The 141,765-nt window shown below is 44.7% G+C and overlaps 2 protein-coding genes, 3 long non-coding RNA genes, 1 other non-coding gene and 1 pseudogene across 12 annotated transcripts; 2 read left to right on the top strand and 5 right to left on the bottom strand.

Moving 5' to 3' along the window:
* Positions 1 to 12,377: 12,377 nt before the first annotated feature.
* Positions 12,378 to 18,312, bottom strand: LOC120609034 (uncharacterized). The gene is made up of 2 exons (XR_005654627.1): positions 18,170 to 18,312; positions 12,378 to 12,807 (listed from the first exon to the last, which is right to left on the bottom strand). It is a non-coding gene; the product is annotated as an uncharacterized LOC120609034 (long non-coding RNA).
* Positions 18,313 to 29,821: 11,509 nt separating this feature from the next.
* Positions 29,822 to 67,352, bottom strand: PROSER2 (proline and serine rich 2). 7 transcript variants are annotated; one of them, XM_039871064.1, is made up of 6 exons: positions 67,203 to 67,346; positions 62,766 to 62,807; positions 62,271 to 62,411; positions 50,587 to 50,806; positions 34,447 to 34,699; positions 29,822 to 32,747 (listed from the first exon to the last, which is right to left on the bottom strand). In XM_039871064.1, exons 3-6 carry the CDS (start codon positions 62,303 to 62,305, stop codon positions 31,726 to 31,728), a joined length of 1,530 nt encoding a protein of 509 aa, XP_039726998.1. In that variant the 5' UTR covers positions 62,306 to 62,411; positions 62,766 to 62,807; positions 67,203 to 67,346; the 3' UTR covers positions 29,822 to 31,725. The 7 variants fall into 7 exon arrangements, with proteins under 7 accessions (XP_039726998.1, XP_039727002.1, XP_039726999.1 ...); XM_039871068.1 differs by lacking the exons at positions 62,271 to 62,411; positions 62,766 to 62,807 and adding an exon at positions 58,714 to 58,845 and having other exon boundaries at positions 67,203 to 67,352; XM_039871065.1 differs by lacking the exon at positions 62,766 to 62,807.
* A 611-nt stretch (positions 67,353 to 67,963) lies between these two features.
* Positions 67,964 to 97,369, bottom strand: LOC120609033 (uncharacterized). The gene is made up of 2 exons (XR_005654626.1): positions 96,980 to 97,369; positions 67,964 to 68,241 (listed from the first exon to the last, which is right to left on the bottom strand). It is a non-coding gene; the product is annotated as an uncharacterized LOC120609033 (long non-coding RNA).
* LOC120609032 (uncharacterized) lies at positions 68,046 to 118,739 on the top strand. The gene is made up of 8 exons (XR_005654625.1): positions 68,046 to 68,159; positions 71,693 to 71,744; positions 72,373 to 72,479; positions 73,041 to 73,123; positions 79,456 to 79,563; positions 116,079 to 116,495; positions 118,007 to 118,186; positions 118,313 to 118,739. It is a non-coding gene; the product is annotated as an uncharacterized LOC120609032 (long non-coding RNA).
* LOC120610004 (uncharacterized) lies at positions 85,194 to 85,309 on the bottom strand (annotated as a pseudogene).
* On the bottom strand, positions 103,741 to 121,377 carry ECHDC3 (enoyl-CoA hydratase domain containing 3). The gene is made up of 5 exons (XM_039871072.1): positions 121,029 to 121,377; positions 117,642 to 117,763; positions 116,110 to 116,207; positions 111,757 to 111,957; positions 103,741 to 107,154 (listed from the first exon to the last, which is right to left on the bottom strand). The coding sequence occupies exons 1-5, from the start codon at positions 121,190 to 121,192 to the stop codon at positions 106,843 to 106,845; spliced, it is 897 nt and encodes a 298-aa protein (XP_039727006.1). The 5' UTR covers positions 121,193 to 121,377; the 3' UTR covers positions 103,741 to 106,842.
* On the top strand, positions 113,596 to 113,714 carry LOC120610182 (5S ribosomal RNA). The gene has a single exon (XR_005654881.1). It is a non-coding gene; the product is annotated as a 5S ribosomal RNA (ribosomal RNA).
* Positions 121,378 to 141,765: the final 20,388 nt, after the last annotated feature.

Here is a 141,765-nt window from a genome sequence, read left to right as displayed (position 1 = left end):
GAATGGAAAGCGTTCATTCAACACCTGTGTGCTAGGCTGAAGACACAGTGATACACAAGGCAAAATCCTGCTGCTATGGAGCTTATGTGCTAGGCGAGAAAGAAACACATAATAAAGAGAAATGAAGAAAAATATCAAATATAGATAAGCTGTGATGGACACGGTGATGTACTGCCCAGACTGCCTCCGCCGAAGGCCTTGTTCTGGAGGTGCACTATTGGCAGGTAGCCTGCAGCTGTCAGCTCCTTCTGGGGTGGGCTTAGCTGCAGATGTTGCTGGAGCTGGCCCAGGGAGGCCCACATGCAAAGACTGATCCGTGTGGGCCTAGGAAGGCTTGGCCATCCTTGACCCAAGTTGGCAATTCAAGAGCCATTCCAGCCGCACAGCCCCGCATGCGAGCTGTCGCTGAGCCTGCACCGCGGCTGACTTGCCCCTCCGCAGTGGTTGAAACAGCGCTCCCTCATAAATGTCCTGTGCTCCAAACTCCTTGGGGTCTGCTTCCCTGAGACCTAGACTGCAGCCCCAGTGCTCTGCCTGCTGACATGCTGTGACTGACGGGCCTCTTGAGATTGGGCCTGTGCGGGAGGCCTCCCTGTGAGACAGGAGGCTCAGCCAAGACCTGAGGACAGGGTCAGCTCCTGGAAGGCGGGGGAGGCGCATCTCAGATGAGGAGATGAGAGAGAAAGGGATGAGCATGGCCTGTTTGAGGAACGGAAGGAAAACCAGGAGGACGGGGAGGGAGGAAGCAGAGGAGTTTGGAGAGGCAGGGCCGCACCTGATAGGACTTTGTAAGCCAGAACGAAAGTCGGATTTCCTCCCAGGGTCATATGATTGATCTGATCTTATTTTAAGGGATCACTGACTCCTGAGTGGAGGGCAAGATTGAAAGAGCTAAAATAGAATGGGGGGTCCTGTGAGGAGCGTGTGGCAGGAGCCTGCCTGGGCAAGGGACCGTGCGGGTGACAGTGGAGAGAAGGAGACAGATTCAGGACACATTTCCCAGGTATTGCTGAGAAGACTTGGGGATGGAGTCGATGTGGGAGCAGGTGGGATGAGGAGCCTCCTGGCCTGAGCAGTTGGGTGGGGGAGTACCGAGAGGGAGCACAGGCAGACAGTCCCCAGGTAGTGTCATTCATTGAGAGGGACAGCTGCCAGGAGGTTCCTACTTCCTTCAAGTAGTTTGCATAGCCTGGCTCCACACCTAATGTTTTCACAAGCTGCCAGTAAAAATGGCCACTGCCAAATGGACCTGGTTCCTGGAGACTTCCTAGTCTGCAGGTAGGCAGGCAAAGATGTTGGCCAGAGGGCTGTGGAGGTGACCTTAAGGGGCTGACTGCGAACTGATCTCTGCCTCTGTTCTGCCTGACCTGGATTTTCCTTTCCTTTCACCTTGAGTACTGTTTGTGTGCTTTGCACTGTTTATGAGAGACTGGGGAGGCATAACAGAGGCAGGCCAGCTGCAGGTGTCTGCGGTTGTTGCTTACCTGGATCAGGCTGGAGGTGCTCTTGTCCCTCCCAGGGGCTCTAGGCCCCCCGCCCCACTTCCTAAAGACTCAGCACCCTGAAAACCTCCCCCACCCCAGGACTTTGTCCAGTCTTTCCCCATGCACTTCACTGCCCACTGCAGTGGGAACCAGGGGAAGGTGCCATTGGCCGACACAGCCCCCTCAGAGCCTATAGGAAGAGAAGCAGAAGGCGGGAGAGATCTGTGGCTGGCAGAAGAGCGTTGAGCTCCCTAATGCCAGCTCTACGTGACTTTGGTGTCCTTGTCCCCTCCGTTGCCATCCGGTGTTTCCACCTGGGCTCCTAGTGTTCTCAGGTCCTATAGCCTCTGACATGAAAACAAATATGGAGGTCAGATGCGTGGAAGTTGGGCAACACCCTTGTATTCCTGGGGAGGAGGTCTAAAAGAAGTACAAAAGCCCAGGTTCCATTTTACTTTTTAAGAACTTTTTATCTGGAAATAATTACAGACTCACCAGAAGTTGTAAAAATAGTCAGGCAAACCCTTCATCCTTTTTCCAGCAGTAGTGACATTATATGACTATAGCACAATATCAAAACCAGGAAATTGACATTGATTCAGTACTGATAACTAGATTACAGACTTTATTCAGTTTCCACTAGTTTTTACATATGCGTTCGTGTGTGTGTGAGCGTGGTTCTACACAATGTTATGTATAGATTTGTGTAACCCCACCACCATCAAGATGCAGAACTGTACCAATGCCAGAGGAGCTCTCTGTATCCACGTATGATTTAGTACAGGAATTGTTTCATGCAATTCTGAAGGCCTTCTGCACACTGGAGATGCAGGAAAGCAAGTGGTGTAATTCAGTCCGAGTCCTATAGCTCAAGAACCAGAAGTGCTGATGTCTGAGGGCAGGAGAGGACGATGACAGGTCAAGCAAAGAGAACGAATTTGCCTTCCTCCTATTTTTGTTCTGTTCAGGCTCTCAGTGGATTGGACAAGGCCCACACTGGTGAGGGTGAGTCTTCTTTACTCAGGCTACTGATTCAGGTGCTAATCTCTCTTTCAGAAACACCCTCACAGACAGACCCAGAAATAATGTGTGTGGTGATCTGGGCATCCTTGAGTCTGGTACAGTTTTACACATAATGTTAACCGTCATACCTGGAAACTGCTAAACTGGGTTCATCTTTATAGTTTTGTCATTTTGAGAATATTATATAAATGGAATCATACAGAATGGATCTGTGATGCCCTTGAAATCCATCCAAGTTGGTGCATGTGTCAATAGCTTTTTCTTTTTTATTGCTGAGAAGTATCCCACTGTATGGATGTATCAGTTTGTTTAACTATTCACCCACTGAAGACATTTAGGTTATTCCCAGTTTGGGGTTATTCTAAATAAGACTGCTATGAATACTTGTGTACTAGGTTTTATTTAATAATTGTGGTAAAATACACATAAAATTTACCATTTTAACCATTTTTAAATGTACAATTTAGTGTATGTGTTTAGTTTTTGTGTGGATGTAAGTTTTCATTTCTCTAAGGCAAACGGGTACAACTGCTAGATCGTATGGTTAGCGCATGTTTAGTTTCAGAAGAAACAACTGTGCCATTTTACATTCCCACCAGCAATATATGAGAGATCTCATTTTTCCACATCCTTGTCAGCATTAGATCTTATCACTGTTTTATATTTTAGCTACTATAATAGGTGTCTAATGGTGTCTCCTTGTAGTTTCAATTTGCATTTCCGTAATGGCTAATGACGTTAGACATCTTTTCATGTGTTTATTTGCCATCATTTCTCCTCTTTGGTGAAACGTTTGTTCATGTCTTTTGCTCTTCTAATTTGATTATACGCAGGCTTGCATTTGTGTTTTTATTGCATTCGTGTTTTTGAGTTTTGAGAGTTCTTTTTATACGTTCTAGATACAAGTCAGATAGGTGATTTTCAAATGTATTTTCTCTGATCTGTAGCTTGTCTTTCATCCTCTCGACAGGGTCTTTTGTTCAGCAGAAGTTTTTAATTTTGATGAAGTTCAACATATCTTTTTCCCCCATAAGTTATCCTTTTGGTATCATGTCCAAGAACTCCACTCTCTTCCCTAGCCCTAGATCTCAAAATTTTTCTTCCATCTTTCTTTCCTGAAAGTTTTATAGTTTTATGTGTTACATGAAAGTCTGTGATCCATTTTGAGTTAATTTTTGGTGTAAGGTATATGATTTAGGTTGAGGATTTTTTTGTTGTTTATGTTAAATTGCTCCAGTGCCATTTGTTGAAGAGTCATTTCTCCTTTGGATTGCTTTTGCACCTTTGTCAAAACACACATGTGTGCATGCACACACACACACACACGCACACAGAACATACTGTGTGGGTCTATTTCTGGATTCTCTGTTCTGTTCCATGGATCTTTGTGTCCGTCCCCCAGTACCACACTGTCCTGATCACTGGGCCTCTGTAGTAAGTCTTGCTATTGGGTAGAGTGATTCCTCCCACTTTATACTTCTTTGTCAAGATTGTTTTAGCAGTCTAGTTCCTTTGCAATTTCATATAAATTTTAGAGTTAGCTCATCTGTTTCTATAAAATATCTTGCTGGGATTTTGATAGGAAATGTGTTATTATTTTCGAGCTATTATGAATGGAATTATTCTTTAAATTTTATTTTCAGAGTGTTCATTGCTAATATCTAGAAATATAGTTAACTTTTTTTTTACATTGACATTACTCAACCCTTTAATTTGTTCTAGTAGTTATTTTGTGAACCCCTTAGGATTTTCATCATATAGCATAATGCCATCTGCAAATACAGTTTCACTTCTTGCTTTCTAATCTAGATGTCTTGTATTTCCTTTTCTTACCTGATTTCACTGGCTTGAATCTCCAGGATAATAATCAGTAGAAGTGGTGGGAGTGGACTTCCTTGCCTTGCTCGTGATCTTAGAAGAAAGCATTCTGTTTTTCACCATGCAGTATAATACAGAGAAAACGGTATACCGACCAAGTAGCAGTGTCCCCAAAAGAGGTGGATGGGTGAGGGCATCCAGAAAGGCTTTTGAAGGAGGATGAGCTAGTTCAGTGAGGTCAGGAAATTTGTGTTTGTCCTGACATTCCAGTGCTGGAACTGACAGCTGAAGAGGTTGGACTCAGGACTGCCGATATATCACAGGATTTGCTGTGCTTCCCCAACAAGGTAGATCTCCTCTTCTTCCCCGTCATATCCACGAGACAGCCAAGCAGCCTCCAAAGGGTCCTGTGCCACCACTTCATCTCATTACCCATAACACCAGGATGCGGAGAGGGTTGGGGTGGGGAACAGAAAAACTCCCCACTGTTCCAGGGAAGAAAGCCATGAGCAAGCACATGAAACGTCCTGAAGTGACTGGGGCCGCTGCACCAGTGGAGATCCTGGGGACCTTCTCCCTGTATCAAGAATCTGACCTTCATTTGTTTCTTACCCCAATAATTCATTCACTCATTTAGTGCATTTGTCCAGCATCAGCTTAGTACAAAGCATCTTTTGAGACAGGGCATGGGATGAAATAGACTGAAGTTCTTATTCACCAGACAGTTGTAATTGATGACGGAGGGATGAGCCTCAAATACTTAAATCTCAGAAATAATGTGAGCTCTGGCATAAACCAAGGGCAGTGGTCAGTCTGAGAAAGGAAACAGCTCGTTTCAGTGTGTGGAGGGCGGGTGGGTGGATTACATGTAGGGTGGCACAGGCAAGCTGAGCCTTAAAAGGTGTATAGGATTTTTAAAGACGACTCACGGGAGCTTTGGGGACATCTTAGAGCCGTAATTCTGAAACTTTTGTTGGACGTGACTCTCCTGAGATCTTGTTAAAATGTGGATTCTGATTCAGTGGGTCTGGGGTAGGGCTTGAGAGTTCTGACAAACTCCAAGGTGACGCCGATGCTGCAGATAGGAGGGTCACTCTGCAGGGCGTAGGGAACATCTGATATCTTTGGGCTGGAGAATAGTGAGAGAGAGGGAGAGAGGAACTGAGAAAGTAGATAAGGGCCAGATTCTAGGCTGAGGAGTGCAAACTGTATTTGGCAGGCAGCATACAACCTCTGAAGGTATTTGGGTCATAAGTGAGCCACCCTGGACTTTAGGAAGATTAGCCTTGAAATCACTCAAAGGAGAAATGAAGCTGAGGCAACTAGTTACAGTGATCTGTTATTCATCTGTCCATCCGTCCATCTATCCATTCGCTCACCATCCACCCACCCATTCTCCCATCCACCATTTAACTGCCCAGCTATCCATTCACCTACCCACCCAACCTTCCATCATCTGTCTACCATCCACTAACATTTGTTAGGTACATATTGTGCCCCAGACCCTGGGGAAGGATGAAGGAAACCCAATTTCCATCCCAGAGAATTCAGAGCTGAGTGGTATTGATAAACCCATATTATGTGTGCAGGTTCTACAGGAGCACAGAAGAGGGTGGACAAGAGGCTTCTTGAAGGGAGGGACCGTTGAGAGCTTTCAAAGAACAGTGGGAGTTATTTGGATAAGAGTCCAGTTAGAGGGAGCCGCCTGAGCCAAGGCGGATGGTGACAGCAGTGCCATGCACGTGGGTAGCTGCTGGGAGTTTGGGGCTGACGGAGTGTGTCATTGAGGCTGGTGGGGGCTCCAGAGGTGTAATCAGGTCACAAACAGCAGGGACTAACTGTGGTTCTATCAGTGTACTGGTGGCTCACAGAACTGACTGGAATGTTGGAGAACCATCGTAGGTGGGTACCCAAGGTCAGGCCCCGTCCCCACATCTCTGAGGATTGTCTCTGAGTGAGTAGGGTGTAGTCAGCCAAAACCACAATACCCACTCTTGGAGGCCATAACGGTCACTGGAATCTGTGGAATATTGTGTGCCCAGGCATTGTGCTAAGCGCTTCCCACAGGTCATCGCAGGGGACCCTCCTCTTAACACTAGAAGGGGCCCCTACTTTAAGAATGAGGAAACAAGACTTCTGGAGGGTCAGCAGCTTGCCCGAGATCCCAGCTTCCAGGTCCTGGGGCCTCGATGGAAGCTAAGTCGGCTGTGCTCCAAAGCCCAGATTCATGAACCACTGAGCGGGAGGGTGGAACGGAAGGGGCCGGGCTAGCTGAGGGGAGTGGTGCTCAGGTCATGACTGAGGGGCGGGCACCTGTGAGCCAAACCAAAAGATGCAATCAGAAAGTCACCAGACTGACATGGCCAAAGTGCTCAGCATAGAGATGACCTGGAGGTGGTGAGGGGGCAGACAGGAGAGGTCCCCAGGAGAGGGACACTGCTGAAGAGTACTACACAGTGAACCAGCCCTGGACCTTGTGCCTCATACACACACACACACACACATTCTCTTCCTCTCTCTCTCCTCCCTCCTCCCCTCCCCCTCCCCTCCTCCCCCTCCTCTCCTCTTCTCTTCCTCTCTCTGGTACCCCATCCCTTCAGTTTCTCACAGGCTCTGGGTCGGTGGAGAGACTGGGGTGATGTAGGGTGGGGGCTGCTGAAGGACAGCAATTGATCTGAAGCTGAAAGCATTCCACAGAAGCAGAAACTCTCTGCCAGAGACGATATCAGACACGGAGCCCCTGCTCAGAATCTCTGGAGGGACTGGGTGTTGCTCATTTTCCCACCAGAGTTCAAGCCATCTTGACAACATCAGGATGGCAAAGGGCTGAGGGCCTGTCCTCCTGGGCTGCCACAACCAAGTCTCACATGTAGTTCTCACAGCTCTGGAGGCTGGAAGTCCAGGAGCAAGGTGTCAGTGGGGCTAGGCCCCGGTGAGGCCTCTCTCCTTGGTTTGAAGACAGCTGCCTGTCCCTGTGTCCCCACATGGCCTCCCCTCTGTGTGTTTGTGGGGAAGGAGAGAGAGCTGGTGTTTCTTCCTCTTCTTATAAAGACCCTAGACACGGGATTAGGGCCCTACCCTAACAACCTTATTACCTGTTTAGAGGCCCTATCTCCAAATACAGTCACACTGGGGGGTCATTTAGGGCTTCCACATATGAATTTGGAGGGGACACAATTCAGTTCATAGCACTGCCTAAGGTACACTTTAGCCCCCTCATTTTACCAGTGAGGAAACAGGCTCAGAGAGGTTAAGCGTTTATTCAAGGTCACACAGCTGGCTAGCAGCACCTCCAGAACTGGGAGTCTGGCCTGGCATCTCCCGGACATGTGGAGGAAAGGACAATGTCTTCTAGCTCCTGTGGCCATGTGGGTGAGGCCTGCCGTGGGCGTGCCCTTCAGTAGCTCTTTATGTGAGAGACAAGTGGAGGGGAACAGGCCCACCCCGAAACCTGAAGGATTTAGCTTAGACCTCTTGTTTAAAAAGACTTTCTGTTTAAAAAAGTTGTGAACCACTGCCAGGTATGGCCACTGGCAATTAGAGGGTTTCTTCCTCTGAAAATGGCAGAAGGTTTGGCAAAGGGGCAGGGAACAGACTTCGTAAGTGCTTAAAGATCCTTTAAGACTCAGGTTTCTATAATGACATTAGGAAACTACTCAATCGAAACTGTCTGAATCCAGAAGTCTTGCCAGAAGGAAATAGTCACTGAGAAAATATCTCCATGCATAGGTTTGGCCCACCCCCCTGACCTTGGGGGCGAAGGCAGGGACCGGACATGTGCAGGGCTGTTTGCCTTGGTTAGGCAATGCAGATAAGTCGTCCTGTTTGTATTTGCAGATGGGGGCCGACATTTGTTTGGGCAAGGTCAGGCCAGAGCAGGCAGGAGGAGCCGTGGGGAGCTGGCAGCACGGTCAGGTCAGGGTCTGCCTTTGGGGCCAGGAGGGAGGAGCAGCCATAGCCCAGCTCAGAGGGGCCCATTCTCTGTCTGCTGTGTTCTCCTGGGCTTCTGTCTGTGTGTCAGCCCTTAACTCTCTGTCTACAGTTTCCTCTGTCCCTCCTTCCCACCCTCCCTTCTCTTTCTCTCCCTGTTTCCCCATAACACACCCCTTGCCAGCAAAGTTCTGCACTGACCCAGGCCCAAAAGATTTTTTGAGAAAATGATATTTTCATTGAAAAATGAATGTGGGAAACCCCTTTCAGACCCAACAGATGCCATTTTTAGGAAAATAGGAAATTCTGAGACCTGCCTCGATGGGCAATAGAGTGATTGCCATTCTGAGCACTGTCTCTCCCGATTTGCCAGACGAGCACATGGGCTGGGGGGCCACATCAAGATGTAAGAATCAGTCTGATTATAGTACAGCCTCATTATGACTCGTGCTCAGTATTTGCTGCCTCTGTGTAACTAAGCCCTTGCCCGCCTTCAGGAAGGAGAGGAAGTCAGGAAGGGCATCTCTGAGCGGCTGTGAGGGCACAGCTAACACAGATTGCATCCTCTCTTTGTAAAGAGATTCCAAAAGACTTTTGTAGAACATGAATTAGTTCTCTTGGAACCTGCTTATCGGGTTGGGAAAAAGCCACGTTCTGCAGACCTCACACTCAATCCCACATCACATCCAAGAGGGTACGTGGCCTTTCACCCTGAAGAACTGCCTGCGGGGGGAAGGAGATGTGATGTCCAGTGACCCCAGGACCCGGGTTTTAGATTCTAAGTGCTCAGCCCCACTGTCCCTGGAGGCAGCTCCCGTGGAGGCTGCTGATTTGGCGATAGTGTCATTCTGCAGCGTTTGGTTTAATAAAGGAGTGTGTGCCCTGGGCACCGAAGGATCTCGGCAGACCAAGGCCGGCTTCCAGCCTAAGTGGCAGAACCTGGTCCCATTACTAGGGCTGCCCTGTGAGCTGGGGTCTCTGTGTCCTGTGAGCACGGCTGTGACTTTGCCTCACCCCCAGGTCCTGTCCTGTGTGTGACTGTCCTGTGTGGGGCTGCAAGGGTATAGAACATAACCTCTTTGAATGAGCCCTGACTAACATCTGCCCAGTGGGGACAGGGTATCTGGACGGTGCCCCTGATGCAGCCCTTTGACCGCAGACTGAGGATGCAGCCTCGCCCGCCTGTTGTGTGCCCTTGGGGCATCCCGATCCCACCCACAGGGCGCTCGGTGGAGTCGGGGCAGCTGGAGTCAGACAGCCAGTTCTGGGCCCCGTCCTTGGCCACTCGCTGGCTCTGCACACGTAGACTTTGGCGTCTCTCACCTTGAGCTTCCTCATCCTTCAGTGGAGAGAATAGTGGAAACTGTGTCACACGTTTGTCATGAGAAGTAGTTAAGGGGGTCCATGTAAAGGCTTAGTGCGACGCCTGGCCCAGAAATGCTCAGTGCCCGTGTGCTCCTGCCAATCTCGGTCGTGAGCAGTGCCCGCTGAGGCGGACCCAGAACTGGGCTCGACGTGTCTGCTGCATCACTGGGCACTGAGAACAGTGAGTCTGCATCTGGACGTGGGGGGTCCAGAGGGCCTTGTCAGATGAGTCTCAAGGACTTGGCTTTGGCACAGTCTTACCTCAGAAAGGGCTTTGAACTCGGCTTGAGTGAGTGGACTCCTTGCCTACCCCCTTTGCAGACTGAGGCCCAGGGGTATTAATAAGACCCTGTCACTTCCCAGCAGGCCCAAAGTGTCCTGAGCAGACAGGGTTCCTGGGGTCCTGGAGACACACTGGACAGGCTGCTCTAATCTCAAAAGAGCCATCTTGATCCTCTCCCAGACCCCCGAGAAATAGATGTGCAGCCAGTAGCTAGTGTGTCAGCAGGAAGTGAAGACAGCGCAGGGGGCACGAGAGGGACATTCTGGCAGCTGTGCTTTGGATCCTGGGACTAAATTCACAAGGCCAGGAGCCATGACGTCATTTCTGGCCTGGCCTGTAAGTCACCTCTTGGGTGGGCCTGGCCACCCCACACCAGGCCGCCTTTTCCCCAGGAGTGGGGCCCAGGCAGCCCAAGAGCTGACACTTAACGAGGGGCAAGAGGTGCCCAGAGGTGGAAGGATCCCTGGGGGCAGTCGCCCCGGCTGATAATTACTGTGGCCCAAATTCCCTGTCACGTTCCAGCTAGGTCTTGGTCTCCCTGGCAGGGGGCCTCAGAATGGAATGTTCTGGGACCAGCAGGTATGTTACAAATGCTGCAAATGCCTATTCAGTGATGTCAGAGGTTCAGGGCCGGCCCTGGGCCAGATGCAGAGGTAAAGGCTGACTTTGCTAATCCCAACTTCCCTTCCTCCTCTTTGTCCCTTCTGCTGCCCTTAACCATCCTGATCCTCTCCTTCTCCTCTCTCCTGACGTTAAAACCTTTCCTCGGGAAACTGGAGTGCATTTAGACTATAGTGCAAATGACTGACAGCACTTCAATGTTCTGCTGTCCCCTTTTCTGTCTATCTTTTTACAAACTTGCCATGGCCTTAGTCTTGGGCTTCTGAAACTGAGATCACGAATCCCTGAGGATACCTGGCAATATGTCAGGGTGTAAACAGAGCCAAAGGGTAACCCGGTACACCTTCCTGAACATCAGTTTTATTAGATAATGAGAAAACAATTATCTATTGAAATAAACGTAAATATGTTATAGACCAGAAAAAAGTTGTCTGAATTTTAAAGACAAAACAAAAAGTCTTCTCTCCATATACAACAGTTAAATTTATATCCTTTAGCCTCAAAGGGGCATTGTTCTCACATGATTACTCCAGCCATTTACTGTAGAAACATCCCATAATGACAAGACAACCCCCTCAGGTCATTTAAAATCTTGTTGACAGAGGATAGGTTGATAGTGGCTTCTGGTATACAAGACTTATATGCTTTTCTGGACACTTGTATAGTATTTTTGAAATTAAGGTTAGACTTTCTGTAAGTGTAAAGCCATTATCACCCATTCTGAACCTAACACAGAGTTTCAAGGGCACTCACAAGAATATTGTGCGTTTCTGAACATGTATTTACGTAAAGGCTTAAAAGTTTTAAGAAGTGCAAACAGGACGGAACCAGGCGTAAAACTCTGAGAAATCAGAGGGGAAAAATTGTTAATGAAACCAGAGTGGAGGGGACAGGCTCTGGGGAAAAAACAAGACTGCCAGGAGCACAAAGATGGACTGAGAATATTAAAGAGACTTAAGATTACTTGGAAACCAGGTGGAAGGGCCACCACCAGGCAGTCAAATGGAAGACCTGGACGTGAAGAATCCGGAAGCCATAAACAAGGCCGCCAGGAGCCAGGCTGTGGCAGGGAGCGTCACAGCAACCCAGGACCCTGTCCTTCCACATCTGCATCTGCTACAAACATACCTTGCACCTTTGAAAGGAGAAAGTTCCCCGGTATCTAGCTATCTCAGAGTCAAAGCCACAGCTACTGACCTTGACAGAATCTGCTTCTGTTTTCCAACACTTCCAGCACTTCTCTTTGCTCTCAGATGACTATGCATTGCTCTCAGGATTTCCGGTATTATAATTACTAAATAGATGCTGGAAGAATGAAAACGTTGCTTTTAGGGTGAGATACGTGAATGAGTAAATAAAATGCATTAACATTTTGTTGAGGACGTCCTCATTTCCCATTGCTCCTGGGACCCCCATTCCTGGAACTGGGACAAGGACAGAATCAGCCCCTGTGGGGTGACTGGCATCATCCTTTGGAAGACCTCCTCTTTCCTCTTGAAACCCCCAGGTGTCTGGTGTGCCTCTGTCCAGCGCTCCAGGTGTGATGGTGACCATGTTCCTCATGACACCTAAAGGGGCTTCCTGGGCCACTGGCCACCAGAAGCCTCTGATTCTAGCACGCGCAGTGGCGCCCTGCCTGCCTTCCTCTGTCCTCTGGTGCTGCTGCACTCTGTCAGTCACATGGTCACAAGTTGTCCAGAACAGACGGTGGGAAGAAAAGCGAACAGACGAGCCAGGTACTCTCAGGACCCCTTCACCGAGTGCTGGTGTGAACTCTCTGAGGGACACAGAGAGAAAACCATTTGCACACACGAAGAACCTTCTCTAGATGCAAGACACGCTCACTCTTAACGTCCTGTGCTGAGCGCCGAAATAGTTTCTTTATTTCAGGAGGAAACTGACGCTTGGAGCGATTAAGGAACGGAAGTGGCTAATGTCCATCAAGGGCTTATTGCGGGCCAGACACTGACATATGTCAGCCTGTTTATCACTCCCCAGCCCCATCACGGAGACACAGTGATCTGTTTTACAGACGGGAAACCAAGACTGGAAACACCGGGAAACTCAGTGTAGTCCCAGGCTGATCCGCGCTGGAGCCAGGACCAGAGTCTAGAAGTTCTGGCTCTGAAGCCCATGCCATTTCCCCACTGCACTGTAATTGCTCTCCGGGTCTCCACAGGACTCCGAGTTCCCGTGTCTCTGTCCTCTGCCGATGCGGTTCCAAATGCCCAGCCCTGAGGCCAGACGGTGCCTCCCTCCTTCCAGAAGGATGCTCCAAACTGGCTGCATGAAAAAAGAAGCAGGGATACAGTTGCCAGCCACGTGGGCAGCTGGCCCTGCAGCCTGGCCTCTGAGGACAGACAGGTGTCCCTGCTGTTTTGGGGCACTTGCCACTGCCGCTGGATCTACACATGGGCAAGGGCAATTTTAAACTTTCCCTCCCTGCCAGTAGGCCGGCTCAGGCTCACACACAGCCCGGTCTGCCCTGAGGGTTGGTCAGTGAGCTTGAAATCACCCTTGGCCAAGGGAGGCTTGGTTCCCCAGAGGGGCCGGCCATCCCTCTGTCGTCGCCCCTCCCTGGCCAGAGGGAGGCAGTCAGGGTCTCAGTGTGCAGAAGGAGGTGCCCTGGCAGCTTTTCTCCAGGATGGCAGCACAGGAGGCCCTGGGGGGCCACGCCTGAAGCAGAAAAGATAAACATCAGACAACAGAGAGAGCGTGGAATGTTAGGACAGATTCCTGGGAGAGGCCGGGGACGGACGCTGGTCCAGTCTGGCCCAGATCCAATGTGCACTTATAAGCGAAGAAAATTGGGTCCAATTGAGAACTAAAAGTGTAGGGCTGGAGAGAAGGACTCTGCTGTTAATTTGGAGCAGCTGAAATGCACCACTGGTATGGCAGGCAGAATGGCTAGTCGACACACGATATGCGTTCTATTTTCTTTACATGGTTCTAGAGTCGTTAGGTTCTTAACCTTGTTTTTACCTGGCTGTGACCATGTGACAAAGTTCTGGCTAATAAAATGTGCATGAAAGTGAGGTGTGTACAAATTCTGGGTCATGTCCTTAAAAGGAAGTGGTGTGCCCATTTTGCCTTCCTTGTGGCTGGAATGCAAACATGATGGCAGGAACTAGAGCAGCCATTCTGGACCATGGGGTGGAAGCACATATATGGCAAAGCAAATAGACAAAGGGTCTGGGACTCCCAATGGTTGTGGAGCTGCCATACTGGCTCTGCCAACCCTTTTGAACTTTTATGTGACAGAGGTAAAGGTTTCTCTTCTTTAAGCAAATATTATTTGGGTCTCTTCATTACAGCAGGCAAGTTGATATCCTACTAATGCAGGTCAAAGCTCAGACAGACTCCCCACGTACCCAGTGGGTATGATGCTTGTGATTCCTCACGCATTTGAAACACCATGCCGTAAGGATGCAGCATCTGCCAGATCTCTTCTGCCCAGATCACAGGGAGGAGTGAATTTTGGAGTGAGTTTATAAGAAAACGGAAGAGAAGACCAGGCAGCCTCCTCCTCTGCTGGCTGGCTGACTGGTCAGTGCTTCTAGGAAAACGAGGCCAGCCCTGATTCTGTTCTATTCTAACTGATGTTCTCTTGGTCCTGAAAGCTGGCGGGGGGAGGAAAAGCCCCGAGGGCAGGGGAGGGAGTGTGTCCTGGTCCTACACTGTGGTCGCCAGGTCCTGGAGTGGCCCTGGGCCACTTTCTCCCTATGTAAAACCAGAAATGACAACGGCTGCTCTCCCCAGGACCTAGTAGGTCATGACCTGTCCTCAGGAGCCAAGGAAGACGGGTTTTATTCATGTCTATGGCAGAGTTTATTTTCCCAAGGAGACTGCCATGTTCAATTTGATGTTTCAAGTAGTTTGACTTAAAAGGAAAAAACAGCCCTGCTGGTGATGGCCTAAGAATTTCAAGCCTCATGTCACTTCTCTGTCCCTGGAGCCAGCATGTCTGTGTTCAGTCTGGTGTTGTCACGTACCAGCCATGGGACCTCAGCAGCTTTGATTATTTCTCATTTTAAGTGATGAGCATGGCAGTCTGGTGTCTAGCTCTGTCTGGGCCATGCTGTGTAAGGGGAAGTGGGTCTCGTGAGGCTTGACCTCTCCAGGCACAGACAAGACAACTTCTCATGGTCCAGGGCCAGAGCAGTGCTGGCGACCTTGACCATGAGAAGAGAGTGTCTCCCCCTGCTTTCCACAGAATGGATGGACCTGCCTGCTCTCTCTTCACGTTAGTTTCTCTGAGAGACCCCTCCCCTAAAATACATGTCTCTGTCCCATCGTCCTTTCGTAAGTAGTGTCTACCTTCCTCCAGGAGGTGTTTCCTGACAAGTTCCCCTCCCCCCACACACTCTTCCCGGGCTGCACAGGGGGCTTTCCTTGCCAAGAGGACCTGAAAAACAGGTGGAAGGGGCCCAGCCATCTGTGTTTAGCCCTGACCATCAAGTCCACGCCTAAATCCTATTACTTTTTCTTTTCTGCTTTCGCTGTGGAATTTCCTGGTCGAGAAAGGACAGCAGGAGGGCTGAGGACGGTCCCCGTGGAGGGAGCTCCCTGCCATCTCCTTGTGTCTCATTCATGCAGTGAGTGCCCATTGCACCACCTGCTCTGTCTCAAGTCTCTCTTCTGTGCGATGGGGACAATGAAACCCTCCAGGGCCGTTTGATCCCCCGAGTTCCCTGCCATCTGAGGATTGCAGTTCTGTGGAAGATCGGCTGATTCACTTAGAAACAGCCTCACACTTCTACAGAAAAGTTGCAGTAGGGTATAAGTATTTTTCAGAGCCACTCGGGAATGAATGATTGACATGACACTCCATGACCCCTGGGTATTTTGGCGTGTACTGTCCTACTCACAAGGGCATTTTCCTCTGTGACCACAACACAGCCGTCAAATCGAAAGGTTAACACCACTGCATCCCTATCATGCAGTCATTGTCTGCCCCTCGTTTCCTGACTTCTCAATAATGTCGGTTTTAGTTAAAGGATACAGTACAGAATCATGTGTCACATTCGGTTGTCACATCTCTTTAGTCCCCTTCAATCTGGGATATGTTCCTCGGTCTTTTATTGACTTTCATGGTCTTAACACTTTGAGCACCACAGACTCAGCTGTTCAGAGCCCTTGAGTTTTCTAACGTGGTGCTGAGATTCAGGCTGTGACTCTTGGCTGTGCTGTCACGGGGTCCCATCTGGTGGCAGGTGGTTTCCACTGGTTCCATCACTGATGTAACTGATCTCCTGATTAAGGTCTCTCCACTGGGTTCTCACATGAAGCAGATTTTCATTTGTAATTAAGTATTTTGTGGGGAGGTACTTTGAAAGTCTGTGAATTACTAGTTACTCATCAAATAATTGCAGTTAATAATTCTAAATATAATTTTCAATATAACTAATATAATTAATCAATTAACATGTATGTGGACTTGTGGTTTTCTGTTTCATCCCTTGGGTTATGACTCATGATTATCATTATTTATCTTAATGCTTAAACTGTCCCAGTTTGGGTGGATAAGAGCCCATTCAGGCTGGCTTCTTTGTCTTTCTGACACAGCCTAGCTCATCTGTGACCCTGTCTGTACCTCTTAAAAAGAAGAGCCGAGTGCAGCACAGAGGAGGGGAACAGGGCCTTTGCTCCTTCTGTGCTTCCACGTTGCCTCAGGCCACGTGCGTACCCCCAGATGGGTCACCGCTTAATGATCCTGCCAGCTTCAGGGATGGGCAGAAAATTTTCCACATCTTCCCCTGGGTATTCACGCTTTCTGAAAGCAGGCCCAGTGCCAGCAGCTTTCGGTCTGAATCATCCGAGCTTCACTTAGCAGCCCCCAGGCCCCCTCTCCCCTCCACAGGAATCCCGACTCCTCCACAGTGGCCCGAGAGGGGCCGGGGTCTTTCGGGATTTCTCTCAGACTCCTCTGCAGTTTCCTCTTGTGGGATATCACTTCTCATTCCCAGAGGAGAGCGATGAACCAGGTGCCAGCAGACAGAAAAGACTCCAGAAGCCCTCGCGGCTATAGTCAGAGACTGACAGCCTTGGAGGTTGGCAGGACAGGGGCCCATTTACCACCAGGCCCACGAGGCTTAAAATCCAGGGCCCCTCACTGCCAAAGCCTGCGTGAGTAGTAATCACAGTTTTGTAGTCTTTATCTTAAAGCAGGGTCCCCTAAATGTCTAAGCTGCGGGCCCCACAGCTGGGCCTGCCCTGGATCAGATGCCATGTGCCACACGACTCCCGCTCTGGCGAGTCTCCGAGGGAAAGGACCAATGACAAGGACCCCATGTGCTGGAAAACAGCTCAGTGTCACAGTTAAGGGCAAGACTGCCGGGTTCAAATCTCAACTCTGACATTTACCAGCTGTGGGATTAGTTGCCTACCCTCTCTCCCTGTGCCTCAGTTTCTTCTGGGATAGTGCCCATCTCTCTACCCGCCTATCTATCTGTCTGTCTGTCTGTCTGTCTATCTATCTATCTATCTATCTATCTATCTATCTATCTATCATATGAAACACAGAGGTACAGAGGGAGACACAGAAGGCATCCCCAGAACAGCACTTACATGTATTATCTACCCACTTAGCTCTTTATAAAACGCTGCCATGAAAGTCGCATGTCCTGCAGCCTGCAGAGCCCTTGATCTTCCCCTCATTCCTCAAGGCCAAAGATTGTTCCCTGAATCCTTTGCGTTATTTAGGGAAAGTCTGAAAGACTGGTAAGGTTTCAGAACATTAAGATTTGGGGCCCATCCATCCTGGGCTGCTTTGCCAGGGAGCAGTTTGGTCTCCCAGCCACACACAGTCCTGCGCGCACGTCAACATCTGGAACCTCTTGGCTCCCGCATCTCGGGAAGGGCCAGCTGTCCCGTCTCCACGGGGAGAAAAATGAGAGAGTGGGAGGACTTGGAAGGGATCAGGGTTTTGAGCGTTCAGGAGCATTGCTGGCTGGGAAAGTGAGATGGATGTGAGCCAGCTTGTGGAAAAAACCACAAATACCAGCCTCAGAGGAGACTCACCTGGGAGGTGGCCTGGCTCTGGCCTGGTAATTCCACGCTGCATACAGATCAACCATGTGAGGAATTTTGACCCCTCTTGCCGCCCATCCTGCCCACCTCTTCCCTGTTGTCAGAGAGCTGGGTGCTAAACCTCTTGAATTGCATATGCATTTCTGTCTTCTTTCCTAGCCAGCTTTGTGACACCAGCAATGAATAACAGACACTGCTGGCATTTGTGGTCCTGAAGGGGGCTGGCCTGCCCAGGACCTGGCAGGACCTACAAGCCCAGCTCCTCCTGTAAAGAAACCTTCTCTAGGAGCCAGCCTCTGTCCTCAGAGCCTCCCCGTTTTATTCCACCTTCCCCAAATGTGCCCTCCAGGCTCACCACCACCGTCCTCCACACCCCCCAAGCTGGCTCCTCTGCCCACCAACCAGCCTCTCCTCTCCTATTCCCGCTTCAAAACGAGGATCTGGGGACCCAGAAGGGTTGCAGCTCTTCAACTAGTAGGCGGAAGCCCTCTGATTTTCATCCCCAGTGGGGTACTTTTTAAAATAAAAGGGACTGTGGGACAACCAGCACAGAGCGGGGCTGTCTAGTCAAGCTAAACTCTTTGGTCACCCTGTTCCAGCCCTGGTCTTTCTCTACCTCCCCAGCTCGTCCATGCTCTCGCCGGCCTGCAGGTCTCTCTTCCTTTTCCTCCTGCGATAACTGCATGCTTGCTTCCACGTGGCTTAGGCAGAGCTCCTGTCTTCTTGGACCCGCCCTAGTCGCTTGAGCTGGCTTGTCTTGGCTGGCCAGACTGATCGTTAAATTTTCAGGAATTTTACAGGCCAGCCGTTAAACACAGTCATCATCCTAAAATGAAATGAGATGAATTTACAATCAAATGAGGTGATAAACACTCTAAATCCATCATTTCCTAATCACGTTGCTACTTTCTATGTTCTTGGTGTGATTTACGTCCCCTGCATCTGTTCCGTGGAACTACCGGACTGACCACCACACTTCCCTTCCCCGCTCTGCGCTCAGTGATGTCAGGTCGGTAGCTGGAAACTGGCCTCGTGAGAGTAGTTTCACTTGTGAAATTGGCAAGTGCTTTAGACCAGGGCTGGGAAATGTGCCTTCCGTTTTCCGTGTTATTCACAGCCTTTGAAACCGTTATCTGATTTGACAAAGAAGTTGCCCATGTCATTGACAAGTGAGTGACGTTCCGAAATACTGACCACTGAAGCCAAAAGAGGCTCCAGTTTAATAAACATAAGTAGTATAGAAGTGAGAAATAGTTTACCAGCAGATCGCACATCCGATTTAAGGATGATAAATTTATTGGGGAAAGAGCTGATTATGATGCAAGTCCATTTGTCAAACTGTTGTTTGTTGTAGGTTTGGCAAAAGTCATTGAATGCATTCCGTGAGAATCAGTGGAATTTACAGTGTATTGTATATTTTAGCATTATTTGTAAATCGTATGCTACACACGCTTTACATCAGTAAAACCTGCAGTAAACTCCTGTATGTATATGACTCCTGTACACAGACATGGTTTTCAGAGGCAGTTGCTAAACACTGACCCGCCCACTGCCGGCCTTCCCCTTGCCCAGGCTGGGTCAGGCGCCTCCTTCGCTGCTGCCACAGTAACCTGTGCAGGACTGTAGCCCTACATCCTTCCGTCTGTGCCCCCGACCGAGCTTCTTGAGGACAGGGCACTCTCCATAGCAACACACTTAACACGATGCCAGGTACGGATTAGGAGCCCCTCCCAAAATGTGATTAATTAATTCATGGATTTGACAGCTGAACGGGTGAAGGGCAGCTATACATTTTCCCCACGTTTCCTCTCCCTGGGTGGGGATGCATTCCCGGCCTTCTCGTGGCGGGATGTGGCGTGTGATGAGTTCAGTCAGGTGATGAATGCGCTAGGAGTGATGCCAGCCATTTCGGACGAGACCCTCCAGATACCGCTGCCTGCCCTGTTGTAGGCCCCTGGAGACCACAGGATGGACGAGGGGTGCCTGACCCACGAAGTGCCTTTGAGTAAATGGGCTTTTGTTTTGTTAGGCCACTAAGATCATGGGGTTTGCTTGTTACCACAGCATAGCCTCCCCTACCCTAAGTCAAAGAGGAAGCTTAGGGAGGCGACTCAAGACCGGCTGCGGAGCTCTCCAGAGCCAGAGCCAGGCCGAGAGCCCGTCTTCCTGTTCCCGTACCCGCCGCTTCCGCCCGCGCATTCTTCCCTCCCAAACACTGTCCAGGGAGTGTGAACCTGAGGGGGGTTTTGTTCAGAACCCCATTTCAGAGGATAACTGGTTGGGGCCTACTCATGGGGAGGCTTCCAGAGCCACCAGCTTGGCAGACACACCCACCAAACAGCCTCTTACAATAGAAGGTCAGCAGGAATGGCTGGTGTCGGGGATTCAATCTCCCATTAACTGCCATTAGCCTGGCTGTGGTTTCACCCACAAGCGCCCCTCCCTGGCCCTGCCATTTACCACTGAACTCAGCTGCGCAGATCTGGTTCTTGGACAGAGAGGGACCCAGAGCATAGCACCCAGGGCCTCTATTAGGGAAACCCTCGGTCCTTTCCTTCCCCGTCTCCCCCTCACACACCACTCCCACACTCACACTTCTGACACAAGACGTGTGGGTGTTTCCCCAGCCAAGCGATTCTGTGACACCAGCTGAGTGTCCTACAATTTAACTCAATTCTGATACCATCTGTCTGGAGATAGCGTCAGATCCCACAGGTTGAGGGCTCAGTTTCATGAGACTGTCCCCTCCCCACTTCAAATGCCATCGCAAGTAGTATGTCCCCAGGTTATTCACAACTTCTGTCTGACTTGGCTACAGATTGGAAGTTCCCACGACCTCCTCCTTGATTAATTTGCTAGAGCAGCTCACAGAACTCAGGGAGACACTTATGTTTACTAGATTATTAAAGGACATGGTAAAGGATGCAGATGAACAGCCATAGGGCGAGGTCTGGGAGGGTCCTGTGTGCAGAAGCTTCTGTCTCGGTGGAGTCTGAGGTGCATCACCCTCGCAGCATGTGTGTTCACCAGGCTGGAAGCTATCCAAACCCCATGTGGGGATTTCTATGGAGGCTTCCTCACATAGGCATCATGGATTATTAACTCTCCCATCTCTGGAGAATGGGGGTGGGGGGCTGAAATTCCAAGCTTCTATGCAGGAGCCACGCAGGAGCCCACCCAGAGTTGCCTCATTAGAACAAAAGATGCTCCTAGCGCTCTTATCAGTTAAGAATTTATTAGGGTTTAGGAATGCTGCGTCAGGGACAGGGTCAAGAGCATATTTTAGAATAAGCGACACTCCTAGTGCTCTTTTTTGAGCACTCTGTGCCAGGGACCTGGGCAGAGACCAATACATAAATATTTTCTCTTATCTCACAGGCCCTGAAAGCCAGGTAAAAGAGAGGAGCCCCCTTTCTCAGCTCAGTTCCACAAACATTTATTAAGTATAGCTTACTTGCCAGGCATAGGCTGTTTAGTATAGTATAGTATGTATAGTATAAAATGTATAGCATAGTAGAGTATTAGTATAGTATGTATAGTATCATATGTATAACATAGCATAGTACATGTAGTATAATATGCAGCATAGTATATTAGTATAGTGTGTACAGCATATGTGTAGCATAGTACAGTATTAGTATAGTATATACAGTATAGTATGTAGAGCATAGTACAGTACTATACTGTAATTAGTATAGTATGTACAGTATAATATCTAGAGCACGATACTGTAGTATAGTATAGTGTGTACAATATACTATATAGAGCATAGTACAGTATTGGTATAGTATAGTATATACAGTAGAGTGTGTAGAGCATAGTACAGTATTGGTATAGTATAGTATATACAGTAGAGTGTGTAGAGCATAGTACAGTATTAGTGTGATATGGTAAGTACAGAGTAATGTGTAGCATAGCACAGTATTAGTATAGTATAGTATGTACAGTATAATATGGAGAGTATAGTATAGTATTAGCATAGCATAGCGTAGCACTCCTTTTGTCTTGTTCCTTCCTCCCCTGAAAGCTTCGTGATTTCTTCTTTCTTTGATTGCAAACTGGGATGCTAGAACCGTCTGGCTGAAATCACAGAGCTCGGAGTGGTGGGGTGCTGGGAGGGGGAGGGTTGAGCTGGCACGTTCCTGACTTCTGCCTGCCAGGCGATGGCACTGCCTCGGCCTTCCTTGGCCCACCCATTCTTCTTTGTCAGGCATTCAGTCCATGCCCCTCTCCCAAGCACCCTTCTCGGCTTTGCCGTTTGTTTCCGTCTTCTCCACTGGGATGTAGGCTCCTCAGCAGTAGGCCTATTTCATGCTTCGTGTCTGTTCCGCTGTATCCCAGTGTCTGGAAAGGTGCCCGAGTGTTTGCTGAGTGACAGCTGGGCTGCAGGCTGTGTGGGCCAGGGCTGCACCCCTCGCTCGTGGCCCCGCCTGGCACGAGGTTTATACCAGTGCCTGCCCTCACAGGCGCAGCCCACCCTGACTGCTTTCGTCCCCACTTGCCTGTGGGTCTTTGCACTGGCCGTGCCCTCTGCCTGGGAACTCCTCGCCTTCCAGTCCCATCAATTCCTGCGGGCCCTTCAAATCAGCTTGGCCACCTTTTCTCACAGGAAGCCTTCCCTGCCCCTGCCCCAGTCCTCTCTCCCCCGTATTTTCCACTCATAGTACTGCCCTGCCTTCTTGCAATCATCTTGTTTATTTGTCTTGTCCCTGGACTGCCAGCTGCGGGGAGGGGGGGGCGGGACCTGTGTGCCCTGCTCACCACTATATCCTCAGCCCCTGGGACATGCGTAAAAGGTGCTCAAATACTCGTGGGATGAATCCATGGATGGCACTGCATCCAACATGTGACCTCTTGACCCTCTCAGGGAGACCCGGGGATTCAGGGGGGCAGGGTGCAGGCCCCCTGTCTGGTTGAGTTCCCACTGATCATCTCCCGAATAGCCATCATGGGCGGTATCTAGAAAGTGGCTCAAGTCTGTTTTTCTCTCTCTCCCCACCCCCTTCCTCAAATGGGATTATCTGCTTTCTAAATTGTAAATGTAACATATACTCATTGTATGACTCCTGAGCTACTCTTGTCTGTTAGTGTCCACACACCTATTCAATGGAAGAGCTATTAATTGAACACCTACTATGTGCCAGATGCCATCCTGGGCACTAGGAATGCAAAGCTCAGCAGGACATGGTCTCCACCCTCCAGGGTATTACAGTCCAACACCTATTCTGCGTCTTAGGTTACTCGGCCCAGCCATGCACATCGGAAGGAGACCCACGCATCAAAATCACGTGGAGGGTTGTTAAAACCAGATTCCTGAGGTCTTGCCTCCAGAGGTTTTCATTCATCGGATCTGGGGGGAGTCTGCTAATCTGCATCTCTAACAAACTTCCTGACGATGTTTATTCTGCCAGTCAGGGGCCCAGGCTTTGAGAACTACTGCCCTAGACCCAGCTGCTCTTTCAAGTCTCCAGAAGTTGTGCATGTCCGTTGTTTCATTTAGTCTTTCCAAATCTCTCACCCGAGCACCCTAAACGCACATAACTGGTGAGAACTAAGGTGGAGTTTTAAGCCTGGGGCTTCCCATGGAATGCTGCATTCTCTCAGTAGTACCAAGTGGCCCCTGAACAGTCCCCCTGCCATGGAGGTGCTGGGACAGCCGGGATGGGTCCAGTTGGAGGATGTGGGGGTCATGTTGCAGAGGAAGGCTCCAGGGGGCCATTTCTGGGAGGGAGGAAGAGAGGGAGGCAGAGTATGCCACTCCATTCTGGAAGGCCAGCTGGCTCTGGGCAGTGTGGGGTGGGAACCGGCCCTCCTACCTGGAATGTGGAGGATAGGAAGGTGGAGGCCATGCTGCAGAGGAAGGGGGGCCTTCTGGGAGAACTCCTGATACAAGGCAGGTCTAATCGGGGTCTGGATCATGCCACCTGCTTCTCAGAGCCTGCTGTGGGAGCTCTGGCTGACGGGGACCCCCTCCACCCCGAGGTTCTGCCCCAGCACCTCCCTCCCAAGGACTGGCTGGCGCTGCCCTGTGTGGGACGGAAAGTCTGAGGGCCGCAGCTAGGCCAGCCCAGCAACTCAAAATAAGCACTTCCTCCTCAGCAGCCCCAAGGCGGCCAAGGGGCTCTGGCCAGACAATCCCCCAGTGTTCCCTGGAGCCTTTGGGGCGCTGGGCTGGGCTGGGCACTTCCTCCTCTGGGAGGAGGCCTTGGGAGGGAGGGCCCAGCTCTGAGAGGAGAGAGGAAAGGAGACATGGAAAAGTGAACTTGGACGGGGAGCCTTCCGATGTTGTGTATCTAAGCAGGAAGCCAGACCTGCCCGGCCTTGGGGAAGGAAAATAAGCTCTGGAGACCTATTTTTAGAAAGTAGCAAAACCCAGCTTCTCAGTAGGCAGTGGAATTTAAGTCTAAAGCTTACTTCTTTGCTGAAGTAACTGGAGTAACCACTGTACTGCATGTGGGGATGGGGCCATCGTGATTGGTGTCTGAACAAGGCTGTTAGGCTGGAGCCTGCTCAGCCTCCACGCTGCTGGGCTCAGGGCCATTCCTGGAGGCTCTGTAAGAATTATGGTGTGGACTTCCTGGTGGCAGTGATGATGGGGACGATGATGGCGATAATGATGGTGATGAAGGTGATGGTGATGATGGTGAGGGGGAGAGTGATGATGAAGATGGTGATGATGATGATGACATAATGATGAGGGCAATGATGGTGGTGATGATGATAGTGATGGTGAAGATGGCGAAGATGATGATAATGATGATGACGATGGTGCTGTTGAGATGATGACAATGAAAGCGTGTGCCAGGTGTGTGGTCTCATTCTGTCTTTACAACAACACTATGAGGCGAGTATGGTTTGCCCACGTTTTTTTCAGATGAAGAAAGTGAGGCTCAGAGATGTTAAGTCACACAGCAAACAATCATAGATTCAAACTCAGGTCATGATAATGACAAAGCCTGCTTTATATGAACCCATGGCAAAATCTCAGAATTGGAAGGGGTGACAATGAGTACGACGCTGTCTCTTTCCTCTCCCGGAGCATGCGCCAGTCTCTGCTTGTACCTCTGTGGGAGGAGGTGGGGCTCACGTTCTGGTGAGAGACTCTTCGATATTCAACCAGCTCTAAACGCTATGGTTTCCCATATTGAGTTGAAACCTCTCCATGTAATCTCGGTGGCCACACAGAGTTACCTATTATGACAGCCATTTAAGTCTCTGGAGGTGGCTCTCGTAGCCTCTCGAGGCTTTTTATTTGCTGGTTTGACAAGCTCAGTCCTTTGGGCTGTCTCCACTCCTTATAAAGCGTTACAGGTTTCAGTAGAGTCTGAGATCGAGCAGAGTAGTACACGTAGAGCAAAATATGCCTTTGAAAGTGTTTTGGGTTTCAGAAATAGCAAATGATCATCTGGATTCAAGACTGTCTGAGGTGGATGATTGAGCTGAGAAAAAGCTTGGTTTTAAAGATAAAATTGAGCAATTTAAAAATCTTGCCCAAACCGGCACTGAAAGTAGCTATTCCTTGAAGAAATTCTCAGAACAGTAATTTAAACAATAGCAGCATTACTAGATGAAGAGTAGAGCCCCCCAAGGCAAGGAGAGACTCAGTTCTCTGGATGCAGGCATATCCCAGTAAAATGCAGACAAAAATTTCAACAGTGCTCCTTACAAATATTAGCAGAATTGTAATAATTTATGACATGATCGAAGATGGACCACCAGTTTATGTTGCAACTATATAATGACTGAAATATGGCTCAAGATTTAAAATGGTGAAATCGAGTCTAGTGCTAGCACCCTCCTGAGGTGATCCACTCCGGAGCTGGCTGCCTCTGCTGGAGGGAAGTCTGGGGCCTGGTGTCAGCAGTGGCCACTCTGCCTTGCCCTGCTCGGAGCACTCCCGCTCAGTGCAGCCACATCCTGGACTCCCCGTGGAAACCTGGTTGCCTCTGCAGTGACATCCATGGCTTCGAAGAACGGCCAAGGAGCAGATTGGGCCGTTTCCCCCTTGAACTCATTCAGCCATGTCGTGCATCTGAGTCTCTCGCACAGGGGTGTGTTGGCAACCACAACTGGCAATTCCGGATTCCAGAACCAAGTCCTGAGGGAGGGAGAGGGATGGAGCCAAAGGAACTGCTTTGAACTAGATTCCCCCGAGGCAGAGGTCATATGCAGCAGATTCAAGGAAATCCAACCCCCCACCTGGCAGAACCCTTCTCAGGTCCCGGAGGGCAGCCTGCTCCCTTTCCTGCTCTCTTTCGAGTTCTGTGCCACTCGTTGGAATGCTCTTCCCTCTGAGCCTGACTCTGCAATGACACCATCATCACCCGCCTTTTCTTCTTATCGCTAAAGACAAGTCCCTGGACCCTATCAGTGGAAATGTAACTACAAATCAGGGATGAGCCATAGCGAGTGGGGGCAGGGCATGAGGACAATATGGGAGGTGACTCCACGGGAGACAAGAAGAGCTCTATAGAAGAGAAACAAGATGTCAGTCTGGATGACACCAAGAAGGGTTAGCCCCACACACACTCAGAAGGAGGGACAGTTGGAAGGCATCAGCCTGACACAGTGTCACAGAGGGTGCAGGAAGCAGGGAGTTTGCAGTGTGTGCAACTAGGGTGTGGACTCAGTAGCCCCCAAGAGGTCCTGGTGAGGAGGAGAGAAGCCTGCATTTCCTCATCTGTAAATGAGCATTACAGCCCCACCGGTAGGGGTTCCTGAGGAATAAGTGATAATATCCGGCTCCACTCACAGTGTCTGGCGAATGAATGAGCAAATGTTAGATTCAGTTCCACTTGGTTCACCTCCTAAGTTTCACAAATGAAGACAAGTTTCAAACACCTGTTTTACATTATGCACATTTTAATTCAGTTCATTTGGCCTTTAAGATTGGACTGAAAAATAGAGAGCTTTACCAAGTTTTACAAACGCGTGGACTGTGAGTTCGGAAGAGCATGGCCCAGCGCCCTCCGATCTCGGAATTTGGAAAGCAAGCCCCAGGAAGACGAGGCACCTCGGCCGTCTGTGGCAGCATGTGTTGCTGGGAAGGGTCCCTCCTGAACCTGTCTACTCTTTGAAACGGTCTACACATGACAGCGAATAGATTAGAAAGTAGAATTCATAATGCTTAGACACCAACCAAAAGGTCAAGTAAAAGGATATAGTCAATCCTATTGCATGGAAACTGCTGGACAATAGGAGATCTGGTCAGAAGTCTAAGCGAACCTTGTGGCATTGCCAGCCCAATAACTTGTCAAGGGTACGGGTTCAACGAATTACATAATTCTATCAAGGCCACAGAGACCTGACAAGGACAAGTCTCCTACTGCAGGTCCCAACATCAGAGGGATATACTGCATGAGAAGAATCGGGAGTGCCAGGGGTGGAAACCCATCACCTGAGCAGCCGGTGCGCAGGCACGAGCAGGTGCGCACGCATGCGCACAGAGCTCCATGTGCGCCTGCCCTTTGTGCCTAACACTTGGATTCCCTGTTCGTGCAGCCCCACCCCTTAGAAGTATTTCCAGAACTTAGGTTACTCCCCGTAGCAGCTCTGCTTCACACACGAATACTCGAAGTTTATTAAGCATGACCTATTTATCAATGACTGAGTTCCATTAACCTCTGCTGCTGCTCGGGTCGGACTGTTCCGGCCGCCCCGCTACTGTGAGCAGAGGGGTGGTCACCGAATCTGACCCTACGACACCGAGCTAGGCGCTCCAGCACCAAGAAAGGAGACCCCGAGGCCCCCCTCAAAACCGGGGTGGGTTTCCCGTCTTGAATGCTCCCTGAACCTCAGAAGCGACGTCCAGCAGGGGAAACAGCTGGCCTCAAGGATCTTGAAAAGGCAGCGGGAATCAGGAAAACCTACGCTGAACTCGACCCCGGAGGCTGCGAAGGTTCCTCCACGCCCGCCTTTGCTCTAGACCCTAGTGCGTGCGTGAGGCGCAGAGGGCCTGGGTGGAGCCGTGGTGCACGAATTCAGGGGACTGCCAAGGAGCCAGGAGGCGACCAGCATCTGGGGGTACGTCCCAGGATAGCTCAGTTCTCTCGGAGTGTGTGTGTGGGGGGGGGCTGCTCCCACCTCCTGCTCCTTAGAACGATTTCTGGTCCTCCAATTCCAGGTCAGAAAACGCCACCTTTGTCGTTTCGGCTTGCCAAGTCCTTTCTGGAAAACGCCACGTTCCCCCCTTTCACTCAGTGTTGAATATCAGGTTCCTACAGTTTAGAGAATAAGGGAGCCTGAAGTAAATCTTCGGGTGGACAGGGTTGAAGTGAGGATACCATGTGGGGCAGGCTCTGCCTGGCTCCTGGGGTCCTTGGTGGGCCCCCCAGAAGGGCCATAATCAGGACAGCGACGATTGGCATTTCTCGTCTTATGAATCGGCGATGTGTAGGAATGGAGAGACATTTTGGAAGAACCACAACCGTAGTCGCACATAAAGGCTGACCGTTTCAATGCTAAAAAGCGTGGGACGGGGAGTACACTTAGGTCATCATCCTGCTGCCTGGCCTTGTCAGACAAGTGGGTACTCCCACCCGCCTCCTCAGCGCTTTCACTCTGAGGGAAGAGGGTGATTCTGGCGGGAGGAGATGAGGTCAGCGGTGCCCCCTCAGGCGGTCCTGTTTCATTCAGTCAGAGTCCCAGGTTCCCAGGACATAGCAACCTGGAGCTCTGCCTTCTCTTTTCTCAGATACCTGACAGTAAGACTTGTCCAGTGAGTAGATTAGAAAGGGATATGGAACTTGTTCCCCATACTTTAAAGCAAGGAAAAAGCCTTGTTGTGATGAGAAGAAACAAAACCTGTTTGGTGACTTGTCATTTCAATGAAAACACGAAGCTTTCACAGGTGAGCGTCCCCCGCCCCCCGCCCCCACTCCCCTTCCTCCTGCCACCCAGGAGCGTGGGATCGCAGGCCACAGGCAGGGCAGGAAGAAAAACAGAAAAACAAGCCGTGCTCCTTCACAGAACACAGGAGTTGGTGCAAACATTTAAGAACCCAAGGGAGCAGCTTAGGAGGAAAAAGTTTAGTAAACTTGTTTTGCAAGGGTGATAAAATGCTCAGAAACAGTGCTTCATTCTGCCGCCTCCCTTAGGAAAACAGTGTGGCAGCTATCAGTTTCTTGATCCAAGTAAATTGTTTTCATATTTGTCTTAGTTCTCTCTCTCCATTCCTCTTCAATAAACATAAAGAGTGATTTCTTAGATTCCCTGTACAAAAACACCACCTCCAAATCCTCTGAAAGGTCAAATTCCACATAGCCAGACCTGTGGGGATTTAATGAAGAGAGTATGTTTCTGATTCAAGTCTAAGTGTTCTGTAAGGCCTTGCTTATCAGCTCCACAAAGCTCTTCATGAGAGCTTGTTTCAAGTGTGTGGGGGGGGGGACTACATCTGGAGCTCCCCATCAGGAATTCTGGGAAAAGAATCATATTTTGTCAGTCAGGACAAGGAACCAGCACACAGCTTTGGCTGGCCCCACACGGCCTGGGACATCCATCTGAGGGACTGCCCTACCTGTGCCTTTCTCCTCAACAAGCCTCACAAGAGGAGAATGTGAGAGAAAAGCCAAGATCAACATTTCCGCCAGTTTTGTGAAGATAAGTGCATAGATGGGAACCAAGTGTGGGGAAGGGAAGAGAGACTGCACAGAGTTACCCTGGTGACTGTAGAGTCTGCAGATGAGACTCTAGTTGTGGCATTTGTACATTACCTTCCTAAAAGCAAAGGACGTCCCCACCCCTGAATTTTTAAGTATTACGATAAAGAGTTTCATAAAAATGAAGACTGATTTACAAGTATCACTTGAACAGGAAAAAAACAAAACAAAACTGGGCACTTAAGATTTGTCTTTACTTTTTATTACAATTTTGTTTTGAAATATGGTCCTTAAAATTCCCTTGTAGGTGACCATTTAAGAATGTCCTGTCATGTAGTTATGGCAAGGAAACTAATGGCCCCTCAGCAAACTAGATGTTTTTGTTGACATGGTATGTACACAGATTAGTTCACTAGCAGCTGTAATTTGAAACTTGTACAAATCGAATGACTTTAATTACTAGGGTAATTAAATGACTAGAGTAATAGTCAATATAATTATAGATAAATATAATTATGGTAAAAGAAATTATAAACCAATAGGAGGAAAAAATATAACCATTTAAAAGAAAATAATTGAGAATAAGTATAAAATGTGAAAACAAAGTTATACTTAAGATAAGTTTGTTTATTTTTCAAAAATGTCATTATGAGAACAAATATACTATATATAGTCAAGTTCACTTTAATCACGATCAAGACATAGAATAAGATAAAAAGAAATAATCCTTGTATATAAGGATATTCTCATCTATATATAAAGGGTATTTACAATGTCAGCCATATCAAGACCCTCTGTTTTTAAACACTGTATATGGCAGCGCATTTTGTAAAAAGGTATACGGCCCTCAATCCTTTAACCAAATCCAATATAAACAAGAGTAAAATAAAAACTTTTTAAAACCTGTAAAATCAAAGCACCTATTTAAATTAAAACCATCAAGAATCAATGAGATTATTTCAAGAGGATAAGGGCTGGATGAGACACTAAGGAAAACATTACAATCATTTTATGTAACTTACAAGGCAAATAAAATACTATAAAATACTATAAAAAACATCCTTCACAGCACATTTAAAAGTTTAAATAATACTCAACAGGAAAAAAGCAGATTGTGACAGTTGTTGAGACATAGTAACAAAAGGGCGTTAACAGCTAAGTGTGGCCCCTTCCCAGTCCTATTTTTAGAGGTTTAAGATGCCAGCCTTAAATAGTTTTGATGATAATGCTTGTGGCTACAACTCAGCGTGTAAGACATAGTCTCAGAAAAAAAGTTCTTTTCATGCTGTGTCACCTAGTTCGGTGTTTTTTCCCTTTTAAATTAAACCTGAGGGCTTGCTCAAGGAACATGACAGCGGGGCGGGGGGCGAGGGGGAGAGGGTGGATCTGAAGAAACTTTTGCTTCCCACTGTTTACAAGCTATCTATCTTGGAACGTGTAAAACTAAAATTAGGCGATAAATTAAAATTAGGTTAAAATTAGGTGATAACTTTAATCTCTAAAAATGTTCTTCACTAACAAAGGAACTATCTTGCTTATCTGGAAGCTAACTTGGAATATTTAATTGGGAACAAAACACACATTGCAAAGGAAGAAGTACTTGGGTTCACAGAAATATTGTGGAGCTGTGTCCTTAAAAGACTTCCATTGTAGGAAGTAACAATTTCTGTGTCATCTGTCTCAATGCTGAGAGGTTGTGTCTATCAAGAGTAGAGGGTTTTAAGAAGTTTATATATGTAATAACTAACGTGTATGTGCACACACACCTTTATATGTATGTTAACATGTTTCGATAAACATCATGTACATGTATATACACAATACACGCTCATACACAGATCCGCCAGTAACAGACCCTGTAGTCTGACGAGACGTGCTGTCTTCAAATTACCACCTTTCCAAACTCAACCTTTCAATTCCACTCCCATAACTCAAAATTACAGTAAATCATACACTAAAGGTTTCCTTTCAATTTTAATAAAAAGAAGTGGGCAAACCAAATTACATCAAGAAACAAAGGCATATCTAGGGCTGACATACCACCCCCTTCAAAAACAAACCAAAAAACAAAAAAGAATTTTAAGATACTATGCAAATTTAACATATTTTTTATTTTCTTAGAAAAGGAAGAGAAAGCGCTTTTTTAGAGAATTGAGCATAAGAGGCCTAAACTGGCTCTCATATCATGTGCACGGGATGAAAGCCTAGTTTAGAGACTCAAGAAAAACAAATCAGACCCAATCCCCTCCTCCTAAATCCCTCCCGAAATGGAGGGCAGTTACACATCATAGGAACTTACAGGTCTTCAAGGTTATTCTCTGAGTTCTTGGAAAAAGGAAGACACATGGGCCTGGACCCTCGGTTACAGGGCTTCGCAGCTCAGCGGCGGTGGGTGTGGGGTGCCCTCACGTTCACAGGTCCTCGGCCCGGACTAATGAGTCCCAGCACGGTCATCCTAGTCCTCACCGGGGCGCAGCCATTGGGACTGTCGCCATTGCTCTTGACATCCGCGCAGCCATTGTAGGCCAAATGGCCTGGCCAGCCCCCTCCTCCCGCGGCCCCTTGCTGTCCATCACAAGGTCTCCTTCAGCAGGCCGAGCTTCCGCAGGGCCTCCCGGCGGGCCTCCTCCGTGGAGCCTCGGCCGGCGAACTGGACGGTGATGCCCTGGGGTCTGAACCCCACGGCCCTGGGCAGCGAGCCTGACCGCGTCCGGGCATCCTGGCCGCAGTCTGGCTGCTGGCGCTCGTAGAGGCTCTTGCTGGCGTTCTGGCGAGCGAGTTTACTGGTGAGGGCCGGGTCCGGCCGGAAGGTGACAGTTTTCCCGATGGAGGCGAAGGCGCTGGGCTCACTCCTGAGGACCTCGTGGATGCTCTGGAAGCCGTTGGCCAGGGCCGGGCACCGCTCCGTCTGCACGCCTCGCGACTGCTGAGCGCCCGCCCGCCCTGCGGCCCGCGCGGACTCGGCTTCCCGGACGGGGCCCGGCTGGCCCCGGTCACGCGTCCCCTGCTCCGGGGAGCTGCTCCTCTGCTCGGGGAGCTCCCACTTTGGGGCCCGAGCCTCCGCGTCTCCCACGGAGAGGAAGGAGGCGCCGCTCATGTTGGCCAGGACGCGGGCTTTGCGCTCCTGCACGCTCACGGCCGCCTTGGAGATGGTCTTGTTGTACTCGCGGCCCGCGCTGTTGGTCACGCTGATGTTGCTCGGGAAGCGCTGGGCCCTGGGTGCGGGCGGGGCCGTGTGTCGGGGCGCCGCGCGGTCGCCATTTCGAGGGGCTCCGGCAGTCAGGGTCCTCCATTCGCCCGGCCTGCCCTCCTTCGAGGGGGATGTGGGCGAAAGCGCTTCATTTCCTGCCAACTTCTCAGAAATCTTCTGGGCGATAACAAGCGGCGTAGGAACGGAGCGGGGCAGCTTCGGGTGCTCCGCTGGGGAAGGGCAGAGCCGCTCCTTCCGCGGCTGGGCTGGCGGGGCCACAGGTGGGGACGGCGGCCGGAGGGCCTCCGGGGCTGCCCCGTCCGCAACAGACGGGGCAGGCGCCGCTGCATCCTGTGCGCTGCATTCAAGATTAGCAGGGTCTTCCTTTCCAACAGGTCCCGCCCCTGAGAGATAGAGAGAATCCTCATAAGCTACCACCTTATGCAAAAATAAACCCATGACATTTCCTTTCACTGAACCGAAAAGGGTCTCAAAGGGACATAATGCCAACTTCAACAGTCCCTCCTGCACGCTCGACTCCCTCTATCCCTGCCCCCTGGCCTAGTGACAGAGAAGGTGGGGCAGGAGCCTCATGACCACGGGATGAGGAGGGATGAGCTTCAGGGTGAAAGGCTGGCAAGTCAGAAGTGGCCAGCGCTTGGGGAAGCATGAGAAGCAAGCTCCTAAGGACCCATGGTCCGCAGGCACCTAATAGGAGGAAACAGGAACTGACCTAATTAGGGGAATTTACAAAGGGGGAACGGAGGCCGGAAGGCTGTGTGGCACACACCAACCACCCATCAGGCCTTTCTGGATGAAGGATCGTTGGATGTGTCACCTTCCCTTAGAAAAGAAAATGTTTTAGAAAACAAAATTCCCCGAGTGGAATTTAATACGCCAGCCTCGGAGCCTTTACTCTATCCTGAACATACACCCATCGCAGATCACTTAACACTTTTCTGCACTTATGTTTCTCCACCTGTCTCCTGCGGCAAAACTGGAGGCCATGTCTTATTTACCTTTATCTGTGCAGAATTTCACAGGACACTCCCACAGCGCAGGCACTTAAAATTGGCATGAAAATGTCATGTTAGAGAATTGATGGGCAAGGTGGCTTACTTTCAAAATGTGTTTTCCTTGGCACAATTCTATGATCTGACATTTTTAAAGGATCAGTTGGTTCAAATTAATTTTAGGAACTATATTTTTCAAAGAAGTGCGATAAAAACAAGAAATTCATATTAAGGCTCTTCTTTGATGAGATGGCTGCAAACTGAGCTCCATCTTCGGAATCTATAACCATAGTATGTGAAATTCTGTGTAACACACAGCCTTGTTTACAAATAAGGGGGGAAAAATTTCTAGAGGCTCGTGACAAATGGCAGTATTTTGTAGTGAGCAGGGCAAAAATACTTTCTCTTCTATTTTTTTTTTTCTCTCCCTTTCCAGTCCTTATCTCTTGACCACATTCATTTCCAATCTTTTCCAATTAGGAAAAAAACTGGAAGAAAATTTTCTCCTTGTCTATCTCCTCTGGTTCTATCACAGAACTCTTGACAAAGAACATACCTCTCCTCTGATGCCGCCCTGAGTCAAGGTACAAAGCAGATGCTGACCTGAATTTTTGTTCTGACCTTTTTCTGTTTTCCTGAACCAGCTGATTCTTCATTTGAAAAGTCATGCTACAGAAATAAGGGTATAATCTTGTTCAAAAATTGAGATTAAACTTCAAGGGCTAAAACACAAGTACCATGTATGTTTTCTTTATAGAATGAATTATTATCTGGAAGCCATTTCCAATTTTCTTCCATATATATATATATAAAAATATAAATAACCTATTTGTATGCTTGATTAGTCTCATTCTTAATTCCAGCCCTTTTGGAATCTTCCTTCATGTGTCATCGCCTTAATATACCAAGAAAGCGTCTTCTTGGTTGGACAAACTACCAATGGGATACGCCTACCCTGTGAAACTCTGATAAGCTCCAGTAGCCTCCAGACTGGCGAACCTGGGGGAGCCCAACAGGAAGTAGCCCTCTGTGTCTTGTAACACACTAACAGACCAAGCTGGAGGCCTGGGGACCTGCGCCGCCTCCTTACCTGCTGCTTCAGGCACATCCGGCAGGCACTCAGGTTCTCCAGCTGCAGGACCTGGCTGCACTAGGTCGATGACATCTTCTGGCTCCGAGTGACTGGAAGTGCTCCCTTCCAGAGACCGTGGGGAGTGGCAGTGAACCCCACTGTCACATAGGACTTGCTCCTCAAAGTCGTCCTCCAGGGAATCAATAGTCTCTTCAAAAAACAGAATGACATCCTTTTCCTCATGTGTGAGGTACTTCAGGCTCTCATCGTCCTATACAGTAGGTTTAGGGATTGGGAATGGAAGAGATAAAACAACATGGAAGAGAAAAATACACGACTAAGTCGGGATCTACACAGAGCTCAGGGTAGGGTTCACGGCACTCTGAGATTTCCCACCGGGAATGTGCCGTTCAGCTTGCCTCAATGACACACCTGTATGTCCCCCACCCTTTTACCTGCTGTCAAAAAGGCTGTCAAAAAGGTATAGAAATAGAGGATCTTAGACTCTATTATCAGCCCTCGTCTCGTGGCTCCTCATGAGCGAGTGACAGGAAACAGCTCTCCCTCAGCGCCTCCCTGGACGCGGCGCACATCTTACTGTCCTCAGACACACTTGCTTCTCCCAAAGTAGCAACGTGAGAGATCTCTGGGTAAAGATGCTTAACCGGAGACCACGTGTTTATCTCTTCTTCCAGAAACATCACTAAAACAATAATGGGATTTATTTTGTTTAAAGGCACAAATCACAAAGACAAAAATAATAGGAAAAGAGATGACAGCAACAACATTTGGGAAGTTAGATGCAGGACAGGTTTAACTGATTCAGAAGCCCCAAGAAAGGTGAGTTTTAATCAGCAGTGGGGAAAGCTCGTAATCAACCTGCTGAGCACTGGTGGGCCCTCTAGGGACTAGAGTCCCCCTCCGAGTACAAGAGGGCCCCCCAAGTGCTGGAGGGCTCCCCTGAAACCCAGGCACTGGGGGTGCTGAGCAGTTCTGAAGTGTGGCAAAGATGGGATTGAAAAGAGAACAGCTTGAAAGGCTCTTTCAGAAGCAATTGGGTCGCCCCAGCAGAAAACTGGAAGTTTTTTCTTAAAGAAGGTAAAAGAGACATTTGAAGTGGGGGACATCAAGCAGAGTTGACGGTAAAAGACCTTACTGAAAACAGAAGTAAATGAAGCCAAATTGATACTCTCTGCACAAAGTAAATGAAGCCAAATTGATACTCTCTGCACAAAAGATTAGAAGAGTCTCTGGGGATTTGAATAGTCCAAGGACCAAGAGAGGCTGACACCATGGTTCCCCAATGAAACTGCTCCGCAAAGTCGCTCTACAGTGCAGATCGGTCAGCAAACCCCAGAAGAGAATTTTTAATCAGATTCTTAACATCCTAGTCTTAAATGTGTACATATAGCTAATGATCATCAAGCAGATGAGAAAAACATTTCACATGAAAAACATGTCAAAAAAAAAAAGAGAGAAAAAGAAAGCAGCTTATAAGAAACAAACTGCAGACTGATGAAATTTCAAAAGATGATCATTAATATCCTCAGAAAGATAAAAGGAGATACTGAATCCATAAACAAGAATATGATGCTATTTAAAAAAAAACTAAAAGACAAAAAAGAGCTCTTAGAAATTAAAACTAGGACAGCAGAAATGAAAAACTAAATAAAATCCTAGGAGATAAAGCAGAGACACTGGAAAAGTATAAAAAAAAAAAAAAAAAAAAAAATAGGAAAGAGAAGAAAACTAGAGGAAAAGTATGGAAGGGCCAACATCTGAATAATCAAACTTCCAGAAAAAGAAATAAAAAAGAAGGGAAGACATTATCAATATTAACACGTAAAATTATGAAAGAAAATGCCCCTAAACAGAAGGATCAAAAGGGGCCATCAGAGTAACCTAATGAACAAGAACAACATGGACTTATGGCAAGGCATATACATCATCGTGATGTTTCAGTACACCAAAGACCAAGAAAGGATCCTGGAAGCTTCTCAGAGTGAAGCGGCCACACCACAAAAGATCAGAATCCAGAACAGCAACAGACTTCTCAGCAGCAATATTGGAAGCCGAAGAAAACGTTGTGATCCCTTCAGAATTCAGAACTAGAATTCTATACTTAAACAAATTTCGGTTAGGCTAGAATAAAGATGTTTTTAAGACATGCCAGGTCTAAACAGCAGATCGCCCTTGTCTGCCTTTCCCTGGAAGCTACCACAGGGAGCGGGGTTGTTCTCCTAGACAAGGGAGGAAACCAAGAAAAGACACAGGAGCCAGGAAACGGGAGACTGAGAGGGAATCGCAGGGTAATGGTGGCGTCCCCAGCAATGACCACTCTAGTTGAGAGCAGGCCCGTGGGCAATCCAGAACATGAAGCAAGCAAATAAAACCCAAATAACTACGAAGCACAGAAAAAACTGAAGCTGTGTGAGAAAGCACATATCTATGAGTCAATTTACCTATGACAATCACACACACACAAATATGTTAATTAGATGAGTATTTATAGTAGTAAGAAAACAAGCAAAACAAGAAACAACCTAAAATGTCCAATAATAAGAGCATTAACATTAAATCATGGCACCATTCGCAAATGGAATATTATTTAGCCATTTTAAATGGTGTTTTAAAAAGAATATGATAGTTTTCCCCCCAAAAAGTGTTCATGTTTCACTGTTCCCTTCAAGTCCTTGTCCACATGCATACATATTTTGCATAAATAATATGTAGAAGTTATATATTTTGCTTTTTACCTATAGTTATTATAATTGCTTTTATGTGTAGTCTCAATAACTACTGACTGTGTGATAGTTATATTTATTAACTGGCTATTACAAATTCAAGGAATACAATGTTAACTGAAAAAAATGCAGATAGAAAAATAGAGTTGTCTTGATTTGGTTTAGATATATGCATACTTAATATGTACACAGATACGAAAATACTGAAAGAATATATAGTCAATCGTCAAAATAGTGAGGGGAAATGAAGGTTAAGTAACAAAGAAACAGTATGAATTAAAAGTCATTGAATTTGGTGAGTAGAAAATGGGAGAGGGACACAGGTAAGGCAAATGCTTTTCATGAACCTTATAAAACTATTTGACTCTATACTGTGCTCATGAACTTGGACAAAACAATAAAAAATACGGTGGAAGCAAAGGTGACTAAGAGCTGCTCCACCTGGTGTGGAGTCATGCTTTTCACACTGTGACTGAGAGGTACTCAAATGCCTCTCCAACGCACCTAACACTCAGGCCCATCACGGGGCCTGTAGTTTCCACAGTTTGAGGGACTTTTCTTTCACGTAAGGCACAGTATACATTTGTTTTGGGAATGATTAGCCCAAGAATACATGCAAATTTTTCACACTAGCCTGGCCAGATTAGCTGAAAAGTCAATGACTCAGAAGACTCTAGAGCGTGGGTTAGGTCAGAAGATGTAATAGAATACTGCTGTAAGAGAATACTGCTAGAGAGATATCTACAGCGTGGGTTAGGTCAGCCCATAGAACAGAAGACTGCTGGGGAGGATAAGCAATACATAGCCACTGGATATAAACCTATATATAAAATTGCTGGGTCATAAGATAACGTGTCGTCTTTGGTAGCTACAGCCAGTTTTCTGAATTGCTGTACTAAGTTACACTCCCACCAGCAGGCCAATTGCTCTGCAGCCCTGTGTGACAGGTATGTGCCAGTGTCCCATTCTGATTTCCAGTCCATTCCCAATCAGATTAGCATTTTCCCCCATATTTAATTGGCCATTTGGAGATCCCATTATGAAGTGCCTGTTCAAGTCTTTTGCTTATTTTTCTACCAAGGTGTCTTTAAAAACATAATTTATAGAATTATATATACTAGATACAAATCTTTTGTTGGATATATTTATTGCAAATATCTTCTACTCACTGGCTTGCCCTTTCTCTTTTACTGGGGTCTTTTGATGACTTTTCCTTAATTTTAATGTGCTATAGTGTAGTGATCTTTTTTCATGGTTAGAGCTTTCTGTGTCCTGTTTAAGGAACCACTATTTACTGCATGGTCATGAACATAATTCACCAATGTTTTATTCTAGAAGCATTATTGTATTTAACCTTCATATTTAGTGCCATAATCTATCTGGAATGAACTTTTGTGTATGGCGTGAGGTCAAGATCCACTGTTTTCTAAATGGATACCCAGCTGTCCCAACGCCACTTTTTGAAAGACCATCCTTTCTCCACTGCAGGTCTCTTTGGTTGTAAATCAGGTGACAGTACATGTGTCGGTCTGTTTCTGGGTCTTTGTTCTGTTCATCTGTCTACTTGTTTGTGTACTCATAAAACACTGCTTTAATTATTATAACTTTATAGTAAGTCTCAGTATCTGGTAGTTTAAGGCCCTCCAGTTTTGCTGTTCATTAGGTGTGTGCTAGCATTTCTTGGCCCTCTTTAGTTCCATATAAATTTTAGTATCAGCTTGTCAGTTTCCATACACATATAAATATACACACCACCCCTCCCTGCTTGGACGTGGATTGGGACAGCACGGAAGTTCCTTGGATTGAGGAGAACTGATGTTTTACAATAGTTTTTGAATCCACAAATAAGGTATATGCCTTCACTTATTGAGGTTCGTGACTCCCAAAGTGTGGTCCCTCGACCAGCAGCAGCAGCAGCAGCAGCAGCACCTGCGAACGTATTAGAAATGCAAATTCGTGGGCTGCATCTTAGACTACTGAGTTAGAAGCTCTACCAGGTGGGCCTTCCATCCGTGTCTGGGTGATACTGATGCACTCAAGTCTGATGTGCACTGATTTGGTTCTTTAATTTCTCGCGATAATATTTTTGTAGTTTCTAGTATGAGATTTTACACAGCGTTTGTTATTTGTCTTCTTAGGTATTTGATGATTCTTGATGCTATTACAAATTGTATCACTTTTTAAATTTTCTAATTTTTGCTAGTATACAGAAATAAAGCATATTGACTTTGTAATAAGTAAATTTAACAAATTTGCTGTGTAATTATTATAGTTTCTCTGTAGATTCTCTTTAATCTTCTGTACAATGGTCTATTAATGACAGGATTTTAATTTCTCCTTTCTATTCCTTATGCCATTTATTCATTTTTCATTCTATCTTATTGTATTGGCCGGGCTCCCCAGTCGCTGAATAGAAGTGGCATCTTTGTCTTGTTCCCAATATCGGGGAGAAAGCTTTTAATAGTTCATCATTAAGTATAATGTTTGCTGTATATTTTTAAAAAATGATCTTGATCAGATTAAGAAAGTTTGCTTCTATTCCTAGTTTGTAAGTCTATTTGTTTTTTAAATAATGAATGGGTTTTGAATTTTGTCAAATGCTTTTTCTTCATTTATTATACTGGTTCTCAGTTGTTTCTCAGGTGATTTTACCTTCCATGTGGCATTTGGCAATGTCTGGAGACATTTTTGGTTGTCACAAGTAGGTGGGTGTTACTGGTATCTTATGGACAGAGACCAGGAATGGTGCTATACATCATACAATGCACAGGTCAATTCTCCACGTAAAGAATAATCTGGCCCAAAATATAGCTCCTCACCTGAGGTGAGATGATCGTATATTTTTTTCTCCTTTATTCTGTTAATGAACTGACTTATAAATCAATTCCTAAAAATTAAACCAACCTTGCATTCTGGAATAAATCCAGCTTGGTTGTCACGATATTATCCTTGCTATGCATCACTGATTTTGATTTGCTAATATTTTGTTCAGAATTTCTGCATCTATATTTACAAGACAGATTGGCCTGTAATTTTCCTTTTGAGTTCTGTATACCTCTTCTTTTTAAAATTCCAACTTTTGAAACATTATGCCCTAAGATTTTGGTTCATAGCACATCTTCCTGTTCCACGTTTTCTGAGATTTGGTGGGAGGAAGGGAAGAAACAGGCCGATTTTAAGAATACTTTTTTTTCCAGATGAAATTAGAACAGTTTCATATTTGACAGCTACACAGTCCCTGTGAACTTCAATATTCCTTCTAATAACATGGTCAGTATGAGAGGCATTAGAAGAGTGGCAAGATACTACAAGTGAAAATGGGCACAAAGTATTCCTTATCCAGTACTTTTTATTGAGCACTGGACCAGAAAAGACACACACACACACACACACACACACACACACACATGCATGCATGCAAAAAATCGTATTGTAATCTTAGTAGTCTCTATGTCTGCAAAACATATGATTAAGGAAATTATTCTTTATTCTGGGATTTCCAGGATCTGACCCTACCTACCTTTCGAACTTCACCTCCTGCTACTCTCTCCTTTATGCTCTACTGCAGCGGTGGTAAACTTTTTCTGTAAAGGGCTGGATAGAAAATATTTGGGCTTTGCAGGCTTTATAATAGCAATGATTTAACTCTTCAGTGCCAAGTGAAAGTTATAGATATTATGTTAGTGAATGAGCCTAGCTTTGTTGCAATAAAACTTTATTTACAAAAACAGGTGGGGGGCCAGATTTGGTCCACAGGCTGTAGTTTGCCAATTCTTGCTCTATAATCAAATTAAATCAAATCACTTGCTATTTCCTATACCTGTTTCTGAGTCAGCAGTGCCCATCTCCGCATAGCTACATCCTACCTATCCTTCACGGTCTAATTTAAATGTCACCACACCTCTAGCCTCCTCCCATAGCATCTACTGAATCATACATTCAAATATTTGAGCATCTACTAAGCATCGTGTAATATAAATACAACAGTGTGAACAATGTTCTCACTGTCTAGTTGACCATCAAATGAGGGCTTCAGACAAGAAGATGCAATTACTTTAGAATGTGGACTGACTATGACGAGGTGACTGACTCCGGGTGTTATGGACACATACAGCATGAGTATCAATTCACACCTTTAGGGAACGGGGTCTAATATGGAAAAACTCTGGAGAAGAAATGATATATGTCAATAATCTGAAAGAAGTGGGTGAATTAAACAAAAACGGACATAGTCGGAAACGTATTTTGGAGAGATGATGTTGGCTACAGGGTGGAGAATATTGAATATGGGAAATATTTAGACAAGAGCTAAAAGTCGCCTAAACTAGAGTAGTGGTAAAGGGAATAGAGATAATGAGATGGGTTTGAGAGATATTTAAAAAGTAGAACCAACTATTTATATAAAATTTTATTTTCTACTATTGTTCATCACCCATGCTTTTCACCTCTGCTGGACTTAACACTTAAAGGAACACTCATGTCTGATATATCTGTGAACTATCCACAGAGACTGGGGGTTGCCTTATATCCAGCAGGCAGTCATGGTAACCAGAATGCCAGCTGCCTCCTCGCCATGTCTGTCTGTTTCGGCCTCTGGCAGCCAGAACGTGAAATTTTCAGAAGGAATCCAATGGCACTGTTCATTCTGTGATTTTTCTAGACTTTCTTGCAGGTTGGTGGGGTTATCTGGAGGGTCACACTGTATGGTGTAGAGCCTTCCTGCCTCATCTTTTCTCCACACACCTTATTCTTGCTTGATTATCCTGCCCCCCATCACTCAGCCCACCCTGCTCCTAACTCTGCTGCTCTCCCAGATTCACCTCGACATTTCACATTTTCTTCTATCCATACAGAGTAGTCAGTGATTCAACAACAACAAAAATCGTTACGAGTCTAAAATCATTAGGGCTCACAGCAGAACACAGATCCCTCCAGTTAGTAATTACAAGCATGAGGACTGTTGTTAGGATGACGTGATAATGGTGACAACCATAACTCCCCCCTCCAAAGGAACCACAGCTATTTGTCTAATAAGAAGTCTAGGGAAATAAATTAATGCTCTCCACCCTTCTCTCCTACTTTGACCTTTCCAATTCAATGTTTCAACAAGGTTACTCACAAGTCTTTTCAGATAATCTACTTTGGTGAGGTATAATGATTTCCCTTCAGTTGTACAGACACTAGAATTAAATGGGGAACTGGTCTGTAATGGACCTGCAGCTTACGACCCATGCCAATTTCCCACATTGTGGGAGGGACAAGAATAAGATTGGAGTATATGAACCCCACATGCCTAATTCACCCTCACAGTAAGGTGTCCCAACATAAGATTTCCTGTAGAAAATAAGCTTAGAAAGGGAGGCTCCTGCACATCCGTTTTATATTCTGTGACAAAGCATAGGCCTCATCGGCTGAGAGACGCAAAATGCAAATTAATACAGCTCCCTCATTTGAAGTTGTGAAAACTGGGTTCAGAGGCAATGAAATGACTATGTACAACTGTTTAGTCGAGAGGCCAAGACTAGAACTAGTTCTTTGCTTGCTTTTTGTTTTGTTCTGCTTATTTCCCTTTCCAGACACATATTAATCCAAGACCGGTGCTTGGACACCTGCTCCAGTCTCGTACATCTTATCCCGGAGTCCCTCAAGCTTGTGGTTTTGCCTCCATGTTCTCCTGCAATGTGAGACACAAATCAAGTTTAACCAGGCTGGTCAGTGATCAGAGTCCTAGGTCCTGGAAGGCAGACTCTTGCATCCTCAAGCTATCTGAGGTCTCCCTCTCTAGGTTTAGAGGCTGAAAAAGCCCTGCGGGACTGGAATATATCCCCAAGTGCCTTCTTTGTGATCAGCTTGGCCTTGAGCCCTGGCCTAAGGGGCGGAGCCAAAAATGCTGCAGGCTCAGTCTGCTGCCTAATTCCCCAAACATGATGCTGCCCTCCAAATGAACTTGGACTCTGCTTGCACCTGGGAGAAGGTAGAAACAGAAACCCCAGTACCATGGACAAGTGAGCAGGGTAATCAAGGGCAGAAAAGGGGCTCATGGCTCTGTCCAAGAGGGTTCCTGTCTACTCCCATTCCAGAGAGACGCTGACGCTGCCTCTCAGACAAGGATGTTCAAGAGGATGACACGGGCCTTGGGGAAGAGGTAGAGCATGACAAGAAAGGCCATGAGGATGGGCACATGCACAGAGCCTGGGAGTTGGAGGGAAATGGGGCGTGACTGCTAATGGGCACGGGGCTTCTTCTGGGGCAATGGAAAGGTTCTAAATGTGATTGTGATGATGATTACGAACTCTGGATTACTAAAAACCACTGAATGGCACACTTTAAATGTGTGAACTGTAGGGTATGTGAATTCTCTCTCAATGAAGCTGTTATATATTGAAAGAGGAAGGAAGGGAGGAAGGGAGGGAGGGAGGGCAGCGTCCTAGCGGCCCCCGTGTGGAGGAGGGAAGAGAGCTGGAGCCCCCCCACCCCACTCCCCGCCGTGGTCCCTGCCTGACGCGGAGGTGCTTCGTGGTGGGATTTCCCAGGTTCCCAAAGAGCTAAGTAGATAGGAAATGAGGATAAACAAAAACAGCAGCTTCCTTGGGAAGGGGTGGGTTGAAGGAAACCTAAGTTTGTCCCTATTATTTGGAAGGTACAAAGCCGACAGCAGAAATTATTTTAAAAATTCCCTTTCTATAAATGGTGCTTTTAATGGACCACTTTCGGCTATGGAGTAAAAGGAGGCTCTTTAGGGCTTCAAATCTCCATAGGCTAAAAGAACTACCTGGAAAACCACATTTCACCCATCCTGCCCATCCTGCTGACTTCAGGTCATGGCTACAAGTCTCTAAGGGAAAGAGCACATACACTTCTACCCTAATAGCTTTGATTGTTCAAACCAGAAATTTCAAAACGCTAAACTCCCGAAGGAATTGTAACGCATGCGTACAAATCTCGACGCGGAGCGCACAGTCCTGGTCTTGCCGGTGTCTGTTAACCCTGCGCAAAGACAACATAAAAGTGTCTGTCCCGCCCCACTGGGCTCAGAGAGGCACATCCAGATCAGGTAGGCCACACGCTGTCACAGCGAATGTTACCAATAGCTATAAAAGTCAACACTCCTGGAAATACCTGTGCGAGTACGGATTTGGGACAGAAGTTTTCATTTTGGGGGAAATGGTAGGGAGAAAAAAACCTTTGTTTGGTTGAAGAAAACAGTTGAGAAGGCTTAAACTACTCATACTAAACTGACCCCTACCTAAAAAACTACTAAATCATGTTCTTAGGCTTCTTTCTTTAGATTCGTTTTTCTTCAAAACAAAGACATTTGGTTTAACTGCAGACTAATACAACTGTGGCAGCTCCCTCCTCCTGAGGGAGGAAAAAAGAACCAGCAGAACTCAGCACTATTCTAAACAAACAAACAAACAAAAAATCGTAAAAAAGATTATGACGGCTAAAAATATTTCTTGCGAGATCTCTTAACCTGCCATCTCCTAGGTTGGCAGAGTGTGATTTGGTGTTCACCTCTCCTTTGACAGATGCCAAAATGACCTCTCTGGCACTTGAGCAAGGCTTCATTGATTGAATAATCTAAGTGGATGAGAGAACCCCCTGCAGCTGAAACAGAATGGGGGCAGAGGGAAGAAAACAAAAGTCAGCCTCTTTGTAGTTCCTCGCATTGCTTTAAATGCTATGCTTACTTTGGCAATCTCATAAAAAGACCATAAGTGCATGTGGTGTTTCCCACAGTTTCAGTATAGGGCTTAATTATGGTTATTTCTACCTAGTCACTGTTGTAATTTTTCACTGTGGGTAACTTAAACCTGTACTTCTGGCCGGAAAGAGACACAAACTAGTGAGGGATGAGATATGTGTACAGTTTTGATTACAGATTCAAGAATAATGGCTTCGAAGAATTACAGTTGGGCTCCATGGCTGCCTTGAACTTTAAACCGGCAATAATATACAGAGATCTTGATTGAGATGGAACTGCCATAAATGCGTGGCATCACACGTACACCCAGAGCTCGGGTCACACTGTCCTAGAGCCTCACGTGGCTATCTCGCTACTGAATTATAAGTTCCCAAAGAGATTAGAACCAGGTTTTATTCTATCATTGATTAGTTCTTGTATTAGGCATTTACTAAATGTTTATTGAACTTTTATAAAAGCTATTTAAGCTTTGTCTTAAAATAGCTGTTTTGACCAGCAAGTTTTGGGTTCAATCTGGGTAAGGAGCCAGAACCGAGAGGAAGATGGGGTTATTGCTGACCAGCCCGCTTCTCCTTTCCACGCCTCTGTTCTCTCTCCCCTCCTTGAGGTCATCTAACAACTAGTGTGTCCTGCTTAGACTCCAGTCCAACCTGGCCACGAAGACGGCATTCACCACTGCTTGCTTTACCTTCTTATTCCATGACTAACGGCTGAGGCCAAGAGACATCAAAGGCTCTGGAGAAGGAGGCTGTAATCAGGAGCTGGCAACTGCTGCCTGACCATAGACTCGTTATTTGACTTTCGGGCCATAACATTTGCCAGCTGAGGGAGCATAAGGGTTTCAAGACAGTTCATTGAATATTAAATCTCCAAAAACTCAATAGTAAATTTGGATCATTGTTTTTACCCAAGTCGGAGATAAAAATGAACAGGAAACACGCTGGGGATTTGGGATGTTTCTAATCCACTCTTAAAGAAACACGTATATTACCAAATTCCTAAAGAATTATGGGTAGTAAGAGCTTCCCACTTTTCGACTAGCCAAATCAGTCTTTTCTAGAGGAAGCTCCAGGACACCTGCAGGGCAGAACAGACTAGAGGACCACATTCAGAATGGAGCCCAGGAACACTGGCAGGAGGCGGCTTCCGGTCCCTGGCAGTGGCGCCCAGGGTGTTTTATGAGATGTGCGTGTGTTTGAGATACTCGCCATAAGAGGTTAAGAACACAGGTAACCTAACACCCAAACCTTCCTTTGTCGCCTTCAAGAGCTATCATTTATGAAGGTCTCTAAATCCTCCTTCAGCCTTTTATTTTGAATCAGCATGGCCTCCAGAGGTCATAGGTTCCGGAACCACTCTACCGACTGGGTACAGACATGCTGCCTTCTACTGCATGAAAGCTTCTTAAATTTCAAAGGGAAAAACACATACAAAAGATACCCTCTTAGTCAAGTATTTCAGGATTTGACTGATTTGTTCTCATTCTAGTTATACCTTCCATCAGAAAATGTGCGGAGGAAGAATTCTTTACAAGAAAAACAAAATATGTATAAAAACACAACTGGCTTCTTGAGTGATAAAGACTTCACACACTGCCCTATATGGATAGACATGGCAATCCGTATTTAAGCAGCTATTTTAATTTTTAACTTGCACTGGCTCAGAAGGAAAGTTCCTAAAGAAAAAGGTCTGTTAAATCCCAGGCGACACTTCAACCAGTGTTTAAAAACTTTATGATACTCTCATGTAATAGTAAGCATCAGTCTTTTATCTTCTTTTTAAAATAACCACTGCTGAAAAGAAATACTGCTATAAATCAGGATTAGGTTATCTTTTACTTAAAGAGCCCTCCAAGAGGCGCATTTAATGCCATACAATTTGGAAGCCTAAAAACACTGTTACTGACTAATCTTTTACGAGGTCAAAGATTAAAGGATGGCAAGTGGAGAAACTACTGTGGTGAATTCTCATTCTAAAGAAATACGTCATAAAAAGGCCCGATTTAGAATTAAAACATACAGCTCCTCTCCAAATTTAGACTCCCAAAAAGAAGAGTATGAGGGTAAACGAATTTTTTAAAGTTTACAAATTTTGTACCAGTATAGATAGTTCACTGGTTCAAGGGGACCTGGCTGCTAAAATAGAGCTGTGTAAAAGTCAAGTGTTCCAAGACTGTTTGGAAAACTTTAGTTGTTTAAAATTAAATGTCAAATTTTCTCAGTGTGCCAGTTCTACATAAGGGCAGTACACAACTGTGAAATAATAACAGATGACAACTAAAGTTGGCTCAATGATTTTCCATAACGGAAAATGCTTGAAAACAGTCAACGGGTCTAAGTAGAAGGTACTGGAACAGGATTGGAATGTGTCCACCATCAGACAGTGAAATCTAGGTAGTCAAGTGGAGTATGAAGCAGAATTATGCAAACATATATCATAAGAATATAGTCTAATTATGTGCTTCATAAAAGTAAAATCTGTAATGCTGTCCCTACTTTTGTCCTATACGATGAATACACGGATGAATCAAACACATCGTAGTATTACTTTAATACTGTACCAGATAAAAAAGAACTTCAGAGGATAGGCATTCTTTAATTTAAATTCAAAGTGATGCCCATAGCAAGAATGGCAGACTTAAGTAATTTGTGAGTTGTTAGGGGGAATGGTGTTTTCCCTTTCCCATCTCACAGGAAAAAATTCAGAAGAGTACTGATAAGAGACAGAGATATAACAAAAGGACAGATCCAAACAAGACGATGGTAGCAGGATGCTCAGCCTGAAGCTACAGGGCACTCGAAAAAGAGAAGCTGGTATTTATTATAAGCACAGATAAGATGCTAGACATTTAATCTTTACAATGTGTGTATAACCTTTGAGAAAGAATTATTATCCCACGCACCACTTTTTTAACTAATGAAGAAAATAATTAATGAAGAGAATAACTTCCCAGGTTACAAAGAGAAGGAAATTTGAATTTGAACTCAGGCATGTGTCCAATATCCTTGTGTTTATTACTATTCTGAGCTGATTTTCAGGATACTGATTGGTAAAGAAGAACTCAACTTAAAAATTACCTAAGGATATTTTTTTGGATTAAAAAAAATAAATATCTTTATTAGAAGAGGAATGTCTTTCTAACCTCTAATCAACTTCACTGTAAAACCAATGCAGGCCAACACTGCATTGGTTCAAAAACTCCTTCTACCACAGGCAGCTAAGAAGCATAAGGCTGTTCTCACTTCACCCACCTTGACCTCTTGATATTTATAAGTATGAAAGATTTATAGTCTGTCTCTTCTATGAACCTAATGATATCTCTAATATTTTATATTACAAAAAATACACCCAGGATGAAAAGTTTTCTAATAAACCATTTCTCTTTGCGACTTTGGAGCTGAAACAGACCTCCGTTTGAACAAGAGCTTCTATCCCTGAAGATGTATCCCTGTGTATGACATCTCGACAGAGTCAACATGAAGCATATTCTCCAAATTTGCCAGATGACAGACCTTAGGATCCTATCTGCCTGCACATCAATTCAGTGAAGAGTTGTGTTTTATATGGCGATATCGTGTAAGCTCCCTGAGTTGACTTTCCAGACTTGCTTCTTCTCGTTAAGATATCTTGCAGGCACTCTGGTGGCTTCGATCCCCCTAGCACACCTCTTTTCATTTTCTCCTAAGCCTTCATGGTAGTCAGCGTGATGTGCCCCCCAGATTGCCTGTTGGGAATGAAGGAACTGTTCTCCCTTTTGATGGGAATGCTGCTGGAGGGTGGCCCTAGGCTGTCAGTCCTCTTTGGGGACTGTCTTGAGCTGTAAGAAACTGTCTTGTCACGGTCATGCCTTCTTCCAGGGGAGTCTTGCATCCAGTGGCTGATCACTGAGTGGGTATAAAGGTTCCACTCTCGACCCAATGGGGCCAACTGAGGGGCCATCCCAGCCCCAGAGTCTCCTGAGCAATAGCTAAGGCCTTCGTTGGGTCTGCCTCACAGCTCAACCCCTCTCTCCGCCCAGTCCTGCTTCCTCTTCCAGATGCTGACCCCAGGAACTGTCCTCATCAACCGTCCACCTCCCAGCCTCCATCTCAGAACCTGTCCTGTCCTGATAGACTGCTGCACCAGAATGCTGGCTCCATGGCTGTGTCCTCAACTCCCAGAACAGAGCTTCAACATTTGAACAGATGTATAAATCACACACACCAGGCACAGAAGGTCGCATTCGACAGTCAATTAATGCCACTACTCAAAGGACACTTTTGTAGAGATCAGTCAAGTCCTATTTGGAGCATGTGAGTTTGAGCTACCACACAAGATTTGGCAAAAGTAGGCATTAATCAGTTAATAAGAAGGATGGACCCTATATGACTAGAATGGAGATTAAAAAAAGTAGCAACTTCTCCTCCCCAAATTCAAAGCGCTGGACATACTGGGGATCACGTTCTCTCTCCCAGGAGGAGATGAAGAACCGGTATTATTTCAGTTCTTTGTTGAAAGCGGCCAGGGTACAAAGAATGTTAAGAGATTTGTCTCAAGTTCAACATGAAAAAGAATGTGAAAAGTAAGATGATAATTCAAATACCCTGACTCCTAATGCATTATACCCATTTTCTTAGACACTGATGACCATTCTCAATTTTATTCCGTCACCACATGTACGACAATGTAGTCTTTTAGCCATCAAGTTTAGAAACACCTTTCTACATCAGAGCAGGACTGCTTCTTCACTATGCTCAGGCGAACACACTCCACTGGTTACTACGGTATTAATCTGTATGTCTTTCCTACATATCTTTTTAATACATTCTTTAATATATTCTTTATATATTTTTTAAATTAAAAAATTCTCCATTCTTAAGAATCTGTAGGTTCTCAGATTTTCAAAGAGTAATAGATAATATTTTTTTGGTGAATCGATCGAATAATATTTATTACATACTACCATAGTTTAAAAAATATGCAAGTAGGAGTCTATAAAAGTCTATTGTTGTTATTAACTGCCCCGTATACCATATATATCTTTCTTATATTCAGCATAATTGGGGTTAATTTTAGGGCTCAGCCTGAAGGAAAATCATGTTCCCACTAGAAGATGCACTGAGATGAACAATAGACCAGTATCAATAAGGTCCGAGGTCAATTCTTTCTGTCTTTCTCTCTACGAATAATAAGGTTTCAGTCCTGAAAGATGAATATCCTGGCGGTGGGGGGTATGAAGAGTCATCTCTTAACTTTAAAACTAAAGACTCTTTTTGTGAATGTTCCCAAAACTTGTTGATGTTATGTAAGGGTCTGGATTCTGAGAGAAAGGGATATAAAAGCATTTATATTTGTAAAGGAGTTAAAAATCTGTTTTAAAGTAATTTGTTTTTCCCCTATGAGGTATTCGTCTTCCTTCAGTTGTCTGAAATGAAAGGCAGCAGGCACTGCCTGGGTTTGTCGCTGCTTTCGGCTTGGGGCCTCCCTGGGTCTGAGCAGCCACGTTATCAGCTACAGTGAGACCCCCCTCACTGCTATGGGGAACACTGTGTATTTGTGCAAAATGTAAGGTGATTAAAAATTAAACGCCACATCATAGAGCAAGTATTCTAAACCATCAATCTAGTTAACCCAAAAGAATTTGATAAGGTCTTCCTTATCAAAGGGGAGGAGTCGGGCCAGGCCAGCCAGCCCAAGCACATGGAAGCATCAAAGCAAACCATCACTCACCAAAGTGAGACTTCTGGAGCGAGAACTGCTGCTTCGGCTCTCCAAACTGCCCCCTCGGCTCAGGTCATCGAGCCTGCAGCTGAGTGGCAAGTCAGAGTCCATCTCCAAAGAGTCCGACTTCTGGTGGTTTATAGGCATCCCCACAGAAATGTTGGCCAGTGGCTTAATCACAGGAAGTTGGGGAGGGGCCAGTGTCCCATTCTGAACTCGTGGATTACCTCTGGAGAAACCAAGCACAAGTGACAAGGGTTAGTGAGCCTGGAGAATAAATGCCGTGTCCCCCAAATGAAAGGCTTAGCATGAGTTAGAGTCATCTGGTCTGGACCAGCAAGACAAAGAGAATTAGGGACCCCTAAGTCAGCTTGTTCTGCGATACTCATTTCCATTTCTCCTTTATATCTCGCTTCATTATCAAGATGCTAAAATTATTTTTAAAGAAAGATGGATTTACTAAAAATTACTTTGGTGCAGGCGATTTGGTAGAATAATGTTCTGGAACCTTCCTTTGCACTGAAGGTCTGTTCTTTCATGCTCTTCCACACTCATTCGGGTCTTTTGTGCATCAGACACCACAAAATTATGGTTCCTTTTCCAGCTTCATGACAGTTCAGAGTTGAGATGAAGTGCTAATCAATTACTACTGCAGAAAGGCTGACATCTCCAAGATTCTAGACATTTTGGATGCCATGATGCTATTGCAATTTCTACATAAAATACTAATTAATACTATCTGGAAGTTCATGCTTTTACTTTCAGGAACAAAAACATCAAAACTGTCTCCCATAAGCCCCTCAGTTTCATATAGTCCTCTGACTCTTTTAGCAGGAAATTCAGCATACCCCCTCAACAATAAACAATTGAGTTCAACAAAATCTTCTAGAAGACCAAAGAAGGCTAATAGGGAATAAGGGAATAGGCTTCTGGTTGATTATATATGACCTGACATTATGGCAAGTGAAACAATAGATGCTCACATCCTTCCTGAACTGAAAATACTGCCTTACCAGCCCCTTTAAGAATGCTGAGGGGCATGTGAGCTAAAAAAATACCACAGGGACAAATTGGTGTGTGCGTGTGTGCACACTCATTTGTGTATTAATTTGTAACAGAAATGTGACCATTTGTCAAGAAAGCCCAATAGGTATTGAACACCTTTAGGAGGACCTTGTCGTTTAGGACTTCAGAAGTCACTGTGAAGCCTCAGAGAAAACCTGAAGACATTAGAACATTAAAAAGAAACTGTTCACTCTCTAGTCCATTTCTCGTCACCTTCAGGTGTATCAGCACAAGGCGTATGGCAATTTAAGAGCAAGGCGAGGGAACTGAGGCTTCTGAGCATGTACACTTTCTGTAACCTGCCATTATTCCAATGGTAAAAAAAGACAAGAAAATGTTAAGAGTTAAAAGTTTGTTTAATAATAAGAAAGCCTATAAGCAATACACAGCCTTTATATAAACTGTACATAGCCAACAATATGCAACTCAGTTCAGATGTCCATGGTGAAATTCTCCACAGTATTCAGTCTAGTAAGTTAAATGTGAAATATGAGTCTAATACACACACACACACACACACACACACAATGGACATATAAGTGTGCTGATGACAGTGGCCGGTAACAACGCAAAACAAAGGCAGATGTGGGCGTCACAGCTACACCCCTGAGACGTGTGAGCAGCTGGGCCTGGGAAAGGTGGGACAGGAAATGCAGAGAGGATGGGCTGATGCTGGGATTCCTTCTGGTCTGCAGATTCCTGCCCGCTGACTCAGCTCTAATTCATTCATGAGCTAAGTAAATCGCTGCTGCAGGAAAGGAAGGGGACATGGGACAGTAAGTCTCCCCCCACACAACAGGGGGATGAGAGACGGGGAGTGAATACTGATTCACCTCACCGTGAAGGAATGCAGGGACCACTGGTGGATGGGAAGGATTTGGGGTTCGGCCCCAGGTCTGCGCAGTCAGTGCCACAGGCTGGCTGAGCCCTGGCTGGCCGTGTGGGCAGGCAGTGCTGGTCCCCACACCGTCTGACAGTCCACCTTTTGCTTGTGTTACCATAATTTTAAAAGCTATTCTGATACTGTAAAACTATAATACTTAGACGGCTATAAAACATTCTCTTGAAAGAATATGAGGAAACTAACCAGAATTTTCCAGAAGGCAGAGGTTATGGGGGAGACAGTGAAAACTTTGGTTCATTATCCCACACAGGCTCGAGACGGCAATCTTCTTTTATCTCTTAAGGAACTGAGAACTAGGGGCTCCCGAGTATCAGCTCCCAGGAACGAAAAACATAGCATTCCGTGGGAGGTCCACGGTGGGGAGGGCCGTTTTCTGAAGAGGAAGGGCAAGGACGCAGCCTTCTTCTCTGGGCAGCCCTGGAAAGGAACACGGTGAGATAAGGAAGCATGGGACAAGGAGCAGACAGGTCCGCCAGCTGTGCGTCTATGAAGGTCACTTACTACCTCAAATATTTAGTCTCCTTGTCTAATCAAGGGATCACTTTTTGGGTCTGCAAACAGTGCACTTCATAAAGAGTGAGACCAGGGTCAGACTAAGATAGCCCCGTAAAGAAGAAACTGACTTCCACCAGGAGAGCAGAACATGCATCACTGAGAAGGCTCAACAGGCCTAACACTGCAGGAGGAGGATGGGCCACATGCGCTCATTTTCTGTTTATTCGCTGTGTTTATTTCTCATTGTTTATTATTAAGATCCTTTTTTTTTTTTTTTGGCAATGTCTGGTTTATTCGTTGAACAAAGAGAACAAGGAGAAGGTGACAGTGATTTGCAATCTTAATAAATCTACATCTGCCGAGCATGGCTGGTCAGGAGACAGCAGCTACTGGACGGAGCCAAAGGTGCCGGGGGGTCTGGTGGGCTGTGGTCAGTTAGGCAGGTGAACCCCCTAAGTGAGTGCGCTGGAGCCAAGAGAGGAAGGCAGCTCCTCTTCCTCATCTTCCCCTGCACATTCCAGAAGGCCCTCAGATGACCCGGGTGGCATGCGTAAAGCCCTCCTTCCCCCAGCGCCCAACTCCAAAAGCCACAGTCAGGTTGACAGAGCAGCCCAAGTAACTCGATCTTTCCATCATTCACCTCAAAACTCTGCTTTCGCCAAACCCCTAGGCTGAATTACGCCAGCTGAAGACCTGTCCACAGGCAGGGTGGCTGTCAGCTTTGTCACACACTCTTCCCTTTTCCCGCCACTGACAACTAGCCAGCTGCCGAGCCTTGTTGATTCTTCCTTTCTAGTCCCACTAGTTCCCGAGCATTTCACCATATGCCTCCATCACTGCGAGAGCCATCTAGCTGTTCTTGCTTTCCCACTCTTCTCTGAACTCTTCCTGTATTCTTCCGCTGGATTAATCTTGAAACACCACTTTGATGTCACCACTCTCCTAAAAGCAATCCACTTTAACCGGCTCCCCGTAGCCTTCAGAATCAAAGTTTCATCCTATCATTCAGTACTTGTTTCAGTTTGAGCCCTAGCTTCCTTTACAGACTCATACGGACTCGGGAGCACAGAGGAAGGTGTGCCCACACTTCCTGGGAGGGTTCAGAGACTCCACAGAAAGGTGACAACTAGGCCAAGCCCTACCAGATGTTTCAGATTTAAGGAGACTGCTAATTAAACAAACTGTAATGGGCAGTCCCAGCAGAGAAAAGGAATAAGCAAAGGAGGGGCTCTCTGGCCCCAGTTCCCAGGAAATACTAGTACAGAACTCCATGGGAGGTCTGCTGTGGAGAGGGCTTTTTGATGGTTTCACTTTTCATATTTAAATAGCTGATCCAACTTGAATTTTTATTAGTGTAGAGACCAGCTTCCCCACCCCCAAGCCAAGAAGGCTACCTGATTACTCAAATGCCAAGTGTTGAAAAGTTCATCTTTCCATTGTCTTAAAATACTCAGTGTTATTTTATACCAAATGTTTATATGTTTTAGATTCTATTTCTGAACTTCCCATTTTCCATTGATCCTTCTATTCACTAGGACTCAAAAAATACAAATCAAAAAATAAAAAAATTCAAAAAAATTCAATGAATCTGCTTACATAAAAATTAAGGACACCTCAGACAATATTAACAGAAAGTGGCAGGCTGGTAGAAGATGTTTACTATGTCTAAGAAAAGGAATTGATAGCTAGAATATATGCGAAGCTCTTGAATTATAACTTTTCCATTTATATAAATTTCATTTATATAAATTTAAAACAGACACAACACTGTATTTCACATCCATAGCCAGGAACACGTGCCAATGGCGGGGACAGGTAGGTGAGTGGGGGCCACAACTTAATTGTCCTAGAGTCTCATTTGGTCTGTCCTTCACTGCGGGGGACCAGCTTGCCACACACCTGACTCCTACCTCTGAAGGTGTGAAGAATCACGACTTAGATCATTTTATCGTGCAAGAACCTTCGACAGGCCCACTATCTAAAGAGATGATACAGGACAGGAGACGAGAAGACACAAGCAATCTCGGAACCTGGGGCAACGGGGAGGGAGGCGCCAAAGATGGCGTGGCTCTCATAGGAGAAAGAAACCCGCAAGAGAAAGTGTTCTTGGATCACAATTGAGCTCCGAGCAAACCAGGGAAAGGCTGACTCGATCCGATTTATGGAAGAATCTAAGCTGGAACTATAAATATATTAAGTTCTCTCACATTCAAATATTAGGTTTGGTACCTACTAGGTAAGGGGAAGGGAATCATTCTGTAAGATTTAGATTCGCAACAGGCAGGCTAAACAAAATCACACAGGTTGTCTTTGCCAGTCCTGAACGGAAATGGAAAGCTTATCCACCTTAACCAAGTGATGTGGAACGAATTTTGCTTGGCATGTTTGTATTACACTTTGAAAGAGAACTGCTCCACTTCATTGCCAAGGTAAACTCTCTCAAAAGAGAAGATCCAGGTGGGGTCTTAGGATTCTGAAAGCCATGGACCTATGATACAGAGAACAGACCCTCATCCCTTGTCTAGTCACACCCACTACTAACCAACAGTGCTAAGGGACAGTGAGCAGAAGCACAGCTTAGCTGGGAAGGGGGTAGAAATAAGCTTCTTAAAAATACCCTCCTTCTCGTGTCAGAGTCTATGCTCAGGCAGGGTGAACACGCCACCTAACTCTACTCTTCAATCACCTCGTGCTCTCCTTCCATTCACAGGAATTTTGTGAAGATTTGTTCCCAAATCTATAAAAACGATCTTTAAACAGAAATGATCTTTAAAGCTATACGCTAAGAAATCTCAATATGATGATTTAACAGCCCAGCCATTTTCAAAATGACTAAGTTTTTCTTGACCTTCAAAAACATTAAAGATGAAGGAGTTTCACAGCGGGAACTGTTTCTGAATCAGCACAGCTCATTATCATGAATGGGCTTTTTCATATGGTTAATCGGTGGGTGAAAATAAAGGGGACGGCCATTTTTAGTGGCATGTACACACTCTTAGATGAAATAATCAGTAAACACTAAATAGCCATTGTTGGCCTCAACGCTAGTAGCTCTTGACAACATTCGTTCATCTCGACATGTATTGATGCGATAGGTACTTTGCCCTGATTTACCTGAACAAGGAAGATGGGATTCCTATCTTTATAGTTTCTACCTGGTTGTGTGTTAATTCCTATAATGTGTGTTAATGAAAATGAGTTTTATAATAAGAAATTAACTAGGAGATGAAGCTATGAATGATGCCAACTCTTTTATATTGTTTTATTGACCCAATTCATAAATTAAAAGGAAACTGAGTACTGAAATTCTTTCTTTTCTATTATTCAACTTATTTGGGCTTTACCAAGATTCTTAGACTAAATTAACCATTTCATTTCTCCTCTAAAAATAATTTAGAGACTAACTCTATAAAAATGATTTTACTCATTACCATAGCGCATCTAATAATTCTGAGCACAACTCTGTTCTAGCTCTAAGTTGACACATGAAAGTCTCTGAAACCTCACATCCCTCACGGTATCAAAGAAACAAATATATATACATACAGTCTACTAGCTGACCTGGCAGAGAGACGAAAGTAGTTGTTGGTGCTGTAGTTTATTTTCTTCCAAGTTTTATACTCTCCAAAACTTTGCTAAAAATAAAACAAATACTCAGTCCAACATTCACCAGTGAATTGCAAATAGTACTTAAATAACTCTTCTAAAATCCTGGGTTACTTCTGGTACCACAGGCCTGTCACAGTTGGCACGCTTTTCATTTTCCTCATCTATACTGCCAAGGAAACTACCTGTAAGAACAGAGAGCTTCAAGTGTCTCTCTAGAATCTGGCCTACCTTTATCTCTTCAACCTTATTTTCCACAGTATAAACCCTTTATCCAGCCTGGTCCCCTAAATGTTCTGTTATTTCTCTTTTTCAATATAGCCACAGGATTTGGAAAATATTTGTCACAAAATATAGATTTAATACTCACTATTTAAAATTTATATTTTAAAAATCTAAAACCATCTTATTTTTCGAAGACAAAAAATTAGAGTATCCTTAAAATAGACTTATTATCTTAAAAGAGAAGCTTAAACACTTAGGAGTGTTTCAGACATTTTTACATTGAGGTGGTAAGCAACCTTTATCACTTTATCATATATACAGACCAAATCCTTCAAATTTAGGAGGAATTACTCAGTCAACTTATAGATTTCAATCAAGAGCAAGTGCGGAGCATAAGGGGGGTAACTTTAAATATAGCCATAGAGGAGATGTTAGCTTTACTCGTAATGATAAATGAAAAAGTTGGCACCAATAAGTACATCAGACGCACGCACGAAACCAGTAGTCGATAAATGTCAACACAAATGCATCCACGTTACATCACAGGTGTAACCCATGACCAAAACTAACCTCAAAAATGGCCCTTTATGCAAACAGGCTGAAGTCAAGAGAATACGTAGTAACTTTTCTTTAGTTTGGGCTCTTTCTCAATATTGAGAAAATGAAAGCCTTGGAAAGTAAAGAATGCTTCCAAAAATATTCACGAGGCAGACCAGCAAACTAGGACTGAATCCCTGCACTGAAGATCAAAGGGAAATCCAGCTCAGGCTGAAAGTCTGGTGCTGGGAAGGATGGGAGTGAAGAGTTGGTTGTGTTCTGGAGTCTTCACGTGTTGATGTGCTCGGTAGTTTACTATCTCCTTCATATGTTGTCTTTTCTCTGATTGGGTTTCATCCTTTCTTCTGAAATGTCTTCTGTAAGAACTTAGAACCTTAAGCCCTAACTGGCACTCAAGGGTATTAAGTACAATTAAACATTTTAAAAACTAGTAATTTTACTTCTCGGGGGGGCAATTATCATACTTTCATTTTGCTTTTTTTTTTTGGAAAACTTCTGAACAATGTAGAAAAACAAGGTTGATTTCAGACTGTCTCAGTTGTGAATAGTTTCAACTACTAATAGGAGGCAGTATTTTCCTCAGGGCCATACACGACATGAAAGTAACTGATTCGCCTACACTAAGAAAACAAGGTCAGGGCAGAGGCCTTGCCTAGGCAGGCTGGTTCCTAGGCCCTGAGGGAAGAAATCTCCTACCAGTTTGCTGTCTATCACTGAACAGATGTGGAAATTAGATTTTCCTAAAGTAAAACCTCGCCTGAAAACAACCTGGCTAGATTTCAGATTAGTTCCTAGTTACAAAACATTACGACCCAGGAGGAAACAAACAGATAGACATCAAGAAGGGGAAAGCCTAGTTCTATCTGATTGTTTGCAAAGACAGACATTTCAACTTTTTTTCTTAGCTCATTTTTTTAAAAAGTTGACATTCTATATGCCTACTGCATTTCTGGATGCTTCAAAAAAATTTTTTTAAAAGAAGAAGAAAATCCCAGTTTAAATTATTCTGTTGTTAAACATGTTTGTGTGCTTTCTCTTTATTTATTCAGCAAATATTACCAGAGCACCCACTGTGTGTTACTCTGGTGAGATAAAATGTAATACTTCTTAACTCAGAAGTAATGATTACACCTGATTGTTTTATAACGTTTTTTTTTTTTTCTGAGAAGCTCCAAATTCTTAGCTGAATTTTTCATTCATCCTCATAATAAAAAACTTACAGCATGTTCATCTAGCATTGGTATTTATAACCCCGTTGGATGGGAGGCAGATATCTGACTTACATATCTTATCTCAAGTTGAACAGATTTAAATCCCGGCCAGGGGCAGGGAACACAGCTCACACAAGACCTTCTGTGGGGTCAATCCACCGAATCGAACTGTCACCCCCATCTTCCCAAATCTCGTCGCTTGCCCTGTTTAAGGAAGGAGAGTAAGAACATTTACCTGTGGATGAGAATACAGAGGCTCCCTTCCCTCAGACTCTTCTTAGATATTCCTGGGAACCTACTAGCAAATGGCTCAAATCACTCATTTCAAATCCAGGCCTTTGGCACCAAACTCCTATCACAATTAATATAGAGGAAGAGATAAGGGGTTTTCTGCACTTTTTCAAGAAATGGGGACAACCAAATGTTTGTTGAAGAAAATCGGATGACTGCAACAGTTCAGATGATATCAGAAATTCAAGGACTATCCTCAGTACCCCACACTGGGGATCCCCTGAGGATACCTCCCCCTAACCTTTATTCCTCAGAGGATCCCTCTTGGTGACAGATAGACCTGGCCCCAAGGCCCTTTCCTGCGGTCTTTAGAGACCCCAGGGAATGGGGGCTGTCTGTGTGTCTATAATCGCTAGCTCACTATTGGCTCAGCTGACTGAGGCTTCCGTTTTGATTTTTAATACTTTGCTGTTTTTTCTAGCAACAAAGCTTGGGGTTTTCATTACTTTTGTTTCTTGTTGGCAGGTGGTAAGGGACAGAATACTCGGCTCTCAGCTTGGCTGAGGTGGGGGGTGCGAGAGGACAGCTGGCACTGCCCCCAGAAAGAGGGCCAGGAGCCTGGGCTGGAGACAAAGGCACCTCAAGAACCTCACCTGGTTCTTTGCCCTCTCCTGGCAGCCCTGCTCTGCGGCAGGTGCTCTGAGTCTCTGTACGCTTTCTGTCCTCCTTCCTGAGTCCTCAGCAGTGGGGGTGGGGATGGTGGCTGTTGTCTGTTGTCCGTAGGGCCTGGGTCTCCATAGGGATGTTAGGAGCTGCCCAGAGCCCACATCCACCAGACCCTGCTAGTGGGGTGAGGTGTTGGCCCCCGTCCTGGGGCAGGTTTACAAGCTCTAAGGGTACACTGCCCTGGTCTCCCAGGGAGAATGCTGGGAATTGCCCCCCAACTTCCACTCCCCATCCCACGAAACATAAGATGGGGTCAGGCTGCTTCCAGAAGTGGGAGATATCAGGCAGCCTGGGAGGGGGATGTAAAATAAAATAGGTTTTGCAAGTAAATAAAAAAGAAAAGAAAAGAAATTCAGCCTATCAACCTTTCTGGGAGAAAACTCAGCACCCTTAAGTAGCTGGACAGCGGAGTCTGGCAATTAAGTAATGACAAAGGTCTCTTAGTAAATCTCACCACTTCGGAAAACCAAAGCAAAACTAACATCCTGATGAAATGAGAATCCGCTGAGAAATACTATATTTAAACATGCTGTATTTTTATGTGATTTTTCAAGAGCACTGACTACTTTTTAAAAATATATATTTTTAAATTATAGTTGGCACACCATATTGTATTAGTTTCAGATATACAGCATAGTGATTAGACATTTATATATCTTATGAAGTGATCACCATAAGTATAGTACCTATCTGACATCATACATAGTTATGATGGTATCTTTAACTATATTCCTTATGCTGTACTTTACATCCCCATGACTGTTTTTATAACTGGAAGTTTATACTTAACCCCCTTCACCTTTTTCACCCATTTCCTCCTCCCCCTAAACAATCTGGTAATCATCAGTTTGTTCTCTGTATCTATGAATATGTTTCATTTTGTTTGTTCATTTGTTTTGTTTTGTTTTGTTTAGATTCCACATATAAATGAAATCATATGGTATTTGTCTTTCTCTGACTTAGCATAATACCCTTTAGAGTCATCCATGTTTTTGCAAATCACAAGATTTCATTCTTATGGCTGAGTAATATTCCATTGTATATATGCACTACATCTATTCATTAATCTATGGACACCCTAAGTTGCTTCCATATCTTGGCTATTGTAAATAGCACTGTAGTAAACATAGGGGTGCTTATATCTTTTCCAATTAGTGTTTTTGGATTTCTTTGGATAAATACCCAGAAGTGGGATTGCTGGGTCATATGGTAGTTCTATTTTTAATTTTTTACGAAACTGCCACTGTTCTCCATAGCGGCTGCACCAGTTTACAATCTCACCAACAGTGCACGAGGGTTCCCTTTTCACCACATCCCTGCCAACACTTGTTCTTTGTTGACTTTTTCATTATAGTCATTCTGACACGCGTGAGGTTACAGTATCTCACTGGGATTTTGATTTGCATTTCCATGATGATTAGTGATGTTGAACATCTTTTTATGTACCTGTTGGCCATCTGTATGTCTTCTTTGGAGAAATGTCTATTCAGGTCCTCTGCCCATTTTTTATTAGATTGTTTTTGTGATGTTGACTTGTATGAGTTCTTTATATATTTTGGATATTAACCTCTTATCAGTTGTGTCATTTGTTAATAACTTCTGCCATTCAGTAGGTTGCCTTTTCGTTTTGTTGACGGTTTCCTTCACAGTACAAAAGCTTAAGGGTCTAATATCTGGCGGGCAATTATTAGATTAAATCATATGAAGCTGTCATTTGTGTAGGTCAAAAACAGTTGAATATTAGTAATTCTATATGATTAGCCTAATTTCTTGAAATGAAATTTTGATTTAAATATAACTTTATTACATGTTTATACTGAAATGTTTTCTCTCAGAGGCTACCTCTAAAAATCACAATCGGAAGCAACAGGGAAAAAAATGTCTAATACACAACATATTTACCTCATGCACATTTTAAAGACATCTGATTCATAAAATGAAGTTGCCTGCATTAGCAGGAGTTCAGTCAACAAATTCATTGGTTATCTAGTGTGTGTGGAGGACAAGTTAGCATATGAGGAAGCCGAGATCCAAAAACATTTATATATCTTACAAATTAATCACCAGAATAAGTCTAGTAACCATCTGACATCATACATAGTTATGATAGTATCTTTTACGATATTCCTTATGCTGTACTTTACATCCCTGTGACTGTTTTAATAATTGGCAGTTTGTACTTAATCCCCTGCAAGTCGATTTGGCAAGCCAGAAAGAGCTGGTTCTAAGTCTTTAGCTTTCCACTCTAGAATAATGCTTTTTATAACTTTGCACTCAAACTTCTATTTGCCGTTTGACATTTTCAGTGCCATCCCTTGTTTGTACCACCTTATCTGTCTTCATCTTTCCATCCTCCCTTCCTCAACCTGAACATCTCACTAAACTTTAAGTTACTCCCTCAGTGCACAAACATTTACTGCACAATAAAGTCCCAACACAGATCCCCTATCATAACCCTGCTCATAAACCTTCATTGATGTCCCAAAGTCAAGGCTAAATTCTTCAGCATGATAAACAAAGCTACAATTCTACCATTCTGATTTCCCACTATCCTTTCCTCGTAGCCCAGCTCCAACGTGTCGTTCTCCAATAGATGTTCTGATGCCCATGAAAGAAAGAATGTCTCTGTCCACTGCTCCCAAAAAACTCGTGGGCCTTTGCTATGGACTCACATCTGACATTCGTTTTCTCTTCTCCACTGGATCATAGTTTCTCCAGGGCAGGGACCACATCTTATTCATCTCTGCATTCCCAGTTGTGCCTCAAATGGCAGGAGCTTAAACATTCATTAAAGCTCTTCAAACTCTCTCCGTCTTTACAAAAAAAAATACCAAACACACCATTTTGGAAGGCAGCAATTAACTACACTTACTAGTTTATTCTAGTATAAAAGAACACAGGCATTTTTTTTCATATAAGATAATTCCTTTAAGTAGTTGTGCAAAATAGACTATTTTAAATATGCCCACAGAATTAGGTTTGTAAAGAAAAGCGTGGTGAATCATTAATTCATAACTTCCAGTTTCAAGGTCTGAGAGGGCCTGAGATGTCATTTAGTCCTGCCCCAGATTTCATAGACCAGGAAACCAAGTTCCAGAAAGGTAAAGTGAATCCTAGGGTCACACAGCTATTTGGTGATGATACGTGAGATGGATTCCCTCACTTACAGTTTAATACTGCTCTTTTTCCCAAAGTCAGCCTCTATTAACCTGTTAATTAAAAAAAAAAAAAAGTGAGCTGCAAACATCAAAAACAAAAGCATACGAGTACTGATAGATTTATATGCCCAATGACTAGCCCAGTGCTCAGTGGCCAAAGAGCCCACGAATGTCGCTGAATGGATAGGTGAACACCCCAGGCCTTTGGACTGGTAACTAAAATAAGCAGAATATTAAATATTTCAAAGCACTAGTCAGACAACTAGTCTCCTAGACAGAACAGCAGAAGCCTAAAAAACAGAAAAAAGAAACAAACAAAAAAATGCTAAACAACAGAGTGAAGACTTGAGAACATAACATACAAACCATGCCCTATAAAAATAACTATACCTACTCACATGCAAGATTTTGGTGATATAAATGTTAATACAAAAGAGAATCAAGTCCGTGAACAGATATTTCTCCAAAGAAGGTCTATAAGTGGCCAAAAGGAACATGAGAAGATGCTCAGAATTATCAGTCATTAGGGAAATGCAAAGAAAAACTACAGTGAGATCCCACTTCATGCTCACTAGGATGACAATTAAAAAAAAAAAACATGGAAAATCACAAGTGTTGGTGAGGATGTGGAGAAATTGGACCCCTCCTACATTGCCAATGGGAATGGAAGAGGGCAGCTACAGTGGAAAATAGTTTGATGAGTCCTCAATAGGTTAAATATGGAATTACTATAGTATTCAGGAATTCTACTCTTAGGTATAGACCCAAAAGAACTGAAAACGGGTGTTCAAACAAAAACTTGTACCCAAATGTTTATAGCGGAATTATTCACAATAGCCAAATGGGGGCAACAACCTAGATGTCCATGAAATGATGAATGGATAAACAAACTGTGGTATATTCATACAATGAAATATTATTCAGCCGTAAACAGGAATGAGATACTGATACACGCTATAATATGGATGAATCATGAAAGCATTGTTAAGTGAAACTAACCAGACACAAAAAGCCACATATTGTATGATTTCATTTACATGAAATGTCCAGAACAGGCAATAATCCATAGAGATAGAAAGCAGATTCGTGGCTGCCAGGGAATGAAGTAGCGGAGAAATGGGGAATGATTGCTTAATGGGTATGGTGTTTCCTTCTGGGGTGATGAAAAAGTTCTGGAACTAGATAGTGGTGATAGTTGCACAACACTGTGAATGTAATTTTTTTTTACATTTAACTGTTGCAGTTTACTGAATGTATATTATACCTCAGTAAAGATATTTAAAAGAAAATAAAAAGGATGGCAAAAGATATATCAAGCAAATATTAACACCAGCAAAAATGAAAAGATCACTTCTGGCTTTATTACATTAGGCCAAACAGACTTTAAGGCAAAAATATTCATTAGTAATAAAGGTAACTGTGCAATGATAAAAATTCCTATTACACTTTGTATGTCTAACAACATAAACTTACAAATGCATATTGTTAGATATTAAAATATAAAGTTGTATGCACAGATAGTCTCAGAGTACCAGGAAGTACTGACAAATCCCCTATTATAGCAGGATCTTTCAATATGTCTCAGTTATCGACGTGAAAAGTAGATACAAAAGTAGTGAGGAATAATGCAATCAATAAGGTTCACTTAATAGATATTTGTAGATCTCTACAGAAAAAAATTAAAGAAAACATTCTTCTCAAGTACATAAAATGTAAATGTACTTAATGCCACTGATTTGTATACTTTAAAATGATAAATTTAATGTTATATGTATTTTAGAGAGAGAGGGAGAAAGAGAGAGGGAGAGAGAGAGAGATATCAAGTCTTCACGATTCTAGGGGCTTTGGAAATATCCAGTTTAAAGATACGAGTTCATAAAGAGCTATCACATCCCGATCCAATAAGGTGGAATGTTCTGCTCTACACATTCCTTTACCTGACTGCGCGAATTACAAACCCAGCACCTCCTTTCTTAAAATAGGTTTCAAGATTAATGTTGTGAGTCCCAAAGAGGGACAGGGGCATTACTTGAGAGGTGCAGCTTCACTGTGGTCTTCTACAGAGGCTGTTACCAGGATTTCTACTACAGCGCACAGACCCTGGACTCAATCAAAGGTCCCGGAGGGGATGCTGCAGGATAGCAGAGGGTCAGCTGTCGAGCCCATGCTCCTCAGCTGCCACCACCACTGCCACCAGAAAGGGCAATGGAAACTGAAACGAAATGCTGCCCTTCACCGGCAAAGGAAAGAGCTCGAGTTCTGGGATGCTCCTAGGATTCCCTGGCACCTACCCCTGAATGGCCTCCGTGTCACTGGCGGCTGTCCCACAACCATGTAGATAAGATACACTTGAACTTTTTGTTCCAGAGGATCCCCTGTCTCTGCTCCACCCAAGCCATTCACCTCTCTCCCTTTGGGCTTCAAGGCTCCACTCCACCCCTTGTAGTTATTTGAGATGATCTTTAGAATCAACACAGGGTGACAACTATAGGCTCCTTAGGTGACTGAGAACTTTGGAACCAGGGCCAGGTATATCTTTGGCTCTTGAGGAAGGCTTACTTGATCTGGTTTTAATTCTTTTGGCCATATGGCTGTTATCTAGATGTTTGTATGCTCAGTGACTAGCTCAGTACTCAGCACACTGTAGGTGCTCAGTCTACAAATATTGCTGAATGAATTAAAGGACATCCAGGACCTGCACTAAAACAGGCACATCCCCTCTGCCAAAAAAGGGGCCACCGTGGAGTCAAACACACTCAAATTTTCTGACAAGTATCTCTCTTCTTTCCAGCCTTCCCTAAATTAGTATTCTAATTTTGGCTTTCTGATCTTGAGTAATGGGGAAAATGTGTTACTTTTAAATTATCAACATCCAAAATTTTCAAGGGAAAGCTCCTTTGAAGTGCTGTTACCAGTCACTCTATCCAGTCACTTAAAAATGTCTATTACTGGTCTGGGCAAGAAAATACACAAGATTCCATACATACACTGTCAAGTTTGGCAAGAGAGATTTTAGACAACTTCCATCCTTCCCACCCAATCCCAAGTAAATAGGGCATTTGTTTGTATTTCCACATTGGCCTCATGAAGGAAAATACCTCCTCCACCTAGAAAAACAATCTGTAACATTCAGACATGGAACTTTAAGGGCAAACGTTGTAGTGAGTGCTTAGAGCACTAAGTATGTAGTGCTTTTAAAAAACATACGGGAGAAAAGTATCTTTAATAAAGGTTTCTCCTGCTGGCATTTTCCTCAAGTTTACACTTATACCTGGTTTAGTGTTTTTATGCCTTCTAGAAATATAGGTTAAAAAAAATTGTTCTCCATTAATGTTGGAGCCAGAAGGAGCCTTCTTCCTAGTCTCCAGCAACAGACTTGAACGTTTTACCTGGGGGTGGAGGGGAGACACAAAAATCATTTTTCTCTTAACTCCACGTCAAGTTTTCTGCTCTGTTCAACTAGGTCCTGGTAAAGAGTTAAGTTTTCTGAGGTTAGTTTCTGCGGTTTTTTTTTCCAAAAGAAAAGAAAAGAAAAAAGCTAGACGCGTAAACTTAGACTCCGTAAAACAATACTGGGAAAGTTTCAAAGCCTTGGAGAAATGCTGGAGTTTATTTTATTGCCTTTTGTTAAATTGCATCACATCGACCACATTTTCTTCTCTTTTTAAAATCCCTCCCGCCCCAGCTCACAGGCAGATCCTACACGTGCCTGTGGGATTCAGTTACCTGTTGGGGGTCGGGGGTTGGGGAGCAGAGGTGGGGATGAAAATCTAGTGGTCACTTTGCGCAGGATCTAAGATTAACAGGTGGCGTTGGCCACCTCCCGCCAACGTTAGGCTCCCGACCTCCTCACCGCGGCATCAGGGACAGAGCGCCCCGGGAGTTCGAGGGCCGCCGCGGCAAGTGGGGCGACGATTCCCTCGCACGGCTCCGGGAAGGGCGGTGGGGGCAGCGGAGGGATGTTAGGGGCACCCTGGACCCCGCTCTGAGCTCAAAGCTAAGCATGTGCCACAGACCACCGTGCGCCCCACAACAGGACAACCACAGAGTGGGAAAACGCCGCGTCCTCCCTACCGCTCGCGACCGGGGAGCACGCGAAACCCTGATTTCTCAAAGGAGGAACCGGGTTTCCCGTGAATGAGGCCGTGGGGTTGACCACGGTCCCTCGGATTGCAGCAGTCTGCCCTAACTTCCAGGAGACCGGGACATGCGATGTGGAGGAGAGGAAGAGTGCGCAAGAAGACAACCACGGAAGGCGGGCACCGCCGGCAGCGGGTCACAGGAAAAGGGGATCACCCTTCTCTACCTGAAACCCACGCGAACTTGGCCTCCCTCATCAGACTCCAAACGTCTCCCGGCTCACTGACATGCCAGGCGAGGGGACCCGCTGCCAGGTCGTACCCCCGCCGACCTAACCCTGCCGGTGATCGAAAAGTCCGCACTCACCTGGCAGGAACCCCCTCGCCGGGGTCTGCAGGTGCCCACCCGGACCGCCACTCCGAGACCTCGCGCCGTGCGACAGCCGCTCAGCCCGCGCTCGCTTCGCGGACAGTGCCCGGCCGCCCCGCCGCGCGTTCACACCCGCCGCGCGCTCCCCCGCCGTGCGCGCGCGCTTATGCGCGGTGCGCTGTCCCGCCGCGCGCTCTTCCTCCGCGCGCTCGCTCATGCGCGGTGCACCGCCCCCCGCCGCGCGCTCAGCCCCGCCCACCCCACGGGCGCTCGCTCATGCGCGGTGCACCGCCCCGCCGCGCTCACTACCCCCGCCCGCCGCGCCCTCACCACCCTCAACCCCACGCGCGCTCGCTCATGCGCGGTGCACCGCCCCGCCGCGCTCACTACCCACCCGCCCGACGCGCGCTCACTCGCCCAAAGCCACGCGCGCTCGCTCGTGCGCGGTGCACCGACCCGCCGCGTGCCCACCAGTCCGACCTTCGCGCCCGAGACGCGCACAGCTCCTGCCCCGGGCATTTAAAGGGACAGGCCCGCGCGCGGGAATCGCCCGCGACCGCCTCTCTCAGGGGTCCTCGATCTTGGTATGAGTGAAACCCCACCCGCCATCTCCGTGCTACACATACGGAGGAAAGTAACAGGGGTTTGCGTTTGAAGCTCTGAAGAAACGGGACAATCTGTCCCAATCCCCACCCCGTGAACTTTGAGAGGTTATTTTATGTTTGGTGGCAATTACTACGAACTGAATACTTATTACCTTCGGATGAGCCATTTTACATACTTTATTTCAACTAATCCTCAGGACAATGCCCTGATTTCTTGCCCCCATTTTACAGAGGAGGGTTCTGAGGAAAACCGTCGCAGAGAGGCGAAGAAACTGGTCCTAGGGTTTTGACCCCCATTGCTCCGCGCCGTTTTCTCCTTGACTCTGTCCCTGTGGAAACACCGACTGAGGTAATAAATAGCTGGTTGCAGAGGGCTCTATAAGCTGGTGGAAGGTTACACCACCAAAGCCTCCTTGGGGTGCATCGACTCTCTAGAAAGGGAGAAAGCAAGAGTTGTGGTTAGGGTTGGCTGTGTACTACTCCAACGGCAGACATTATAACCTCCTATATTCCAGAATGCTGTTCGTGTTTATCCCCATTCTACAGAAAACTCAGGAAGGAAGTGGTTGGTTGTACAGAATAGCTGAGTCATTGGTAGTGCTCCCGGCTGAGCCCCAATTCCTTCGTCCTTAGATCATTTCTTTGCCCTCCCCAGGAAGAGATACCTGATTAAAGAGAAGAAAACTTTTTCTCTAATAACACATTGGCCTCATCTAACTCCCTGCATCTTTAATTAATGTTTGCAAAGCTCTTTAATCCACCCAACGTGCTAGTTAATTAGGCAAGTATTATTATCCCCCTCTTTCTGAACCAAATCCAGGAGAGAATCAATTCTGTCAGTTCTTGATCCTTGCGGAATAATGGGCCTAAGCTTTCTGTTTACATTCTTTTTTTTTTCCCCTCTTAAATTTTGTTTCATATGTTAAATACTAATGCACTTATCATGAATTGGCTTAGTAAAGGTTAAATAATATTAAATACCTGCAAATGAGAGGTAGTGTAGGCAACCTGTCTTTAAGGAACTCAGATAAAGAAAAAAAGACATTTTGATAAGTGCTTCCTAAAATTTGTTTTCTTTTTTATTATGCTTTTTGCTCGGTTAAGCTTTTGGATATATAAATATATTTTACCTTAGTGTTTTTTTTTTAATTTACTTTAAAATTTTAATTTACACATTATCTTTTGTATAAAATTTTAATTTTACACAATGTTTTTTCTTACAGAAGAAGGAGAAATAAGAAGGGAAAAAAAAAATCAAAGGATGATGGCATTAGGAAGGAATAAATGGAAAAGAAAAAGGCAAACAAGGTGGGCAGGAAATGAACAGGGAAGAAAACAGCCTGGGATTTCAACCAAGAGGCAGCAGGGGAAATGAGGCCAGTCCCCTGCTAGCTCATCTCAGATCTTATGGGATTTACAAGCAGGTGGCCTCTCCTCTGGGCTGGTGCAGACCTAGGCAGGGCGGGGTGTGACTACCTGAGCACAGGCAGGCTTTCAGTCCCGTCTGCACTCCTTTTTAGGCAGCTTTGTGCCAACTGACCGTACACAAAAGGACTAAAAGAATGAAAGGACATGATGTAAGAAAACAAGAAATGGCTTAGAGGGGGAATTTAAAGATAGTTATTCATGAAAGTACTTAGGTAATGTCAAGGGAAAAAAAGGAACAAAGAAACATCTGGCAGGTCTTCGTATATACTATTGTTGCTACTTTAAAACATGAAATTTATAAAATTCTACTTTATATTAACTTTTAATTAAATGTCTTTGGAGGACTGGTCTTTGCTTTAAAAATGCTGCTAATACATGGCCCCCAAATATTAGACAGTTGTTCTTATGAACTTTGTGTAAGTTTAAAATTTTAAAGTAAACTAAAAAAGTTAAGCTAAACATGTTTTTTATGAAAATGATTACAGTTCTGTGTATAAAATTGATTTGAGAAAAGTGCAATATCTGTGATGGCCACTAGAGAGAGGCAGACAGGAAAGAAGAAAGAATAGTAAGAAATTTAACGAATATTCTTTATTAAGTAATTATAACATTTTAGAGCTGAAAGGGTAGATGTTAAGACATGATTTTGCTTTATGCCTCTTCCACGGAGGGGATGTGTAGCCCTGAGCTATTTATTCTTTTTGAGACTCAATTCCTTATCTGTATAATGAGGCTATTAACACCTATCCTATGAAGCTAAAATGAAATTATTTTAATGTTTACTAGAACAAATAGCAAATGAGAAGTGTTAAGAAAATTATGAAAATGAAGAAAGATATGGTAAATTCCTCTGTTTATTTTTGAAATAGGGCTATAACATCTTAAAATAGAGCTATAATAATTTATTGTCATAATAGAATAATAGATATTGAATGATATTGATAATAGAATGAAATAACCCAAAAACAGATAGTATTGATATAGTGTAGACTTTGATATATGATAAAAGTCATCTAAAGTAAATGATAAAGAGATGGATTCTCAATAAATGGGCTTGAGAAAACTAGTACTTTTAAAAAATTTAATCAGGTTGAGCCCTTAACTTTCATTATGTGCTAAAAGAAATTTCAGCTGCATTAAAGAATTTAAAACCTAGGAGAAAACTTAGGCAAATCTTTATGTAACCTCAAGATGGGAGAAGAAAAGAAATGGGAAAATCATACAGGAAATAACCATTAGACTAGATTACATAAAAAATTTGAAATTCTGACAACTAAATATTTTATGAACAAAATTTGGAAAGGATAAATATAGCAAATCCGACAGTTAATTTTATTAATACAAGAGTACACACAAATTGATAAGAAAACTCTAATAATTCAATGAAAAAATTTCCTCAAAAAGAAAATAAAAATGTTTAGTAGTTAGCTGTGTGTGTGTGAGTGTGTGTGTGTTTGTAATTATTTTTAAAGTGTTTAGACTACCTAGTAATTTAAAGAATAAAAATTTAAAATAATACACAGTGTTTGTACTATTAGAAAAAAATGTTCTTAAATTCTAATATTCAGTTCTGGCAGGAGCATAGTGAAATGGGCAATTTTATATATTATTAGTGGAAACATAAGTTTATATAACTCTATTGGAAAGCAATTTCATGAACTATTTCAAGAGCCTTAAAAATATTTATACACTTTGACCCTATAATTCCATCTCTAGGGATTCTATAGAAATAATCAGAAATGAGCACAAAGATTTGTGCATAAAGATATGAACTGTCTCCTTTTTTTGTAATGTCAGAAAATTAGAATAATAAAATATCCAAAATAATTACAAACACACACACACTCACACACACAGAGCTAACTACTAAGGGGAAGTTCAAATAAACTATTATGTAGCTATTAAAAATGAGGAATTTTTTGTGAACACAAAATACCTAAATTATTATTAAGGGGGAAAAGAACAGTACAAAATTGTATGTAAATTATTACTTCAGCTATGGAAAATGCATATGTATATGGACAAACTAGAAGGAACTTTATCAAAAGGATGAAAGTTACTGTTTTTGGTTCTGATTACATGATTATAGTATTGTGTATGTTTTAAATTTTCTGTTGTGACTGTTACTTTTATAAATCAACAGAGACATATTATTTTTATATGAGACAATAAATGCCAGTGTGCATAGCATAGAGTCCAGTTTATATCAAACATTCAATAGATAGATGATAGAAAGAAGAGAAGGAGATTGATGTACATCAAGGATGAATTACTAGTGAAATTTCTTGATTTAATAAAAAAGGAAATAATTATTATACTTCTACAGATGAGGAAATTATGACCTGGAGGTTCTTTAATGACAAGTTTAGAGAAAAACTAAAAAAAAGGCAATAATGAAGTGTTCCATATGTCCTGAAAGCTAATAGATGATGTGCTACCTTCTCTGTGTTTCAGATCAGTATTTGAAGGAGAAATATTTGCGGAAGAACAAATATAGAAGCAAACGGTAAATAAGTTATCCCTAAAATTTAATGATAATAGTTCTAAAAAAGAAGCAAGACTCCAAAAGGTCCCTGGTGAACCCATGCTGCTCATGCAAACTTTCCTGAAATTTCCTGAAACAAAATTTACTCCCAAAGCTAAGTGGCTGAGGTCCAAACAGGAAAAGGGAATGCATGGCACACATTCATTCTTCATCCAAAAATTATCTGTGGTCTCTTATGTACTGGGTGTTACTATCGGTAAGGTCTAGGAGATACAACTATGAATGGCAAAGATAAGCTGTCTGTCTACATGGAATTTGTGGTATAAGAGGGGTTGGGAGGATACAGGTAAGAATCAAATGATAAACTGGTTAATCACTAACAATTTGTTAATCTCCAGGTAGAGTATAAGTGATTCTATAGATGAAAACAGTAAAATGTGCTACATTCCCCTAAAGAAAAGCCCGAAAAGCAATTGGTGGTTAAAATTTGTCTGAGAACAACTTGTTTTGCTTCTGCTGACCTCTGGCTAGTTTTCGGTTTATAGACGGAGAAAGCAAAGCTGACAGTGGTTTGGAAATGGCTTGGGGAACCTGCAGCCTTAGGAAATTTCCTATGCAAGTGTCTTAACTCTCTCCATCTTCCCACCAGATCTTCACTAACACTTGTGAGTGCTTTGGGAGTGAACTTCGTTTCAGGAAATTTCAGAAAATTTCAGAATTAAACAAGAGCTGCAACTGGCCTCAACTGAGTGGCAGGTAAGAGCTGGATCCAAGGAGACCCAGTCCTCTTTGTGTTACAGACATAGCAGGTAGCACTTTTGAAAAGAAAAGTGATTCTAGTGAGTCGAGTACTTACCATTTATAGTTTGTGTTACCTTTCTACTAAGTCGAATTCTTATAAACCCATTTCAGTTAAAAGATTTCATGATAGCAAATTTCTAAGTTTGAGGGCTGACACTTTTTTCTGTACAATTCTGTCATGACCCACTGCATAACTTCCTCTTTGATGTGACCCTGAACTTAAGGATTTCCTGACTTTTGAGTGAGCACTTTGCCTAGTGCTGTAGTCAGGGAGTGAGGACAAAGGTATCACCAGGCAGGATAGCTGACTACTTTATGGGGCCAGAGAGTCCAGTCTGCCCTCCAGCTTTATACACCCAACAACTGGATTCCCATCAGGGCCACCTAGATGTCACTATGTCGTCAGGCACAAGGTCTCACTTGTATCTCCAAGTTGCAATATTGGGGAATGGAAAGATAAAGGAATCTTGCTGGCAATTCTTTGATAAGCTTAAAATATTTTATTTTAATTTCTAGATTATTAAATAAGTTTTAAAAAAGAGAATCACAACTGGACAAAAAAAAAAAAATGGAAATCACACCAGATGCTACCATCTACTGTGAGTAATCAAATGTTGTGGGATTTTTTTCCCCTCGTCCTAAAATTGCAACTGAGAACCAAAAGTGCATACCGTTTCTTACATTACAAATTCAAGAGGTCGCCAGGAACTAACCATCTCTTTAGGACTTACTGACAGTTAACATATCTGAACTGGCCCTAACACCGACAGCACCCCCAACCCTACCCGTTTTCCCAAACTAAGAAGCAGTGTGAGGGTCCTAAGCTCTGTGGAGATGCAGTTAGTACTCATGGTGGGAGGCTGTTCCCTCCTCCATGTGTGGTGGGGAGGGAGCGGATGGTGTATTCCTGTTCTATCCATTCAGGATAATCTCCCTTCTAATTATCCTCAAATCGACTGATTAGGATCTTTATATCTACAAAGTCTGTTTTGCCATATGATGTGACATAATCACAGAGGAGACAGTTCATCATATTCTCAGGTTCCACTCAAATTTAAGGGGGCTGGAACCCTGGGGGGCAGCTTCAAATTCTGCCTACCACAAAGGAGAAGGGGTTTCTTTAATCCCACAGCCAGGTAAGGGAGAGAGTCAGCAAGACAGGGATATTGGACTCCTGCTAAGGCGCAGACTCCAAAATTCTCTTCGGGCCACAAGGAGCTGAGCAGGATGAAAGGGTAATAGTGAACTTTCTGGGAGCCAAGGAGCATGGCACAAAATCTCCTTGCCACTGAGGTTTGGGGACAAACTTGAAAGTCACACGCTCACTCCTAGGCTGGAGATTTCACGGGAGTATCCATCAGGGTTTGAAGGGCTGTAAGGACAGTGAGCCTGGAAAGAAGATGGGGTAGCTCTACCCACCCCAGATCTCTAAGTCCTTCTAAGCCTGGAGAAGGGGACCTAATGGTTCCTGGGCTCAGGAACACGGAAGCTATCAAGGGGCAGAGCCAGCAAGCTACTGGGGGGCTAATGGGCTGGGCAAATTAGTTTGAGATGGAAGTTTTCAAATGATTAATATTGAATCTTTTTAAAAAAAATTTTTTTTGTAGTAAAATACACATAACATAAAATTCAACATTTTAACAATTTTTAAATATACAAGTCAGTGGCATTTAATACATTCATAATGTTTTGCAACCATCACCACCATCCATCTCCAGGACTTTTTCATTATTGGAAATGGAAACTTTACCTATTAAATACTAACTTCCCATTTCCCCCTCCAACCAGCCCTTGGTAACCACCACCCTGTTTTTTGTCTCTATGAATTTGCCTATTCTGGGTACTTCTTATAAATGAAATCATATAATATTTGTCCTTTTGTGTCTGTCTTCTTTCACTTAGCAGTGTTTTCAAGGATCATCCATGTTGTCAATATATATTAGAATTTTCATACTTTTTAGGGCCAAATACTCTTCCATTGTATGTATAGGTCACATTTCATTTATCTGTTCTTCCGACATTGAACACTTAGTTTGCTTCCAGTGATCATGGATGCACAATGATCTGTTTGAGTTTCTCTTTTCAGTGATTTTGGGTATTTGCCCAGAAGTGGAATTGCTGAATCATATGGCAATTTTTTTTTTACTTCATACCTTTATTTTTAATTTTTATTTTTTTTAATTTTTATTTTTCAGTTAGAGTTGATGGTGGTTCTATGTTTAACTTTTTGAGGAGCCACCATACTGTTTTCCACAGCAGCTGTACTATTTTACATGCCCACCAGCAATTTATGAGAGTTTCCATCTCTCCCCATACTTACCAGCACTCGTTATTTTCTTTCTTTCTTTTTCTTTTTCTTTCTTCTTCTCTCTCTCTCTCTCTCTCTCTTTTTTTTTCTTTTCTTTTCTTTTCTTCTTCTTCTTTCTTCTTCTCTTTCTTTCTTTCTTTTTAATAATGAGAACTGAATCTTAAATACAAAAATGACGCTGGTCTAATAACCAAAAAAGTTAGGGAAATTATTAAATTATAAAATTATTAAATCTGGTCTGATCACTGATGCTCTGCTACTCTATGGGAAATGGGAATTCAACAGAAACACCTGGAGACAGATGCTGACAGCAATAAAACCGTTTCATGCTTACGTCCTAACAAGTTGAGAATCCGGAATATACCAGTTACAGGAATAAAATTCTTTTCCTTAAAATGTTTACTAACTTTGAAAATGATTCACATAAGAATGTAGCAAACTAATAGTTATATTTATTGTGTCCTACATTTCACTTCCTATTCATTTCCTAAACTCTTGTTGTTCGGGGTAGCGGGGGAGGAAGAAACTTTTCTCTACCCTCCAGGTTCTTTCAGCTGGTCTATTAATCAAATAGACATGATTAGCCAGAGAAAATGACCAAATTTAATTACATACATATGTATGGAACCCCGCATACGTGAGAGAGTTGAGAGAGTCAGAGACCCCACAAACATGAGAGGTTTAGAGACTGAAAGAGAAATTGAGGTACATAAAATATTGTGAACTAGGGCAATCAGAGTTAATTACAGGGAGAGCACATGTTCAGTAATTATCAGTTTGTCCTGCCATATGTAAAAAGTTATTTCTGGTGATAACTCTTATCGTGGACCATACTCCTAATTTGAATTCTTCTAGTTAGTTAAGGGGAAGAGGGAACAGAAGTTTCTCTTGAACCCACAGGGTCTCAGTTGCCTTGAGCTCAAAATAATCTACGTACAACTGAGGCACATCTTGGGGTGACTCATTCTGAATCCCTACAGGATTTATTCCTACATCATTCTGAAGCCGTATTCTCTTAGTTCTCATCCTAGCTTTCAGCTATTGCCAGTTTGGACCATCCATTAAATATAAGTATTTTTCCCAAAGTTGAGTCTTCAGCAGAATTCACACTGCTTTCCTTGGGCAAAGGCATTCATCACCCTGGCTTCAAATATTACTTCTGTAACGATGACCTGAAAAATCTCCACCTCTGAGCATTATTTGTTTTGTTTAACAAGCTGAGTGCCTACTGTGGTTCTGGCCAGGGACCTTGTTTTAGCTGGGCATCTCATTCATTAAATCCATTCATCCATCTATCATACCTATTTGGTTGTGAAAGGCCAGGCTCTCTTAGAACACTGGAGATGGGAGAGGTACAGACTTTAAAAAAAAAAAGTGAAATCATTCAGCATGATACAGAAACAGGGGTAATCCACTGGCATCTCAAGAAGGGGTTGAGATCCTGAAGAAGGAAGTAGAAGTATCTAGAGAAGTAGGGGCGGGGAGGGCTAGATAGAAACATGATAGAAGGCCCGGTCCTATGGAGAGACATGGATATAAAACATTCTTGTGTGGGAAATGACAGGGCTTTAAGGAAGCAATGATGTCTGACATTAAATTCGAAGTGTCCTATGTATCTATGAGTTTGTTTCTATTTTGTTTGTTCATTTATTTTAATTTTAGATTCCACATGTAAATGAAATTATATTGTATTTGTCTTTCTCTGTCTGACTTATTTGACTTAGCATAATGTCCTCTAGAGCCATTCATGTTGTTGTAAGTGGCAAGATTTCTTTTTTTTATGTCTGAGTACTATTCCATTGCATATACATGTACCACATCTTTATCCATTTGCCCATCAGTGGACACTTAGGTTGCTTCTACATCTTGGCTATTATAGGTAATGCTAAAATGAATATAGGGATGCATATATCTTTGAATTAGTATTTTGGATTTCTTTAGATAAATACCCAGAAGTAGAATTGCTGGATCATGTGGTAGTTCCATTTTTAATTTTTTGAGGAACCTCCATGTTGTTTTCCACAGTGGCTGCATCAGTTTACAATCCCACAAACAGTACATGAGAGTTACCTTTTTACCACAGCCTCACCAACAGTTGTTGTCTGTTGATTTTTTAATGATGGCCATTCTGACAAGCATGAGATGGTATCTCATTGTGGTTTTGATTTGTGTTTCCCTGATGATTAATGATGATCATCTTTTCATATGTCCGTTGACCATCTGTATGCCTCTTTGGAGACATGTCTATTCAGATCCTCTGCCTATTTTTTAATCGGATTTTTTTTTTTTTATATTAAGCCGTATGAGTTCCTTATTTAATTTGGATATTAACCCCTTATCATTGGCAAATTTTTCTCCCATTTAGTGAGTTGTCTTTTTTTGTTTTGCTGATGGTTTCCTTTGCTGCATAAAACCTTTTTATTTTGATATAGTCCCCTTTCGTTTATTTTTTCATTTGTTTCCCTTGTCTGAGGAGACATATCCAAAAAAATATTGCTAAGAGCGATGTCAAAGATTGACTCATATATTTTGATATTGAGTAAAACGATGACCTCAAGAAGTTGGAGGCCATGGAGATTCTTGGACTGTGTAATGTTCACAAACAAGACATAGAACTGTGGCATCAGGTGCCTGTTTTTCATATGTGTTGGCGTACTCATGGGACCAGCTCCATGTGTTCACCACAGTAGTATTTAGCCCTTGCTTTTCGGCTTCTTTTTAAGTTCTTAATCTTTTCTCAGACCCCTGACCTCTTTAAAAGGCCTGGAGATCTCTCATTTCATGGGTATAAATCAGGGGTTCCCAACCTCTGGGCCATGGACTGGTACCGGTACATGGCCTCTTAGGAACCAGGCCACAGAGCAGGAAGTGAGCAGCAGGTGAGCGAGCAAAGCTTCATCTGTGTTTGCAGCTGCTCTCCAGTGCTAGCATCAGCTCTCCCTCAGGTCATCAGATTCTCACAGGAGCACCAGTCCCTGGTGCCAAAAAGGTTGGGGACAGCTGATATAAATAATGATAGTAATGCCTTATAGTTTCATACCATTTCATGGTTTACAGAACTCATTCACACACATTTAATTCTCAGGAAAAGTCCTGGAAGGGACCATTCCTATTATACAGAAGAGGAAACTGAGGCTCAAAGGTTCCCTGACTAGCTAGCTCACACTCATTCTTGTAGTTAAGTGGCAGAGTGATAATGACGTCTCCTGCTCTCTGCCGTTCACCAGAGCTGCATTCTGTGAGTCTGTGTGTATTGGATATAGCAATCCTTTGTCATACATTCTCTCTATATAAAGCCAATTAAGGGATTTGTGCTCTTACTGTTGACTGTTTTCAAGATTATTAAATTAGTATTGGGGAAAAGTATGACCTTTATGAGCATTTAAGGAATAGTAATAAACATTAGAAATGTGGAAATCTCATTAGGAATATGGAAATCTCATGTTATTAAATATTCATCTGAGTAGAATCATCTGAGGAGGTAATAAGAGGGAGGGCTATGTGGGTGACAAAAAAATCAAAACTACATTTCCCAGTTAAAGGTTGAGAACATAAAATTTCCATTAAATTTTGATGGAAAGCATCAAAACATTTTCCTGAAGTGTTCCATAAAGAATTACTAAATGCCTAATACAAAGTATTGTTATATACTTATGGAAAGATTCTGTGCTTGCGTATATCAAACAAATCTAAAACAGAATCTTTCCATGAGTAAAGCTAACATATATAAAGCATCATCCCCTCCAAGGCAGAAGAGAGCGCTACCTTCAAGCAAAACCACAGAGACTACAAAGGAGATCATTATGCTACAGGATTCACACCCCACAGCTTCATCATTTTGCACATCTTTACTTCTTCCTTTGGTTGTTTTTGGAAGCCCTTAACCAGACCGACAGGGGTGACACAAAGGGAATCAGGCTATGCAGGTGAGGGGTGGAGCTGGCCAGGGAACATAGTCCCTTTACTCTCTGGCTCCCCCAGGCAGAACAGATGGACCACCCTTGGGAACCATATATTAGGATGGGAGAATGATTGTTCTCAACAGGGTATTTAAATGTGCCCATTTCCCAGCAACTATTTGAAGATAGCAGGGGTAATTGAAATGCAGCCAGCTCCATAGTAGGTTTGAACTTTGTCTTTCATCACCCCATTTCCCACGTTTACTAAAAATAGCAAAATTAACTCATTTAATTTTCATTGACTTTCCCTTCCCCTTCCTCTCCTGGGAAGAAGTACTTATGAGCTCCGATGAGGAACAGGCCTGGTTGGATTCATAAATTAAATAGTTTAAGCAGTTAAGATCTGGCTCTAGAGCTAAATATGATATTCAAGTAAGAAGGAGCCATCTAATTTAATAAGTGGGATGACATGATAAAGAACAAGTCATTCTAACTTCCATTGTGTTAAAAAAAAATTGTTAAGAAATTACAAATGTTTGAAACATGTCTAAGATGGCCAAATAACTTTTCATTTCATAAATACATTCACTAAAAAGTACCTTTAAATGTGAGTTTCTTGGATGCATTGAGAATGTTTAGGTTACAAATACAGGAATACTTCTGTTACTGTATCTGTTGCTCTGGACTTGTAGTTTTCATGCCTAGGTCTCAAAATATTTTTCAGAAGGAGAAACAGGCTACAAAAGAACCAAGAGATGAACCTGTTCTACTCTCCAGTCTGTGACTTCCTACAATAAAAGAATTTTGCAAATTCAGAGACACTGCCTGACAGGTAGAGTTGCTATAAAAGCAGTTGATTTATATTTTAATTGAGATATAATTGATATAAAATGTTATCTTAATTTCAAGGGTGTAACATACTGATTCAATTTTTGTATAGATTGTGAAATGATCACCACAATAAGTCTAGTTAACATCCATCACCACACATAGTTACAAAAATTTTTTTCTTGTAATGTCAACTTTTAAGACCTACTCTCTTAGCAACTTTCAAATATGCAATACAACAGTATTAACTAAAGTCTCTGTGCTGTATATTACATCCTCAGCACTTATTTATCTTATACTGGAAATTTGTACCTTTTGACTCCCTTCACCTGTTTTGCCCCACCCCAGCAGTATATTATTAAAGTAAGACAGTAGTAGAATAACACATTATGATTTTAGGCAAAATAGTTTTCAGACAACTAATTGAAAAATACCATGAACGTTGGATTGGAGGATGGGGAAAGGGCATTTTAATATATTTTTTTAAACATGCAGTCTCTTGCCCAGCAAAGAGATACTCGTAGGGTGGCATTGGCTGGATATCTTTAAATAAGTGAAAAGTATCTAGTAACTGACACAGGAGGATCCACGTGTGCCAAGACAGTGTGACATTTCAGCACCAGCCTGTGGCTGCCCACCCTTCTGGGCTCTGATCTCTGTCCCCTGCCAGCGCTGTGTGCTATCTCTGGAAAGCCTTCCATTTCAGCAGGGCTTACCTTCCAGGAGCAGCCAACACTGCCCTGGGGAACGAGCCTTCTTGGCAGCTGGCTCAAGATCATGAAGTGATGACCCAGTTCTCAAAGCCAAACTGGGAAGGAACTGGTGATGAGGAGGTGAGGTGGAGGGTCCGACCCGCCCTTAAATCCAAAAGGGGAAGGCAGGCAAATGACCTGTCCTTTCCCCAAAGCTTGTTTACTGCGCACAGACTCAGAGGTTTTTTGTGGGAAACTCAGAATGACAACTTCTGGCCCTGCTCATGTTAAGATTCTGAAGTCATTTACTCCTTATAAGGCCACTGAATTTTCTCTTTTCTTTTTCATGAGTGGAGCAGGCCCAAGAGGCCTGGTGTAAAAGAACTTGAGGGTCTATCGCCGTCGTAATCATGAGTCAGTCCCCTTGTTACTAAGAAGCAGACAGGCTGGAGTGAAGCCCCGACTGTGAGGTACTAGGGCTGCCTGATGGCGCACCTCCCAGTGGAGTCCGGCACAGGCCCCCTGGTGGCTCGCCAAATGCTGCCCGGCCTTTTGAGCACTGCGCCCCTCTGTCCAGCCCCTGAAGCCCCACTTCGCTCGGATCCCTCGCTTCTTCTGTGGCCTGTATACTTCCCGGCCTATTCCTGCTCCCCGCTTTTCAGGGCTGCTCATATCCTGGCCTGTTAAAGATCTCACTGGTTCTTGAAGCCCAGTTAAAATGCTGTCTCCTTGATGGACAGTCCTGAGTGTTCCCCAGATATCTCTGCCTCTTCCTCTCCCCTTTGCATTTTATTGTTCTGTCTGGTGCTGTGGGTGTTTGTGCATCTGTCTTACTGATCCCCCGTGGTGGATCAGAAGATCTTTGATCTCTTTGGAGTCAGGCCTACACGTTCATTCCCCTTAGCACCTGACACGTGATGAATTAAATTCATCACCTGACACATGATGAATTAAATTCATCATTTAATTAAACTTATTTGGAGTAAATGGAAACCAAATCGAAGGGGGCAAGGAAGAGACTAGAGGGCCAAGAAGTGGAGGCGGGAGGCTGATGGGGAAAGCAAGGGAGCAATACCAACAGGGCAGCGTGGTCGAATGCAGACAGATTTTCAGCAACTTTGGTGGAACCAGGAGGAAAGGACATTATGGGAGATTCTGAGTCATTGACATGTGTTATCCCCTAAAAGGGACTACACGGTCAGTGGGACAGAGCATTCTCATCTCGGAGCAGAACCTCCTCAGGGAATGCAGTGTAACGAATGGTGGCTGCAAACCAAGCACATGGTCCATATTCTCACAACAGCTGAATCGCAACCTCAGGGCTGCTGAGGAGGGGAAAGGTCACAGCACCAAGGGCGATCACCACTAACACTTACGGGTCACAGTTCATTCCACAGGACCCCTGTTGAGTTGCCCGATGTCCTTCAAATCACTCAGTGGGGTTCCAGATCGAAGGGTAGCGGGGCCCCAGGAGACATTCCACTGCGGAGCCACACATCCTGGCTCCAGTAGGGTAGCCTTGCCCCTATTTTTAAGGATTTCCAGAAGAAGAGATTTTAATTCCTTTGTTTCTTGGGGAAGAGAAAGAGCTTGGGAAGCTTTCCATTTTGAGTTTGTCAGGGGTGTGTCTGTGAACCACCTGAGGCTCTCTGGAAAGTGAATCAGGAAAGGCCCTGATTCGAGGACGGTGTATGGCACCGCCATGCAGTCCCACATCCTCCGGGCCTGGACCGCAGAAGGGACACTGCCATTTGCAGTAGCCGCTGAGTGGCTGTGCTGGTGTATAGAGTTTACCTTGTACTTTGCAGACTGAAAGCAGCCCAGTAGTGAGGGTGGTGGGTGAGGTGTGGGGAGGGGTGGAGCAAGGTGGGGAGGGGAGCCTTTTCCAGAATCAGGGTGAAGTCAGCTGAGAAAGGAAGAATCGAAAGATCTGGAGTTTCTCTGCACAATGGGCCTCAGAGTGAGGCCATTTTGTGGAAAAGCTACAGTCGGGGGAGGAGAGCCCTGAAGAGCTTGGGGCAAACCCTGACTAAAGGCCCTTCTTTCAGGAAGGTGTGTGACCCAGGTGTTGAAGCCCACGGGAGCCTGAGGGATTACCTGGCTCAGAGATCCCAGAGATCCCAGAGATCCCAGAGATCCTGGCTAAGGCCAGTGCTGGGTTTCTGCAATCCTCAGGGCTCAACCAGCAGAGGAGACAAAGACTTTGTTCTCGTTTTGGGAGTGCAGCATTTTTTCCTCTAATTCTGAAATGCTTTAATTTATAGTAAGCTGCGCTGGTTGGCAGCTGTTGGTGGGAGGCAGTCCATTGCCTAGGTCTGTAGCTTCTCATGTGCCCATCACCAGAGGCCTAATCCAGACTAAATCGTCCCATGAGCAGTTCGGGGTACCCCACACAGAACCCAGCTCTAATTCTGACACAACAGACAAATCATGAGTCACCTCCAGATTTAAACGTGCTGCATCCTGCCTAGTGTTTTCCACCAGGAGAGCTTCAGATTAGAAAATCCAGCCTTGAAGAGACCTGTTAAGGTGAATTTGAAGCGGATGTAGGGGCAATGTTTCAAAAAAGGAGTCAAGTGCCTTCCAGGAGACTTTAAAGTCCAGTATTATCGTGGGCTGACTTCCTTCCCCCCAAATCCACATGTTGAAGCCTTAACCTCCATTACCTTAGAATGTGATTGTATTTGGAGGTAGGGTCTTTAAAGAGGTGTTTAAAATGATGTCAATACGTGGGCCTTAGTCCAACATGACTAGTGTCCTTCTAAGAAGAGGAGATTAGGATATAGACACATACAAAAGGAAGACTACATAAAGACGCGGGGAGAAGGCACCATCTACAAGCCAAGGAGAGAGCCCTCAGGAGAAAACAGCCCTGCCCACACCTTAATTTTAGATGTCCAGCTTCCAGAAGAGTGAGAAAATAAATTTCTGCTGTTTAAGCCTCCCAGTCTGTGGTACTGTGTAATGGCAGCCTGAGCAGACTAATATAGGTGTGCTGAGGTGTACCTGTTGAGATCAGGAACAGGGCCCAGGAGAGGGAGGCAAGGATTGGAGACTGAAGGAATGCTCTGAAGTGACAAGACTTTAAATGGACTGTTCCAGGTTAGGGAGAAGGACTCAGAAGGTAGAGAAGTAAGGACAGTTGGAAGTAAGGCTGGATTAAGTTGAAGGGATAAGCTGGTCTAACTCTCCTCTCTGTTTGGGTTCCTCTATTCCACCCACCCTTTCCTTATCACGGCTACCTAACCTGTTTCTCACTGATCAGGGCCTTGCCTGCCCAGGGTCTTATGTCTCTCTGGAGTATATATAATTTATTAGGGGACCCTGGAGATGGAAAAATACCTTGTTTCTCCCCCAGGAATCTCTCTTGGTGGAATATCCGATTTTGGTGGAGGAGAAATTTAGAGTAAAGGCCTTTTGTAAGCAGCCCTCAGATGATATCACTTTGGGGACTGCCTGCTATTTCTACTCTTGAAGCTACCTAGACTGACAAAGGAAAAGATTTAAAAGAAAAAATTATGGACTGTGGGATGTAAAACTGAGTTGAAAAATCAAATGAAGTCCCCAATATGGAATTCCCAGATGGAGTCCTGTCTTAGTGTGAGGAACTACCCACTGCCTCCTTGCTCAAAGTGCTGCCAGGAACATTCAAGCTAAAAAAATATTGAGGCTCCTTGTGAGTATTGGATATGTGTCTAGCGCCGACATGCTTCCTACTAGAAGTGGGAAATACACTTAAGTGACCCGAGACTTAAGTTCCCCCATTTAACTTTTGAGATTGAAGAGACTACTACTTGCTTTTTATATTTAAAAAAAAAATCATTTTGTTTATTAAATTGTTATAATTTTCTTTATAATAATAGGTCTAGAATAGGTGGAAATTCCCTGAAACCATGCAAAGAATGGCTTGTCATCTCAGTCATTTTGATAATTATAGCTAACAGCAGCTCATTTAGTTGACATCATTTGGGAGAACTGGAACTTATCTCTGAGTGTCATTGTTATAATAGTTTTGATAGAATCTCTTCAAAATCCACCAAATATCCCTTTTTCTACCTAAATGTGGTTTACAGGAGACAGCATAGATGTTTTATTCCTCAGGGTCATCATAGCATTCCTGTTATACTGAGAAGTAACTCAGTGATGTCATAAGTGGGCCACCGTGTCGGTCTTTTTTGCACATGTGGCTAAATGATTTTTTTTTTTTAATCTTTTGTCTACTTGGTGTCATTGCCTATTTTTGTCAATCTGTCTGCTTCGAGAGCTCTCTCACTTGCTTTGGGCTGGGCAGGCAGACACCAGGCTTATTAAAATATGCCTATAGCTAGATAAAATTGGCTCTGAATGACAGGTGTCAGGAGCTCTTTGGTGAATAGGGGTGCAGTGGACAGTTGTGAATACAATCCCAGCTTGAGTTACTGCCTTTCTAAAAGTCCCTGATTTCTATTCAGGAATCCGTGTGTTTCTACCAGAGGCTACAAGGTTGGAGCACTTGACTCAGCTAAGCCAATCAGCATGTTGCATTCCCCTAGGCATGTGGTTGGTCCAGAGGTGAGTAGTGGTCCTGAGCAGGTCCAGTCATAGTGCTCTCAGCATCTCTAGTTTATGATGCTCTTTCTTTGGACATGAAGACAAAGCATATAGCCTGGGTCTATCAGCAGTCATCTTGCCACTACTAGTGAGTCAGCCTTAGGATGAGGCTGGTATCGAGGAAGGCAGAATGGAGAGAAGGAGCAAAACTATACTTTAATGACATCTTGTAACCACTGGATCAACCACTGTTTAAAGATCCCTCTGCTTCTGGATGGTTTTCATGAGACTTCATATGATAAATTTCTTTATTATTTAAGCAGTTTGAGTTAACTGTTTTGCTACTTACACCAGAGAGAGTCCTAACTGACTCATAATGTGAAAGAATTTTTTTTTAATTTATTATTATTTATGCCTACAGCACCTGGTCTTCTTAGGTGGTCTCCCATCCAAGTACTAACCAGACCCAACCCTGCTTAGATTCCGAGATCAGACATCAGGCTTGTTCAGGGTGGCATGGCCACAGACCATGAACCGCGGCTCCACTGGGGCGTGAACCCAGGACCTGCGTGTAAAGCAGATGTGCTAACCGCTACACTATGGAACCACGTCCTAATGTGAAAGAATTTAGAACTTGGACTTGATGTAAAATCTATTTTGGTAACTCAGAAGATATTGTCAGCACACTTCCTCATAATACATGGGTATCCACTTATTCTTTAAATTGCACATATGTATTACATGTACTTCGTGTGTATATTTTCACTATAAAAAATAGTTAATACCATTATACGCACATATAGGGAGAATAACCAATAACATTTCAGTCAAAAAATATTTATTGAGTGTCTGTCTCTAGGACAGTCATAAGTCATAGGGATAGAGTAGGGGAATGGGACAAAAATCTCCACTCAAAAAGATAAATTTATAAAAAAGATAAAAAATATATAGTAATGTCAGGTAATGATAATATATCTCCTATGAATAAGAGTGAAGAGGATTAAGGGAGAGACAGACGTGCTGTTATTTAGGCAGCATGGTCGGGAATGCATCCCCGATGAGATGACATTTGAGCAGAGACCTGAAGGAAGTGAGGGAGTGAGCCTTGTAGACGTCAGGCAGTAGGGGAAGAGCTCTCAGGCAGGGCAGCTGCGTAAGCAAGGGTTCTGAGGTGGGAACGGGCTTGGAGTGCTCTGGAAACAGTCTGGGGGGCAGAGCTGGAGTGCAAGGTGCATAGCCTCATACCCATGGCGAAGACGGGCTGGACTCAGGGAAGGGGTATGTTCGGAGGATTTTGAACAGGGAATGTTAGGATCTGACTCAGCATTTAAAGGACTGCTGTTGCCACATGGAGCTAGTGTGTAGAGAGTAAGGGTCGACGGGGAGGCCAGTTAGGAGGCTCTTGCATTATTCCAGGTGAGAGAAATGGTGACCGAGACACTGGTGTAGCAGTAGGGGTAGTGATGGGTAGTCAGACGCTGAAAGTAGAGCCCAGAACTTATCAGGGAACACGGACTGGATGTGGCAGGGGAAACGACGAGAGGGATCAAGGGCACCCAGGAACAGTTGGAGGAGGCGCAGGTCTGGGGAGAGAATCCAGGGTTCTGTTTCGAATGTGTTGGATTTGTGACGCCCGATTAGACATGCAGGTGGGGCTCTGCTGGGCAGCCGAATATACAGATGCGGATTTGGGAGAACACAGGGGAGCATTTTGAGAAGCTATCTAGCCTTCTCATCGATTGTCCTATCAGTGACAGATGGAGAACTAAAGACAGATGAAGTGGATGGAAACTTTATGAACACTGGTGATCTTTCCTACAATGTCCAAGATGTAGCGGCTGGAAAACTTCAGAGGGAGCTGCCTAGGGTTGACTAATTCCCTGTATTTGATCAGGAAATCATGTTATTGGAGGAAACATCATGGGTGACATGAAAACCCTCTGAGAAGTGCTCCCCGTGTGGCAGGAACCACCACTACAAGGCAATTCAAATGACGCTTCTAGTTGCTAGCTTTAGCAACCTTCTAAATAGCAAAAAGCTCAGGCCTGCAAGAAAACACACAGGTTGTTGCATTTTATCTTTTGTCCCCAAAGTCCTTGAGCACTGTGGAATATGTCCTTTTGCATCTGATGCCATTCTCCCTGCTGAGTGACTTGGGAGCCTGTAAATATAGCAGTAGTATTGGGAGCAGATAATGACAGTGTCACCTGTGACCATAGAACGTGGAAGTCCCTCCCTAGTAATTGGTAACCTCTGACCTTCTATCCTTCAGCTCTGTGCAGCCTAAACCGCATTACCGTGAAACCAAAGGCCCTGTGTTGGCCCCCTGGGTTCTGCCTCTTCTGCTCTGTCAGACACATTTGAACCTTAATCCTTGAGCTGGTTCTCTGTAAAATGATTTAATCTAGTTTTCAAAATGAACACCAAACATATATGTTCTAGGAGTTCAAATCAAAAATGCTCGCTTAACCTAGCTGAATTCCTTGTCCATTTTCCCAAAGGGAGAGGCAAAAAGAAGGGGCCTGAGAGAGCATCACTAACGCTCCCGATGATCTCTGAGTGCTCATTCTATGGAAAGATTAAAGGCTCCCTGGAGGCACCCAGCAGAAATGTCCTCCTGTAGGTTTGCATTCAAATTAGCTAATGAGATGAGCCTCCCATCTCAGTTTCCTGTCTTTGGTTATAATTGCTGTTGCAGACTTACTAATCATTTCCTGCAGTCTTTTTTTCTTTGGCTATGATAAATATTAATGTCTTTAATTTTTCATTCCTCTTTTGGGCCTGGGATTCTGTTAAGAGTGAGGTTTTCTTGTTCTCGAGTCTGCCTTTCTCAGCAATGAACAATTTTCATTTTCTATAATAGATTTTTTTAGGTTAGTTTTTAATTCGGACCTTCACTCTTGTTTTTCTTTGAGTGTTCTAAAAAAAATGGCCTACATCGGCCAGAGCAAATCCAAGAATTTAAAGCTCGTCATGGCCTCTTTTTTGACTGTTTTCTCTCTAGAGTCCCTGACCTGGCTTCCAGGGGAAAGTCATTTCCCTGAGATTATGTGCAACATGTTGTGTGTCTAGGAGTATGTGCTTCCCCCGCCCCCAGACAAAGATGTCATAATTTGCATGAGGTTTTCAAAATATTTTTACTAAAATAAATTCAAAACCATTCAGAAACCCTCCTGAACCATTCTGGAGACTATTGCTTAAGACAAATCTGGTGACTAATTCTTATGATACGTGGGACCAAATGTAATCATATCTTCTAGAGTCTAGGAACAAGGCTATTTCCTTCTCCCTTAAAACCACAGAGCCTTTGAACTAAATATGATTTCCTCTTCCTCATTCTACAGATGTGGAAATGAATTTCTCAAAATGATAGTTGATCTGCCCCAAATCTCAAGGCTAGGTAGTTGTAAAGCTGGAAGCAGAACCAGAATTTTTTGGTTTTTGATTCAGTCTTCTGTTTACTATGCCCATTGCACCGACAGCAAGATGACGTCTAACACTCCATAACATTCAGCATCCCAAATTCTTCTCTCTTTATTAGGATGTATCAGTTTATTCTCTCCAACTGAAGCAAGTTCATTCTTAGTACCTCAGTAAAAGTACCTACATCATCTTTAGTAATGAAAAGAACCCTTCCAAACCATGTGAAGGGTTTGTATGTCATAAACTTAAGAAATCATTTCTTGTCCTTCCCAGCCTGCAAAGAACACTCTTGTGTTTACCGTAGACTCTAGCCATTGCATCATTACTTATCTTTTTGTATCCATGCCCTTTGTTGCCCCTAGAATTTTAGGGGCCTTGGAGACAAGGACCTTCTCTTGAATGCATTTCTATCCGAGGATGTAGCATTAATAAAGGAGATATTTGTGAAATGATCAGCATTATTTACATGTTCCATTACACTTAGGATATTATCAAAGTGTTATCTCTGTGGATCATAATTCATAAGCTCAAATGCCTTCAAGGGTCAGGCAGATAATTTAAATTATTGAAGCAAAAACAAATATTAGGACCATAGGGCAGTGAAAACAACCAAAAACTGGGAAACCAATGCCCCATCACATTTAAATTTTAAAAAAGCACTTCAGAGGCCAAACTTTCAGCTATGGTGGCATGAAAAAGTCAGCAAATCCTCTCCCCCCGCAAAAGTATGAAACTGGGCAACACTGTCAAAACCAGCCATTTCTGGGTCCTGGAAGTTGGCTAAAGGCAGATAACAAATTGAGAAACATTTACTCATGAAAAATAGCTACAGCTTCCAGCAAGAACAGCAAGGGTCTGTAGCCTTGTTGCCTGTCTGCCTCTATCCCAGCCCTCTCCCCTACTCTGTCCACAGTTTTATCAGCAAGAGCTGACCAGAAAAAAAACATCAAGTTTGCTGCCAAAGGCAGCAGATCAATTTTGGGCAAAGGACAAAAACCTTCAGTGTTGACAGTAACAGACAACTTGGCAGGAAACAAATGGGGAAAACTCACAGCTCTGCCAGTCTGAGAATGTGCTCCTGGTCGGGGTAAGTGGTGAACCAGCCATAAGTTTAACCGAAAATCTTGGAATGAGAGAGCCAAAGAAGGGCTGAGCTGGGCTGGCCACACGCGGGGGCTGACTGGGAAACGGCAAAAGCCCAGTAGAATGTGAAAAATGATGCGGACTTAGTGCCGGCTGAACTTCAGATGCCCTCCCTAACCCTTGTGCACCTATTCACAGGAAGTGGAAGCTTTACAGGCTTCTGGTGTTTGAGAAAAACATCTGCCCGAATTTACTGGCTGACCACTAAGCCATACAGGCAAGGGGCAACCCCTAGAAAATCAAGCTAACAAATAACAATAGGAGTAAAAAACCCAGGCAGAGACATCAGCAGCTACACACTGGGGCGGAGAAATTCTGCAGTTGAATGCAGGCAGTTTAAAATAAAACCCTCAGGAAAAGAAATCAGATCCAGCGCTGCTAAATATTACCTAAAATAAATATCTGAAATATTCAGTTTTCACAAACAAAAAAGTTACAAGATATGCAAATGTGTAGCAAAGCGTGACCCATACTCAGAAAAAAAGTAGTGAGTAGAGATTGACTCCGAGTGGTCCCAGATGTTGAATTTAGCAGATCAAGCTTCAAAATGGCAATTAAAAACAAGTTCAAAGAACTAACGGAAACCATTTTCTAAAAATTAAAGAAAAACATGATGTCAGTGATTCAATAAATATGGAATCCCAATAGAGAAATAAGAACTATAAAAAGAAACCAAATGAAAATACTGGAGTTGAAAAATACAAGAAACAAAATAAAAATTTTTCTAGTGGTCTCAAGAGCAGATGTGAGATGGCAGAAGAAAGAATCCGTGAACGTGAGGATAAACAGTAGAAATTATACACTGAACAAAAGAAAGAAAAAAGATTGAAGAAAAACAGAGCTTTAAACACATAGGACAATATTAAGCATCCCGAAATACACGTCTCGGAAGGAGATGAGAAAGAGAAAACAGTGGAAAATGTCTGAGTAAATAATGACAGGGCATAAGTAAATAAATTAATTAAAAACTATGTTATTATTGAATAATATGTGTGGGGAGAGGGTCAGGAGCAAGGAGCCATTGTATATCTGAGAATCTTGGCACATAGGTGCATTTCCAGTGAAAAGCAATTGATGCGGTAATGAACAAAGCAGGAGATCACCTGAAACGCTCTTTGCCTCATACCCTAAATACACAGGCCTGACTCTTGGTGCTTTTCTCTGTGCAGGCTGATTCCTTTGTGTTGTTAAAATCTTGCCTGAGAGACAAAAATGTATGTGATGTACTTAACACAGTGCTGGTGATAAGAAAGTTTAGTGAGAGTGGTTGTTGTTAGGAATAGTATAATAAGGACTTCTGGCCCATCCTACCTTGATCCCAGTTTCATGGCGCCTCTTAATTCTGCCAGGAATTAGAAATAGCCAAATGGTAAGAGACATTGTCCATTTCTAACTCTTGGCCTGTAACTTTCTTAGGGAACACAAATAAAGCCCATTAGACCAGAAGTTTACTCAGAATTTGGATGTTGGACCTAGGGCAGAGACTGTGTGTGTGTGTGCTCTGCTGCTCAGGGCTTATATTATGACCAAGAAAGGTCTTCTTGTGAGGTCAGAACAGGGCCCAGAGGTATGTAACTATTTGAGTACCTCGGGTTGGCATGAATGACTGATGACACCCAAATTATATCCCTTCCTTCCTTCCTCAGAATGTTGTGGTTTCTTTTTACAAGGAGGCAATGAATCCCCAGAAGACACACCTGGCTGAATACCTTTGCAAAGTATCTAGTCACCACATTCCTAAAGAGCGGTGCTATTCTCTTCAAATTATTATCTGATAAAAGATTTTTCATTATTCTCGGCGACATAGGTTTACCTCTATCCAAGAACCATAAGTCTGATGTTGTTAGTTGTATTAGTCTGCTCTGGCAGCCATAGCACAGTACCGCAGACTGGTGGCTTAAACAACAGACATTTGTTTTCTCACAGTTCTAGAGGCCGGAAGTCCCAGATCAAGGTGGGGTTTCTTCCGAGGCCTCTTTCCTTGGCTTGTAGATGGCCGTCTTCTCTGCGTGTCTTCATATGGTCTTCCTGGTGTATGTTTTCTGGTCAGAGTCCCCTTTGGTTTCTTCTCCAGTCAATCCTTCTTGGCTTAGGGGGCTCTGAGTGGTGGGTCAAGGTGACCCAGCTGCCGGGCAGTGCTGGTGCCAGCCCGTCATCGTTCTGTGATCACTGCCTCCTTTGTCCTGGTCTCACACAGACCTCCAGCACCATCAGCTCAGCTGGCCTCTCTTCCCTGCTGTTCTCTTCCTGATTCCCTTGTTTGCTGGTTTCTGATTAACATGGGCAATCGGCATGTATACCAGCCCTTGGGTTGCTTTCAGGGCCTTTCAGATATTGGGGTGCTTCATTCCATCATACTCAGGTTCCCAAGAGGAACACAGAAGGCAAGCAAAGCTATCTTCATTTCTGGTGAAGGATCTATCCTCTAACCCTCTTTAGTGAACCACAAGATATACTTTGAGCCTAAGGGGCTCCCCGCTTCCTTCTGAGGAGTTAGGTAATATAGGGGGACAATAGGAAATGAATACGCCCTACATCTGCCATTAACACGCTATTTGATTCTTAGGCAGGGGATTCCTCCTTCTTGGTCTAAGGTACTGTACTTTAGGGAGCATTATACACAATGGTTTTCTAACATTTAATAGAAATTTTAAAGGAGCAGGACATTTTTAGCAATTGAAACCTGTGTGTATGGAAGCCCAATGTGAAACAGATGAGTGCTGAGCTTCTTTGGTGGAATTTGGGTTCCACTAGGTGGGGTAGGCTGGATGGGTCTGGCAGAGCTGGAGCTGGGTCCCCAGGCTGTGCACTGCCATTGACTTCCTTTTGCAGGGAAGGTGGGGGCATTCTGTGTACTTGATTGGTTGACAACCTCTGACATACTCTGAGAAACCCGTTAGAACTGAGTAGAATTTAGACTACTGTGGTTAGTGATGAGGCTTCATACATGCGTTGTATTTTGGGTGCTCTATACAACTTATAAGAATAGACCTCATCTTCAAGGCATTTCCATCCGCAAGATCCACCCTACCCGCCATGGTCCTCATTTCACCTCCCTACCCCTCCGGGAGCTTAAGCAGGGAGATCGTGGACATCCTTCTCAAATGAGTAGCCATTAATGCAATATCCCTCTTAATACAACACATCTAGAAAGACTCAGTAGTAGGTTTTCATTGTTATTGAAATTGACTTCTGTGGCTTCCTAGTGTCTTCAAAGTGCCCTTGGGGAACTTACTCTTCCCGTGGAGGTTTCCTTTTGATTTTCTTTTGTTGCTCTTGAAGGTTTGCCAGGGTCTCATGCATCTCTGTGCAGCTCTAAGCCTCAGATGTCTAAGATTGAGGACATCTTAGGACATGGTACTCAAAAAATGGAAAAGATAAGCCAACATGTTTTCTTATTTCTTATATATTAAAATTCTCTGGGAGGACACCAAAGGCAATATGAACACAGCCCGACTGTGAAATCAAAGCATCATTTAAAAAATAAACAAATAAGCTCAATGGGGTAGGATGATTACTCCCTTATTAAAAGCAACTTTGAGACCAGACAAAACAAACACAGAATTGGAGGATGGTTATTAAATGTGAACTTGTCTGTGCTGTACAGGAAAATTTTCTACTTGGTCACTTCATGAAGAAATATATAGAGCAAGATGAAAGGATATATATCCATATATGTGTGTATATATATATATATATATATATATATACACACATATATAGTGTTATATAGTGTTAGTTCTAAACATATGTGTATATATATGTATATATATATATATTTTAGTGTTGACATAATGCATAAGAATCAGTGGAGGAACTTGTTAAAATAGCAAATTCCTGCATTCCTCCAAACCCAGACATTCTGCTTCAGTAGGTGTCTGTGAAACATTGCAGGTGCTCTAACATAGATGGTCCCAGGAGGAAGTTTTGACGTTCACCGATGATTGTATCTGAGCTACCAGCATGAAGACAGGCTATAGTCCAGGGACTTACGTCCATTTTTGCAAACTCATTAGGAACGAGGGCCCTCATGCACACTTCTTTTTATTTCCCGAAATGCCTTCCCTCTACAAAATTTATTAGGGACTGGATAGTAGTAGTTCTCTAATAAAAACAAAAGAAGTGTTGTTGTTAGTGTTGCATTGCATTATATTATATAGTGTTAGTTCTAAACATATCACAATCCGATTGAGTCATTAGATTATTCTTTCTGAAATTAATCAGTTTTCTGTTCTCTCTACTGACTTAATATTACTTGGAAAAATCAAAGGTTTTCACTTCCCCACTGATAGATACCAGAGGTCCGGAATGTTCAAGAGCACAACTCAACTTACTCACTAGTCTTTTGTCTATGATAGGGCCTCTCTTTTCATTGATCCATTCACATTCTACCCCAGGCCCTCTGCCTTATTCCAACCTCAACCTGAAGGGCAAACCCACCATCTCTCAGGGCAGCCAGGCAAGACTCTCGGCCACTCCTGGGACCAGCATGACTCAGGCTACCCACGGGGTTTGCAGCAGACCTCTCACATCCTGGAAATAAGCTTTGGTCACTGCAGGGAAAGCAGACGAGCTCACCCCCTCCACGTGCATCTCCTGTCCTCTCTGGTCTGGCTTCTCTTTTTCCCCCATACCTTCTCCCTCTGGTTTCTTGCACTGTTGCTCGTATAGGGGAGGAAAAATAATCTTCTCCTACCCTTCTGAGTTCTTGGCTGAGACTCCTGTAATAAAAGGAAGATTAGGAAGAGAAAAACAAACAAATTTGCTAACACGCAGACCTCGTGTATATATGGGAGATACCCAGGAAAGGTGAGGAACTCCCTGAGGTGGCTTGGAATTCAGGCCTAAATGCCATTCTAATGGGGAAAGGGGAGGGGGGACATAGGCCTCTTAGGGGAGATGAAATTATTTTCACGAAGGATGAGGGCCCTTAGAAGAACAGATGAGAGAAGGTGGTATGACAGTTTGTGACAAGGTCTGTCTCGGTATGGCATTGACTTCTGGTCTGTTCGCCTGTGACAAGAGGCAGTTTTCCCTGGTTGATGAAACTGCCCAGCAGGAGATTATGACACTTGAGCTTCTTTTGGAGGCTCTGTCTTTAGGCAGATAAGGAGTTGAGAGAAAGCCTTTCCCTGCATTTGCTGGTTTTCAAGTGCCTATGGCTCAACATAATCAATATTCCAAAGTAGCACATTTTGGGGTGGCATGTCCTGAACTTCTATTTGTATTTTAGGGTAGCATATTCTGCTACCCTTCAGTCTCTCATCTCCAAGACTTGTGCAGCCTGTATGGGTGGGAACGTTGGGTATTATAGAACCGACTGCCCCGGGCAGAGGCCCTGGCACTTGACAGTTCGTCCTTGGAGCAGACGCAGCTCTGCGCCAGGACATGAGGCTCGGCGAGAGGAGCAGGCTGGGTCTCTCTCTCACACACACATTAGCACAAATTGCACAGCTCCAGCCTTGCCTGCTTCCCAGCTGGTTCCCTACCTCCCTCTGCAGCTTCTCCTACACGCCCACCCTAGTCTTGGCTCTCCCGACCCTCCTCGTGGGAAAGAAGCACCATTCTTCCCTGAGGATAACGCTTCCTGTACAGCCCTCTCTTTCCCACTTTAGGGTCCAGGCGATGGGAACTAGGTTGTGTTCTCCCATCTTCTTCACTGTCACTTCTAGAGCATACTTGCTCTTTATTTTTTCTTCGGTACTTTTCTTTGTAACCTCTCATTTGGGTATGTGATAGATAAAGCACAGGAGGTCTCAAAATACGGAATGGTTCATCCAGGAATTTTAAATATCACCTTTATAGGTGTCTGTTGCAAACAGGTCAGTTCAGTAAATGCTTTGCAAATCTCCCACAGAATGGCTTTTTCACCCATGTGTATAAGCTCCTGCTCTTCTGAGGTGTCTTTCCTCCAGTCATGTCACGTTGTCTTCCTCTTTTTCCTCTTCCTCAGCAACATCCCCACCTGCGTAATTGGCCTCTCATGGGACCTGATTTATAGTCGTTCTACATCTACTCCTGCCACAGCCCTGGGGGCCTGTAATATCTGTAAAGATAACCTGGCCAATATGCTATCCCCATAATCCTGTCCTCTCTGCCTCCGGTGACCTTCATATCCACGCCACTTCCAGTCACACCAGGATCGTGTCACCTCCTATACCTTCTCCACCCGAGAAACTCAAACCAGCAACGTCTCATTCTGTGGTCCCATGGGTCCATCATTCTGCTTCTCTGGCCTAATACACTTGGTTCTTGACCTCATAGAAGGTGCCAGTGCCCAAATTCTTCCAATTTCTTGTGACATATTAGCACTTAACTGGACTTTCTGCTTACCAGGCTTCATTTGAATCCCTGATTGATCACTACAATTACTGTCTTACCTGAGCTTCTAACAACTCACACCTGTCCTCGAGGAGCCCCACCCCCTCAAACTCCAGCCCTGGACTACAGCAGCCTTCTGCTTTCACTCCTCTTGCCATCGAGTGGCTGAGAGTGCTGGAGAAAACAGATTGGTAAAATATATCTGTATGTTCTAAAACTTTATTACACACCCAATCATAAGAGGCATGTAAATAAATATATATAAGATAAAAGTCTTTGCCACAAACAGATGAAATTACTACTGGAGGAGTTTTTTTAATTGTTGTCAAGGGGAATTCTTGAATTCCAGTGCTTCATCCTTGCTTCTCTGTTTATTCTCTTTCTTTCATCGTTAAGAAATCTGTCTCATCGGCCTTGACTCCTTTTGCAGCCCTCTTACTGACTGTGAAGACCTCTCAATGCTAAGACAGAAACTGCTAAACTGAGATAAAAAGCCTTCTCCTCCCTGTAGAGAGCTCGTGCACTCATCCCTTCATTCACTCATTCATTTGTTTATTCCACAAACAGATGAGTGCTACTTTATGGCAGACATGTCCTTGTAACAAGGGATACAGAGATGAACAAGACAGACAAGGTGCCTGCTTCATGCAGACTTATATTCTAGTGTGAGAAACAGACAAGAAAGAGAGGGGGAGGAAAGGAAAGGGAAAAAGACAGAAAAGGAAAGAAAATCAGAATTGTAGGTGCTAAGGAGAGAATCAAATTAAGATGATGGACAGTGTGACTGGGGACCCCAGAATGAGTGGTTAGGGAAGGACTGTCTCAGGGTAAACATCTGAGGTCTGAATGTTAGGAGACCATTAATGCTAGCATCAGAAGGCGGGGCGTTGAGCAAGAGGGGCTATGAGCTCAGGGAATATAAATTTCAGATCAGACCACATAAAACATAATTAACAGTATAAGTTTGTATCCCCACGAAATACATTTTCAAAAAACCCTATTTCCCTTATTCATATCTCCATTGAAATGACTATTTAGTCAGAGTCCACTGTGGAGAAATACAGCTCAGCAGCAAACACAGAGACAACTGAGAAATGTTAGCTGATGAATGGAATAGTCACTTCTGATAAATTTCTTTCCTAGGCAATTAATTTACCACACGTCCTAGGCAGGAATCCTACCTTTTCTTGTTCTCCGAGTAGGAAAGAAGAAGAAAAAAACAAATCAAACTAATCAGACCCAAACAAAGAAACCCAACCCAACTCAAAACTTCTCACCTCACCCCAAACAAAAATAACCCCTATTACTCACCAGCTCCAGCAATGAGAGAGGAGATTGCTATCAGGCTGTGACATCATTATATCCCGCACCAATTGCAGCAAAAGAGCAGAGAAGAGGTGAGGCTCTGGACAGAATGCTCAAGGAACAACACCCTTCCTCCTTGATTGTTTAGATCTGACTTGCAATCAAATACTAAAAATATGCCAGTTATAAATTGTTTGACCAACTCACTTGCTAGGGACTAAATTGTGTAACCCCCAAATTCATATGTTGAAGCCTCAACCCTCTCATGTGACTGTATTGGAGATTGGACCTTTAAGGAAGTTGACTGAAGTTAAAGGAGGTCATAAGGGTGGAGCCTCAATCCGATAGAAGTGGCACCCTTATAAGAAGAGGAAGAGACACCAGAGCTGAGCCCTCTCCACCGGGTGAGAACACAGTGAGAAGGTGGCCTTCTCTAAGCCAGGAAGAGAGTCATCACCAGAACTGGACAGTGTTGACACCTTGATCTTGGACTTCCCAGCCTCCAGAGCTGTGAGAAAATAAACGTCTGTGGTTTAAGCCACTCAGTCCATGATATTTTGTTATAGCAGCCTGAGCAGACTAAGACACAGAGATGACACAGTAAAATGAGTTGAGGGAGTGTGACATCCGCCACCTGCCAGGTTCAGTGTTGACATAGTAGCTAATGAGATCGTGGTGACTCAAAGATTTAGTGTAAAATTAAAAAAAAATACTCCTTATTTTTTGTAACTTGGAATTAATATATTATTTAAACCAGAAGTTAGTAATGTTTTAATTTTATATATATATATAAAATTAGTAATGTTTTAATTATATATATATATATATATATATATATATATATATATATATATATATATATAGCAGGCCATTTGAAATGTTTGTTGAATGAGTAAATGAATATATGAAAATGATACCACTGACTTCATAATAGTTAAGACCTGTACTTCTACATTTTCCCCCTGGTATTGAGGTGAGCTTTATTTTTAACCAAGGCCAGGCACATATCACCTTGTCAGGGCTGCAGGATGACTTTAGGAGGCTCTAAGCCATTTGCCTTCATGAGCCCCTTCCTCTATAAAAAAAATTGTTTTAGAATGGCATTCTTCTGATTTTAAAAGACATGAACACAAAGACATTTTCATGAACCCATAAAAGTATCATGAGCCCTCGGCACCTAACCTCTGTGCCTGACAGAAGTTCATTCCCAGTTTCTGGGATCTGAGTCCCACTTCTACCACTTATTAGCTGTGAGATTTGGGGACATTCACTTGGTATCCTTATCTATAAAAATAAACTGGATGTAGGTGTAACAATATGGAGAAAAATCTTTCGTTAGCAAGAAGCTTGTTTGGTTGGGAGAAGACTTTGCTAAGCGTCTTAGGCTGGGGTGTGTTGGAAGAATAAGACCTTGTTTTATGCTGGCACAGGGTGAGCGTGAGCTGAGCGTGAGTTTACCGCCACCCCTCCTGACCCCGGGATGCCTGGTAAAGGGATATGGGGATCGAGAACAGAAATGTGGAATAGAGAACCTTAGGGAGAGGCTTCTCTTCTCAGGACATCTTCAGTAATGTTTCCATTTCTCATGGAAGCTTTCTGAGAGTTGAACCTCTTTGGGAAAGCTGAAGGTGCTGAGTTCTGCTCCGAAGTGGACTTGGATCAGAACCGAAGGGCTCCGCCCAAGTGCTGGAAGCACTCAGTAAACCTGCCTTTTAATATTAACAGCCCAGGGCGGGATTGAAAGCTCTCTTCTGCCTCATTTTTAACCAATACACTAACTAGCCCAGATAATTATCTTGGGCAGTGGTTCTCAGCTTGGAGTGATTTTGTCCTTCCTATCCTAGGGCACTTTTGTCAATGTCTGGAGATATTTTCGGTTGCCGCAACTGGGTGGGAGGGTGCCACTGGTGTCCAGTGGGTGGGAGCCATGGATGCTGCTAAACATCCTGCAGTGCATACGAAGCCGGACAACAAAGGATTATCGGCCCAAACTGTCCATCTTGCCAAGCTTGAGAAACCCTGATATAAAGACTTTCCTCTCGAGGCCATCCCCGGAGTAAAAAATTGGGGAGCAATCTTTATAGCACACTGTGAGGTCAGCTGACTCTATTTGAAAAAAATCAAAGTATAAAGCAAACAACTATATTTATGAGCTTTTTCCTCTCCACTGCCTCAGGCGAACTGGCATTTAGCCAGCTTTACTATATAACCTGTTAAATCAGTTACTTTTTTTCTCAGGACTGAAAAGCCTATGTGATTTTTCAGTCACCTAGATGCAAGTTAGGCGTCCAGGATTTCTATCCAGAGCTTAGCTACCATCGCCCTCTGCTGGACAATTTTATGACCGCCGCTTTAAGTGTTGAGAACAAGTAGTTGATCCTGATCATTCTGATTTAGCAAGTGTCTGGGGCCACCAACTTTTTTCTTTGAACATGTAATTGCCTAAAAGGGCAGGGTTCTATTGGTTTATAGGCTAAATTTGTTTCTTATAGAGTACCCAAAGTTTAGAAATTATTTGGTAATGATTAAATATCCCTTGTTCTTCTCTGTAAGCACAGAGGCCCTTGTCATTTCCTCAGTGGTAAGAGCACCAGGGGCATCTCTTGTTCTAATATTTGGTCACTTTGGTGCCTGACACAGAGCTCCTACATCCCTTGAAATTTTCTGGATGACAGCAGAGTCTTCTGTTCTAATGAAGTGATGCTGGGATTCACTTCAAAATAATCTGGGAGATGGAGAGGTGCGGGGAGAGGGCAGATGATATGAGATTGGCCAGGATCATTGATGAATTATCCACTGATAATTGTTAAAGCTGGTTAATGTGAACATGGCAGTTTATCACATGTTCTCACGACTTTTCCATGTGTTTGAAGTTGTTTGTAATAAAAACCCTCAAAAATCTATGCCATTCCAGGTTAGAGTCCTGTATCTGGTGGTAGGGAAGGTGGAAGAGGCCATATGAAGGTCGACATTGATGCTAATGAGTGACAGGGACCCTGGGCGTCTCCTGCACCATCACTGTGCTAAGACAGCCCGCTTGAGGGGCAAAGAAAACAGTCCTTTAAGAAAACTGGACGTTTTCTTTCAATACTTCCTAGTTTCAGACTTTCCAAGGCAGACTCGTCATTCACAGCAAGAATCAGTCATCTCTAAGAAGTAAGTCCTAGTGATTGTTTTACCAAGTTCTCCATAATTTATTTGAAAAAGAAACAGAATCAAGCCTGAAATATGTCCTTAAAGGAGTGGAGAGGCACGATGCCAGAGGATGAGCCGCTCATTAAAGGCCAGCCGTTTGTCTCAGTTCTCTGTGCGAGCCCCGAGCGGCTGTCAGCGCAGAAGGAGCAGTTAAGTGGGATTAGCCGAGCCCTGGGCTGCTGCAAAGATGGATGGTTTCTGAGTGGAACCTCTTCTCCTCGCAGCGACCACGCATGATATTGAGTGAAATAATGGTCAGCGAGAACATCACCAACCCCCTAATGAGAAGCTGTTGACAGAAAAGTTGCTCTAACATCCATCAAAAAGCCAATAAACATCAAGGAAGGGACTGGAGATGTAGCAGCTCATAAATTCCTTCTTTAGGGGCCTCTAGAGAGGAGTTTTGGGACAACACACCTGCTCAATGTTTATTAAACGTAAACTCCAGAAGTGTAGCACACTTATGTCTTACCGTGACAGTGGTTAAGGGATGTCAGTAGAGTGGTCACACCATCTTTTGGTCAGACGATCCTGCTTTTGGTACCAATACTGGCCAGGTCTCTATCTTATGAGTCACTCAGATGTTGTCTGTGTGATGTCAGTTTGTGGTTAACTGAGAGCCAAGATCCTTTCCAGCTGCAAAAGCCAAAGCTTTATGTAGATGATCCCATTTCCTTACTAGTGGGTCAAAATCCATTTCTCTTCTCAAGTCCTGTAATATTTATGCCTATGGTGTTCATTTAGCAATCAATCCTGTTGCTTCAAAGTCTTCTGTTGATAAATCTTGTTTTTGTTTTTTTGTTAGGGGAGGGGATGATCACTGAGTGGCTGAGGTGACCCTGCCTCTTGACTGAGTTTGGGTTCCTGCAAAGGCAGACCCTGAATCAAGGACTGTGTGAAGGCTGTTTATTTGCAAAGCTATCACAAGTGAACACGTGGGCCAAGGTCAGGCAGGGGAGGAGAGAAGCCGGTAATGTTCGCGTGAATGGGCAGGTTGATGCTGTGGGTAACAGAGCTCAGCTCTGCGGGGCTTTCTGAGAAGACAAAGCACACATCTCAGAATTGTTCCCTCAGACAGTGGGGGCTGGGGCATCTATCCATGGACTCCCATCTGCTGCTGCTTGAGGGGTGTCCCTGGAGGCCTTAACTTCCCCCACTTCTGGGTTGGCCTGTTGAAAGCTGAGCAAGCTCCTGAATGCCAAAAATCACCCTCAGAAAGGCACAGAGACAAAAGTGTTGGAGGGGGCGACTTAGCTCAAGCTGCAGTAATAAAATACCACAACCTGGGGTGGGGTGGGGTGGGGTGGGTGGGGCTGAAACAAGACATTTATTTTCTCACAGTTCTGGAGGCTGGAAGTCCAAGATCAAGGTGTCACAGGGTTAGTTTCTCCTGAGGCCTCCGTCCTTGGCTTCTAGACAGTCGCCTTCTCTCTGAGTCCCCATGTGGCCTTTCCTCTGTGTACACTCATCCCTCTTGTCTCTCTCTCTTCTTATTAGGACACCAGTCCTATAGGATTAGGGCTCCATCCTTATGACCTCACTTAACCTTATTTCCTCTTTAGATGCCCCTTCCACAAATACAGTCAGTGGGGGCAGGGCTCCAAGATACGAATTTTGAGGGAACACAATTCCGTCCACAACATGGGGAAGCTCTTACCTGTGGGAATTGTCCATCACAGCTGCAGGTGAAATGGAGGCAGGTCATGGTCACAGGGGCGTGGGGTGGGTCATCAGCAACATTGCTCTATATGTATAGTTTAGTTTACTCCTGCCAACCACTTAGGAGGTAGATGTTATTATCACCCCTATTTAACCATGAAGAAACTGGGACTCGGAGAGGTCAGTTTAAACAACTAGGCCCACGTCACATGGCTAGTCGTAAGAGTGGGCTCGAAGGCAACCCAACTACCTGACTCTTGTCCCATGATAACTGTTTTGTATTTGAATTGTAACGTGGTAGTGACGTATCTCGTCTGACTCTCCTGGAGGGTCAGAATTGTCTTATACTTAAAAAAAATAAAATACCATCCTATAGTGCCTAGCATAGTAACAAATGAGACAATTTCGGTTTAAGTTTCAAGCATATCAACCCCTTTTATAGCTACTATGCAGAGCAAATCTATTAGATATCTTCACTCCTTGCCAACCAACCATATATTTCACATATCTCTCTATGTGAAGAATGTTTTATCACAAGAAGCATTAAGCAGTTGAAGACTAAAACATGCTTCAACTATGCTTTAGAGAAAATAAACAGGCTTTACAGAACCCCTGGGTCTGATTTCATCCAGAATATCGACCTACATTTACAAAGAGTTGTTTACAACTTTCCTGGACCGACAATGAAAACACTGATTTAATTCATGTTCTGCTCAGCTATTTAACTTTCCAGAACTGATTTAGAAAATGGAATCTGAGAATTTCTAAAAAAAAAAAAACTGACTATATCGCATAGCCTGTATGGGGAAATGTACCCTGGCCACACTGAACTGGACCTGACAAGTCTGCTCTGTGCTGGATAGTGTCTCGGCTCTGAGAATTTAAAACAAAAAACAAAAACAAAAACAAAAACAAAAAACAAGGATTTATGTGGCTCTCAGAAACACACTCTTGTTGGAGGCAGGGAGAATGATACGCAAGACTGTGAATTAAAAACAATAATTTAACATGCTTCCTGCACAATAGAGGTATCTGCAAAGTGATGCAATGTGGCGATCCACCTATAAGCAGGTAAGGGGGACCGCAGGCCGGCCTGGAGCAGGAATCACAAGCCCATGCTCCAGAGCCTGGCCTTCAAAACCCCACTCTCCTGTATAGGCTGCATCATACCGATAGGTCTTAAAAATTCTCAGACCACGTTCCTACATCAGTTTCAGAAAGTTAAATAGCTGACCGAAACATGCTTCTTAGCTGTGTCATGACAGGCAAATCATTTAATATCTTTGTGTTTCCATTTCTCATCTGTATAATAGGATTCATAAAGCCTGCTTCATAGAGCTTTTGTGAGGACTAAAGTATTAATATCTGCAAAATGCTTAAAACAGTGCGGGGCACGGAGCAATCACTATGTACATCTAAGCATCAAGTTTTAAATCACACTTCACTTTGACCAATACTTTTTTTTCTTTTTCTAAATTCTTACCAATGTCTAAAATTGGGAATTTTCATCTCAACACAGAATTTGGTAAGGCAGATATTGAAAACATGCAACATAAAATGGAAAGATTTCTTAAATGCATAAGAAAAATACTTTCCAATTGTTTTGAGGGTTTATATTTAAACATTCCTGGACAGCAGCACAGGGAGATCCAAACGAAATACCTGTATAAAATCAATGAGGATGTCAGAAGAGTGCACGCTGGGAATATAAACCTCACAACACCTGATTTGCCCCCCATATTCCTGTGGAACAGCCACCTCCCCTAATTCGGAGCCAGTGTGGGCTAGACTGTTCCATCCAAGGGACACTGTAGGCATAGCGTGGATGGCCTGCAGCGGTCCATAGGCCTCTGTTAGGGACCTGAAAAATAAACCTTGAGCTCCAAAATATGAAAGAAAAACCCTTGCAAGACTGAAATTTAATATTTTATTGACTGTAACACATCAGCTTCAATAGTTAAATTTAACTCTGGCCTACTTGATGATTGCCAAGAAATAATCATTGTTAATCAGATATTTCAAAACAATTTTTAAAAGCAAATCATTCAACTCCCTTCCCTAAACGGGATTTGCGTTCAGTGTGGAATATGAGTATATTCTGATATTTAATGTGATGTGAGGTGGGACACCCAAAAGCATGAGCATTGAGGGCCGATGGAGGCCCTGACAGCTGCCCAAGTAGAGAATTTTAAGAGGTTTCAGAAGTCCACAAGGCTCCTCGCAGTCCTGTCCAAGCCGACGGGTGGCTGCCCGCAGTTTCCTCACAGAAGCCTCGCTGCTTCAGCCTTTAAAATGCAGATGCTGCTGGAGGGAGATGTCACTCCACCCTGACGCAGTTCACACATTTTAGTGTGCAGGAGAATCATGCAGAAATCTTATTTTTTTTTTAATGCATATTTTTGGGCCCCCAAAACCAGAATTTGTGATTTAGCAGGTCTGGCGAGGAGCCCAGGAAAGTGCAGATCATCCATGGGCCACACTGTGAAAACACTTAGTGCAGTGGGTTTTCAGAGGAAGGAAGGAGGAGGGGGCTGGCCGAGTAGTGCGCCTGCATGGAAGTCAGGGGAACTGCCAGGCTGGTAGAGATCTGCCCGGGAGAGGGTCTTCCTAGCCATGGCATCTTCTCAAGGTTCAGGCATGTCCCAAAAAGCTCTGAGCATCTCTGATGGATTTCTTATTGTCAAATCTAATCAGGTATTTTCAATGTAAAGGTAACATGCCCATATTCTCCATTTGTAAAAAAGCATTTTCTGTGAACAGAGACTTCCTGTTTCAAGTTTTACAGCAAGGTGCCCAATCCTAGTACCACAGAATCTGAACTGTCAGAACTAAGAGGACAGGAGTGCATTGGACACTCCTGATGTTTTTTTTTATGATGGTCAAACTGAGCACTGAAAGAAGTTGCCTCACCTGCACACAGTGACACAGAGAGTTGAGGGCAAACCTGGGACTGGAACTTGGTGTTCTTCGTGTTCAAATCCATGCTTTTCCTGAATCCCCTTCAGTAAGTGAAACCGTGTTGCGTTGGCGATGCAGTTTCTGACTGGCTTCCTTGGCGCACACTGGTAGTCTGTCTCTCCAAGCTGGAACGCAGTCTTTCCGTGTGTTGGGAGTAGAGTGTGGTGGTCAGGAGCACAGGCTTCAGAATCATGCAGGCCCAAACCCACACGCTGCCTCTCCCCGCCCCCGGGGTGAATGTCTTACCTTCTCGGACCCTCCTAGATGCCAGGGTCCAGGGGCTACTGCATAGGGCTGCCTGGCTGCCCGAGGTTAGGCTCATTAAATCACCATGTTCCCAGATTCACTGGTGTGAAGTTCATCAGCCATTCCCTCCACTTGCCTTCGCAGTGGTCTCTCAACTGGGTGAGAGGCAGCGAGCTGCCTTTTCCCTGACTTTCTAGCCCCTGCACAGCGGGGCTGTGCTCAGCAAAGCTCCCTGAGAAGTAAGTGATACAGAGGGAAAAGCGAACACACTACTTTCCAGAGGCACGTGTGCTTGCCTGAAATGTTTCACTCAATGTCCCAGTGGAAGGAAGCAGAGATACAGGTTAACCCCAAATTTACATTTGCTTTGGTGTGAATTACCTCACTTCGGAGGGTGGGCAGCAGACTTTCCTTCTGGATTATTTTCTGCACAGGTGACGATGAAGATTTCTAGCTAGCCCCTGAGTGCACCTCAGCTCACAGGCTGGGAGGCCGTCACAGGCCCGAGGATTTCGTGCTTGGAGGCACTTACTGTGCAGCTCACACAGACACCGGAGAGTTAACTTTTGCTTTTCATTTGCCAAATGTGTGAGAGGCCCTGTTACTTTCTCCAAGGCCCAGCAAGTTCGTAACACTCTCTCCTCTGCACTGCGTGATCCGACAACTGCCAAGCAGTAGCTGCCACAGTAGGCCACCTAGCGAGAAGGCGCAGGAGGGCCCTGCTGATAGCACTATTCTGAGCAGACCGTGACAGCCCTGTCTCTCACGACCTAGTTTATAACTGCAGCCAGCTCTTTATTGGCTTCGCAGTAAAAACTCCATGAGTGGCCTGCCAGTGACCAAACCCGATGTCCCTCGCACACAGGCACAGTTCCGTAGCAAGGAAGATCTGGTCCCTTACTTTGGGGAACTGCCATGGTGCAGGCAAGTCATTTCTTTAGTCTGGTCCCCCATCAGCCCAGGCTCTCGCCAGCAGAACGAGCACCTGGGCTTTACCAGGCAGATGGGGCTGGACCCCTCACTCCGCCCACTCCAGCTCCATGGACTGAGTGGGCCTCAACTCCTGTGCACGGGGCAGATGGCTGCAGGGCCAGCTCCTCGGGGCACGTGCTGGGTGTCTGGTAGGCTGTAGCTCTAGGAGGGGCACCCTTAGAACAAGCTCCTCCTTTCTGAGAAAACATTTTCTTTTTAATCTTTCTAAACTGGCAAAGAAAAATATTGCCAGTCGCCTACTGTACATCCATCAGTATGGGCATACACAGAAAAAAAAAATCAGTTGATTTCTTTTTTTTCTCAGATAGCTTACAGCCTGGTTGGGAAGATAAAATTGCCAGTCTCTCTAAATATTTAATCTTTTAAAATGAATTAAGATTATTCCAAAGCCATAGGCATGATTATTTCTCCTTAGAACCAAGAAGATGTGTAGTGTGGAGACCATCTTGTGGACATCTGAAATGTTTCATGTGTCTTGGGCATAGGAAATACCTTCACCTCGGGACACTTCTGATCACACGCACGGGTCGGCACCCTTCTTCCACCTTCTCCCATGTCACGGCGATCCCTCACTTAAGGTCCAGTTTCAGGCTTTCTACTGTAATAGGCCCAGCTTAGGTGCTCACCACTCCTTTCCCCTGGGTCTCATGGCTTTTAACCAGACCCCAGGCAGCGGGCCTGTTACTAATGTCATAGAGGCAGGCTGTCTTCTGCTACAGTCACGAGGCAGCACTGCGGTCGGACAGCGGGGCTCAGGTGGGGAGTCCTGAGCACTGCCCCCGGGCTCACTCGCCCTCCATGCCTCTGGTAAGGCCGGCTCAGTGTGACCAGACGGGTTTTCTCTTCTGGATGAAGGCCTTGATTCCCTCCTGCCCGTCCGGCAGGGCCACGTTGTCCACCATGGTCTGGGAGGCGAGGTGGTAGGCCTTTCTAAGGTCTTGGTGCAGCTGCTTGTAGAAGGCGGCCTTGCCCAAAGACACCACCGGCCGGCTCAGCGAGGCGATCTTCCTCGCAATTCTCATGGTCTCTTCCTCCAGCTGCTCTTCCGGCACTACTCTGCTCAGGAGCCCGTGCAGCAAGGCCTCCTGAGCGGAAATGGGCTCCCCAGTAAAAAGCATCTCCAAGGCGACCTGAGGGAGGAAACATGGGCAATTAAGGCCCTTGCCTTCTGACCCACTGCCACCTAAGTCCCACCTCTCTATTTGCCTCTATTGAGACTATCGGTATCCTGACTTCCCTCCAACCTCGGCCCAGTTATCTGCTTCCTCAAGTAACATGTCATCCATCACCCCTACCGTCTCCAGTACCCAGACTCCTGCCAGGGACAGATGGGATCTCTCCAGGAGCAAGGAGAGGGAGGGACTCTGTGTCCTCGTCCTCCTTCCCCAGAGCTGAGCTCCAGCCCTGCCGAGGCAGGAGATTCGAGCTGCTTCTTTCAAGGGCCAAGCACAGGACAGCAGCCACATCTGATGGGATGAAACCTAAAACACCGAAGGAGTGGGGCCCAGCACCTCCCACAAACCAATGCAGTGGCTGCTTCCCAGTAGAGAAATGTTCAAAGAAGCCACCACCTCAGTCTGATTTGAGAGAGCAGAACTCCTGTATCCCAGAGAAGGCGGGGGAGTGAAAGGAAATGCCTTCCAGAAGCCGATGAGGGGCCTAGCATGATTGTAACTTAGAAGGAGAGGCCGCTCTCTTTCCCTCCGCAGTCCTGAGGCCTGACAAAGGGAGCAAGCCTTCCCCACGCTCTGCAGTCTCCCCTGTTCTATCGCCTGCCACGTAGTATACCTGGACTCTGTGCTGTGCAAAGCCCAGCTTCGTGAAACTCGGTTTTACGATTTACAAGAGGGATTTCCCGATGCAAAGAAACACACCGGGCAGGAGGTGCCTCCCTCTCCCTGTCCCCTGGCTCACTCTCCTGCAGCCCCGCTAGCACCTTTGCTGTTACCTGAACATGCCAAGCATGCTGTCACCTCAGTTCTTGTACTTGCTGTTCCCTCAGCCTGCAATGCTCTGTTCCTAGGTGTCCTCAGGGCTTGTGCCCTCATCTCCTTCAGGTCTCTGCTCACGCGTCACCTCATCAATGAGAGGTCCTCCATGACCATCCTATTACAATTGCAAATCGAACCTGAGCACTGTCCTCCCTTTCTGGCTGTATTTTTATCCTTTGCACTTTCATCATGTAACATACTGTATGTTTTACATGTTTGTTTGTTTATTGTATTATCGCCTTTGCTGACATGTAAACTCCACTAGGGCAGAGATTTCTTTTTATTATTCTGTTTCTGTAACTCCAGTACCAGAAGAGTACCTTGCATATAGCAGGCGACCCACTAAATATTTATCAATGAATGATTTAATGAATGAATGGATGAAGGCAAATAGAGTATAGCAAAAGTGACGTGATAGTTCTTTAGCGGCTAGGTCCAAAGGTGATACCGCTTCCACCTGGCTCCTTGTCTTGGGAGCTCAGCCTGAGAACACGGCTGCCTTGCTCTGAAGAAGCCCAAGCCCCACTGAGAGGCTACACTAAGTGTCCCACCTCAGGTCCCCAGAGAGAGGCAGTCTCAACAGCTGGACATGTGAGTGAACAAGCCCTCAGATGATGGCCCCTAGCTGTCACTCCTCCATCTTCAAATCTTCTCAGCTGAGACCATAGACATCATGGAGCAGAGATAAGCTTTCCGAACTGAACCCTGTCCAAATTGTAGATTCAAGAGCTAAGAAAATGACTGTCGTTGTTTTAAGCCACTAAGTTGTGGGTGGTTTGTTATGCAGTGAGAGATAATGGGACTCGCTTAAGATATAAAATTTGGGAGGCATTCGCTTTTAGATCATTGTTTCTCAATCTTGGTGCCACTGTATATTTTAGGCCAGATAATGTGGATTTGTCTGGTGCATGGTAAGATGTTTAGCAGCATCCCTGGCCTCTATCTGGGGGCCAGTAGTATCTCCCACTCCCAACTTGTGACAATCAAAAATGACTTTGGCATTGCCAGATGTCCTTCTGAGCCAATATTGCTCCCATTTTTGAACCATCGATTTAGATTTTTTTTTAAGTCACGAGATTAGATTGGAAGTTCTCCTCTGTCCTAATTAGACAATTAGGAAATCAGATTGTACAGATACACAAAGCTACCATAGGTAAGTGGTGGAAGCAAGCGTTCCTACTGCAGAGAAGTGACTGGCTTGAGACCAGAGGGTTCGGATCTTTCCTGTGCTCTCTCGTGGTGCCAACTGCTTGAGGCACTGGCTCCACGTTTCTGAACCAGGCCAGCACTGCCTAGGGAAGGGAGCAGCTGCACCAGGCAGGTTGTTTATATGATGCAATGAAGATGCATTATTTAACTCACGCCAGAGGAGAGAAACACTTTACAAACGTGGAAAATTATTTATGCTCAGGGTCTGCCTGGCTCGGACACAAAGGCTCCACGCCATCATTTCTGCTCCCAGTGGACTAACTGCAGCCCTCCATCTCCAGCACAGCTGAGCAGTTTCCCCTGGTGACCAGCAGAGGGCACTGGTGATCCACACATGCGGCCTTGGCCAGCGTGAAAAGGGCCAAGCTTCCCAACTAGGCCAGTTTGCAAAAGCACCCGCTTGCCTCCCTGTGGATGTGCACAGGGACGTGTGCCCCACCCGCACACAGGTGACGGGCCTGTGTGTGGATGTGTTCCTGAGGGTGCAGTCTGGCAGTGACGCCAGGCAGGTAGTGTTCGTTCAGGTTCATGTTTTTGTGAATCCCTAGTTTTCCTCCTCAAGGGGCAGCCCAGGTGAGATCTGCAGCCCATGAACCTGGTAAAGGCCTTAAGTTCCGACAGATGATTTTCCTCCACTAAACTCCCATTATCAGCACTGTGATTTCAGCTCATCATTACCGACCACAAATCATGTCTCTGCTGCACGCCTCCAAGGAGCCCCGAATCCTGGAGCCCCACGTGCAGGGACATCTATTACAAGTCTGAACCACTTTCACGTGGCTGACTAGGAAAAAACTCTGAAGACTTCAAAACAAGAATGCTACAATTTAAGTGATTCAGAGCCGGCTGGGGTCAGGACGGGAGAAGCACAGGTCAGGGATCTGAGTGGGACGATACGGGAGACTCTCCGCCCGTCTGCTGAGTGGGCCTGGCCCACCCAGAACTGTCAGAGGGGGAGCTACTTTGGCTCTTACAACGTCCTTCCCCTTACTGTCGTGCTGGAGAATTATGTAGCCTGTTTCTGAGAACTGGGCTTCCTGGGAAGTCCTGTTTTTGTCACATTCTCCATTCTCAAAAACTAATTTAAAATTTGACAAATATGACATAATGTTTAAGTTTTAGGGCTCAAGTATAAGCCTTGACTTTTAAAGTTTCTTTTAAGAAAGAATGGCTTCTTATCCTGACAGTAGGGCACACATGCCTTAACAGGGAATGTTCCAGAATGTCAGGTGTTGAAAATGAACAGTTGCAGGTGGGCTAACCAGACAACCACATTTCACTATGCAAAAGGCCTCGTGATTTGATTTGCACAATTATAAGATAGTTTATTAATAAGCTCTGACAATTTGTAATGTATTTTAATTTAACGTACTGGCTCAAAGTAGGGGCTTAAGAAATATTTATCGAATTAATATATATACATTTACTTTAAATTAATATATATACATTTACCCGACAAGATCAAAACACTCCTTGGTCTGAGGACATTTTAGCAAGCTCTTGTGTTTTGACAGGTCACCTTTTGCAGTGTGGAGCCTACATTCAGCCAGTTTTCATACATATGTGCTTGCAAGTATCTGTGTTCAGAATTTCCTCAAAAACACACACCTCTATAAAAACTAATGAGGAAGCACCATGAAAAAAGGAATGCTTCCCTAACTGCCTTGTTCCTGTGGTTTGATTTCCCTTGGGTCTTATTTCTTTTGTGCCTCAGGCATATGAGCAACTGCTAATTTTCATAGTCGATGCTAAAATGGATACAGTATAAAGCAATTTAGTTCCCTACTAGCTATTGTATATGATTTCCCCTCACCCCCCATTTTTAAAAACAGATTTCCTACTGAAAATGAGGATGTATTTTTTTCTAGAACAAGGAAACCACTGGTTTCTACTTAAGAGATGTTCAGTAAATATTATTTTGTGACGTTATAGGAAGGAAGAAAGCTTGGTGAAGAAAATAGATTTCACTGTGTTTAGCGACGACAAAACAACTGTTTAATATTGCTGCTTCTGGGGCAGAGTCACCATGCCAGCCACAGGACGCTCATGCTCCTGAATACAACCTTCATAAAGCTGGCATACTCAGTATATCGGCTGCTTCCAATCCTTTCTGGAACCAAGCAGCCTGTTGGCATACCCTGAGCCAGTGACACTCATATCCTTTGCTCTTGATATTGGCATATGTCTCCATGCTATTGCAGCTCACGGGCAACCTTTCAGTGTAACAAAACTGAATCTCAACTGCATTTCAAATAACATTACAGAAAATGAGTGCCTTAACGAAAATAAAACAAATCCGAAACCCTAGCTAGCTGTACGAAGGGCCAGGTGAGAGTGAAACGCGTGATCACGATGTGAAGGGCGCTGTGAAAAGCCGCCTGTTCCCTCCCCGACGTGAGATGTGAGGACGACACTGCAGTGCATCCTGCCATCTATGCTTTCAGCAGAATGTCTTGGTTCAACCTGTACTTTTTAACAGGCGGATTCTGGAACGAACCTGCACCTGGAGAGGGGCTGCAAGAGTTAAATTACCTTTCTTGGCACTGCTCTTCCCAAGGCCACCCCAGGGGTGGAACAGAAGAGCCCGATGTTTACACCCGGAGTAGCAAACGAGGACTTGTCGCTGGCCACAGCAATGTCACAGCTGGCAACCAGCTGACACCCAGCAGCAGTAGCCAAGCCATTCACCATGGCAATGACAGGGACAGGGTGATTCTGGATCAGCATCATGACCTGAAGGAACAAACACACCCAGTTCACATCCAGCCCAGGGTGAGGCAAAACACCAACGCTTCTATTTCATATGAATTTACAGTTTCAGAGTGCTTTCCGTATGCTTCACTGTATCAAATATTATGAAAAATGGGTAAAAGAAGGCCCAAAGAGAACTAAATACTGACGCTGTACCACTTGGTGCTCCTGAGAGCCCCAGGAGGAAGGAACCCTATTTTACAACCAGGACTTCAAGGCTCAGAGGGGAAGGAACCGGCCTAAGGCCACAAGATCTGCAAGTAGTGGCTGCGGGATCTAAACCCGCATCTGTCTGATTCTCAGCCCTTGGTCTGTCCACCCCATACAATGCCTCTGGGAGGTTACAGTCCCCTCTGACTACTTCCCTAGCAACCCCACTGAAGAATGGAGCCAATTTTGATCTCTGGGGAACAAATAGTTCTGTTCTCACTGAGCCTGTATGGGGCTCTCATGTTAAAAGTCTGAAACTAGTATTTGGAACTTCCTTGAAAAATTCAAGTGGAAAAGGAACTGGAAGGCAATTTCCATAGTAATTACTTCTCAAATTACCACCATGAATACTTTCTCAATTCTATTAAAAAGCTTGGGAACACCCTGCTGTCATCAAAATAAACGAAATTCCTAAAACAGCACTATTGGCAAAGGAAGGGATGCTGAGTACTTGCTCAAGTGACACCCCCTGCCCCTCATAAGTCTCCAGAACTTTAACTTATTTTTCAGCTTATGAAATAACTTGGTTTATTTCTCCATTTTTTCATGACACCCTGCACAGATTGTGTTGCTATGGTAACTTCAATTTATAAATGGTTGCTCTTTGAACCCTGGCAGGGAAGGGAGAAGGAGAGGCTTGTTTCCCATGATGGCAACTCAAAGAAAAACGACCTTCATTGATTTGGCCCAAGGAATTTACCTTTTGTAGTCATAAAATTTGATATTTGTCAGCTTTGTTATAAAATAACCAATTATACATTTAAGGATATGATATCATATTTTACAGTAATGGTTCTTGACTTTTTTGGGGGGGACACCTTTTGAAAATCTGATAAATGCCAATGACTCTCTCTGCACAAGAATGCACATAGATATACCCACACTCCAAACTGTTCATGGATTTAGGGGGTTCATGCTCTCTAGATGACAGTGGGGATGGTTAATGACAGAGCTCATTTGCGGTGAACTGGAATAAGGAGAAGAAGGCACAAGAACTTCAGAAGTCTTGCTGCAAAGAAAGAAAAGATTTTGTTTCAGCTTTGAGTGTCACCTGTCACCTAATGAACTGCAGTTACTTAAGAAAAGTCCACTGACTGAGATTAGAGTTGAACAGTCTGTCTCCTGTCTGCCACCCATGACGGGGGAGGATTCCATACCACCTGGTGGGAAAATACTTAGGCCAATATACATACCCATTATGTATCAACAACATTAAAAATATTCATACCTTCAATCTAGGAATTGTACTGATAAGTAATCTGAAATAGAGTAAAAAGCTGTCTGGACAAAGTCGTTCATCAAATCATCACTCTATAATAATAAGCTATAAATAATATAAATATGTAAAAATAAGTAAATAAACTATATCCATCTAATGGGATGCTGTAGTCTCATTAAAATGAAATTTATGTCTACAGCCATGCCACCCTGAACGTGCCCAATCTCATCTGATCTTGAAAGCTAAGCAGGGTTGGGCCTGGTTAGTACTTGGATGGGAGACCACCTTGGAATACCAGATGCTGTGGGCATTAAAAAATATATATAATACAAAAAATGAAATTTATACAATGACACAGTATAATTGCACCTACGTATGATTATTCAAACAAATAGGTATATATGGGAAAAAATTAAAAAGAAATATAATGCATGTTTTTATTGTGGTTTTCTCTGGGTGGTATGATCATGGTATGATATTAGTAATTTTTTTTTCCTTTTTTTTTTAGATTTTCAAAATTTTCTGTAACAAGTATTTGTTACTTTTATAATTAGAAAATGTTTTAAAATATAGTTAAGAGACCAATTCAGAAAGGGAACCCAGAGAATAAAGCAACTGGATAATCGATCCCTTGTTAGTCAAGAATTGATTATTTCTTCTATTTTACCTCCTGAGTTCAGGACTTCTTTTAGTCCTGTCTGCTCCAAAATGTGACATAGATTTAATTCTCCCCTGACCTCACTGAACAGCTTTACTGAGGTTTCCACATTATGTCCAAAAGCGAGAGGTCCTGTCCCATTGTCATTTCAGTGGTGGGGTGTGAGGGGACAGAGAAGACTGTCCTCCTGGACTGGGGTTTCCACCTTCAGACTTCCTGGGATAGAAGAAGACAGACAAGGACAGGTGTCTATTGAAAGCTGCCACAGCAGCTCCTACGGGTCACTGTCACTCTTCCATAACCCCGTGCTTCCTCATTCTCAACTTGCCCTATTCCTGATTTGTAAGTAATTAACTATCATGCCGTCCCGGTGGTCTGTAACAAATTTGCCATAGATTTTAGATGCTGAGCCAGTTCAGATATCTCTGTCTTCCTTTCTAAAATCAAATGTTCTCATGCAGGAACCCAACATAAAATAGCTAGTTCATTCTGTTCTAATCTGCCTGTTGATTACACTTGGAAATTGAAATCTTGCGCAAGTTCATGGCTTTCATGTTTATCTAGGACAATTTTGATTTTCTTGGAAAAAGTGTTAAAGAAATCAATGCACTTTCACTCCTGTATGACTGCATTGGGGCTTGGTCCCGTTTAGGCACTGTGTCTTTTTCAGTGAGTGGAGGCATCCAGGGGTTGGAAGCATCCATGAAATCTGGCCTTTCTCTTCTGAAGAAGCCCTGGCTCCCTGTGGTCTTTTGGTAGCCCATTTATTTCTCAGTTCATGAAGATCACCCAGCAGAACGATAAAAGCAGGCCCTTTTGGGAGGATGGAAGGGCTCTACTGGTTCTTTGATGATTTTCTATTTTGGTCAAACATACTGGGTATCAGTAGAAAAATAACTTTTAAAGCACCAAACCTTGGCAAATACAGGAGCAGACTATTACATAAACATCATTAATGTAGAACAAAAGACCTAAATCTTAGCCCTCACTTGCTTTCTCTTCTCCATGAAGCCTCAAGTCAATTACTTTTCCGGTTTGTCCTTCCATAAAATGAGAAAACTATAATTTGATCTCCTGAGGGTTTCTGGAAGGGCAAGGAAAACAAATGATGGCCAAGAAGGTATCTTAGTCACCTTCCACTCCCTCCTGTTGCTCGCCTCTGTCTTGTCTATGTAGTAGTATCGTTATATATTCGTTGAGTCATTAATGACCAAATAAAAGAATGGATAAGTCCATGAATGAATGAAAAATTAGGCTAAGTAATCTTAGGGTCAGGTTATGACTGCTTTATGTCTTGTTTCTCAACTAGATTTCCATTATCAGTTTGGCAGGAAACTTTTTTACTTCTATTTCCCTCAGTATCTTGCAAGTATGCATATAGCAGGTGCTCAATAAATACTCATGAAATGAGCTTATGTTACTTAAAGTTGGATTTTATATTCAGCTTTTGATTATCAGGGGTTGATTTGATACATTTATAAATCATCCCAAACTTTTTGTTCTTTCTCCTCTATATCTGTTGGTGAGTTCCCTCCTTCAGATGGTTAAAGAGACAGTGAAAATGAAGAGGTTAAATTTCCTAGTTGGAGGTGGTGATTATAAAGGTTGGTTGAAAGAAGGGTTTGAAAATAATTTTAAAAATCATTATTATTATTCCATTTATGATTTTTTTCCCATTAATAGTTTGTTTAAAATGTTTAATTACAATACTTAGTTTCTTTCTCTCTAAAGATATACATTTTCATCTTTTACTTCTTACTTAAGACATAACCCATGATGCTGAAGATGACAGCTATCAATACCAGCATATTTTTTTCTTTCTTGTCATATTACAAGATCAATAGCAAACCATGGTCGCTTCTTAAAAGTCTAACCCAAATTGTTGCTTGGATGAAGGATTCACCAATGACCACAGAGGTTTTAGTAGTTCTGCAGTGGTTATGTCTCACAGATAAAACCTTGCCTGTAAATCAGAAGCTTAATTCAATATTTAATATGTATAATTATCATTTTCAGGCTTGCAGTGCCAACCGTCTGCCTGGCTTACCTCAGAACAGATTTGAAATACTTCAGCATGATATTGTGGACCCTGCTCATCTGTCAGTTCCTTCAAATCATGCCCAGAAGAAAATACAGGACCCTCAGCTGCAAATGTAATCCAGTTGAGAAAAGAAAATAAAAAGGTGTAAACAGCAGAACTAGGAAGTTCATTTATTTGTCTACTGAATAACGTTAGTGAACAATGGTGTATCAATGCTGTGGACACTTACAGAAAGTTAATGATCCAATTTGATAAGAATAGTTCACTTGAAAAGTTACAGCCAGTATTTCGTGATGGCCATACAAATGGTGAGGCATCTGTACTCTAAAAGGTCCGTGGTGGAAGCCAATGAAAACATGCAGTTACACAAAGGAGAAGGCTCAGTAACCTAGGTGAGTGGACTTTTTTTTCAGAGTTTTCTGTCTGGTCTCACACTTTTGTTTTTGGACATGGTCTGGCCTGAAAGTATTGACTTATATAGATCCATGAAAATCCACCATGCCTTCGGCAGTGGCCCTGTCATTTGGGCTACAGATAATGGGCACCCATACAAGGTGCAGTCAGGAAGGTCAGAGTACGAAGAGAACCCCGTTACTTTTTTTTATGAGGGGATCTGAGGATGTGGTTTTATTTGTCGTTGTCATTAACAACAAAATGTAATTCTCCTGATAAGCTGATGGCGCCCTCTCATGTTTTCCTTCTGCTGTGGCTGTTCTGACAGATATTATTTCCTTTAAACAAGTGAGGAAATTGTGTTGTTTGGAATTTAGCTGCCTTCACTACATCCAGGTTATACCCCCGTGGCCCCTGAAATATATTTGTCCTATTTATTTTCCCTTCGCCATGAAAAACAGTTGAAAACTTATATTCGGCCATAGATAAGAAGGTAATATTCTGAGTATTTGCCTCCGGAAATGCTGATCCTTAACGTCTACAACAAAAAAGTACATCACAGAGCATCATCCATTTTCTTCTGTAGGTGCTTTAAAATGCTGATACTGATATACTGATATTACTTATACCACCACCATCATCACTAGATTAACTCAGTAAAACTTCTTACTTGAAAAGAGTAAGGAAAGAAATGAGAAAAGTAGGGCACCCTGATGCCAATGAAGTAGACTACAGATATTGATTAAAAGCTTGGTAGGAACAGGAAGGACAAATCAATCAAATGGCCTAGCAGCCTGGTCCCAGCTGAGCTGGTAGTATACCCACAGGGTCAGTGATGAAACCCATCTTGTCAGGTCCCTGAGGAAACTGATTCTCTGATTTCGATGGAAAGACCAGCACAGCAAAGTGTGGCAGTGTTTCGTAGCTAACAAAAAGGAAGAGACACTTATTTTCTGCACAGTAATCTTTGCTATAACTTCCACCAAGGCCCCCACTACACAAGAGCTTTCCATAATTAATGTTCTTGTAAAGGAGCTTCAAAACGTTTCTCCTATTAAGTGAGGCAATGCCCCAGTTAATGAAAGAATCTTGAGAAACCTCTTCTGGGTACTGCAGAACCCTGAGGATGGATATCAGATAAGTACCTGAAATGATAATGACTTTCAGATCTTGGCTTTCAGCTTCATGAAGAATGTCACTTTGGAGAGATTTCAGCATTGCCAGTGACAGTGCATTCCTCTTCTTTGGATTGCTCAGGACAATGCTCCTGTGAAGAACATTTTTAAATTACTGGGTCAGGCGCCAGTCAAAACCAGCGAGGACCCCTGCAATTCCTTTCTCATTTAAGAGCTATTTTTGAAACACTAGAAAAGAGAACTGCGGGTGCTTAGAGGCAATTGAGAGGGTCTGTCAGCTCTGTGGAGTTACAGCTAAGTCAAAACAAGGAGACTTCCTGAAATGAAGGCTGGGTTTCTCTCTCTTCCCTTGATTTGCTTCTCTTTTCCTCCAGGTTTGCCGTCAGAAACGTTACTGCCACCTCAACAGAAAGGGCAAGTCAGAGTCGTTCCAGAATCATCGCTGCCCAGACTGACACTGTGAAGTGTGTGAGACAATGGCAGGAGCCAGTGGAGTCTGGCACGCAGTGCTACCCTCAAAGTACTTCTTCCTGTGGTTCTTCAGAAAGAATGAGGTTAGGAAAAGAGCCAAGAATGAAAATCCGCCCCCTAGATCTCCCCCCACCCACTGCATAGAAGAGGCAGCCAAGATGTAGCTGCCCACATGCAAAGATGACAGCATTTCCCCATCTTTTTCATAGTGGCATCCTGTAATTCTGCACAATAATTCATGCTGTCTGAGAATGGGATGGTACGTGAAGAACAAAAGGACAGAACCATACAGCAAGAAGGCTCTTCTGGACACGGCCTCTCACTAGAAGCTGACATTCAAAGGCTGCCCACTATTTTAAGGTACCCACATGCTGATTAAAATAATCTGTATTGTCATCTTACTGCCTATACACAGAAATAACTTATTTTTGCTGTTATAAAAAACAGGCAGCGAGCCAAACACCAGATTATTGTTATATATTTTATGTTTCCCATCAGTCTCCACCCACATTTTCTGCCTTCCTCATTCTTTTTCTGTGAATCTGATATTCCTATCACTATGTGGCAACTTGGATCCTCCATAAATAGCCTCCTGGGCCACCTTTTTCTGGAAAATCACTTCGATGACTGAATTTATTTCAGTGCAAAAAGAATACCATTTTCTATGGAATACCATTTCCAGTGTGCTGCCATCTTCAGGTGGCTGTGATATTCACCATTATTTCTCATGTACATGTTTCTCCTAAGTAAAAAATGACTTGCAGCTGATAGAGTTTGAAACCTATATACTGTTTTTGGCAGGGGAGGGAGGCCACAGTGAGAGAACTGCTGATAAACCTTCCAGTAAAATAATGAGTGTGCTTGCTGTAGCAAACTCAAAAAGCTGTCATCCCATCCGTGACATATGCTTAAATTAAATTCTAAGGCCTCAGGCAAATTGTGTAAAAAGATGCCAGCCCCCAAATGCCCATGCTGCATGGCAGTGTCTGCTCACATGCATCCCATTAATCCTTTGGCTCGCACGGTACACACCCTGTCAGAGTGCTCTAAGTTGCTGAGTTCACTTTTCAACCCAGTGTACCCAGGCTTCTGTTCCTGCCACTCCACTCAAACTGTTCTCCCCAGGAAGCTCCTGACTGTCAGAACCAAATCCAATGCCATTTGGATCATGCCCTCCTTCTGGCTTTTCAGTCCTCCTCTGGTCCGTCCTTCTCCATTTCTTCCATATGCTCCTAGCCTTCTGCTAACTCCTAAATGCCGGCCATCTTCAGAGCTCCCTCCTGTGCCTAATGCAGTGCCCAATTCATAGCTGGCCCTCCCTGCATGACAGTGGCATTGCTGAGAGGAACCACTTTCAAAAGGGACACTCGAAGCATGACTGAATTGCTCAAGTTCACCTACCTAGTGCCCAACATAGTGTTGCTTTCATGCTGAATTTGGGGGTTTCTTTCTGACTAAATGGTTCTCAGCATTTATGGCAGGTTGTTCCAATAGTCTGTCTCCCTTTCTGATTCATGTTTAACTCTGGAGAACTTGATCAGGCCTCCTTTCGTCATCTGGCTACCACGCCACAAGTCAGGCTTCTGACCAGATGGACCAGATCTGCAGAAGCAGAATTGCCCTTGAAAATGGACGAGATGGGCCCTGCCTGGGCCCTGCCTGGGCCCTGTGCTCCGCGCCCCTGTGCTCTGGGCCCTCTTCCAGCTGTGCCCCTCCAGGTCAGCAGAAGACCACTGGGGGTAATGGGATATGCCTGCCTGAAATCGCATCCCCTTCCCACGCCTGCTGCAGTTACCCGAGACCTTGGACTTCCCAGGCTGAGCAGTGGGTACCCCTAGGCCCAGGGTGACCAAGAGGAGTTGTCTGTAGGAGGTGAGAGCACAGGTGTGTGGACGGGGTGTCTGCAGACCCGTGTGCCAAGTTTCTGGCAGAGCAGCAGGAAGGAGAAGTGGAGAGGTGGCAGGGGGTAGGAGGAAGAGAAAAAAACTGCAGACCAGCAGCTGGCTCTCCACAGCTTTGGGGGGACTCCGAGGAGCCTGGGGACTGTAAATTCAAACATGGCCTCCCAGGTTTTATGAAGGCCTACTTGTCAAGGCAAGGAAAGAAAACATGTTAAGCAGTTAGCTTAATCCGTAACTTTTAAATACTTAGCCATGCTAGGTGGGCCTCGCAGTGGGCCCTTACCTGGCCAGGCAAATGTCAGGGTGAGGCCTGGATGGGACTAGGGGCCCTTCAACCTTTACTGCTTCATCGTCCAGTTGCCACGGTGTGCTGTGCACTGGTATGGTTTTATGGGTTTTCAGCTTGTTGAGCCAAAGGGCAGAACTCAGTATGGTGTGTCTTTCATCCTATTTATTGACCCTGCACTTCTGGGTGAGAGCCAAAGAGCAGCCCCACTAGACCTGACATGGCCTTGGAGCCAGGTCAAGTTTGCGGGACAAAGAACCCTCCAGTGAAGGGCTTTCTCAAAGGCCACAGCAGCCTTGTGGCCACCAGCAGAGCCAGAGAGTCCAATGACAACTGGGCCGGGTTGCCCTAGCTATTTAGGTGGAGTGCTGGGGCCCTCAGAAGCAGTCGTACTTGAAACCCCCCAGTGTGAGCCCTGCAGGGTCCCAAATGCTACTGTGCCTAGGCAAGAGACCTGTTTAAGCACCGTATGCGCGATTCCTCCCGTCAGCTGGATTCTGCAGTGACGGATAACCGGGAATTCACAACAGCGGGCGGCACTGACCACTAACAGAGCCCCCACTGGACTCTGCGTGGGATGACGGGGGCGCGATGCCTGGCTTCCTCTGCCTGTCTCTCTTCCCAGGTCTCCACCGCCTGCCCCATCCCCCTTCCGCCCCAAACTGGGAACAGCCCTGTAGGACCGCGGGCCACTCCCAGGGGAAGGGAGGCCAAGGCGCCCGCGGCCTCGCCGCTGACCTGATGCCGTCCCGCTGCCGCACGCTGGTGGGTCGCGGCCCTGGCTCCGGCCTTCCGGCCCCGACCGGCCCCTGGCTGCAGAAGCTGGCGGCAAGCGGGGCCCATGGTCCGCGCCGGAGCCAACCGGGCCCCTTGGCCCCGATGGCCCGCAAGCCCACGACCATAGCAGCTAGGGACGGTCCCTGGAGACCGGAATCCCGAGGGGCGCTGGTGTGAGCCCGGTCGCTGCGCTTCGACCGCTTCTGGCCGTGGGCAAAACCGGGTCGAAACTTCCAGGCCCAGGCCTAGATTGGACACTTCTCCCAGGGCCGACCAGGTCCCTGCAGTTCCGCCTCGGGCCCCACCCACTACCGGCCCGGCCCGGCCCGGCCCTCCCACCACTGCCCGGGCCTCACCCACTACAGCCCCGCCCCCCGGGCCCCTGGCGCCCCGCCCCCGAGGGGTTGCGCGTAGGGGCCAGGGGTGAAGGTCGCAGACTCCAAACCTGCAGGGGATCTTGGCTCTGTGTTCTCTGCGGATTGTTTGCCTTAGCACCCCAGATAAAAAGTTTAAGGGATGCCAGGTCTGGGCTGTTCTGTTTCTTTCTGCACCAACACAAAGAATGTGGTGGTGTGCCTAGATTAGAAAAATGAATGTCATTACATCAGGTGGTGAGTGGTGTGAGCTACTATGCCACTTTGTTACTTCATGCTACCCACGGGAAAACGCCCAGGTCTGACAGGTGATCACAGGCCAAGACGTGAAGCGTATTCCATTCGGGCGTTGACTTTTGCATGCTTTATGCCCTCTCTTCGAGAAGCCCTGGAATCTATATTTATCTCTTGGGTTTTTCAAATGCAGGTGGGGGTAGGAAAGACACCAAACAGGCATAATATATTGGGGGCAAGGCACGGATAGGTGAGAGCAAGTCTTCCTGTCTGAGACCAAATTAAGGTCCTCCAGGTTTAGGGGCAAGGAAAGAGCAAGTAGGACTTGTAGGAAAAGCCAGAACAGGGCAATTGTGGTGGGATTTAGCAGGGTGGTGGGCAAAGCCTCCTGGCGAAATTGGAATGGTGGGAAACCCCAACTAGGGCAGAAGCAGGCTTGCTACTCTTCCTTTTTAGAACCCAAGGGGAGTCATAAGAATCTAGGTGGTATGAAATGTTTGGGCAGATGAGCCTGAGCACGTCACAGAATTTCACATGGCCCAGTGTGATGCTGTGACAGCAGACTGGCCCCTGTCCTCTGACAGGGGCTTGGAGCAGCTGAGAGAGGTCTGGACCCAAAGAATCTTTAAGGGGAGAGAGGTGGGAATGGAAGATGACTCAGTGTGGACTGACAAGTTGAAAACAAGGTTGGACATCTTGGATAGATGCCATCACCTGTATGCAGACTAGAATATGCAAAGGTAACAAAAACAACAAAAGCAAGTCTAAGTAGCTCATTTCTCACTCACACAGTAGGTCTACTGCAGATCAGCTGAAAGCTTTGTGCTGGGTTAGTGCTGTCTTCACCCAGGGACCTGTTAGAGCAGCCTCTCTCTGAAAAGCTGACAGTCTCTGTGGTAGAGGAATTTAACAGAAAGGAATCGGGAGAAGCATGAACTGGCGCTTAAAGCTTCTTTCTGGAAATGCTACTTGCGCTTGTGTTTCATTTGCAGAAGCAGGTCATGCGGCCACACAGGTGTGTGAAGTACAGCCCTCCCATATGTCTGGAAGAAGAGAGCTACAGTCTTTCTGAGCAATGACTTCCTAATTATTACCACACTATCCAAGCACAGAGCCTTGGTGTTATAAACTAATTTATGCTTATTACTCAGGGATCAGGGATAGAACTCCAAACTGGCTTAGATTAAGTTTCTGCCATCAGACAGAATGAGAGTTTGAAATAAAAGTTAAGCTCATAAATAAAATGAAGTTAAATTTCTAGAGCGCCTGAGTTTCTGCCCTGGGATTTATATGTTTCTGCAGGAGAGGCAGTACATGCTCCATCAGGCTGCAAAGGTTAGCAGGATCAAAAAATCTGATCAGAATGATCAGCATCATGGGCCAGAGTCCACCATCAGAAGACATGTCTCACCTTCATACTGAGAGTAGTGTAAGGTACTAATTGTATTGTCTCATGGACTCAGAGGGACAGGCTCTTCTGCTTCCCCTTAGAACAATGGGGAGGTTGTAGAGTCCAGTGGGAGAGACTGTAGGACTTTTGCCCAGAGGGTGACTTTGCAAGTCCTCTGTTACAGATCTGACAAAGGCTGTTTACAGTCTTTGGAGACTAATCCTTGTGCTTTAAAAAAGACACACCATAGGGGTTTCTCTTTTGGCTTTTGGACTTCTTTGGTGAGTGTAATTGTCTTGCGACAGTGCAGGGAACCATCTATGACAGGAAATGAAAATTCAAAACTCGTGGATTTTAATGAGATTTTCAATACATCCAGTTGACCCTTCATTCTCTGGTGATTATGACAGTCTGTTGTGGGAGATAGTTTTATTGTTTGGGCAACTGCTGTTGGGGTGCTTAGTTACTTGGAATGGAAGCATTCTGGATGGTCCAGAATCACATCACTGAAGTCATTTGTCAAAGTCACCTGCTTTTCTGGGATTCAAGTCTAGATAGGCTCAGACTTGCATCTTAGATGTTTTGTTGGCAAGGTCAGGGGCTGGATGGTAGACAGGGCTTTCCGACCTTAATTTTTGCATGTTTGTGTTTGCTTTTGTTAAATGTTTAGTAGATAGGTATTAAATTTAAAAAAATTGGGGTTGGGAGATGCAGAGACTGTTCTGTCCCAATGTCAGAGTTAGAGTAGAGGAGAGAACTGGAATATAGGATTTGAGATAAAGAAGGAACTAGTACGGCACTTAGAACCTGAAAGTCACAGATGAAAATGGAAGGTTTCAGAGACAATGTCCACCTGCTTTTAAATTTTATTTGATAATAGTAACAGCTGCTCTTTGAGAAGTCCCCCTCTGTGCCAGTGCCTGCAGTTGGCACTTTACGGATGCCATCTCAGCGTAACCTGTGAGACAGGTGTCATTATCCCAGTTCAGAGAGGCCCTGCCAGCCCCGCTCCCCGTCAGCACAGCGGTCACAAAGTTAGGACCGGGCTCCAAGGTCACCTGAAGGATGGTGCTGCGGTGAAGTTTTCATCTAAATTCCTACGCCTGCTCTCTCATCCCTTTCATGTCTCCTTCCTCCAGTCGTTTCTGAGGAGCCCTGGTTTGAGAGTGGCGAAACGCACAAAGAGCGAAGTGGAGACGGACGGCCATCACGTTACCCAAACACAAGTCGATGTCACTGGCTGAGATGCTCCTCCATCCTTCAGCAGTGCAGGGGTTTTTACATTCGGGCTGTTTCTCCAGGCCCCCTGTGCCTCTCATTAATTTTGGTTGAGGCGGCTTGTCTTTCTTTTCTCTCGTTCAGCGCCCTTCTAATCTATTTTTCCACGCGGACCTTCTCCCTGACACAATTTGATTTCCAGGTTGCTAGCAGGCTTCTCTCTGCCTTTGATTTATGTGCTCCTTCCCTCTGCCGCATGTCTTTGCCACACAGATGTGTCTTTGCTACCTTTTCACATTTCTTTTAAAGACCCACAGATGCTTGGCAGAACGTTGCAGACATAATGACATAATGCAGAATAAACGACTGTTCTAGGGTGCCTGGTGTCTCAGGCTTGATGTAGGAATGAAGGAAGATTTAGAACTCTTCAGGGTACAAAGAAAGAAAAGTGAAGTGCAGATTTTCAGCTGCTTATGGAGTGGTTTTTGAAATCCTTCTTTTTATTGATTTCAGGCCCTTCTAAGACAGACATGTAATGACAGGGTTCAGAGGTACAATATGAAAGATATGGGAGCTTAGTTTCAGCGGAGATCCCTCTGGCATCTGGCCGACTCTTCTGTGCTAGCTTTCCACCCTCTTTCTCTCCACATCTGTCCCCCCTCCCCTCCAAAAAAAGTCATAGGAAGGTCAAGCACCCATAAACCAGAAATGTTTCAGACTTCCATTGTTTCACACAACTACAAATGCTTTTCATGTCTCTTTTCAGTTAAATAAAACACACATTTTATTTTAGATTTTATATATAATCCACCAGTCATTATCCAAACACCTTTTGCAAATCTAAAATTTCTTCACGAAGACCCATGCCTTAAGTTGGGTGAAAATTTAGAAACTAAATGGTGTGTGTGTGGTGGGGGGAGGACGGGGATGCATGGATGAAATGAGCTTCCTTTTATTTCTGTTTAACTTAACCCAAAATCTTGAGTTTGCATGGATGGCTTAAACCAAATGAACTCAGTGACTTCAAGTAAGGGATATGGAAAAGTGATATAAACTGATGAAGAAGCGTGCGTTTCCCGCATCGTGGCTGTAGATAATGTTTTGAATGAGATTGCGAAGTTAAAGGGTGGAGGCTTCCGGGAGGGCCGGGAGTCCTTTGGGAGAGGAGTGCTCAGCGTTTGATCTCTTACATGGTGCTGGAGCAAGGCAGGCATGCGGAGGCCAAAGAGCTGTGCAGCTCAACACGGTTCATGGTCCCCCGATGAGGAAGGGACGAGAGACCACGGAGCAGGCCAGCCTCAGAAAAACAAATCGCAGGGCCACCGCTGGGGCTGCACCCCCACTGGTTCCTGGCTTCTGCACCTCTTGCTTCCACTCTACACCTCACAATAATTACAATCCCGCCACAGGAAGAGGTTACATTATGTTTCGATACTTTACGAGGAAGGAAAACAGTGGAAATCCTGGCATCGCCAGATTAATTAGAAGTGGAACAGCCGCGCTGTGCCATTGATCTAGTGCCCATATTCCAGGGGAGCCAGGGCAGGGGGGGGGGGAGTGCTGGGGGGCCCGCAGGAACCGGGAAATTTCCTACCTGGTCGTTGGGAGGGAGCGATGGGGCCCGTTTAGTTCTTGGTTGTCATGAGATTCCTAATTTAATGACCTCAGCAAGTTATCTCTGAGCCTGTTTCCTCGTCTGCAAAACAAGGGAAGTGATACTTTTATCCATTCCAAAAATATTCGTTGAGCTTATCGTGTGCTGTTCTTGGCACTGGGGAGACGGCCGTGAAGAGAATTAAGTCCCGTCTCTCAGAGGGTTTGAATTCTAGTGCATGGAAGCCGAAAAGGAACAGGTCTGTGGATAGAGTGGCAGTTGGTGATGTATGCCCTGAAGAAGGATGAAACTGGGTGAGGGGCAGAGGGGGGGTGCTATTCTACTGTAAGGACGCTAAAGCTTATGAAAGCTAAAGCTGACTTCTCTGAGATCCCTGAGGGGAGCTTTGGATCCTTACAGAATGAAAAACATTAGAGAGAGTAGATGTGAGCTAGTTCCCCCTATGCGATAGCTTTCTGAGTCTCTGTGTATCTGGTAAGCCCTGTGCAGAGCTGACTGGCTCTAAATTTCAATGGTCTTATTATTTTTTTGAGATATAATTGACATAACATTATATTAGTTTCAGGTATATAACATAATAATTTAATATTCATATATTACAAAGCGATCACCACAATAAAGTCTAGTTAATATCTACCACCCATCTGTTCTCTATATCTACGAGTTTGTTTTCTGTGTTTGTTAGTTCGTTTTTGATTCCATATGCAAGTGAGATGATACAGTCTTTGTGTCTTTCTCTCTCTTATTTCACTTAGCATAATGCTCTCACGGTCCATCCCTGTTGTTGCAAAAGCAAGATTCTTTTCTTTTTTATGGCTGAATAATATTTCATTACACATTTTGTTATATATTTTCTTCATTCGTCTACCGATGGATACCCAGGTTGTTTCCATGTCTTGGCTATTGTAAATAATGCTGCAGTCAACATGGGGATGCATATGTCTTCTCGAGTTAGTGTTTTATTTTCCTTTTGATGAATACCTAGAGGTGGACTTGCTGGGTCATATGGTAGTTCGATTTTTAATCTTTTGAGGAAACTATACTGTTTTCCACAGCGGCTACGCCAATTTACATTCCCCCCAAAAGTGCACAAGGGTTCTCTTTTCTCGACTCCTTCACCAGCATTTCTTATTTCCTGTATTTTTGGTGATGGCCATTCTGACAGGTGTGAGGTGATATCTCATTGTGGTTTTGATTTGCATTTCCCTGATGATTGGCGATGTTGAGCATCTTTTCCTATGTCTGTTGGCCATCTGTGTGTGTTTTTTGGAAAAATGTCTATTCAGATCTGCTACCCATTTTATAATCAGATTTTTTTTTTTGCTATTGAGTTATATGAGTTCTTTATATATTTGAGATGTTAACCCCTGATTAGACATATGATTTGCAAATATTTTCTCCCATTTGGTAGGTTGCCTTTTCAATTCATTGATGGTTTTCTTTCTTGTGCAGAAGCTTTTTAGTTTGATATAGTCCCACCCATTTATTTTGCTTTTATTGCCTTTGCTTTTGGTGTCAAACCTAAAAAAATAATTGTCAAGACCAATGTCAAGGAGTTTGACCACCTGCGTTTTCTTCTTATGGTTTCAAGTCTTACATTCAAGTTTTAAATCCGTTTTGAGCTGCTATTATTTTTATATAACATAATGTAATACAATTTCAGAATAAGTGGTAGTTATTTTTGGTGACTTCCATGTGAATTTCCGAGTTTCTCTCTTAGCGGCGCTCCCTCGGGCTCTGGGTGCCTTCATGTTGTCTCTCTGATCAACCCCTCACCCCCACACTGTGACACCACCACTGTGCCCCCACTGTCACTGCTCTCCCCTCTCCAAATGGAACTTAGCTTGGTCAGAAGTTAGGGAGTCACAGTCTAATTATACCACCGTTTGTTTCTGGCCTCGTTTCTCACTCCTTCCTGGACATCTCCAATCAGGTATCGTCATTGCTTCCCAAAGCTGAGAGATCCCAATCCAAACTCATCCTCTGCCCTCCCTTGATCACACATCTTCCTTTTATTCCTACACAGGTTCAAAGCTTTCCCATCTCCTCGAACGCCTTTCTTACCCTTACTTTCCCCTTACACTGGGGCTTCCCCATCTTGGGAGTTTGGGTGAGGTTTGTCCAAACTATGTACTGACCACCCTCCTCTCTCATGCTTCACTCTCACACCCCATTACGATGGCCCACAATTGCAGCGGCCTCCTAATATGCCCCCACCCACCACCTCTAGCCTTTTCCCTGGATATCCATACTGGATTGTGGCCAGATTAGCCTCCTGGGAGCCCTCTTCTCCACCCCCACTGACAACTGCCTCTTTGCAGCCGTGACTGTCTCCCCTGGCAACTGCAGAAACCTCCTAATTAGTGTCCCAGAGCCATCCATACTTCCTTCTGGTGCATTCTTCACACTGTACCAGCGAGGTGTTTATACATGTGGACGTGGTCCAGTTGCTCACCAGTTCTCTGTGGCACCTAAAATCCAGGCTCATGCCGTGACATGCAAGGTCAGCATGAACTAGTGCCCATTTCCCTTGGTGCCACCTCCTGCCGCCCTCTCCCTTGCTCCTACCCTCCACTCACGTCAGCCTTTTTCCAGTCTCTTGAGCTCAGAAAATTCTTCTCCTCTTTAGGCCTTGACACAAGCGTGGAAGGTTCATTTCTCAAACCTTTACCTGGCCATCTTCGTGCATCCTTCAGGTCTCAGTTCTAATAGCATTTTCTCAAAGAGGACTTCCCTGAACCTCAATTTCATTTAAGTTCTAGCCCCTCATTAGTCCCATACAGAATCTTGTTCTTCATCTGCCTTATCGTAATCTTTAATCAGGTATTTATTCATATGAATACTTCTTTATTATCTCTCCATACTATAAGCTTTGTGAGAGCAGGGCCTATGTATATTTTTCTCACCACCATGTACCCAGTGCCTTGTGCCTGGCACAGGTAGACACACTAATATTTGTTGAATGAGGCTGTTGAATAAATCAAAGCATAACTGAACTTCTCTCCTCTGCTCAAGTACCTTCTCTGGCTCCCACTATGTCACCCAGAGAAATTCAAGTTTGATCTTTTAAAAATATTTGTTTATTTTTATATTTTATTTTTCCATTACGGTTGACATCAGGTTTGTTTGATCTTAATTCACATCATTGCCCTTCACAAATTCATGTCTCCACAACATAAAACTCCCATAAGTCCTGCACTTTTCTGCCTTGATGGCTTTATTTTACCACAGCTTAAAAGATTTCACAAAAGAACCGATGAATTACTGGCCCTAAATCATACCCAGTCTTCAAGGCCCATATCAGATACCTCATATTCCATGAAGCCTTTCAGGTACCCCCAGCCGGAATTAATTTTGCCTCCTTCCAGACTTCCATAGCACTCTCTGGAGCAATTAAAGGGATTTTCTGCTTCTCTTTTCAAAATTTCTTTCTGCCTGTCTGATCTTCTCTACTAAACCGCAAGTTTCTTCAGGGCAAGATCGATGTTCTAATCACTTTTGTATCGCCACCTTGAAGCTTCAGCTACAGCAGGTGCTCAGTGAAGACAAAAATTGTTACGAATGATTGATTCAAAGTGATTATGATTTTTCAAAGAACTTAAATGGTAGTTCCCTTCAGAGACATGTGGGGGCGCCCTAAGCAAGCAAAACGACATGGACCGCACTACTTAGATTATTTCTAAATTATTGTAAAGATGATGGGGCTCCTTTTGAATTCCGTGTCACTGGTCATATTGACCAGGTGAGGGTGACAAGAGAGAACAGTAATGGATTATTTAGTAGGCAAAGTAAGAGAGTTAGTAAATCAGATCCAGAGACTGTATGTACCTGGTCAGAGAGACAAGATACAACACCTGCTTTCTCTGAATGAGGGGCTCCAACTATGATCACAGACGACAGGTATTAACAGTGATATCATGGGCCCCAAATGAAGAAGGGCTGGGAGTTGTGCTAGGGACTGAAATATGTTCCCTCAAAATGCATATGTTGAAGCCCTAATTCCCAACACGATGGTATTTGGAGATGGAGGCTTTGGAAGGTGATTAGGTGTTTAGATGAGGTGACGGGGGAGGGGCTCCTATGGTGGGAAAAGTGCCCTTATAAGAAGAGGAAGAGAGAGCAGAGCTCTCTCTCCACCATATGAGGACACAGTGAAGGCGGGTGTGGACAAGCCAGGGAGCGGGCCCTGACCAGGAACTTGACCGTGCTGTACCCCGACCTCTAACCTGCAGACTCCAGAACTGTGAGAAAATAAATCTCTGTCATTCAAGCTCCCTCCGTTTGTGGTATTTTGTCATGGCCACTCGAGCAGGCTAAGACAGGCTGTGTGCAAGGGAGGGGCTCCCTTTCAAGCCCTTTTCCCTTTTGTGGAGAAATTGATGTTTAGATAAGACAATGCGGAAGCATAAGTCAGGAACACACACCCCCCTATCAGAGCCTCTGATTTTTTTCCTGAAAGTATGTGGAGTGTTCTGAGGTCCTATCTTACATGCACTAAAAAAACTCTGCTATTCTCTTTCTTCGTAACACATGTATTGGTGGCAAATACCAGAATTGTACCAGAATTTTATTTCTATTTTTGAATGAAATCCTTTCCATTCTTAATGTTAGGACATTTTGTGGGAAATGGGCTTGGAGAGCTCTGTCACCTGGGCAAAACTGATTTTATTTCACTATTGGCCTAAATGTGCAAAGCATTAATTAGAATTAATGCAGGGATGTCTACACAACAGTAGCCACACACACTGCTACCTGGAGCACTTTGGGTGTCTGGACTTGCATGTGTTGAACCATTGCTTTCCCGATTCCTCGTCACAATGCTTTTTTACATTTTGTAATGTACGCACGTATTTATTTGCATAAACTTGAATAAGCTGAATACATTGGCAGAATTTGAAGATGCAGTTTAAAGTGGTTTACAAGTACACACTCCTTTTTTCCCATCCTCCACATTCCCAGGTGCTTGTGCTGCTGTTGTTGTGTATCAGTGCGTGCGGGTACCAGCATGTAATGGTATTCTATATAAATTAAAGATGGGGCGGAGCTTCACATCTGGGCCAACGTGGTGTAGTCATGATAACACAAGTGTCTTCCCCCTCACCCTCCTACTTAGAAATCGCAAGGTTTCTCAGGGAAGGCTTTGAACTTCCACAATCCATGGGAGTGGTGAAGAGAGACTGAGCCAATTATCACTAGGTCTTGAGAAGCAGAGAGGGCCCAATTCATATCTAAGTTACATATATTTTCTAAATGTGTATATTTTATAACATGAGATATAAATTTGGAATAATATAGTGTCACGTTTTACAACCTGCATTTTCCCCTAGTAATTTATAAATACTTCCATGACACTGAATATTCTCTTGCAAATGACTTTAATAATCATGCTATTTTATCCTATAGCTCTACCATAATTTATTTAACCAATCTCTCTTGACAATCATTTAAATTGTTCCTGATTTTTAAAATTACGAATAACACCACAGTGAACAACCTTTTGCATAAATTTCTGTATACATCTCTGATATTTCTCTAGGATGGATTCCTAGGAGCAGAATTGCTGGATCAAAGAATATGAACATGTTTGATGGCCTCTGGTACCCATTGACAAACCGTCCTCCAGAAACATTGTTCTTCTGCTCCTAGGTATTTTAAAGAGAAAGGGTGTGAACTTGAATCAGGCTTAGAGATCACATATCGATATGGTTGAATTTGTTCCCCAAAGATTAAAATATCCACTGGATGTCTTACATTGTACAGATACATACAACTTTGTAAAATGAACAATTTTTCAGGTATTTTAAAGATTTCCTCTGCATTCCTATCGTCCCTGTGGCAGAGACGGGGATGGGCAGAGGTGGAACAGAATATTGAGAATCACTACAACTTTACTGTATTGTTTAACCATTCCAGATGGTTCACAGACTGATTAGCAAAACTTCCAGAGAACGACCCAAATGTTGTAACTCTGAGATGAGGTTTTCATTGATTTAAGAAACAACATTTTACAAAATGGCTATTTCAGTAATTAGGTGATCTCAGTAATTCATGTCCCTATGTAACACAAGAGATGTGGTCTTCTTGCCCAAGGGACTGAAGGAGAACATAGCATCATCTCCCTTAAATGTCAGAAAGGGGTCTCAAATGTCAGAAAGGGGTCTCTTTCCTTTTGTCTGCACTGTCTTTTACATGTGAAAGAACTGCCTCTGACCTCCTTCAGTCAGATATGCCCTCTTGGGTTTTTCTTCCAAAAGTGTTGCTTATATCCATCTTTCTGCATTCTGTCTTCCCCCTGCCTCCCTGCCTTGAGTCCCTGCCATCACCACTTCCTTTACACTCTTATCAAGGGCTTCCCCCATTCTTGGTGTGGTATAAAGGGAAATGGGCTGGGTGTGGAATCAAGACATTCAGGTTCTAGTAATATCCTCTCTCTAGACTCCTCTGCTCATCTATCAAATGAGAGAGTCAAGCTAATTGGGATTGTTAAAGAAAAATCAGAGCTGGACTGTAGTTAAAATAGTGAAAACATATTTTATTTAGGACTATTGCAATAGGAGAAAGAGACCTCAGTATAGAACCAAGCTCAATTCTGAATATAGCCTGGGCAAGTAGGACCAGGTCGGGGTTGGTGGATCCGGGCTAGGGGATTCTGGCTAAACCACCCTAACAGGATTCCTGCTGAAGGCAGGCCAGGTGATAGCCATCACCTGGGGGATGGGGGGGGTGGCGCATGGATGATGAGGAACCTGATCAGATATTGAGAGTGATCCGATATGGAAGTTGAGAGATTCTAGCTAAACCAATTTAGCAGGTTTCTTAATAAAACTGGACAATGCAGAGATGGATACAGAAATCCAAACCTTGAGGCCTGGTTGAAAAAGAGTTCAGGAGAGCTTGAGTAGAGTTTGGTCAAGGAGAGAACCTTGGTCAGGATGTTTTCAAACTGCACATGAGAAGCCCTGGGGGTTCTGAGGAGAGTCCTTGGGACTATGGATTGGAAAAGCGTGGTGCTGCCCCTGAGACCCTGGGACAGTCCCAACCTCGCTGTCGGCCTAAACAGCTCCATTCACATCTGTCTGATATATGGGTTCTACCCAAAATTCATTTTTCGTTTTAAATCAGTAGAACTCTTTCTTCAGACACTGAAGACTGTGAAACCAGAAGATGTGCGAAGACCCTTCCAAACACATCACTTTAGGGTCCCCAGTCAGTCTAAAGCAAGCTAAGGCTTCATTTTCTTCCTCACAGACATCGAGGGGAACTTTGCATGAGAGAGAGAGAGACCTTTCATGAATTATAGAAACTTACTGAGCTCTGTCTCCCCTCCTTTTTGTCAAAAGCCTGTCCTTCAAGGACAGACCCTCCCTCCTTTTAAGCGGATTTCTACAGCCAGCGCTGAAACTGGGTATTTTCGAGCTCTCTCCCCGCCCTTCCCAAGGATGGGTGCTCATCACCTCTGCTCCTGACTTCACATTCCACGGCATCCCTGCCTCGTGGGAGGCCCTGATTATTCATCCATTCCCACATCACATGCAGTGGTATGATTAGTGCCTGTTCTGCAGAAGAGGAAACTGGGACACAGAAAGGCTGAGCAACTGACCTCAAATAGCACGCATCGTGGGCCAGGGGGAGTGAATCAGGACTGGCGCTTCCTAAAAACAGTTCCCTTCCTGCTAAATGCTACCCTGCTGTGCAGAGCTTAATTCTCTTTTCTGATCTCTTGATGGCACCCCGAGTGCTTCTCTCTTTTTATTTTCCCCTGGAAGACTGGCTCATCACAGTTTGGCTGCAGTGCCTAAGGAGGCAGGCTTTGTCTTGGAAGGGCGGGGTTCCAGGGTCAAAAAGTATACCTTCTCAGCCCTCTGGGAGGGTGACGCCTTTCCTGTGTGATTGAATCAAAGGACACAGTCAAAGAGGGTGGGCCTTGTCTGCCCTACCTCTTGCGTCTTTCATTGCCTTGGGAACATACGTATGCTTCAGCAGAAGGACATCACAGCATAACCCAGAGACAAACAAGCACTCGGTGGAGGCTCACACCACTTGTAAACACATGGTTGTTGCTCACGACTTAAAAGCCCATTTCATTTGCAAAAGCTGAGCGGTTTTCGAAAGCGAAAGGGTTTCAGAGTTCTAAAAGTCTGACTCTGGATGCTAAAAGGCAAAGCCCAGAGGATTCGGCAAATCTTAAACCATAAGGCAGGGCTTCCGGCCTTCCCCATTTTGTGGACTCTTAGAAAACAGTAATATGTACCACATTTGTAGAGCATACTGGGCAATGCCACTGGCCACCCACCCAGGGTGACTGTCTGCCTCAGGCTCCACCTGGCCACCTAAGGGCAGAAGGGATCAGCGTCTTAACCCACCCATTCCGGTTGCTTACCAATGTCAAGAAGCTTTCCCAAATAAACAAGAGTTGGGAAGAATCACGATGATGCAAGAGTAACATTTCCCATTTAAAAAAAGACATAAAAATAACATTTAGATAGCAGAAAACCGAGTGAGACTCTAATGTAGATACCCCGGTGTCCTGAGGGGGCGTCTTGAGGGGACATGCAACTAAGATCTACCCTCATAGGAATTAAGAATACCAAACACAAGCTCTGTCCTCACGGCAAGCTTTTAGGTAGTGTAGCACTGTGCTGCGGAGCGGATTGCCAGAACTTGCTCGTCTTGCGTAACTGAAAGTTGGTTTCCTCTGACCAGCCCCTCCTCCTTGCCACTTTCCCAGCCCCTGGCAACCACCATTCCAGTCTCTGCTTCTGAGCGTGACTCTTGGATTCCACGTATAAGCAGCATCACGGAGCATTTGCCCTTTCGTGTCTGGTTTACTTCACTTAGCATATTATTCAGTCTTAAAAGAAGGAAATCCTGCCATTTGTGATGACATGGATGACCCCATACCACCAAAGTGAAAAGTCAGCTTCTCAGCAAACCGCATCCCGTTCAGGTTACCTCATAGGCTCCCCAAGAATGAGGAGACACACATTAGCTTTACACCGCTCGCTCCTGGGCCTAGAGTAGCTTTCCTTAAATAGGGAAAATCTGCCTGGTAGGAAATTCCAGTGTCTCCCCGCTCCCCCACTAGTTCCTCCCCCCCCTCCCCCGCAGCTCCAGTGGGCACTCGCTTTCTGTCTCTGTGGGGCGGGGTGCAGGCACACTGCTGAAGGTCTTGACCCTTCGCCCCCTCTAGTTGGCTCCTCTTGGCCTCCTCTCCACTTTGATGGGACCCTACAGACTGTTTCCTCCACAACTGATACACCTCTTTGGTTTCAGCTGGTGCTTTTCCCTTTTCTAAACTGGGTGACATCCATTACTTCTCTGTCCAATCATCATTTGTTGCTTCCAACCGCCCCCTTCCCAAACCAATTGGAGAAAGAAAAGTTATGCTGAGTATGTTTTCCCTCTTCTGTCCGTTCCTTCCTGCCCCCTTTCTCTTTCTCTCTCTCTGAGATTGGACACGCTGTGTCAGGCAGAGGCCTTGGCTCATCTTTTGTGTCAACACGGAGAGGGCATTCTGCTGTGAGGTCAGTTGGGTCAAGGTCCTGCACAGTCTTTTGGCTCCTACTGGTCTCTGGCGTGTGGTCAGCCGTGCTGTGGCTGGGGCGGGCATGGGGCCCAGTGGGGAGGCCTGACACAAAGGCGGCCCCTCAGCCTCCTTGCCGGGCGGGGTCTGGAGCGCCGCGTTCCCTCCTCGTCGTTCCCCAGCGCCAGCTGGCCACTCCCTGCCATGCCCGCTCCATTTATGAAAGGACAGTTCTTTATTTGGGGCCAAATGCAGCTTCTACTCCACCCCCCTTCAGAGGTGTTTCTTGGTCTAGGGCACATCTGTGATGCAAAGTTGTCACTCCTGTGGCTTGGGTGAATTTTAAGGCAAATTTGCATGGGGGACATGGGGGATGGAGCCCAGGTTTCCAGTTGAGTTTGGCCCTCGGGCTGCCTTTCACGATCACGGGCCTGGAGCTGGGTGTTGGGCTGAGGCTGGCCTTGCAGCCTGTCTGGGTCACCGGAAAAGCTTCCCAGACTTCCCAGTATGAGGCCACAAGGTTGTTATGTCAGAGGGAAATGTCTACACGTGCCGTTTAGATACTGGGACGTGAGCCGCTGTCGCAGCATCGCTTTTGCCTCTCTACTTCCTAAAACTCCTCCCTCCGAAGCTGCCCTCCCGGAAAGGCAGCAGGAATTTTTTCCAACCAGGTACTTAAAGTCTTTCAGGGACATCCATAAATTCCTCCTCCACCGCATCCGCTAACAGACGTGTAACGCATTCTGTGACTCTTAGGAAAGTTCCGAGTGGGGGTAAAGAAGGTCCAGGAAGGTTAAGGGACAGGTGTGGGGTGCCCAAGCCTTAGCCCATGCTGAACCCCCGAATATCATCTTCTTCGTGGAACTGTGGGGGCTGCCTTTTCCTCGGGTGTGGTTGGAGTCTGACAGATTCTTTGCAAGGCGTGTGTGGATGTTGATTTGTAAATTGTCAGAAATGTGTGAGTGCGTGGGGAGCCTTTTATCTGATTTCCATGCCTACCCAGGCTTTCCGTTTGCTCGTGTTTGTACACTCAGAGGGGTAGGAGTTCAAACAACTCTCCTCCTGGCTTGGGCTTCATGCAACTTGGACGCCTGCTCCGTGTGACTTCGTACGTGTGCGGTGCATAATCCAGCCCTCCTTACCTCCAGTTCCGGAAGCTCAGACCCTTCCCGTTGCAGACCTCTCAGAGGCGCTGCCCCCGGGGAAAGCAGAGCAGCTGGGTGCCCGTGGAGGCCGGAAATAACAGATGTATTAAACAAATATAGCTAGGATTTTGTGGTTTTCGAGGGCCCTTTTCATTGGGAAAGAAAACATACGGTGAGGTTTAGAGTGATTTGATGCCAGAGATACTGTCATGCAAACTGCAAAAACAAAAACAAACAAACAAAAAAACCTCCTGCACATCCATGGAGTGATGCCAAGGTGGGCCAGAAAGGGCTGGGTGGCCGAGAGAGGGCTCAGAGGTGCTAAATACAGTAAATGTGTCCCTTCCAGGAAGGATAACCCTCGCAGGCTGGTTATTCTGCTTGAGCTATGCTGGGTACACGGAATTCCGCCCACTGCAAAGAAGGGGTCTGGATGCGAAGAAGATAAGGGACTCTGGATTCTAGTTATGTTCTGAGTTCTCAGATGCTCCCAGGGTCTCCCCAGACATAATTCAGAGTGCAGCCTGGCCATCCAGAATTGGCACGAGGTTGCACGAGCAGCCCCCTCTGCCCCACACCTGCCTTTCTTTCCTGGGGTCTCAGAATCCCTCCTACTTACTACCCCTGTCCTTACAGAGAAGGTGGGGTGGGGAGAGGGTGTGACTGCAGAATTCAGAAGGGCCTCTGTTAGGAATCAGCCATGCTGCCAACACCTCATTACACGGAGAACAGCTTTTTTCCCAGATGCTCTGATTTGGGTGATCACGGAGTCCTATATCTGACAGTCCTATATCTGACAGTCTTATCTGTCTGTTCACCGGTGAGGTTCTGCTGCTTCTTTCCCCTGCTCTACTGACCGTTTCCCTCCCACTATGTGTAAGAAGAATGATAATAAAGATTATTCACTCAATCGAATATTTATTGAGCACCTACTATACAGCAGGCACTGTCCTCTGACTAGAGGTAGGGCTGTCCTAAAACCTTAAATGTGCATAGTACTTTATAGTTTATGAAGCACTTTCAGTTCAACCCCCTAATTTTTTTTTTTATGCATTTCTTTACTGTGGTAAAAGACATGTGACATAAAATTTACCATCTTAACCGCTTTTAAGTGTACAGTTCAGTAGTGTCGAGTATATTCACACTGTTGTGAAACAGATCTCCAGAACTTTTTCGGCTTGCAAAACTGAAACTCTGTACCCAGTAAACAGAAATTCCCCTTTGCCCCTCCCGCCAGCCCCTGGAACCGCCATTCTACTTTCTGTCTCTGTGAATCTAACTACTCTTGACCTTTCCGATATGTGGAATTGTGCAGTGTTTGTTCTTTGGTGACTGCCTTATGTCTTTGTGTGACTGGTGATTTCCCTTAGTATAATGTCCTTGAGGTTCATCCATGTTGTAGCCTGTACTAGAAATATTCTTTCTGAGGCAGGCTACAGGGAGCATCAGAACCCTTATTTTGGGCTGTCTGTGTACAGCCTAGCTCAATATTCCCCAAAGTGTGTCCTTACAACACGGGTAGGTCTAGTTCCTCCGATTGTGATCATTCCTCCAGTAAGGAGTTCCACAGCCCAATAGGTTTGGGAAATGCTACCTGAAAGCAAAGTAATCTAGGCCGCTCAGTTGCAGAATTTCTCAGAGTCCTTAATTTGCTAATTCAGCCATCAAGTCAGCACATAATCTACAAGCTACCTACTGTATGTATGGTGTGCGAGGTGCCGGGAACGTCGGGCCGAGAAAGATGTGGCTCTCATCCTTGTGAATTCTAGATGCTAGCAGTAGACAGAACTTAAACAGCTAACTAGCCACTAAGAATGCAATATCTGTGACAAGTACGACAGGAGAAAAGCTGGGTGTGGAGAGAGCGTTTATCATCGGGTCCCAGGGAAGTGTGGGGGATCAGGAATGGCTTTTGGGGTGGGGGGAAATGATGCTCAAGATAAGAGCTGAAGGAAAAGATGTGGACTAGGTGACAAGTGGTGGGTGCAGAGCATTTTAGGCAGGAGGACAGTTTTGCACAGTCCCCAGGGCAAAAGGGTTGGGCTTCTTCGCAGCCTTTGAAAACAAACCTGACCTAGGAACTCCTGCTTGGCGCCCTTCCCACCCTCCGGTGCCTGTGGGGCTGGGATTAGGCTTGGTGTATGGAGATTCCTGGGAGGGTGCGGGACTGGGCTCTGCTTGCCTTGCTGCCATTATTTGTCTCAGAGACAATGCCCCTCACTTCAAGAGCCTCATTTTTCTTATCAATAAAATTACGGCAGACAACATGATTCCAAAGATGCCTTCCAGCTGTGGCATGCCATGAACGCATCTCAATTTCTTAGGGTGGAGAGACAAGGGAAGTGAAGCTAATTGTAAACAGGGGAATTTTTAGACTGGAAGGGAAAGAATTCAGCTCCAAGGAGGATGAGATAGAAAAGTGTGGTGTGGTGGCCTTCCTAAAGCTAGAGGTGACCCGGTCCAGAGGCTGTGTACTCCCTGGCGCCTCATGTCAGTATGCATTTACTGACCAGCTGCTGTGGGGGTACAGGCCCTGCCCTGAGTTCAGAGGGGAAGTTGGACTTCTCCTGCTCTCACCCCGTCTTCTTTCTTCTTGCAAAGGCAGGATTTCCAGGGACATCAAGCCTAAAGAACTCTGGTGGGGACAGAGGGCTCTGATGGACACTGGAGAGGCCAGAGACTGCCCAGTAGTTGGGCCAGCTCTGCCCAGTTCTGGGAGCACAGAGACCCTGGAGTGGGAACAGCGGTCTGGAATCCTGAAGAACCCCGCAGACACCCCAAACAGGAGACTTTTAGAGGAGCATTTGTTTTATAAAGTAACATGCTTGTGCAGAGTGCCAATAGAGTCCTATTTTTCAAACTCCTGCAGGTTGAGAAAAGAAGGCCTCCTGTGGCATCGGCCTGGAAGTTAAGAAAAAATAATGAACAAAAGCTATTATCTCCCGGGACCCCTGTTTCCCTCTCTCCCCCACTTCTTCAGCGCATCCAGCTAGACTCTTTTGTTCCATCTCTCCCTCCTTGTCCCAGAAAACAGACTCTGCTTTTTCTGCTGCTCTCAGATTACTTCACTCGAAGAACTTTGTGTGAGAAGCTCCTCCCCGCTCCCCGGAAAATGGAGCACTATTCCCATGTTCCTCTGAGTCGTGCCCTGGTCCATTCCCCGTGCCCCGCCCCAGCCCCACAGCCGATGTATGTATCCCGACGATGTATGTATCCCGACGTATGTATCGTAAAAGTCTTTCTCTCCATGCAGCCATTGTATTCGTTTGCCAGGGCCTCTGTAACAAAGTGCCACAAACCTAGCAGCTTAAACAACAGATGTTTATTGTCTCCCAGCTCTGGAGGCCGCCAGTCTGAGATCAAGGTGCAGGCAGGGTTGGTTCTTTCTGAGGCTGTGAGGGAAATGTGACCCAGGCCTCTGTCCTTGGCTCCCGCTGGCCATCTCCTCCCTGTGTCTTCACATTGTCCTCCCTCTGTGCACATCTTCGTGTCCAAATTTCCTCTTTCTATAAGGACACCAGCCGTACTGGATTAGGGCCCACTCCAATGACCTCGCCGAGCCGATTACCTCTGTAAAGACTCTGCCTTCAGATAAGATCCCATTTTGAGGTACTGGGAGTTAGAGTTCCAACATACAAATTTTAGGGAGATGCAGGTCAACCCTTAACAGTAAGGCTTAAACTTCACTGTACCTGGGGGCTTGTTAAAAATGGAGCTACCAGTTATATCCACACAGTTTCTAGTTTGACAGATCTGAGGTAGAGCCCAGGACTCTGAGCTTTTATAAGCACCTTGGGATAAGTGTGACGTGTCCCCACATCCCCTCCCCAGACGTCATTCCGTGAACCCAGCACTTGACTTACTGAAGGCCTGTAAGAGAGTGTTGTGCCAGCCACCTCATACTGCAAAGAAATGACATTCTTTGTGTCCAGCTTTTCCCGAGTCCCCAGTGTAGAGCCAGGTCCTACTCTCACCTGTCACCAAACACCCTCTTTAATTTCCCTGTCAGGACCCTGTCACATCTGGAAGCTGCCAGGCCCAGTTCGACTGTCATCACCCTTTCAAACTGGCTGGTGGATGGTGTGATGGCTCAGGCTTTTGTGTTTGGGGCACAGCTCTGCTGCTTAATGGCTCATTACCTTGGATAGATCACTGGGCCTCTCTGAGCCTGAGTTTATTCACCTGTGCATTGAGAAGCTTCCTTGTCCATCTCAGAGGACTACTGTACAGATGGAACCAAACCGTGTTTGCAAAAGGCAGCTGGCGCAGAGCGCACAGAGCCTGGTTTGCAGAGAGAAGAGTAGATGTAGGTTACTACTATTATTCTTCTCTTATATCAGGTGGCAAAAACAGATTGAATTAGTTTCTGCAATCCAAGTGTGCTAAAGGGAACGAGGAGAGACTCCATCGTAAAGGCCTCAGAGGCTGTCTGTCCTGGAAATGAAGAGCGAGCCTCACCTTTGAATGCAGCATCCAGTGTTGGCGAGTGAGAGCTGTGAGGCATGCTCCGAAACCCTGGGTTAGATGTCCGCTACCCAGGACCCACATGGTAGAATGGTTACCAGCACAGCGTCTGGGACCAGGCTGCCTGGTTTTGAGAGCCCAGCGTGTCACCTCCTGGCTGTGCCGCCTTTTGCAACTTCACTCAACTTCTCTGTGCCTTGCTTTCTTCACTCGTAAAATGGGATAATAATAGGGCTATGATGATTAACTTTATGTGTCAACTTGACTAAGCCTAGGGGTGCCCAGAGTGCTGGTAAAACATTATTTCTAGGTAATTCTGTGAGGGCGCTTCTGAGAGACATTACCATTTGGATCAGATGGAGTAAAGTGAGCAGGCCTCACCCAGTCTGTCCAGGGCCTGCAGAGAACAAAGAGGCAGAAGAGGGTGAATTTGCTCTCAGCCTGAGCTAGGACATTCATCTCCTGCTTGCAGATGCCAGTGCTCCTGGTTCATGGGCCTTTGGGTTTGGACTGGAACCACACCACTACCCTCCTGGGTCTCCAGCTTACAGATGGCAGACTGTGGAAGTTCCCAGCCTCCCCAGTCAGGTGAGCCCATTCTTCATCACAGACGTCTCTATATCTCTATATATCCCATTGGTTCTGTTTCTCTGGTGAACCCTGGCTAACACGATGACCTGCTTCACTGTATCCATAGTATTTTCTTGCCGTGTAACAAATTACCACAAATGTAGT

This window comes from Pteropus medius, unplaced genomic scaffold (assembly GCF_902729225.1).
Source record: "Pteropus medius unplaced genomic scaffold, Ma_sr-lr_union100, whole genome shotgun sequence".
In the NCBI taxonomy this organism is placed as follows: Eukaryota; Metazoa; Chordata; class Mammalia; order Chiroptera; family Pteropodidae; genus Pteropus; species Pteropus medius.
This window is presented reverse-complemented; position numbering and strand designations above follow the sequence as displayed.

Bases quoted from the DNA above. Each gene is read 5' to 3' on its own strand.
- ECHDC3 (XM_039871072.1), bottom strand. From the start codon at position 121,192: ATGGTCGTGGGCTTGCGGGCCATCGGGGCCAAGGGGCCCGGTTGGCTC. The intron at 116,208-117,641 runs GTACTTATCTGA...TTACATTTGCAG, and splicing joins GAAAGTCATTATCATTTCAG to CTGAGGGTCCTGTATTTTCT. The intron at 107,155-111,756 runs GTAATTTAACTC...TTCCTCCCTCAG, and splicing joins GAAGAGCAGTGCCAAGAAAG to GTCGCCTTGGAGATGCTTTT.
- PROSER2 (XM_039871064.1), bottom strand. From the start codon at position 62,305: ATGATCCAGTGGAGAAGAGAAAACGAATGTCAGAT. The intron at 34,700-50,586 runs GTGAGTGATGGT...CCTACTGTATAG, and splicing joins GCTCCAGAAGTCTCACTTTG to GACGATGAGAGCCTGAAGTA. The intron at 32,748-34,446 runs GTAAGGAGGCGG...TCTATCTCTCAG, and splicing joins GGATGTGCCTGAAGCAGCAG to GGGCGGGACCTGTTGGAAAG.